The 143,790-nt window shown below is 43.3% G+C and overlaps 9 protein-coding genes, 2 long non-coding RNA genes and 1 other non-coding gene across 12 annotated transcripts; 8 read left to right on the top strand and 4 right to left on the bottom strand.

Moving 5' to 3' along the window:
- The first annotated feature begins 2,103 nt into the window (after nt 1-2,103).
- Nucleotides 2,104-3,357, top strand: LOC120056692. The gene is made up of 2 exons (XM_039004899.1): nt 2,104-2,448; nt 2,984-3,357. The coding sequence occupies exons 1-2, from the start codon at nt 2,123-2,125 to the stop codon at nt 3,294-3,296; spliced, it is 639 nt and encodes a 212-aa protein (XP_038860827.1). The 5' UTR covers nt 2,104-2,122; the 3' UTR covers nt 3,297-3,357.
- Nucleotides 3,358-5,172: 1,815 nt separating this feature from the next.
- LOC120056558 lies at nt 5,173-7,181 on the top strand. Its single transcript, XR_005477811.1, has 4 exons — nt 5,173-5,746; nt 5,897-6,023; nt 6,273-6,348; nt 6,464-7,181. It is a non-coding gene; the product is annotated as an uncharacterized LOC120056558 (long non-coding RNA).
- trnat-agu lies at nt 7,003-7,076 on the bottom strand. Its single transcript has one exon. It is a non-coding gene; the product is annotated as a tRNA-Thr (tRNA).
- Nucleotides 7,182-9,769: 2,588 nt separating the features above from the next.
- LOC120057502 (meiosis initiator protein-like) lies at nt 9,770-15,607 on the bottom strand. Its single transcript, XM_039006102.1, has 10 exons — nt 15,485-15,607; nt 15,209-15,320; nt 15,002-15,115; nt 14,581-14,700; nt 14,342-14,474; nt 12,396-12,625; nt 11,981-12,063; nt 10,202-10,458; nt 10,010-10,099; nt 9,770-9,923 (listed from the first exon to the last, which is right to left on the bottom strand). Exons 1-10 carry the CDS (start codon nt 15,605-15,607, stop codon nt 9,770-9,772), a joined length of 1,416 nt encoding a protein of 471 aa, XP_038862030.1.
- Nucleotides 15,608-17,185: 1,578 nt separating this feature from the next.
- Nucleotides 17,186-22,503, top strand: LOC120057501 (glutaminyl-peptide cyclotransferase-like). The gene is made up of 7 exons (XM_039006101.1): nt 17,186-17,419; nt 17,723-17,869; nt 18,043-18,345; nt 18,838-18,999; nt 19,102-19,201; nt 19,601-19,717; nt 22,358-22,503. The coding sequence occupies exons 1-7, from the start codon at nt 17,186-17,188 to the stop codon at nt 22,501-22,503; spliced, it is 1,209 nt and encodes a 402-aa protein (XP_038862029.1).
- A 4,445-nt stretch (nt 22,504-26,948) lies between these two features.
- sdhaf1 (succinate dehydrogenase complex assembly factor 1) lies at nt 26,949-28,343 on the top strand. Its single transcript, XM_039004741.1, has 2 exons — nt 26,949-27,196; nt 27,591-28,343. The coding sequence occupies exon 2, from the start codon at nt 27,732-27,734 to the stop codon at nt 27,978-27,980; it is 249 nt and encodes an 82-aa protein (XP_038860669.1). The 5' UTR covers nt 26,949-27,196; nt 27,591-27,731; the 3' UTR covers nt 27,981-28,343.
- A 4,889-nt stretch (nt 28,344-33,232) lies between these two features.
- Nucleotides 33,233-35,233, top strand: LOC120057500 (potassium channel subfamily K member 13-like). The gene is made up of 3 exons (XM_039006100.1): nt 33,233-33,569; nt 34,218-34,819; nt 34,889-35,233. Exons 1-3 carry the CDS (start codon nt 33,233-33,235, stop codon nt 35,231-35,233), a joined length of 1,284 nt encoding a protein of 427 aa, XP_038862028.1.
- Nucleotides 35,234-38,751: 3,518 nt separating this feature from the next.
- On the bottom strand, nt 38,752-50,485 carry ppm1nb (protein phosphatase, Mg2+/Mn2+ dependent, 1Nb (putative)). The gene is made up of 3 exons (XM_039004740.1): nt 49,707-50,485; nt 48,227-48,798; nt 38,752-38,895 (listed from the first exon to the last, which is right to left on the bottom strand). Exons 1-3 carry the CDS (start codon nt 50,101-50,103, stop codon nt 38,752-38,754), a joined length of 1,113 nt encoding a protein of 370 aa, XP_038860668.1. The 5' UTR covers nt 50,104-50,485.
- A 7,159-nt stretch (nt 50,486-57,644) lies between these two features.
- On the top strand, nt 57,645-59,655 carry LOC120056555 (reticulon-2-like). Its single transcript, XM_039004739.1, has 6 exons — nt 57,645-57,910; nt 58,289-58,427; nt 58,725-58,794; nt 59,025-59,071; nt 59,189-59,247; nt 59,478-59,655. Exons 1-6 carry the CDS (start codon nt 57,819-57,821, stop codon nt 59,590-59,592), a joined length of 522 nt encoding a protein of 173 aa, XP_038860667.1. The 5' UTR covers nt 57,645-57,818; the 3' UTR covers nt 59,593-59,655.
- Nucleotides 59,656-60,476: 821 nt separating this feature from the next.
- Nucleotides 60,477-71,125, top strand: LOC120057160 (ras-related protein Rab-4B-like). Its single transcript, XM_039005628.1, has 8 exons — nt 60,477-60,624; nt 60,965-61,045; nt 62,300-62,414; nt 66,692-66,754; nt 66,860-67,014; nt 67,111-67,206; nt 67,330-67,496; nt 70,450-71,125. The coding sequence occupies exons 1-7, from the start codon at nt 60,609-60,611 to the stop codon at nt 67,446-67,448; spliced, it is 645 nt and encodes a 214-aa protein (XP_038861556.1). The 5' UTR covers nt 60,477-60,608; the 3' UTR covers nt 67,449-67,496; nt 70,450-71,125.
- Nucleotides 71,126-73,394: 2,269 nt separating this feature from the next.
- LOC120056554 lies at nt 73,395-75,315 on the top strand. Its single transcript, XR_005477810.1, has 3 exons — nt 73,395-73,417; nt 73,701-73,789; nt 74,642-75,315. It is a non-coding gene; the product is annotated as an uncharacterized LOC120056554 (long non-coding RNA).
- Nucleotides 75,316-85,739: 10,424 nt separating this feature from the next.
- Nucleotides 85,740-122,520, bottom strand: LOC120057499 (nectin-3-like protein). The gene is made up of 12 exons (XM_039006099.1): nt 122,112-122,520; nt 106,160-106,507; nt 104,295-104,594; nt 102,742-102,859; nt 102,449-102,600; nt 98,911-99,589; nt 98,622-98,659; nt 96,324-96,386; nt 93,039-93,181; nt 92,475-92,486; nt 92,074-92,178; nt 85,740-85,907 (listed from the first exon to the last, which is right to left on the bottom strand). Exons 1-12 carry the CDS (start codon nt 122,518-122,520, stop codon nt 85,740-85,742), a joined length of 2,535 nt encoding a protein of 844 aa, XP_038862027.1.
- Between the last annotated feature and the right edge of the window lie 21,270 nt (nt 122,521-143,790).

Here is a 143,790-nt window from a genome sequence, read left to right as displayed (position 1 = left end):
GTCATACAGAATCATAGAATCATTGCGACAAAGAATGTGTAATTGGAATGGTATTGTTGTGGGTTTGATAGCATAGACAATGGATTGGTTTTGTGGATTAGTGAAGTAAACTGGATGGGAAGAGAGGAAGAAAATTAATGGACATTGCAAATTTAGGAAATTAAAACAACTGACAGATCTGTTTAATAGCTCTGCGCCAACAATCTTCTTTTTAATTAAATGGACTTCATAGAATTTGATGCTACTATATGAATTTAAAATATTTATTTTACAATGACAGCCTACCCCGGCCAAACCCTCCCCTAACCCAGACGACACTGGGCCAATTGTGTGCCGTCCTGTGGGACTCCCGATTACGGCTTGTGATATAGCCCGGGATTGAACCAGGGTCTGTAGTGATGCCTCTAGCACTGAGATGCAGTGCCTTAGACCGCTGCACCACTCGGGAGCCCACTCAGGAATTAATACATGGTTTACTCAGCAAATATTTAGAGCCAAAATAGCATGTCATGAAATTTCAAAAAATGAAACTCTATAGGAGCTTGTGTGACACACACACACACACACACACACACACACACACACACACACACACACACACACACACACACACACACACACACACACACACACACACACACACACACACACACACACAAAGAGCACTGTGAGCCCATTGAGGATATGTGAACTGGCTCATTGACACTTGGGAGAGTAAGTATTCCGTTTTTCCTCTACAAGTTATACCCGGATTTCTTTGGAATGTGTTTTAGCATGTGCAGGTGAGGGCTGACAAATTGTCTGTTGTATTTTGTTGCCTTGCATTCAACCGCAGATCATCAGTGGTGACTGATTACTGATTAGTCTATGTACTTGACAAGATAGACTGATTACATAGTCTATGTACTTGACAAAATGGACTGATTACATAGTCTATGTACTTGACAAAATGGACTGATTACATAGTATATGTACTTGACAAAATGGACTGATTACATAGTCTATGTACTTTACAAAAGGGGCTGATTACATAGTCTAAGTACTTGACAACAGGGACTGATTACATAGTCTAAGTACTTGACAACAGGGACTGATTACATAGTCTAAGTACTTGACAACAGGGACTGATTACATAGTCTAAGTACTTGACAAAAGGGACTGATTACATAGTCTAAGTACTTGACAAAAGGGACTGATTACATAGTCTATGTAGTTGACAAAAGGGACTGATTACATAGTCTATGTACTTGACAAAAGGGACTGATTACATAGTCTATGTACTTGACAAAAGCTATCCTACTGTTTTGTGAGTGGTCATGATTGAGGGATGCTTTGGGGAATTTTGCTGGTAGTCTTGACCACCTGCTATTTGTTATGTGCTGCTATGAGGCCTGTGGGCACTAACCTGTGGGGGTTAGTCAATACACTTTGCAACAATAAAGTTTTAAAACCTGTTCTCTAAAAATGACCAGAAGAATGGTCATTGATTTGGTTGATACATGCTTTGTGGTTGGGATGTTAAAATGGACTCAAGAATAATGGATTGATATTAATCCAAAATACAAAGTTTTGCATTAAAAAGCAATTGGTGACCATGTATGAAGAAATTCCTTAAACATTGATTTGTTCAATCTGTGCTATTCAGTGCAATCCAGAGCTGTGAATCCCAGTGCAGTACAATGCAGCTTGGTGTGAACAAAGGGAGCACTGACTACACTCACATGAACAATCAGCCCTTTATTCCTCAGGCCCAGAGCATATAGCCGTGCCTTTTCTAGGGTGGCTCTGGACAGCCCCTCCTCTCATATAGCAAATGAGATGGCTATATGAGACTCCTAAAGACTGTACAAGGTTAGGACTGAACAAGGCTGCTTCGTACTGCCACACACACACACACTGTTAGCGGTTATATTGTACATGCATGTTTTACATTTTACCGTTGACTTTTGCTTATGTATTTCTCTTTCCCTCACTCTGTTTTAAACTTTCAAACCAGTCTGGTCGTACATTCCCCCATAGGTGCTGTGGAACATACCAACCATTACCTCTGTCAAACACTCACTCTTTCTCAGTTGGAGGTGCTGTACTACCCCCACCCCCACCCAGCAGTGACTCTCTCTCCATGATGGCCTCCTATAGCCCTACCCACAAGGGCTGGTTTGGTGAGAGGGGTGTTCACCAGGGGATTGGGCTGGACATCCTATTCAGGGGCAGAGACTTTGACACATCTAATCTGTACTCCCAAAATGGCACTCAACAACTTCAGGAGGCCAAGTCCCATTATGCCTGTCCCAGGGCCCCCCAGAGGTCCCTGCATGGCTGGGGCACATACAGCCCCCCTCCACAGAGACCCAGCACTGGGAGCAGAGGGGGGACCAACCAGTGCCAGGGCTACTACGCCCACACCCTGCCCTTGCCCCACAGAGCACTGCCTGTCTTCAGACCCTGGTGAGTAACAGACAGGGGGAGTGAGGGTGGGACACCCTGGTGGGTGAGACATGGGGAGTGAGAGACGGGAAGGGAGGGAGGGAGGAAAGGGACACACCGGTGGGAGACAGGCGTAGTGAGACAGAGACCCTAGTGGGAGGGACCTTGGTGGGGTATAGATTTATATGTGTGCGGATTCCGGGTCAGCTGAGAGCCGCAGGGTCCCAGGGAGGGGAGGATCAGGGGAAATGTGGGACACACCCTCCCCTCCACCATCACCATGTGACACATAACTTATAAAAACACACTGGGTGGGGCATCGTGGTAGCAATACATTATTGGATTAATGCTTGGGTAAGTCTCAATGGTGTTGAAATTTGATTAGAAAATGTCGATGCATGCCATGTGTGAGTTTGCACGTCACCACTGGGTGTGCATTTATTTGGTGTGTGTCTGTCTGCTGTGTGTTTGTTTGTGGTGTGTTTTTGTATGTGCTGCTGTGTGTGTCTGTGCTGTACCTGTGGATATGGTATGTGTGTGTTTGTTTTGCCTTCAGTGTCTGCAGCAGCCCTCAGGGATATAACACTACCACAGTGGACAAACCTCGCATGCTTAGAGCCACTATTACATCCAGCCCCTCGGATTCCAACCACCCTGTCCAGCACCAGAGCCAGCAACCCAGACCAAACCAGCAGCAGGTCATCAAGCAGCAGCATCAGCCAAGTCTCAGTCAAAAGCCTGTCTACCAGCCAAGCCTCAGTCCCACTCCAATCTATAGGAGACTCACAACCTGGCAGCTCAAGGACAACACCAATACAGACAACACCATCAAGACTAACAGCCCTCACAGTAACAGAATCAAGAGGTGAGTGTTTCTGTAAGTTTGAGCATGAGGAGAGAGTTATTCTATATTAATGCAGTTTTTGTATAGTGCCTGTACCAAGTACTTCATTAATGTGTAATTCATTGATTTAGAATAATTATAGTTCTGTAATATTTAGAGAAAAGGGTCTTTGAGATCTGAGTTGACAGGAGTATTTCTATTGAGTTGATCCAGACAGGATTTGCAGTGTGTTGAGATTGATTACTGAGTAACTGTACAGTACCACTGTAATCAGACAGGTGGACATGACGTCCCAGAACGTGTTTGGTCAGCCGCGTGTCCTGGCCTCTCTGCGCTGCCCGCCCTCTCCACGACAGACCCACAAGACAACTAACCTAGAGGAGGAACTGAGGCTCATCATACTGGGCACAGAGGACTCAGGGAGGGATGCAGTGAGTTAGGCACACATCAGCTGCGTTTACACAGGCTGCCCAATTCTGATATTTCTTCCACTAATTGGTCTTTTGACCAATCACGTCTGATCTTTTCACAGCAGATATTTTTCAGAGCTGACATGATTGGTCAAAAGACCAATTATTGAAAAAGATCAGAATTGGACTGCCTGTGTAAAGACTGCTATCTAGAAACATCATAGATGCACAAGTGAGGCGATCGAAAAATAAATGTAGCCAATTCTACACCACAGGTTTAGTTAAACAAGAACATTGGGAGCTCTGCCTCCGATAAAGATGTCAACAGGTTTTATTTTCTCCTCCACCATTAGTCAAAACCACAGACTTCTCTTTCAAACCTAGTTAAGGGACAAGAAGCACACAATGAAATATACAAACAGAAACAGGTTCTGGACTAGTGCAGGGTCGAGGGAAGAACTACCTAAACATTCATTCATATTCAAATCAAGAATAATCAAATATATTCTCTCAACGTAGTCAGACAGTAAAAACTAACAACATGACAAGTCACCCTCTTACCTGCACCTTCCCAGGCGGATGCACCTCAAACAAAAAAGAAACAGTATTTAAAGAAATAGAATATAATTACTTTATTTTTCCAGAAGGAACTTCAGTTGTGGCAAGTTGGATAAGATAAAGATATACTGTATAGTAAACATATTAACAGCAACATTCACATACAAATGCTTACAAAGTATATACACACACACGCCTTCGGAAAGTTATCAGACCCCTAGACTTTTTCCACATTTTGTTATGTTACAGCCTTATTCTAAAATTGATTTCAATAGTTTTTCCCCCCTCATCAATCTGCACACAATACCCCCTAATGACAAAGCAAAAACAGGTTTAGAAATGTTTGCCAATTCATTAAAAATAAAATACTTAAATATCACATTTACGTAAGTATTCAGACACTTTGCTCAGTACTTTGTTGAAGCACCTTTGGCAGTGATTACTGCCTCAAGTCTTCTTTGGTATGACGCTACAAGCTTGGCACAATCCTGTCTCTGAGCTCTACGGACAATGCCTTCGACCTCATGGCTTGGTTTTTGCTCTGACATGCACTGTCAACTGTGGGACCTTATATAGACAGGTGTGTGCCTTTCCAAATCATGTGAAATCAATTGAATTTAGCACAGGTGGACTCCAATCAAGTTGTAGAAACATCTCAAGGATGATCAATAGAAACAGGCTGCACCTGAGCTCAATTTCGAGTCACATAGCAAAGGGTCTGAATACTTATGTAAATAAGGTATTTCTTCTTTTTATTTAAATAAATTTGCAAAAATGTATAAAAACCTGTTTTCACTTTGTCATTATATGGGTATTGTGTGTAGATTGATGAGGAAAATTTTAATTTAATCCATTTTAGAATAAGGCTGTAACATAACAAAATGTGGAAAAAGTCAAGGTGTCTGAATACTTTCCGAACGCACCGTGTATGTGTATAATTATATATATACAAGATAAATGTAAGTCACAATTTTTTTTGAGTTTTCATTTATGAGCTGTGCTGATGATGGTACTCAACTTTTAGTGGCTCTTGCTTTTTGGAGGTGAAGACCTGAGTCTGTGCCCTCAGTCAGCCTATGAAATTACAGGATCAATCATTCAATTAGCATTTTTTTTCTAAAAGCAAGTTAGGGTGTGCAAGAAAATAGAGGCTCATTGTCAGACCTGTGACACACAGATGTTGAATATTCTAACATACTCATATTCAATGAGTACTAACCTTAAAGTTACAGAGTATGTCCATGTACTCATTTAACTGACCACAGCTCTGTCCCCTAGTCCTGCCGTCATAGCCTCTCTACAGAGATCAGCCTCGGCAGTGGTCCCCTGGATTCCAGTCTGGCATGTTCCCCAGTCTCTGACTGCCCAGAGCTGGAGGGGCTAGAAGACCTGTCTGCCTCTGAGCTGTCCCTGACAGAGGGCTGGGACCCTGGGCACATCCCCCTACTGGACCCTGCCTGGGGCCTGGAGTGGAGCAACCTTGTCAATGCTGCCAAGGCCTATGAAGGTAGGAGACTGTGTGTGCAAGAAGCATGTCTATGTGCCTGAGTTTGCTTATGAATGTTTGTGAGGAGCATGGCATTTTAGACCAAATTATAATATGCAATGATTTTTTTGTGATATCAGTGTATGTTGCGTTCATTTTTTATGCTTGTAGCAAAGAGGACAGTGGAGCCCATTCCTCCCAGCAAGTCCAAGAAGCATGGATCAGAGGGTGGACCTGCTGCTTGCCCACCTAATCATTACCCTCCTCAGGGCTACAATGCCCAGCCCACATTAAGAAGGTATAGTACACACACTCTCTCTCTCTATGGGCCCATTCCCTTTACTGGACACACACTCATAATGGCTGTACTCCGACTTAATGACTCAAGTCCTCTAAGATATTCATTCTCAAGCAGACATGGATAAGTTTGGAGTGTGCCATTTATAGAGTTATGCATTTTAATTTAGCTTCAGCAAATTTGTTTTTTCCCTCATGAAGTTTGTGTTGAAGTTATTCTTTATTAACAATATGTTTTGCTTCTCTACAGTGAAGTGCCCAGTGATCTGTCAAGACTTCACCACCTGGAGGCGCTGCTGAGACTCTTGGAGAGCAACCTGGAGAAGGTGCGACACTTCCGCCTCAGATACACAACCCCCATATCTCATCATTAAATCAATTTTGACCACTTCACCATCTCTTTTTAAATAACCCCATTTCCTCTCTCTCTGTGACGGTCAGGAAAGGGAGGATAAAGTAGCCCTGATGGAGGAAGTGACGATTCTGAGAGAGACCAACCAGCGCCTGTGGGAGGAGTCTCTTTCATCCAACGAACAACTCTGTAAACTCAGCCTGTTGTGGCCCCAGGAATGATGCCTAGAGAGAGAGAAGGACCAGCGACCCTAAGAGGAGAGAGAGATGATTTGAAAAGAGGAGTAGAGGAAAAAATGGTTTCAACAAAGATAGTACCTTGAAACAGAGTTTTCAAATGTAAATTGTCTTCAAAATGTGATCAGAGAAAGAGGACAGATCACGGCGAGTTACCAGAGTTTGTTGTAGAGGTTACTTATGCTGGGACAGTGACATGTACAAGCTGGCTAAATGCTTGAGTTGTTAGCCAGTTCAGTTGTACACAGTTGGTACGTTTTAACTGAATATTTCAGTTGTGTAATCCTCACGTTCTCTCGCCTCTCCTGCTTGTCAAAACCCATTGGATGAGAAAACCAGAGGTCCATCCCCTCTGACCTTCTCCACCAATGGGTACAATAAAATATTTAAGAAGGCACTGCTGAGATTTGAACTCAGGATCTCTTGTTTACTAGACAGGTACTTTAACCAACTAAGCCACAGCACCCATAGCTGTAATTTCTGTTGGGTATGAAAACCCACAACTATTTTGAATCAACCCAGTCATGTTCATTTAACCCATAACTCTGTCTATCAAAATTACATGTAAAAAAAAAACAGATGTAATTTCCTAATATTGGAATCGATACGGACACCTTAAATTGACTAGCAAAAGGGTTTCTTAAACTATGGTTTGGGAACAAAAGTGGGCCCTGAGCATGTGAGAGGTGGGTCGCGAGTTATGAGTAAACATTTAGAAACATACACTATTTCTTCTTCATTTGGGTTGTTCGAGGACAGTACATTTCCCATTTGGGTCTTGATTTAAAAAAATCATAAGAACCTTTGAAATAGCAGATGGATCAGTTTGTGTAAGTCATTAAGCTACCATGAGCTGGGGGACTTTTTCAAATGGCAGAGTTTCCACAGTAAGTTTAAACTCATTCAAAGTTAGGGCCTTTCGCCATGACATTCTGCATAGCAATGCCGTGACCGGGATTCGAACCAGGATTTCCGAGGCCACAACGCAGAGTACTGACCACTATAAGATCACAGCGAGCTACAAGAGTTTGCTTGTAGGGGATATTTATGCTGGGACAGTGACGTGTACAAGCTGGCTAAATGCTTGAGTTGTTTGCAGGTTCAACTTTACACAGTTGGTACGTTTTAACTCTTTCAAAAGGTGCCCTTTTTCGATGACATTGGAATATCCCAATCGCATATTCCTCACGTCCTCTCCCCTCGCCTACTTCTCAAAACCCATTGGATGAGAAAACCAGAGATCCCTCCCCTCTGACCTTCTCCACCAATGGGTAAAAAGAAATGCACGAAAACGCACTGCTGCGATTTGAACTCAGGATCTCCTGTTTACTAGACCAGCTAAATCACAGCCCCCACGCGGCGGAGATAGACGTAATTTCTATCGCGGGTATGAAAATCTGTCTAATTTGAATCAAATCAGTCTCATTCATTTAACCCATATCTCTGTCTAGCGAAATAACATGTCACAAAACAGATGTAATTTCCTAGTATTGGAATCGATACACCTTGAATTGACTAGCAACAGGGTTTCTTAAACTATGGTTTGGTACCCAAAGTGGGCCCCGAGCATAAGAGTTGGGTCGCAAGTTATGAATAAACATTTATCACACACTATTTCTTCTCAATTTGGGTCATTCGAGGACAGTACATTTGTCATTTGGGTCTCGAGCTTAGAAATCTTAAGAACCCCTGGGCTAGAGACCTGCAGCTCTGTACCTTGATAGATTGCCTGTTAACATTATTTATCGTTGAATAAATTCTGGTATGAAAAAGGCTAAGTAATAACTACCTGATTATATTACCAGCGCTTTGAATATACTGCAACCTGAGATTCCCAGTCAAGCGATAACTTCTAAACGACTACCATGTAGTTTGAGGAAACAGTGGTCTTGACTTTAGATGAAAAACTGAGCCGTGCAATGTGACTTGTTTTGTTTAAAGAATGATTGTTATAATTGTAATAATCTAAAATACCATATTGTATGGTATCTAAAATAAATGTTCACTTGTTTCATTTATCTCAAATAACTCATCAAAGTAACAATTGAATAACTTTAATTTACAGAACATCTTAACATATTTTGACACCACACATAGAAACACTTCAGCAAACTTCCAATTGACAATTTGAATAACTCAATACAATGGTAAGACTTCAGTTCCTACCTGCCTTGTAAAAAATGAATTTACACAATGTGTAATAGAGAAACACATAGACATTTCACACATATTAATAAATGCAGTGTGTATAAATAGGTAATAAATAAAATGGTCAGTCCATGGGGCAAGTGATTTATGTGCTGCACTGTGTAGCCTGGAATTTCTTTGGCCCTTATGATAATAAATATAGACTGATTGATGAAATAAACTCCAGGATGACATGACTAGTAAAACACAGCCTTGGCATTATAACCCACAGGAAGACATCACTTAATGTAAATACAAAACTTCCTACTAAAATGGTTCTCAATGATATCTGTAAAACCACGTTTGAACATGTTGTATAAATAACTTTAACATGAGGCAGAAAACAAAAAGTAACAGTTAAATGTGGTGTGCTATAGACCAGGGGTTCCCAAACCTTTTCACTCGGGCCCCCCTTCCAGCATTGGGGAACAACTTATTTTTTGCAATTCTATACATTTTGTCATGGGGTGCAAAGAAAATGTTGCAGTTTTAAAGCAAATTATCTTGCACTTCTATACATTTTGCCAGGTATTGGAGTGACACAAAAATTACAACAATATCTATGGGCTAAAAAACCTAAATAAAAAAATGTTAGCTGACATGGGCTAGTTGTTCTGGACATTTGACAAGTTATACATAGCTCTCTAAGGTATGCAATGACAAACATGACAAGAGGGACTGATGATTCAGTACCTAATTTCAGTACCTAATTCTACTATTACAACTTCAAGAGTCAGTTTAAAGTTGGACTGACTTCCTTTAAAAAACGTATATAATTTGAGAACCACTGTGCTAGACAGAGATTAAGTGTCTGTGTTTGAGAATATAATTTAAACTCCAAAGAACTTCATAATTAACTCATACAGTGTTTCTTAAATAAACAATATTGTTGATTTGAATATGGACAGATACAGTATAAATATGGACATCCAATGCTAGATGCATATGGTCAGTGAAGGGTCAGTAGCTACTCTAGGGGCCTCCTCTGGCTGCAGCACACAGGTCTCTCTGGGCCAGCAGCATGTGGAGGGGGCTGGGTACACAGTCCTCTTCCTCTCCGCCTCCCTCCACCAATTCACTCCTCACGTTACGGTTCTGCTGGCGGCTGAAGTGACGAGCCTTCAGACTGAGAGAGATTACACAAGCTCCTCTGTAAAACTGAGAAATTCCAATTGTAAGTAAAGAGACAGACACAATAAGAAAGTTACTGACCAGTAGACATGCCTCTCCTGCTTGGGCATGACGTGCCACAGGCTGGCCAGCTCCTTGGTGACCACAGTAGATGGGGTGCCAGGGTGGGTACTGTTCAAAGACATGGCAGCCATCTTAGTTACAGACACACAGAGGTACAGTACATCAAGCTGAAACACAGGGTTATGGGGATAAAGGTCAGGAGTCACTCACCGGAGGTAGGTCTTCCTGTTGATGCGGCAGAACATTATGAAGCCGTTGACACACTTCTTCTTCAGGTTAAGAGGGGTGCGAGGGGGACCCTTGGTGGAGGCATTGGCTCTGCGGTGCCGTCCTGTGCTACTGGTCTTTGACTTCAGAGGGAGTTGCTGTTGCTTGGGGGTCCAGGTGATGTCCCCTTCCTCCCCCTCGCTCAGGGAGGACAGCCACCCTCCTCGGCCATGCCTGACTTCAGCTTCACCCTCCGACATCTAGGGGGAATAGTGGCTTTATCATTAAGCTGAACATACCCATTTCCTTAATTGTTTTGCACGATATACAGACTCTTCTGGGTAGTAGAACATGAAAAACAGTTCAGTAGTAGACTTTTTGTTACTTTCGGTACTGCTGTCAAATGTGTCTCACGGATTAAGCCTGCCTCCACCTAGAGTCTGGGCTGCATCATGTTAGCTCCACCAACTCACTGCTAGGCTGCACTGAGAGTCTGGGCTGCATCATATTAGCTCCACCTACTCACTGCTAGCCTGTACTGGGAGTCTGGGCTGCATCATATTAGCTCCACCTACTCACTGCTAGCCTGTACTGGGACTCTGGGCTGCATCATGTTAGCTCCACCTACTCACTGCTAGCCTGTACTGGGAGTCTGGGCTGCATCATGTTAGCTCCACCTACTCACTGCTAGCCTGAACTGAGAGTCTGGGCTGCATCATGTTAGCTCCACCTACTCACTGCTAGCCTGAACTGAGAGTCTGGGCTGCATCATGTTAGCTCCACCTACTCACTGCTAGCCTGCACTGAGAGTCTGGGCTGCATCATGTTAGCTCCACCTACTCACTGCTAGCCTGCACTGAGAGTCTGGGCTGCATCATGTTAGCTCCACCTACTCACTGCTAGCCTGCACTGAGAGTCTGGGCTGCATCATGTTAGCTCCACCTACTCACTGCTAGCCTGCACTGAGAGTCTGGGCTGCATCATGTTAGCTCCGTTCGCAAAACAATGTCCATACAGGCAAGAACACTTTACAATGCAAGATACCTGTAGCTTCCAGCTTTGTAGGCTAACTTTCCTTGCTAGCTGACAGATAAAGGTAACATCAATTCATTACCCTTGTACTTTGTTTGTGACAATATAGAAACAATAACGCAAAAGCTGATTGCCACCAAAAACCTTATTCATTCACTTATTCGGTCTCTCTCACGTCTCTCCCAAAGATGATCTATTGCTTCAGCAAACTGACTGTGCTCCAAACCTCTTGCCTTGTGAATGAGCCATTACTGGTTAAAGAGACGGCGCACATTTTTTATAAAAGAAGCTACTTCTATGCCAATGTTGTTGATCAGTATAATAAAATAAGTCCCAAATGGAAGGGAACCAAATAGTTTTTCATCTGTAGCCCTATGAAATCAGCCAAAACAAGCTCAATAACTCAATACATGCACACACTCCTATTGAATATGAATTCACCTGTATGGTGGATAGGCCTAGGCTACACCCTGATTTACCCAGTTTATCAATAGAGATTTATAATTTATTGTGATATTGAACTCAAAAGATGCCCAGCGATTGAACAGAGCAGTAGCTGAGTTTATCTGTCCGAATCAGGTGCCATTCTGTGACTTTGGCTAATATTAACATTTTTTTTTTACTGTTCTATCGTTTTGGTATCGCGTATTGTGATACTAAACCTGGTATCGATATCGAACACAACACTAGTACCTAACATACTATACACTCAACATTTGTGTTGTGGAAACATGATTCTATGAGGCTTACTGAGTCATTGGGGTCATGGCAGGGCAGGCAGGAGACTTTGGTGTGGGTCGTTTTAGGGGTGACCCAAACATCCTCGAATAGCACTGCAAAAAGATGAGTGTGTGTTGGCTGATGGCTATGTTTCACTCTCTCTCTCGCACCAGGAACTGAAGACGTAAGTAGGAATGTATATGATTAATAGCTGGAGGAATCCTTCCAATCGAGTTACAATTAGGTTTTACAGACTGCACTACTTGGTAGACTACACACTACACCAAGCTTCCCGTAATCTATTTGAAGTCAGAAACTTCAAATATACTTCAATGGCAGGCAGGGTCTCTTTTGTACCCAACAACATAAAGCAGCAATACCCTGGTCAATAAGATGATATTAAATCAGCTTAATATTGAGCGTGTGTTATTAAAAGGAGTGTTACCATGGAGCTCCTCCTGGCCCTCAGGCAACAGGCAGTGGCTGAGGCCCCGGGCAGGGGATGTGAGGAGGGAGGGGCTGAGGTTCAGACTCTCCCCAGTCCCAAACAGCGGCAGCAGGGGGAGCAGGGTAGGGCGTTGGGGTGTGGCAGCAGGGCTGTGGAAGGGCTCCCTTCGCCCTCGCATGGGTGGGATTACCCCAAGCATTTGGTCCTTCAGGAAAAGTGATCCTGGCCTGGAAACACATACAGTAGAAGTCGGATCTTTACATACACTTAGGTTGGAATCATTAATACTCGTTTTCCAAACACTCCACAAATTTCTTGTAAACAAAGTATAGTTTTGGCAAGTCGGTTAGGACTACTTTGTGCATGACACAAGTAATTTTTCCAACAATTGTTTACAGACAGATTATTTCACTTATAATTCACTGTATCACAATTCCAGTGGGTCAGAAGTTTACATACACTAAGTTGACTGTGCCTTTAAACAGCTTGGAAAATTCCAGAAAATTATGTCAATGCTTTAGAAGCTTCTGATAGGCTAATTGACATAATTTGAGTCAATTGGAGGTGTACCTGTGGATGTATTTCAAGGCCTACCTTCAAACTCAGTGCCTCTTTGCTTGACATCATGGGAGAATCAAAAGAAATCAGCCAAGACCCCAGAAAAAAAATTGTAGACCTCCACAAGTCTGGTTCATCCTTGGGAGCAATTTCCAAATGCCTGAAGGTACTACGTTCATCTGTACAAACAATAGTACGCAAGTATAAACACCATGAGACCACACAGCTGTCATATCACTCAGGAAGGAGACGCGTTCTGTCTCCTAGAGATGAACGTACTTTGGTGCAAAAGTGAAAATCAATCCCAGAACAACAGCAAAGGACCTTGTGAAGATGCTGGAGGAAACAGTTACAAAAGTATCTCTATCCACAGTAAAACGAGTCCTATATCGACATAACCTGAAAGGTCGCTCAGCAAGGAAGAAGCCACTGCTCCAAAACCGCAGTTTGCAACTGCACATGGGGACAAAGATCGTATTTTTTTGGATAAATGTCCTCTGGTCTGATGAAACAAAAATAGAACTGTTTGACCATAATGACCATCGTTATGTTTGGAGGAAAAAGGGGGAGGCTTGCAAGCCTAAGAACACCATCCCAACAGTGAAGCACGGGGGTGGCAGCATCATGTTGTGGGGGTGCTTTGCTGCAGGAGGAACTGGTGCACTTCACAAAATAGATGGCATCATGAGGCAGGAAAATTATGTGGATATATTGAAGCAACATCTCAAGACATCAGTCAGGAAGTTAAAGCTTGGTCACAAATGGGTCTTCCAAATGGACAATGACCACAAGCATACTTCCAAAGTTGTGGCAAAATGGCTTAAGGACAACAAAGTCAAGGTATTGAAGGGGCCATCACAAAGCCCTGACCTCAATCCTATAGAAAATGTGTAGGCACTAAAAAAGTATGTGCGAGCAAGGAGTCCTACAAACCTGACTCAGTTACACCAGCTCTGTCAGGAGGAATGGGCCAAAATTCACCCAATTTATTGTGGGAAGCTTGTGGAAGGCTACCCGAAACATTTGACCCAAGTTAAACAATTTAATGGCAATGCTACCAAATGCTAATTAAGTGTATGTAAACTTCTGACCCACGGGGAATGTGATGAAATAAATAAAAGCTGAAATAAATCATTCTCTCTACTATTATTCTGACATTTCACATTCTTAAAATAAAGTGGTGATCCTAACTGACCTAAGACAGGGAATTTTTACTTGGATTAAATGTCAGGAATTGTGAAAAACTGAGTTTAAATGTATTTGGCTAAGGTGTATGCAAACTTCCGACTTCATCTGTATATATGGGTTGAAAACACATTCACATGAATACTATACTAAGTTACACTAAAAAGGGCAGGCATGCGGCTACAGGGATGTAAACCCACCCAGTAATTGGCGTAGTTGGAGTGTCTAGGACCCCGCTCCCTGATGGGATGCTCTCGCTGCCTGTGCGGTCCTCACAAACAAAGCAGTGGCCTCTCTGTGTTGGGGATGGAGTCCACAGAGTCCCACTGCTCCCTGTGAGAGACCAAAATACAGAGGCATCAACTCAGTAACATTTGTCCCAAACACACCTGTCATGTATAGCCCTGGAAACACTGAGGGACCCTCCAGCCTAACTCACCCTCCAGAGGCGTTCTCAGGGGGAGCAGCTGATTTAGGCTGAAGCCTGAATCCAGGGAGCTCGGCTGGGAGTCGCTGTCATACACAGGCCACGCCCCATGGCTATCACTAGACTGGAGCTCTGACCAATCAGAATGCACACCCCACATGGGGACAGACACACCCTCCTCTGGGTAAACTATTTTTCCATTGGCTACAGATTTGTACAACCTCCTTCTGTTCACCTGATGCTCTGCCTTCACCTCTGAGTTAAGCAAACAGAAAAGCACCATTCTGGTTAGTGTGATGTTATTACACACAAAACTACAGTTTGTAATCATACTTGATGTAACTAACAGAACTACTCTCGTCACCTTACAACAGTCTTTGACAGTGTTGAACATAATGTCTTGGGTAGTTGGGGGGAGGTGTGGGTCTGGTACCTGAGGTGGGGGCAGGTCTCTTGCGGGAACGGCTGCAAACATATTTGCGCTTGGCCTTTAGAGTGTGAGGGGGGGTGCAGTGATCAGAGAGGGTGTTCTCTTCACTCTCAGACCCTGTGCACGCACACACACATACAGTGTAAATGCATTGATATGAAAGTCAGGTACGTAGTCTATACTTGTCTTGATGCTTGGCTGAGGTTGTACCTGTGTCGGGTTCCTGCTTGGGGATGCAGTGTGGGGGCAAGCGGCTCTGCAGGGTCTGGATCCTACTCTGAAGAAAGTCAAAATAGCGCAGCATGTGGACCAGAGTCTCCTTCTGAAGATAGATTAGAGGTGAGACAACACACACAGAAACACCCACCCACATAATGTAACCGTACTGTATTCAGACATACTGTAGCCATGCACCCACATACGGACACAAATACTCATACAGGGAATCTATTAATACAATTAAATCAAGATCGTCCGTGCACAAACCTTGGTGAGTCCTCGGCCATTCCTAGGCTTAGATATGGGCAGGAGGCCTGCAATCTCTTTCAGACTGTTGCTCCAGCATGTGCTCCAGTCCAGCTGATCCTTACTGTAAGATAATGTACCCATTACTTAGCTACAGTAGATCATTTTCATGATGTCTTCAAGTCTCTTTTATCATTCTTTTTGACAGTGACGTGGAACAGGCCATTTAAGTAGCTAAAAGTACCTTTTCCTGCGAGTCGCGTCTCTGCCTGCGGATCCTTGTGCCATGCTCAAATCTGCCACAGGGGGCGTCAAAGATGCTAAATTAACGTTCACAGTCCCTTGCGCGGTAACGTTAGTTTGCTAGCCAGTTAACTTAGCTAGCTGAAGTTTGCCATCCATCAGTCTAGCAAATTATTTTCACGCCTTTAACCAACGAGTGTCTATCTACATGCGTCGCCTCTTGCTCTCTGCTTTAACTAAAATATATTAACATAGTTACGTTGAGCTAATTGCACAGAAAAAATTATATAACGTTAGCTAGCTAGTTAGCAATCCAGCTATCCAGCTAACTTTATGGGTAACTTACCCGTTTTTTGTTAGCGAGGGCGAGCCAATGACTGTATATGAAGGGTGAGCAGAGATAAGCAAGATAAATATACATTTGAATTATTAGCCACTATAAAAATATTAATATCTGTGGAAATAATTGTTAGTGACAATTTATGGCCAGTCACTTACCTAGAAGAAGTTTAGCAGCAAAGAGAATGTTGGCTATCTATTTTTTAAATGATTGTTCTCTAGCCAGCTAGTTATGTCACCTCATTGGTTAAGAAAAGACCAATCCCTTCGCACGAGGCAGGTCATTGGCTAGACACAGACCTATCCTAGCGGGTACATTGAACGTTCTAAGACTTTTAAGAAATGTGATTCTAATGCTACCATGCAGAAATATTTTGCCTACATGACAAACCAATCAGTGGTTTGGTTCACTAGAAATCAATCAATAAATCAATAATTGATTAATTCGTTCAGCAATGTACAATTATACAGATATAGATAGAACAATACACATATAAATTCATATTTTTGGGCTAATGTGTGACTTTTTTTCAATTCTAGTCTATTGTCATTTTTAGAATTTCTTTCAAATAAACAAGGCACATTTTTCAGTCTCATTTTTCCATCAATTGATAGCATTCTCCTGAATCATTTTCGCGTACAATTTTCACAGCAGGCGGTCGGAGCTCATGCACCAACTGCAGACACAGAACACCGCGTGTGCACTAAAAATGGGGCCATAACAAAACGACGACGATATGGCGGGGGTCAATATGCGATTAGTGCGGACGTTGATAGTTTATTATACCTCAGTGGTTGATAGATTTGATTGGATAGATCCGTCGCTGCATGTATGTCCCAACATGACTGCGTGAGTGCTCCATTCAGGTAAAATAGCCTGTATCTTGTTGTTAAATTGTAGCCTATCCTGATGAGATTGTGTTAAATGAAAATAATAGATGTCATAAATGGTTTCATGTTTATTTGCCCACCCTCGGCTCGAGTCTAAGCAGCCAATGGCCTCATTAATTCAATCGGTCATGGACGTTATTCTCCATTGCCATACGCTAGCATGGAATCATAAGCACTATAACGCACATAGTTAAGAAAGGCTCTGTACCGGACTGAACTGTTGTATGAATCTAACGGTTCTTCCAAGTTATGAGAACCACCCGGAAGCACCGATCTTCTCCGGGCACCAAGCTGCTACTGGGACGCTGCTACCGGCTCCGGATGTCCCGAGTTCGGGTGCTTCTCGTATGCCTATGTGGGATGCTGGCTATAGCTCTGACACTTGGATTTTCTTTCTCGAGTAATGATACAAGCGATGATGATGACAGTATTCATATGGACGATAACACACAATTTCGTGTGCCAGACTTAATAAGGGACAAGGTAGGTGATGGATCCTGCACTGTAGCCTCCGGTTTTACAATATTGCACTAAGCCTAAGGAGTAGCCTACTTTTTAGGTGCTGCTGTCTTGCTACAGCCTACATACCCCAGCCAGCTGGAACACTTAACCCAGTCTGTTCAACTATATACACTTCACTGATGGCAGACAATTTACCTCAAGTCAGATCTTTGATTGTTCAATAATAACAGTATTTTCTGCCTGGTGACTGACGGTTTTCAAAATGCATATGTGAAAAAACTACTGCAACTGTCTCCTCTCTCCTGCTGTCCTCCCTTTCTGCAGTTGACCCATAACCCCCGTCGGGCCACTGTGGCCCAGATCAAGCGTCTGGTGGGCCAGGTGAATTCAGGTAGACTGTGGTACTCTCTCCTGAGGCCCATCCTGGTAGAGAGACTGCCAGGTACCAGGGGCAGCCGTAGGGTGCGTGAGGTTAGGAACTCTACTGACTCCAGCAAGTGACATCAGGGTAGAACGTCTGTAATTAAAGTGGAACTGGTGTCTCTTTATCCCAGTCTTACATGTTATTGTATCAATTAACATTTTGTTTTCTGAAATAATGTCCTTAGATTAAAATCACACTGTTTTTTCTGTGACTGCCACAGCATATCTACAGCCATCTAGAGTTCCTGTCAGCGGGTTGGTCGTTGGAGGTCGACTCCTTCAACTCTGCTACCCCAAAGGGAATTATCACCTTCTCCAACCTGCTGGCAGTCCTGGACCCCTCGGCCCCACGCCGTCTGCTGCTGGCCTGCCACTACGACTCCAAGGCTATGCTCCCAGCTTCCAAAACCCCCGACGGGCCTCTCAGGAGGTTCCTAGGGGCCAGCGACGCGGCCGTCCCCTGTGCCATGATACTGGAGCTGGTAACTGCTCTGGACTTCCACCTGAAAGTGCTAAAACAACAGGTAAATACTGTCTGCTCTGCTACTGTAGGACAAGGGTACGCTTCAGAGGGCAAGGATGAAAGTGATGACTTGACAGATCCTTTTACGTTCCTGGTTGCCCTGGGAATATAAGTTGTTGGATTTGCGGAAAACTGATGACAGGATGAGGCTTCAGTGTGTTGTTGGGCTACCCTCTGACGTGTTTGCCTCTCTCCCGGGATGTCAGACTATTTATAGATCTGGAGTCTGACCCATGCACACACATCAATTATTCAAACATTTATATCCAAATGAAACTGTGCAGACATTTATAGGTTGAGGCACAGACATCATTAACACTCACCGGACATCTCCCGTGTTGGCATCAGAAGCAATGTATTTTAAAGGATATTGAATGATAGTCACATATTACTCGACCAATATATATTTTTCGAAGCATATATGTTATATTACAAGAAAATGTATCACTCCAACCCCTGTATCATTCTTTCTGTCTGTTTTTCTCTCTGGTAGAAGTCACAGGTGACTTTGCAGTTGGTCTTCTTTGATGGTAATGAGGCGTTTGATCAGCCGAGCCCCTCCGACTCTCTGTACGGCTCACGTTACCTTGCTGACCAAATGTCCCGTACACCTCACCCTCCAGGAGCCGAACATACCACCCTGTTACATGCTTTGGTGAGGCTTTGTTAGTGTTTGTTACAATGTTCCATTGCCAAGCCTTATGTAGTATGCAGTTAATGTTTTGCTTAGCTGAGTGTTCTGTATGTTGAATGGCAGGACCTGTTTGTTCTTTTGGATCTGATTGGTGCCCCTGACCCTATGTTTGTCAACCACTTTGACGACACTGTACGCTGGTTTGATGAGCTGATATATGCAGGTACGGCCCCCACCTCTCTTCTCAAAATGTATACTCCATATACTGTATCACAAAAATGTCCTATATTGCCAGGTAAATTAATTAATTTTTATCACGCTCATTGCTCACTGTAATCGTAATGGGGCAAAAACGTATTGTAATGGAGATAGTGAGGTAGAGGGACACTAGAATGACAGAAAGAGCCAGGGAGCAAGGCAGAGAGAGTTTTGTAGGTGGATGACTGACTCATGCTAATACAGGACCAGGCTCTGCAGTGCTGATCTGGCTATAATTCCACTCAGGCACAAGTAATAAGACACCTGAAATGAGCTGTTCTTCCTCCATCATTTTTTCTCTCCTCTCTGCTTACCCTTTCTCCACCCCCCATGGCCCGCGGTGGCTGTCATGTCTGTCTGCTAGAGAGGAGGCTCCATAAGCTGGGTCTGCTGTCCTCCCACCCCAGAGAGGTGAGCTACTTCAGGAAGGACATAAACCTGGGCCCTGTGGAGGACGACCATGTGCCATTCCTCCAGCAGGGTGAGAGAGCACACCCACATAGATAGGCAGATGGTCAGAGGGCACATTTACTGACTAACAAGGATGGACGTTTAACAGTACACCATGAAAATATACAAGTGGAGGCTCCTCAGAGGAGGAAGGGGAGGACCATCCTACTCAGTGAATTTCATATTTTGTTTTATAGTGAAACATTAAAGATGCACAATGCGGAAATCACTTGTCTATTTCCTGGTTGCAAAAATTTGAATAGTTCGCCTAATTTCAGTTTATGTGAAGTATAGTGTAGAGCCCTCAAACTCAACTCTGGACCTCAAAGCAATTTCCACTGCAATGTGCACTTAATTATCAGGTAGAACAGAAAACCAGCAGGCTCTGGACCTCGTAGGGTAAGAGTTGAATACCCCTGGTGTAGAGAATCATTGTACCATCTAAACTGTGGTGAAATATATTTTACATAACCAAAAACATTGTATTTTCAGCTGTTTAAAGATGGTGTACAAAACCGAAAGTAAAAGACGCAAAAAAAAACATAGAAATTGCGCATATAGAACAGATCTACCGCTTCTTAGAGTATGACAAATCTATAACTCACATTTCTATGAAATGTTTGTCAAGTCACCCAAAAAGATACATATTGCAAGTTCTCCTTTTTAGGTAAAACTATACTAAATATATTCACGTCACCAAATAACTGATTAAAACACAGTTTTGCAATGAAGGTCTACAGTAGCCTGTAGGGTAGCACCATGGTGTAGCAGAACAGCTAGCTTCCGTCCTCCTCTGGGTACATTGACTTCAATACAAAACCTAGGAGGCTCATGGTTCTCACCCCCTTCCATACACTTACACAGTAATTATGACGACTTCCGGGGGACGTCCTCCAACCTATCAGAGCTCTTGCAGCATGAACTGACATGTCCATCCAATCAAAGGATCAGAGAATGAATCTAGTAGTGAAAGCATAAGCTACAGCTAGCTAGCACTGCAGTGCATAAAATGTGGTAGTTGACTCAAAGAGAGAGAAAGACAATAGTTGAACAGTTTTGAACAAAGGAATTTTGTACAAAATTAAGGAGAAGCAGCAGAGCGAAATATATATTTTTCTTTCAGTTTCACTTTGACTTACACTAGCTAATGCAGCTAATTTAGCGTCTTCAACAACCTGATTCAAACAGCGAGGTATGATATTTATGTTAGTTAGCTGGCTAAGGCTATCCGACACGTCCAATTCAAGGTGAGCTTTCGGTTTTATAAGTGTATTGCCACTGGGGCCCGCCGGTGTAACTGCTAAACTGCTTGTTGTACACTACTGCGTGATTGTACACATGGATTGGATTGTGGGTTTACTAACGTGTTAGTTATAGTAGCTATGTTGACTATGAAGTTAGATAATATGGTGACAACAATGTAGGCTGTGTGTAGCAGTTATGGTATGAAGGTTTGGCTTGGAGAGGTTTATTTCACATGGGCACAGACAGCTGTTGTGTTGTGCACTGAACTCCACAAGCGAAGGGAAAATATGAGAAGAGAGCGTGTAAATGTGATGATGATGTTTGTGTGGCTGCTATGAAAGTGAACTGTGTGTGCTTATAAGGGCACAAGGTGAGACCCAGATGCAGACACGGGAGGCAGATGGTTTGAGTCCTTGATATTTATTATATCCAAAAGGGGTAGGCAAGAGAATGGTCGTGGACAGGCAAAAATTCAAAACCAGTTCAGAGTCCAGGAGGTACAGTGTGGCAGGCAGGCTCGAGGTCAGGGCAGGCAGAATGGTCAGGCAGACGGGTACAGAGTCCAGAAAACAGGCAAAGGTCAAAACCGGGAGGACTAGTAAAAGAGAATAGAAAAGGCAGGAGCACGGGAAAAACACGCTGGTTGACTTGGAACATACAAGACAAACTGGCACAGAGAGACAGGAAACACAGGGATATATACACCGGGGATAACAAGCGACACCTGAAGGAGGTGGAGACAATAACAAGGACAGGTGAAACTGATCACGGTGTGACAGTGCGGGTGAACAGGGGTGTATTTATTCCGCCAGTTCTGTTGCAAAACGTTTCCTAAATGGAAGAAAACAGAATGAAACAGGGATGGACCTACCTGAATTTGTCCACTAGAAACTTTTGTTTAAGTTTTGCAACTGTTTGGACTAATGATTACACCCTAGATCAGCTAGATGCAGGCATTACTCCAATTTGTCTTTCGACCTTTGCACCTACGTTATAAACTTAATTTGTAGGCTAGGTTGTAACAACCTCATGATGGGTATAGGGCAAATACGAGTATCATGTAGTAGCCTAAACATATCGACGTTACATTGAGCTGGGTGAATGTAATATGAAAGACAGACAGTCATCCAATATGCTGTAATAGAAATAAGGCCATGCTCATAAAAGAGCGTCCTCCTTAATCTTAAACCGCCACTGATATCTACACAGCTGATTAGACTATGACCTTATGACTGTACTGTATCTGCAGAGAGTGGTGTCCTCCCTCTGCTTTAGTTTTATCCCTGTAGAACTTAATCTACCATCTGCCTTTTTTTTCTCTCCCTCTATTAACCTCTGTCATCCCCTACACTCTACCCTATCTCATTTGTCTTCTCCCCTCCCCTGTCTCTCTGCCATTCCCACCCACTCCCCTCTATGCCTGCAGGGGTTCCAGTCCTACACATGATCACAACGCCCTTCCCTTCCTTTATGCACACTCTGGAGGACACAGCGGAACACATCCATTCTCAGACTATAGAGAACCTCACCAAGGTGCTAGTAGTGTTCCTTGCTGAATACATAGGACTCTGACTGACGTTTCCTCCCTTTACTGTTGCTCATAGACATGTATCCTTTAGACTTTATGCCACAATCACCCAGATGCATTTTATAATACCAGCCACTCTCCCACATAATCAATTTACAATCATCAAAGTCCTATCATACCATGCCTTTTTTCTACATCACCTATATCCCTCGTTCTAGAATCTATACCCTAGTAGTCTTGTTGTTGTTGTTTTCTATCCATTCTGGAGCCATACTAGAAAACGGTTGAAATTAGGATTGTGATTATAGAGGCCTTTTATATACCCTGTCCCTCACATTCCCATAATCCTTGTGGAACTCAGACTTATGCAAAAACAGAATGATAAACTTGATTAGGTGACTTTTCTCAATACGTTCAGTAAATGAGGTTGTGAACACTAGAGTATATAGTGTTTCCCAATGAGGGAAGTTCAAGCTAGATCATGTGGATAAAAAAAGATTAAAATACTAAATAAAGAGGTGATATACAGACATTACTGTACATATTTGTTCCCCAAAAATCACTTATATGTTTAGGACAGACAGTCCAGTAATAATATAGCAATAAATATGTGCTTTGGGAAGTGCTAGATTATATGGGATATAATTGTGTATTAACAGTGCCTTCAGAAAGTATTCACACCCCTAGACTTTTTTCATATTTTGTTGTGTTACAGCCTGAATTTAAAATTGATTACATTTAGATTTTTTTTGCCACTAGCCTACCTACAATACTCCATAATGTCAAAGTGGAATTATATTTTTGAAAATGTTGCAAATTAATTACAAATGAAAAGCTGAAATATCTTGAGTCAATAAGTATTCAACCCTTTTGTTATGGCAAGCATAAATAAGTCTCATGGACACACTGTGTGCAATAATAGTGTTTTACATGATTTTTGAATGACTACCTCATCTCTGTGTCCCACACATACAATTATCTGTAAGGTCCCTCAGTCAAGCAGTGAATTTCAAACACAGATTCAACCACAAAGACAGGAGTTTTTCCAATGCCTCACAAAGAAGGGCACCTATTGATAGAAGGGGAAAATAAAATTAAAAAAATACATTGAATATCCCTTTGAGCATGGTAAAGTTATTAATTACACTTTGGGTGGTGTATCAATACACCCAGTCACTATAAAGATACGAGCTTCCTTCTTAACTCAGTTGCCAGAGAGGAAGGAAGCCGCTCAGGGATTTCAACATAAGACCAATGGTGACTTTAAAACAGTTACAGAGTTTTTTTGGGCTGTGATAGGATAAAACTGAGGATGGATGGATCAACAACGCTGTAGTTACTCCACAATACTAACCTAATTGACAGAGTGAAAGGAAGCCTGTACAGAATAAAAAATATTCCAAAACATGCATTCTGTTTGCAACGAGGCACTAAAGTAATAATGCAATGAAATGTGGCAAAGCAATTAACTCTTTGTACTGAATACAAAGTGTTATGTTTGAGGCAAATCCAATACAACACATTACTGAGTACCACTCTCCATATTTTCAAGCATAGTGGTGGCTGCATCATGTTATGGGTATGCATGTAATTGTTAAGGACAGGGGAGTTTTTCAGGATAAAAAGAAACAGAATGTAGCTAAGCACAGGCAAAATCCTAGATGAAAACCTGGTTCAGTCTGCTTTCCACCAGACACTGGGAGATTAATTCACCTTTCAGCAGGACAATAACCTAAAACACAAGGCCAAATCTACACAGGAGTTGCTTACCAAGATGACAGTGAATGTTCCTGAGTGGCCGAGTTACAGTTTTGACTTAAATTTACTTGGAAATCTATGGCAAGACTTGAAAATGGCTGTCTAGAGCTTGAATAAGTTTTTAAAGAATAATGTGAAAATATTGTACAATCCATGAGTGCAAAGCTCTTCGAGACTTACCCAGAAAGACTCCCAGCTGTAATCGCTGCTAAAGGTGCAAAGTATTGACTCGGGTGTGAATTCTTGTGTAAATTAGATCTTTCTGTATTTCATTTTCAATACATTTGCTAAAATTTGTCATTATGGGGTATTGTGTGTAGATGGGTGAGAAAATCCCTCGATTTAATCCATATTGAATTCAGGCTGTAACACGACAAAATATGAAATAAGTCAAGGGGTATGAATACTTTCTGAAGTATTTTATAGTAGCTTATGCAAGTAATGCGAAGTTATGCTTCCTACATAGACCCAACAGTTCCAACTCTGTTTGTAGAAATACATGTACTATGTATTAGGATGAAGATAAAGATGAATCAAATGTATTGGTATGGCTTTGTATATTGAGCATTACGATATGTAGAGATATTTATCTAGAAGTAATACTAGGTTCAGTGCCAATGTGTCACATAGTATTTGTATACTGAAAGAGTCGCATCCACCAGTTAACTGGTCAAAAAGCGATAATAACTCAATTGAAAAGTATGATTATTGTGTACTGTATGCATCCACTATTGTAGCACAACAATGGCTTTCACATGATAAGTTGTCAGCCAGCAGAATCTAATAATGCATAATAAGAAACTATTTTATGCGCAATACTTGCTACAGTAAACTCAGTGACAACATTATTATACTGAATGAACCAGACTGTGTGAATCGATGCTGTAACTGTCACAGTGTTGTTACATAGCCTGGCTGACAGTCTATTTCTACTAGCCAACATGTCTTATAATTGTTTTGCCGAAAGAAACAAAACACTCAGAATGGTTCATGCACAACAGGCATGCACCCGGGCTTCCATTGGAGTCATGCCATCTCCTATGTGAAAGATTGATTGAGGCTATTTTGTACTTCAACCCTCAACCCAATATTGTATTGCACTACTATCTGCCATCGCCTCATACTTTAATTATGTTTGTATTATTATTGAACTGTATGAAAAATGTATATGAAATTAAGGATTGCTTGCATAGAATTCCACACAGAATGTTTTCCTAAATAAAGATTATAAACTTGTTTGATTTGTTTAATTTCATGTGTGAGAAATTTGTTGAAACATGTTAAGTTCACCCCAACATTTGAGCCTGTACTAAGCTGACAACAGAATTGTGAGGTGAGACATCCAAGCCAATAGAGGGCAGTGTAACTAACACCCAACGCAACAGTTCCGTCGCCTTTGGCTTTCGTAACATAAACATTTAAACACAGAGTTTCTAAACTCAGAGGTGCAACATCGCGAGACTTCCGGGAACGCTTGCGAAACAGACCAGGCCTGGGTTTCGCAAAGGTATCGTAGCACTAACAATCTTAATTCCATTGAAACTCAATAAACGAAAGATAATTTTAGTGCTACGATGCTTTTGGGAAAATCAGCACAGGCCGGGGTTTGAGAAGTGAAAAATGGTTCGTTAGTTGTTAATTTTCTCGAAATCTAAAGGCACAACGTAGATTTGAGCCAATGACTCAACGAGTTTAACATGTTATTACGCCAACCTCGTGAAAGTGACAAACTGACACGTTTTCATTTTCATAAAAAACAACTTTATATCGACGGAGTGCCTTTGATTTGACGTCCTGGGTCATTCCTACTTTTCGGTACCTTTTCTGTCCCCAGGAAATATCAGTTCTTATTTAGTGTAATATGTAGATTACAGAAGGCTTTAAATATAAGGCCAGGTGTCCTTAACCTTAAAAAAACATACAAATATGGATCCTGAAAGGGAGTTTTATGCAAAAAAAAAATTGTCAGTGAATGTTGGCGTTTTTGTTTTTTGTCCCCAGTTATCTTCTTCCACAATAAATATGCCATAAAATAATAATAAAAATTCTAATCTTTCTTCATTATTTTATAGTCCTAGTTAAAGTCTCTTTCATCAATAAAGTATTTTTCAGAATTATTGTATTTATTATTTTATTTATGATTTTCCCTGATCACTTTCCCTGTTAGTTTGTTGTAATTCTCCATTTAAGAAAACAACCCCTTCCTACAATGACATCACATTTAGGAAGTGTCGTAATTTCTTTGGTGGGAAAACTATTGTGCAAAACTAAATAAATATAAACACTCAGTTGTTAGTCTGTATGTCCCACTCATAAATGTCCACTATGTTAGGCTAAATTATGGAGAAAATTTAAATATGTTTGATAGAGAAGTTAAAATCCTATTAAAGTGTTCACCATTTTGCTAGCCAGCTCAATCTTGCTCACTCACAGAGCTATGGCTAATTTAGGCTCAACATTCCCACCCTGTTAGGTTCCACCCTGTTAGGATTATGCACCTAACAAATTGGAAAATGCACCCAATATTTTTGTAAGTGCCTGAGCTTGACCAATTTGTTTTTCTGAAAGTCAAACATGCCCATTTTCTCTTAGAATACTATTTAAAATACATATAATTTATTTTCTCCAAAAGTTTTGAGGGCCACATGGCACCGCAAGAGAGGAATGACCCGCCTGCACATGACGTATTTATACGCATGAGTTTAGCTAGCAAACGTCGCTGTGACATCGCCTAGAAGTCTGATATGGGGAAGCAGTTTTGGCCTATCTTCATACTGTACTGTCTTTGATACATAGCTAACATGAGTTATCATAAAGGTCGTGCTGTGTTAGCGAGCTAGTGTTTTAGCAATATGTTCATCAAACGGTTTAAGTGGTAAACAGGTTTTTAACGGGAGGTTCACACTTGATATTAAACGCATTTCACTATCAAATGCAGGCAAAGTTACTGTATTTTCGAAGTTGATACTGACTGTCAAGGTATGTTAGTTTGCAGGTTAGCTAGCTAGCACTTCTAGCCCAGTAAATTCGACTAGCTAGCTAGTATCTAGCTACTTGACTTTAAACCATATTGTGGTGTTTTAGTATCAGCCTGTATGTGGAATGTCTTGTAAAGTGTTCAACTTTGTGGTGGGTGTAGGTTAGCCACTAGCTAGAAGTTTTATTGATGTGACTGACTGTCCATACTGAGTTTATTTATCATCAGGGATATTGGTTTCATGGGCTATCATCATGAGGCTAATAAATTATTTAGGACCGTATAGTGTTTCTTCAGAAACACACCTATAACCATAAGATAATATTTATAAATACAACTAACATGGCCAGATAATATCATTGTTTCACCAGTCACTATGATGTCTTTCTCCCATAGGTGTAGGAGACACTTCATCTACACCCCGATGCATGTGTTGTGACGGTGAGGCTGCTTCATTCTCTATCCTCTGGTCAGTCGTCTTCCCTGGTGCCCTGTGTTCCTGGTGCCCTGTGTTGCTGGTGCCCTGTGTTCCACACCATGGTACGCCACAGTAAGCTGCAGAAACAGGTGTTGTCTCTGTACCGCCAGTTCCTGCGTGCTGGCCAGGACAAGCCAGGCTTTCTACCCAGGATCCGGGATGAGTTCCGAGAGAACTCCCACATCAAGAAGACTGATGTCATGCACATAGAATATCTTTACCGGCGTGGACAGAGACAGCTAGACCAGTTGAAAGATGTGAACACAAAGCAACTAGGAACTTTCTCCAAACCTAAAGCAGAGAGATGACCAAAACCATTTCCTTCTCTACAGCCTCTGTTGTCGCTACCTCTAGCTGGATACATCGGCATCCACTATGTAATTACATTAATAAATCACTAGTCAGATTACTACTCCTTTCAATCTGCAGCTGAGTAAGTGCAGTCATTGTCCTAAGCAATGGCCATGGATCTGAACTGTATGACGGCACTATTGTCCTCTGTCAGAGAGGTGGACACCACTGATGATGAGGATAAACATTTTTAAAACAGTCTCTGGCCAGTGAGTTTGTTGGGTTGAGCAGACCATTTGCTCTGGTCATTGTTGTAAAATACTTTCATCTAGCTACATTAACCTGTTGAGTGTTTTGGATTAAAGACGATATGATCAGTATGAGAAGTGAATTTGACTATTATTTTAAAGGTCTAGCTAATACTATTATATGCTTACGTGTCACAAGAGGTCAAGTAATGGCATTATATAATGCTTATGAAATGTACGGTAAATAAACATGTATTGTCACATATACCAGATAGGTGAAGTGAAATATGTTGTTTTATAGGGTCAGCCATAGTAGTATGGCACCCCTGGAGCAAATTAGGGTTAAGTGCCTTGCTTAAGGGAACATCGACAGATTTTTCACCCTGTTGGCTTGGGTATTCAAACCAGCGATGTTTCAGTAGCTGGCCCAATGCTCTAACTGCTAGGCTACCTTCCACTCACAGGTGGCATCACACAAATTAGAAATGCCTGAGTAATTTTGATATTGACTGTCAGAACCAGAAAGTAGCTCAAGCTAACAGCCCAATCCCAAATGGAACCCTTGACCCTACTCCCTATGCACTTGTGGAAATCTGAAATTATTTGGTTGGTATAAGCAATATGGTGAAACTTCAACCTAGCATATGAGAGGGCAAGGTGCAGCTATTAGCATATTGGTTGCACCTGTCAAATCCTCTCAGATCTCAAGTGTGTAGGGTCTACTATAGGGGGATATCTCAATTGCATTTCCTTAACTCCTCGTGTCCTCTCGCCTCATTCTCAAAACCCATTGGAGGAGAAGGTCAGATGGGTGTGAGGAGAGAGGACATGAGGAAATGCAATTCAGATTCTCGCTAGGGGTCCATTTGAGATTGGGTCATAATCTTGACAGCTCAATATGTAAGGCTCTTGCTTTAGCCGCTAGGTGGCGGTAATATGGGTAGATCTCAGCACATGAACTAGAAGCAGAAGCAAAGATGGTGGATAAATGAAAGATGCCGTTTACCATTGAAAAAATGGTCCGTTCCGGTCTGCTTAACGGGTTGACTAGGCACCAATGCAATAGCAGCTGGCTCTGGTCTGTTTAGTTCAGGGATGGGCAACTGGTGGCCCCTTTAATGTCCCCCAGACCACCCCCCCCCCCCTAAACTTATCATGGTTGAATTACTTTGTTAGTCATCTCACTCAGATATCATATTAAAAACTGCAAACATTTCTCTCCACCCTATGGCAAAATGTGTAGAATTGCAGGAAATTAGCTGTAAAACTGTGGCCCCTCATGATGAGTTCAGATTTTTTGTGGCCCCCCACCCCCATCAAAGTTGCCCATCCCTGGATTAGTTAATTGACTGTATAATACTGTATAGGAACACCTGCTCTTTTCATGACATAGACTGACCAGGTGAATCCTGGTGAAAGCTATGATCCTTTATTGATGTCACTTGTTAAATCCACTTCAGTCAGTGTAGATGAAGGGGAGGAGACAGGTTAAAGAAGGATTTTTAAGCCTTGAGACGGATTATGTGAATGGGCAAGACAAAATATTTAAGTGCCTTTGAACGGGGTATGATAGTAGGTGCCAGGCGACGTGGTTTGAGTGTGTCAAGAACAGCAACGCTGCTTTGTTTTTCACACTCAAAAGTTTCCTGTGTGTATCAAGAATCCAATCAACTTGACATAACTGTGGGAAGCATTCTGTGGAACACTTTCGACACCTTGTAAAGTCCATGCCCTGAGGAATTTAGGCTGTTGTGACTGCAAAAGAAGGTGCAACTCAATATTAGGAAAGTGTTCCTAATATTTTGTACACTCAGTGTATATAGCCTTATTTAAGGTAGATATAATTGTTGTCAATTGTATGTTGTATGTTGTCTTTGTCTATTTTCTAATATGATACATATTGCCTTATTTTAATTATTGTAATGAATGTATATTAAAAGCATTGGTGGAAAAAGTACCCAATTGTCATACTTGAGTAAAAGTAAAGATACCTTTTAATAGAAAATGACTCAAGGTAAAGTGAAACTCACTCAGTAAAATACTACTTGAGTAAAAGTAAAAAAATATTTGGTTTTAAATATACTTAAGTTTTAAAAGTAAATGTAAATGCTGAAATATACTTAATTATCAAAAGTAAACGTATAATGATTTTAAATTCCTTACAAGGTTTCACAAACTCGGTCCCCAAGGGATGCACGTTTTGTTTTTTTGCGTAGCACTACACAGCTGATTCAAATAATCAACTAATCATCAAGCTTTGATAATTTGAATCAGCTGTGTAGTGTTAGGGGAAAAACCAAAACGTGCACATTAAAAACGCTGTATTAAGCATACCAGACTACATGATTTTCTTGTGTTTTTTAATTTATGGATAGCCAGGGGCACACTGCAACACTCATCATTTACAAATGAAGCATTTGACCAGAGATGTTCTCTTGATAAGTGCATGAATTGGACCATTTTCCTGTCCTGCTAAGTATTCAAAATGTAATGAGTACTGTTGGTTGTCAGGGAAAATGTATAGAGTAGAAAGTACATTATTTTCTTTAGGAATGTAGTGGAATAAAATTAAAAGTTCTTAAGAATATAAATAGTAAAGTAAAGTACAGATACCCTAAAAAACTGCTTAAGTATTTTTAAGTGTTTTACACCACTGATTTAAAGGGAGACTGTTCTGATGCTTTTTAGGCAAATTATTGAACACAAGATAACTCATGTCTTCATTCATATGACCTAGACTTCATACATCAGGTTTTTGCCAAAAGATAAAGAGTGGGTTGTGATTTAGGGACATTGCCATGTTTCATTCTGTCCATAGCACAATGCATGATACGTGTGGTAAGTGCTACATGAAAAATTGAAGACAGAAAAATAATGGATGCAAATAGAGCAGCATGAACACAAGACAGCAGCACTAAACATCATATGCTCTTAAAATAGGCTAATGAACACAAGACTGCAGCACTAAACACCATATTCTCTTAAAATAGACTAATGAATACAAGACTACAGCACTAAACATCATATGCTCTTAAAATAGGCTAATGAATACAAGACTACAGCACTAAACATCATATGCTCTTAAAATAGGCTAATGAACACAAGACAGCAGCACTAAACATCATTTGGTCTTAAAATAGGCTAATGAACACAAGACTACAGCACTAAACATCATATGCTCTTAAAATAGGCTTGACTACACACACTGATATATGATCTGAAATCACTAGAAGAAGAGTTAGCTGAAGGATATTTTGCAGGTGTAAATGCAGGTGTCACTCTTTCATGCACAGCCTCTTTCTTCTGCACCTGGACACTCAGTGCTCCAGTGTCCTAGCATGAAGCCATGCCCCTCTAGTACCCCTCAGCCCTCATCCAAGATTAAAGGCAGACAGACAAACACAAAAGAGAACAAAGCCATCCTTCCCACACAACCTACAACAGAGAGGACTTATAACTGAGGCATTTGGAACAGAAACGAAGGAGAGAGGAGAACATACATTGTATGCTGGTTGTCTGAAAAATATACTTAGTTAATCACTTGGTAAACTCCTGATAAGAGTATCATCAATAAGCTGTGAACCACTTCAAACGCCACATTTGCAATCAGATGTTGCAGGGATAAATACCATGCAAAACTTTCTCTAAAAGGAATTGAGCTGTTGAATAAGAAGTTGTTGTGTTTTAATCAGTTTACAGTCCAGATCCAGTGTTTTAATCAGTTTAGATATTTGCATATCAATAATATATTGAAGACCACCAGTCTCACTGCCCAGTGAGGAGGAAATGCTAGATTGAACGTTGATTACAGGTTGGAGGACCTGAATAGCAAAGCTTCTAAAATCAAGAAACGATTATTACACCAATCAAGATATGCTTGCACACATGGGTTTTATCCCTCTGATCTCTCTCTCTCTCTCTCTCTCTCTCTCTCTCTCTCTCTCTCTCTCTCTCTCTCTCTCTCTCTCTCTCTCTCTCTCTCTCTCTCTCTCTCTCTCTCTTTCTGCCTCTCTCTCTCTCTTTCTGCCTCTCTCTCTCCCTGCCTCTCCCTCTCTCTCTCACTCTCTCACACACACACACTTAAACAACGAATATATTTAAGTCTGTGATGGCAACATTTACGGATCAGATTGCTTCTCCACATCTCCCCCATCTCCATTGTCACTGATCGATCATCAGATCCTCGGAAATGTGTACCCAGCGCAGATAGGCTACCTCGAACCGCAGATCAAGTCTCACCATGACGATGGGCAAAAACTGGATTAATCAAGATATATAAAATCAGGTATGTTTTGTCTCTCTTTATATTTCAGATAATATATGATATTAATTATCAAAGAGCCTTATGAACATTTCATGTAACAAAAACAAAGATCCAAACTATGAGAAGTGTAGGCTTTTGTGATGTTTTTGATTTTCAGGCATAGTAAAGAGCTCTAGTGGTTCATGATGGTTTTACTTTACACGACGGATGTCAGTAAATTTATATACACATTTTGAGAAAAGATGGGGAAATGATTTGTACTTGTTGATTGAAAACAATGCCAATACCAAATGAATTGCCCACTGGTACCGATATCTTGTTCACAGACCAGTGCAGGATTCCAGAGTCTTACACAGTGACCAAACAGTCAGGAGTTCTCTTCTATCAGTGGGCACATCATCACACAGCTGACAATCTGTGAAACTGTTCATCAGATTCGGAACTCATAAGGAACGTGAATGACCACTCAGGACATTACACCACATTGAGAGAGCTCTGGATGGACCAACCATCAACGTCCTCTGGCCTTGGGGGCCAGCTGTGTGTGTAGGTTCTCTGTGTGGGTACCCAGTTTGCTTTAGCACATTAGGGCTTGTTAAGCGTGTTGTGTGTGTGTGTTTGTGTGTGTGTGTGTGGTAGTTTGGTGTATGTAATGTATGTGTAGTGAGTGACCTGAGTGGTGTTAATAAGACAGGCTCAGACAGGCAGTGTATGTTAGTGCGGTGGTTCGTGTATCTGTGCCGGGCCAGCTGCACTCATGGCTCGTAAACGGGATGGTGGCTGCTGCCCCCTGCCCCTCAATGAGGACAATGCCCGCTTCTGCCTGCTGGCAGGGCTCATCTTGCTCTATCTGCTGTGTGGGGCAGCTGTGTTCTCCGCCCTGGAGCGCCCCTCCGAGCTCCGCGCCCGCCTCCTCTGGGACCAGCAGCTGGCCAACTTTACCCTGAGCCACCGGGTGAGCCTGGGAGCCCTGCATGCGCTGCTGCGCCAGTATGAAGAGGCCAACGGGGCCGGGATCAGAGTGGACGCTCTTAGGCCCCGCTGGGACTTCTCTGGAGCCTTCTACTTTGTCGGCACGGTGGTGTCCACCATCGGTGAGTTGGACAGCTGCTTTCGTTGAGGGTCAGAGTCAGGGTATTAAAGATGCAATTCTTTGTTATCATGTAGATGCAAACATCCAAACACAACTGTCTCAACAGATACACAGTATAATGTAGAGGACGTATTGAGTAGATGATGGGGGTGAAGAGAGAGGAGAGGAGGCTACGGGGATTAGATGGATGATCGGTTAGACTCCGAGACACTATTGTCAAATTAGTTTAATTTCAATTAAATGTTGGCATGTGAGGTTGATTTGCTTTACTATGACTTTTTCAATGTGATCACTACTCATGACTGAACAATGCCCCCATTTTTAACAGACAACAGGATTGCCATCTCATCCCTTCTCTCCCTCAGCTCCTGTCTTCATGACTCATTCAGTCTCCCTTATTTTTAGTTTATGTTAACATAATTTGGAAGTACCCAGTACTGTGAAATGGTTAACCCTCACTAATATCAGCTGCATTCATAGCATGAAGCCAAAATGCTGATATCAATATCAATGCTAATATCTCCACGTCTTTTGTCATCTCGACATAGTAGTGCTAATTATGTAGTGCTAATTAAGAACAACTGTAGGGGCACTTAAATGACAAACAATTTTCACATTGACCCTTCTCTTTTGTACTCTTTCCCACCAGGCTTTGGTATGAACACCCCAGCTACCATCCCTGGTAAGATATTCCTGATCTTCTACGGCCTCATTGGCTGTGCCGCCACCATTCTCTTCTTCAACCTCTTCCTGGAGAGGATCATCACCATGCTGGCCTACATCATGCGTTGGTGCCACGAGCGGAGGATGAGGCGCTCGGGGTTGGGGGCTGTGTCAGGGGCCGAGGAGCCCCGCAGTGAGGAGGACAGTCTGGAGGGCTGGAAGCCCTCTGTCTACTACGTGATGCTGATCCTGGGGGTGGCGTCTGTGCTGATCGCTTGCAGCGCCTCCTCTCTGTACTGCTCCATGGAGGACTGGAGCTACATGGACTCCCTGTACTTCTGCTTCGTGGCCTTCAGCACCATCGGCTTCGGGGACCTGGTGAGCAGCCAGAGGGAGCACTATGAGGCCCAGGAAGCCTATCGCCTGGGCAACTGCCTCTTCATCCTCATGGGCGTGTGCTGCATCTACTCGCTCTTCAACGTCATCTCCATCATCATCAAACAGACTCTCAACTGGATCCTGGCCCGGCTGGCTTGTCCAGGCCGACGCTGTCCCTGCTCGTGCCCTAAGAGAGGCCTCCGCAGGCGGGTCTGCTGCCCCTGCCTCCATAAAAAGCACTCTGGCTTGAGGCCTCCACCTGCACGACTCCGCCAGCAGCACTTCAAACGCAACGCCGTGCAGCCCACCCCGTCCCAAGTCCCCACAGGGCGACATCGCTACACGGACGCCTCGGTGGAGACAGTGTGTGACAGCGAGACGGATGCCGGAGCGGGGGTGGACGGGGTCGCTGGGGGCCGGCGTCTCTCTGGGGAGATGATTTCGGTGAATGACTTCACAGCGTCCAATAAGGTGTCTTTGGCACTGCTGCAGAAGCAGCTGTGTGAGACAGCCCAGCAGGGCCCCAGGCAGAGCCACGTTCCTCGCCACAATGGCTTCTCTGGGGGGGTGGGTGCATTCGCCATTATGAACAACCGCCTGCAGGAGACCAGTGTGGACAGGTAGTCCCACCTGACCCCAACCAAACCTATTCACACCAACTCAGAAATAAAGCACTGTTTTGTTTGGGTTATTGAAATATGACTGGAGCTAGACTGGATGCTGGATCTTCTCCTGTTATGTCTAAAAAAACTAGCAACGTTTCATCCTCAGAATGAGCATTGTTTGTAGATCAAACAGTAGTGAAACAGAACAGTTGGATGCTACAGCTGGCCATACATATTTGCCAAATTTGTTTTCAATGTAAATCATATTGAGGTTAGCTAGATTTCTAGTTGTAGACATGATTATAGCCCACAGCATACCTCTGTTCTGTCTGACAGCTTCTCAGAATGCCAGACATTCATGACGATCACTGATCTCCTGAGACAGAATGATCCCGTTTGGTTCTGTGGGGAGATGCGGTGGACAGACACCTTCCATTTCAACAGCATATGTCTGGAGAGGGTTTGAGAGGCTCAAGTGATTGGCTCGAATGCAATGCTGAACGCAATCAGGCTTTGTGTGGAGTATGGAGATGTGGAGGGGGTCTGGAGGAGACCCACTGATTTATGAGAGCCTTTCAGATGTGTCCTGAGCTCCTCCACAACACAATGGATTTGCGTGGGGTGGCATCAGTGAACATAGAAATTTACCCATATTCTGTATTTGTATCCTCAGTCACCTAATGTCTAGGGCTCTGCTAGAGAACCTGTTGAATATGTATCACATTTCAATTGTGTTGCGTTAATTAGATAGAAAGCCCTCAGACACACAGTATGAGAGCTGTAAAAGGAAGATAAAACCTCTTCATCTTCTGATGGCTAAGATGGAGGTCACATTAAAATGCAATGCAATCATCAAGATAACTCTGACAAATAGGATATTGAAAGAAAGCACATTTAATCAAATATAGCATTTGGAAAGGTATTTATGTCAATAAACGGTGTGAGAGTGTGACTATCTCATCCAATTTTTATGGATTGCCAATTTTCTGTGTTCATTTTAACAGTACCTAACTGATCAGGGCCCCTCACACCTATGCAGATATTCCCTCAAGAGTCACCTTGATCATGCATACTTATCTCTTTACAACATGAACATCATGTACCATATTATCCTCACCAAGGTGTTTCATAGCACACTTTTAAACAGGAACGTTCAAAAAGAAGAAGGCTGAACACTTTTGTATTGAGAGACAACTCCTCCTGGTGGACATAAATGAAATGAAGTCTCTTCGTTGTCTGTGATTTACCATCCGGCAGTAATAATTTAAAACACAGTAAAACCTTTAATGATCTGGCATATTAGTTAACCACGTTAACTATCAAAATATTTGTCATTATAAATATGTAGTTGAAAGCCACTTGATGGAGATGTAAGTGGATGCTGTGGTGCTCTCTAGTAAATTCTCTGCAAGTTCTTATTCAGTCAAATCATCTTTATTTAGGCTGAAAACAGTCATGACTTTTAACATGTAGTGTCTATACACACTACACAGTATGTAAGTAAAGTACATACTCATTTAAATCACATATGATAATACATTAACACATTCATCAATCTACTGACCTTTCTTGGGTTTGTCTTGGTCATATCACTGTAACATGTTATTAAATCTACTGTCATCAAGGTCGGTAAGGCAGCACAGTACAGGTCATGCCAACCAGACCAAACACAGGACAGAGAGAGAGAGGTTTGATGACTCAACACTAAACATCAACCTGAAATCCATACCTATAGAAGTTGTGCAAAGAATACTGGTGCTAATTTTACCTCATTGAATTCCATTTTTAAAGAATATAACAATTAGAATTTGACATTGTTATCCATATGGGATAAATATATGTCAGATGGGTTGTCAACTACTGGATCATATTGCTGAGCCAGAATCTCTGAGTTTAAAAGTGTCAGGTCCTATAAAATAAAATGTTCCCTATATTGTAGAAATATAAAATCTATAGTTCACAAATTGCATTTTACTTGTCACGTCAGGATGTTGCTTGGCAGGAGGGATGCGACAATATTCCTTCCTCAGCTTCCCTTTTGTGATTGATTGAATTGCCACATAATGAAAACAGTTTTTATTTTGTCATTGGTTGTGTTCCTGAGACGGTTCCCAGACAACAGAGCCTAGACGAGCTTCTCAGAAACACCAAGCCCCTGGAGAAAAATGTGGACTGCTGTTAAGTGATTGTGCATAAATACTGACCCGCTCAGAGATGACGTAGTATTGGTATAGTAACTAAGATAGTTTGATATAAATACAAACACTTACATTAGGTGTAGTAGGATTGTGTGCCTCTTTCTTTTCGTAATAGGCAGAGATGATACAGTTCCTTCTGCAACACACAGGAAACAGGTTAGAGGACAAGCAGTGTCTCCCTACTCAGAGGATCCTTATTGCACTTTGTTATTCAGTACCTATTGCGCTGTAATTAACTTTTGGCACAATGCACTCAGATTCACTTACTTGCTCTGCAGACCGCCTCCAGGTGGTAAACCTGGGACATCAGTGTTTGCCAGCACAGTGAGGACAGACAGCAGGTCAGGATCCTCCCCCTGGGAACTCAGCTCCTCATAAATCTCTATCAAAAGGGAAGAGGGGAGTAGTTAAAAGAAAAACAATGATTGAAATTATACATGTAGCGTACTTGACAATAGTGCACCTGCCCTCTCTGTGTCAATGAACTGTTTCACTCCACAAAATGAGTGCCTTTTGCATTCCTTTGATATTTGAAGTAGAAATTGTGCACAGATATTGAATGTTAAAAGCCTGTTATATTAAATGAAGTTGCCTTTAATATAGACCACATGGACAATTGAATAAATCCGATTTTTTATATTAATAAAGACTTGCTAAAGTGCCAGAAATTCAGCATTTGTACATGTCCTTTTAAGCATCCTCTGTGACTTATAGGACTATTTTAACCCCAATATTTCTCCAAATTGTCACCATCATTGCAAAGCCCTAGTTATTTTGTTGCATTTTGTCAACACTGTTACTTGAACTGAACTCTTGTTTTAATATCTTTTTCAAAAGAAGTATTGAACATCTAATAGATATATCACAGTGTAAAAGCAGGTGAGCTGGTTCTACTCTTTTCGGCCATTTTCTGATGTTTCGTGGTGGAAAACTGAGCGGGTCGATCACACCACATCAACCCTGTTAGCTATGAACAGACAGGCTAGACATTTTTTCCCAGAACTGTTTTGGGGTGAAGATTGCATTCAATCGCCCCTCCTTGTTGTACACAACAAGCTTCTATTCCTTCTGTCACAAGGGGATTTATGGCTGATTTAAGAAGTTGTCAACACTGTTACTTTATTTGCACTTACTATAGTATTTCTTTTATTTAACCTCTTGAGATGGGAAAACGTGTTTTTTATTAAGTTTAACGTGCTCTTTATGACAGAGTGTTGGTGTTTTTAGGTACTCAAAGGTGCCTAATTTGTGGAATGACCCAACTATAGTAGTGTAAATCTTGTTGTAAACTGATTTGGGGTTAAATTGGATAAACTGAAGTGAGTGAATATAATTATCCTCACAACGACCGCCACAATACTGCACCTGCCACTTTAGACTCCAGCAGGTCTTCAAGTGCTGCCTCCTGGTGTAGTGCCTCTGCTGAGAGCTGGGGGGCGCCAGGGAAGCAGACCAAGATTATGCTGATGTTGTCCAGACTGCCCTGCAGAGCAGAACAAACCAACCAGGGTTAGTACAGTCACAGTACACAGAGATGACCTCATGGTAGGACACAGTACAGACCTGACATAAGTACATCTCACATTTGTAAAGAGGGTTGACTGTTGTTAACAAATTTTAGTGATGTACGCTGCATTCTCTAAACAGTGTGCGAGATAGGATAATCTTTCCCTCCATTATGATAATGGTGAAAATGTATTGAGCTGTAGATATTGTTGTTGGTCAAGTGCCAAATCAGGTGAGTGCCAAACAAGGCTTACTAGAAGGCTACTAGCAGGATTACCACAGCCTGCTAAGTAGTGACCTTTGACCTCCAACTACGACCACTTCTCTTCTGTGTTTGTCTGATCCTTACAAGATTAGGCCCCCTTTGTTCTAGAAATTACCCCACTCTCAAATGATAGAGTACTGCCTGTCTTCCCTGTAGCCTACTTGGTGCATGAACTGCTGACTGCTATTAATTGCAGATGATTGTTGACACCTCAACCAGGATTAAGGGGCAGGGCAATTTGCGACTGTTGTCGTCTTCGTAATCAGTGGCTGTATTGGAGGGGGAGTGGTTTCTCCTCTCATAGGCAATCAGCAATTGGTATCATGGAGGTGTGCTCTTCACCTCTGCAAGGCAATTATTGCTAGCGCTTCAGTCTCCCATGTTTTCTCAGTGGCGGTCTCGTTGCAAATCTAAGACCGTCGCTGAAACAAAGAAGGTGCTGTAGAGTTATTTGAGGAAGGAAAGAGAGGAAGGCTCCACACCACTCTCTTACTTGAGTATCTTACCTCCAACTATGACCACTTCTCTTCTGAAAAACAGCTTCTATCTCAAGGCCATCAGACTGTTAAATAGCCATCACTAGGCACCTTAGAGGCTGCTGCCACATATACATAGACTTGAAATCACTGGCCACTTTAATAATGGAACACTAGTCACTTTAATAATGTTTACATATTTTTGCTATACTGTACAGTACCAGTCAAACGTTTGGACACACCTACTCATTCAAGGGGTTTCTTTATTTTTACTATTTTCTACATTGTAGACTAATAGTGAAGACATCAAAACTATGAAATAACACATGGAATCATGTAGTAACCAAAAAAGTGTTAAACAAATCAAAATATATTTTATATTTGAGATTCTTCAAAGTAGCCACCCTTTGAATTGATGACAGCTTTGCACGATCTTGGCGTTCTCTCAACCAGCTTCTTAAGGTAGTCACCTGGAATGCATTTCAATTTTTATTTTATTTATTTCACCTTTATTTAACCAGGTAGGCCAGTTGAGAACAAGTTCTCATTTACAACTGCGACCTGGCCAAGATAAAGCATAGCAGTGCGACAAAAACAACACAGAGTTACACATGGGATAAACAAACGTACAGTCAATAACACAATAGAAAAAAATCTATATACAGTGTGTGCAAATGTAGTAAGATTAGGGAGATAAGGCAATAAATAGGCCATAGTGTCGAAATAATTTCAATTTAGCATTTTAACACTGATAGATGTGCAGATGATGATGTGCAAGTAGAGATTCTGGGGTGCAAAAGAGCAAGAGGGTAAGAGGGTAAGTAATAATATGGGGATGAGGTAGTTGGGTGTGCTATTTACAGATTGGCTGTGTACAGGTACAGTGATCGGTAAGCTGCTCTGACAACTGATGCTTAAAGTTAGAGAGGGAGATATGACTCCAGCTTCAGAGATTTTTGCAGTTTGTTCCAGTCATTAGCAGCAGAGAACTGGAAGGAAAGGTGGCCAAAGGAAGTGTTGGCTTTGGGGATGACCAGTGAAATATACCTGCTGGAGCGCATGCTACGGGTGGGTGTTGCTATGGTGACCAGTGAGCTGAGATAAGGTGGGGCTTTACCTAGAAAATACTTATAGATGACTTGGAGCCAGTAGGTTTGGCGATGAATATGTAGTGAGGGCCAGCCAACGAGAGGACACAGGTCGCAGTGGTGGGTAGTATATGGGGCTTTGGTGACAAAACGGATGGCACAGTGATAGGCTACATACAGTTTGCTGAGTAGTAGGTGTTGGAGGCTATTTTGTAACATCGCCGAAGTCAAGGTTCGGTAGGATAGTCAGTTTTACGAGGGTTTAACGAGGATGTTTGGCAGCATGAGTGAAGGAGGCTTTGTTGCGATATAGGAAGACGATTCTAGATTTAATTTTGGATTGGAGATCCTTAATGTGAGTCTGGAAGGTGAGTTTACAGTCTAACCAGACACCTAGGTATTTGTAGTTGTCCACATATTCTAAGTCAGAACCATCCAGAGTAGTGATGCTAGTCAGGTGGGAGGGTACGGGCAGCAATCGGTTGAAGAGCATGCACTTAGTTTTACTAGAATTTAAAGCAGTTGGAGGCCACGGAAGGAGTGTTGTATGGCATTGAAGCTTGTTTGGAGGTTTGTTAGTACAGTGTCCAAAGAAGGGCCAGATATATACAGAATGATGTTGTCTGCATAGAGGTGGATCAGAGAATCACCAGCAGCAAGAGCAACATCATTGATATATACAGAGAAAAGAGTCGCCACAGAATTGAACCCTGTGGCACCCCCTAGAGACTGCCAGAGGTCTGGACAACAGGCCCTCCGATTTAACACACTGAACACTATCTGAGAAGTAGTTGGTGAACCAGGCGAGGCAGTCATTTGAGAAGCCAATTAACATGTGTGCCTTGTTAAAAGTTAATTTGTGGAAATTCTTTCCTTCTTAATGCATTTGAGCCAATCAGTTGTATTGTGACAGAAGAGCCCTATTTGGTAAAAGACCAAGTCCATATTATGGCAAGAACAGCTCAAATAAGCAAAGAGAAACGACAGTCAGTCATTACTTTAAATCATGAAGGTCAGTCATTTCGGAAAATTTCAAGAACTTTGAAAGTTTCTTCAAGTGCAGTTGCAAAAACTACCAAGTGCTATGATGAAACTGGCTCTCATGAGGACCGTCACAGGAAAGGAAGCCCCGAATTACCTCTGCTGCAGAGGATACGTTCATTAGAGGTACCAGCCTCAGAAATCGGCAATTAACTGCACCTCAGATTGCACCTCACAGAGTTCAAGTAACAGACACATCTCAACATCAACTGTTCAGAGGAGACTGCGTGAATCAGGCCTTCATGGTCGAATTGCTGCAAAGAAACCACTACTAAAGGACACCGGTAATAAGAAGAGACTTGCTTGGGCCAAAAAACATGAGCAATGGACATTAGACCGATGGAAATCTGTCCTTTGGTCTGATGAGTCCAAATTTGAGATTTTTGGTTCCAATCGCCGTGTCTTTGTGAGACGCAGAGTACATGAACGGATGATCTCCGCATGTGTGGTTCCCACCGTGAAGCATGGAGGAGGAGGTGTGATGGTGTGGGGGTGCCTTGCTGATGACACTGTCTGTGATTTATTTAGAATTCAAGGCACACTTAACCAGCATGGCTACCACAGCATTCCACAGCGATACGCCATCCCATCTAGTTTGCGCTTAGTTGGACTATCATTTGTTTTTCAACAGGACAATGACCCAAAATACACCTCCAGGCTGTGTAAGGGCTATTTGACAAGGAAGGAGAGTGATGGAGTGCTGCATCAGATGACCTGGCCTCCACAATCACCCTGCCTCAACGCAATTGAGATGGTTTGGGATGAGTTGGACCGCAGAGTGAAGGAAAAGCAGCCAACAAGTGCTCAGCATATGTGGGGACTCCTTCAAGACTGGTGAAAAATAATTCCTCGTGAAGCTGGTTGAGAGAATGCCAAGAGTGTGCAAAGCTGTCATCAAGGCAAAGGGTGGCTACTTTGAAGAATCTCTAATATAAAATATATTTTGTGTTATTTTATAGTTTTTGTCTTCACTATTATTCTACAACATAGAAAATAGTAAAAATATAGAAAAACCCTTGATTGAGTAGGTGTGTCCAAATATTTGACTGGTACTGTATATAATGTATTCTATTCTATTGTATTTAGTCTATGACACTCTGACATTGCTCATCCTAATATATATATATTCCTTAATTCCATTCTTTTACTTTTAGGTTGTGTGTATTGTGTGTATTGTTGTGAATTTTAGATACTACTGCACTGTTGGAGCTAGAAGCACAAGCATTTCGCTACACCCGCAATAACATCTGCTAAACGTGTATGTGACAAATAAAATTGGATTTGATTTAGTTATTTTCAGATGATCTCATTTTGATCTTTTGTAGCTTTGCCAACTATGTGTGTGTTTTCTATACCTGTTCCCTCCTCCCCTGTAGGCTTTACAGATGCACCCCACCCCTTGGCTGCAACCCTTCTAATTTAGTGAACCCTGCATGCACAACGATGTGGGATTCCTGGTCTGTCTCTGGCAGTGTTTTGAACTCTTTCTTCCCCTCCTTGCCTCTTTTGACCTCACCTGTTCCCAGTCTCCTCCCACTCACAAGGCAGGCAATACGCTTGACCTCATCTTACTAGAGGCTGTTCACCTACCTTCCATCACTGTAAATTTCAAGCTTCTGGCTCTTTTCGACCTTCACCTCCCCCGTAGCCCTTTCCTGCAGTCAAAAACTACCCTCTTTGGCCTCATGGATGGAATGCTATTCATATTTTTTATAATTTCATTAATAAAGATTATTTCAAAAACCTGCAGAAAGTCAGATGTTTCTATGTCAAACAGGTGTTATATTCTGTGATGTACAGTATATAAAGTGTAATATTGGAATGGATTAAATTTCAACTCTATTTGACACGGTACAGGTGTTTTCTTTTTTTTTTTAAGCCAATAACCATATGTGTAAGGTGTACACTTCTGTTTCAAGGTAAATGTGTTAAAGACGACCAAGATACACTCTTTGTGACCCTGATTGAGCCCATTGCAGTAAAAGATGAATCCTCCCCTCCTCCTCCCGCTCTGCGGATGACTTTGTCAAACACTTTGAAAAGAAGGTTGACCACATTTCCTTCTCATTCCCTCAGCCTTTTGAGTCCACTGGTCCCACTCACACAGAACTACCCTACACCTTGACCTCTTTCTACCTCTCTCTTCAGATCAAATCCTGCGATTAGTGTGGTCCGGCCGCCTGACAACCTGCTCTCTTTACTCCATCCCCTTCTCCAGACCATCTCTGGAGACCTCCCATTCCTCATAAACTCATCCCTGACCACTGGCTGTGGCCCGCTGACTTTAAAATGGCCAGAGTCCTTCCCCTCAAGAAACCAACACTTGACCCCTCTGACGCCAAAAATTACAGACCGGTATAACTGTCTTTTGTTTCCAAAACTCTTGAGTGTGCTGTCTCTGACCAACTCTCTCTCTATCTCTCTCAGAACAATCTTCTTGACCCTAACCAGTCAGGCTTCAAGACAAGTCACTCAACCGAGACTGCTCTTCTCTGTGTCACGAAAGCTCTCCACACTGCCGAAGCTGACACTCTCTCGTTTGTTCTCATCCTCCTAGATCTAGCCACAACCTTCAACAATGTGAACCATCAGATTCTCCTCTCTACCCTCTCAGGGCTGGGTGTCTCAGGCTCTGCACACTCTTGGATTGCATCCTACCTGGCTGGCCACTCCTACCAGGTGACGTGGAGCGGATCTGTCTGCACCACATACTTTCAACACAGGTGTCCCTCAGGGCTCAGTTCTAGGCCCTCTCTTCTTCTCTCTATACACCAAGTCACTTGGTTCTGTCATATCCTCGCATGGTCTCTCCTATTACTGCTATGTGGATGACACCCAGGTGGCAACACGCATCTCTGCGTGCCTGGCAAATACACTACATGACCAAAAGTATGTGGACACCTGCTCGTCGAACATCTCATTCCAAAATCATGTGCATTAATATTTAATAAAGAGTTGCTGCCTCCACTCTTCTGGTAAGGCTTTCCACTAGATGTTGGAACATTGCTGTGGGGACCTGCTTCCATTCAGCCACAAGAGCATTAGTGAGGTCGGCAATGATGTTGGGCGATTAGGCCTGGTTTGCAGTCGGCGTTCCAATTCATCCCAAAGGTGTTCGATGGGGTTGAGGTCAAGGCTCTTTGCAGGACAGTCAACTTCTTCCTTCCACCTCAATCTCGACAAACCATTTCTGTATGGACCTCGCTTTGTGTACAGGGGCATTGTCATGCTGAAACAGGAAAAGGCCTTCCTTAAACTGTTGCCACAAAGTTGGAAAAACAGAATAGTCTAGAATGTGATTGTATGCTGTAGCGTTAAAATTTCCCTTCACTTGAACTGAGGTGCCTAGTCCGAACCATGAAAAACAGCCCCAGACCATTATTCCTCCTACACCAACTTTACAATTGGCACTATGCATTAGGGAAGGTAGCGTCTATTGGCATCCGCCAAATCCAGATTAGTTCGTCGGACTGCTAGATGGTGAATCGTGATTTATCACTCCAGAGAACGATTTTCCACTGCTCCAGAGTCCAAAGGCAGCGAGCTTTACACCACTCCAGCTGATGCTTGACATTGCGCATGGTGATCTTAGTCTTGTGTGGGGCTGCTCGGCCATGGAAACCCATTTCATGAAGCTCCTGACGAACAGTTATTGTGCTGACGTTGCTTCCAGAGGCAGTTTGGAACTCGGTAGTGAGTGTTGCAACCGAGAACAGACGATCTTTACACGCTTCAGCACTCGGCGGTCCCTTTCTTTGAGCCACCACTTTGCGGCTGAGCCGTTTTTGCTCCTAGACGTTTCCACTTCACAATAACAGCACTTACAGTTGACCGGGACAGCTCTAGCAGGGCAGAAATTTGACAAACTGACTTGTTGGAAAGGTGGCATCCTATGACGGCATCCTATGATACTGCCAATGTTTGTCTGTGGGGGTTGCATGGCTGTGTGCTCGATTTTATATACCTGTCAGCAACGGTTGTGGCTGAAATAGCCGAATCTACTAATTTGAAGGGGTGTCCACATAATTTTGTATATATAGTGTGCCTCAGCTTGGATGTCAGCCCACCACCTCAAGCTCAACCTGGACAAGATGGAGCTGCTCTTCCTCCCGGGGAAAGCCTGCCCACTCCAAGACCTCTCCATCAAGGTTGACAACTCAAATGTCCCCCTCCCAGAGTGCAAAGAACCTTGGCGTGGACAACACCCTGTCGTTCTCTGTAAACATCAAAGCAGTGACTCGCTCTTGCAGGTTCCTGCTCTACAACATCCATAGAGTACGACCCTACCTCACCCAGGAAGCGACGCAGGTCCTAATACAGGCAGTTGTCATCTCCCGTCTGTATTACTGCAACTTGCTGTTGGCTGGGCTCCCCGCTTGTGCCATCAAACCCCTGCAACTTATCCAGAATGCTGTAGCCCGCCTGGTGTTCAACCTTCCCAAATTCCCCCATGTCACCCCGCTCCTCCACACACTCCACTGGCTTCCAGTCGAAACTCGCATCCACTACAAGACCATAGATCTTACCTACTGAGCAGCAAGAGGAACTGCCCCTCCCTACCTTCAGGCTATGCTCAAACCCTACACCCCAACCTGAGTACTCCGCTCTGCCACCTGTGGTCTCTTGGCCCAGAACCAGCTTCCCCCTGAAGCTAGGACAGCAGAATCCCTGCTCATCTTCCGAAAACATTTGAAATCCTACCTCTTCAAAGAGTATTTTAAATAATCCCCTCGCACCCCCTCCTCGTGTCCGATCCTGATGTGACCTGGGTGGGCTAATAAAAGCAGAGTCTGATGCACAAATGCTGTACGCAACCTTATCCTTTGTATATGACTGACCCTCCACACAGCAAAGCTAAAGCACTTTGTCTCCCTTCAGGAACATGAATAGCCTACTTGCTCCTTCATGCACAACTGAACTGACTCGCCCTTCGACTATGATGGTGAAGTGTGTGAGAGCATTAGAAACTGTGACATTTTCAGGTCGTTGAGCAGAATCTCTAAACTGGAACACTGTTATATAACCGCCAAGCCATACTAAGGTGAGGATATGATAGTCAAAGCCAGCCCAGCTCAGCTCACAGAGTATTTACATTTTACATTTACATTTAAGTCATTTAGCAGACGCTCTTATCCAGAGCGACTTACAAAATGGTGCATTCACCTTATGATATCCAGTGGAACAGCCACTTTACAATAGTGCATCTAAATCTTTTAAGGGGGGGGGGGGGGGGGGGGTTAGAAGGATTACTTTATCCTATCCTAGGTATTCCTTAAAGAGGTGGGGTTTCAGGTGTCTCCGGAAGGTGGTGATTGACTCCGCTGACCTGGCGTCGTGAGGGAGTTTGTTCCACCATTGGGGTGCCAGAGCAGCGAACAGTTTTGACTGGGCTGAGCGGGAACTGTACTTCCTCAGAGGTAGGGAGGCGAGCAGGCCAGAGGTGGATGAACGCAGTGCCCTTGTTTGGGTGTAGGGCCTGATCAGAGCCTGAAGGTACGGAGGTGCCGTTCCCCTCACAGCTCCGTAGGCAAGCACCATGGTCTTGTAGCGGATGCGAGCTTCAACTGGAAGCCAGTGGAGAGAGCGGAGGAGCGGGGTGACGTGAGAGAACTTGGGAAGGTTGAACACCAGACGGGCTGCGGCGTTCTGGATGAGTTGTAGGGGTTTAATGGCACAGGCAGGGAGCCCAGCCAACAGCGAGTTGCAGTAATCCAGACGGGAGATGACAAGTGCCTGGATTAGGACCTGCGCCGCTTCCTGTGTGAGGCAGGGTCGTACTCTGCGAATGTTGTAGAGCATGAACCTACAGGAACGGGCCACCGCCTTGATGTTAGTTGAGAACGACAGGGTGTTGTCCAGGATCACGCCAAGGTTCTTAGCGCTCTGGGAGGAGGACACAATGGAGTTGTCAACCGTGATGGCGAGATCATGGAACGGGCAGTCCTTCCCCGGGAGGAAGAGCAGCTCCGTCTTGCCGAGGTTCAGCTTGAGGTGGTGATCCGTCATCCACACTGATATGTCTGCCATGTATGTGTTCAATAGGTGTGTGCTAGTGGGTATGTGTTTGTAAAGGTATTGTGACGTCATACATTCTCATGTCCCAGTGGTCTGTCTCAGCCTTGCGAAGGTCAGAAGGTACTCTTTGAGTTTTGGTATATCCTCGATAATCTTATTTCATGGGATTATTATTATGTAATGGAAAACAAAGCCATAGCCTCTGCCAAAATAATATCACGTTTTATTAACTAATGTTCAGTCTGTGTGGCTCATGTTTAACCAGATCAGAACATTTTGCCCTGTCTACACTGAGGATAGTGCATCCACATGTTGACAGCGAACTGATACACTTATGCACCAACATGTACATGAAGGAACTATTTTAACAGATCACTGATGTGGTCCATATGTACTGATCTACAGGTGACCTTGGGTACTGACCTTATAGAGGCAGAGGTCAATGACCTGGGAGCAGACGTCCCTGAGGTCAGTGCAGACGCGCAGACGGCTGCGGATGAAAGCACACAGCTCATCGTTGGAGACCGTGTCCCACACCCCGTCACAGGCCAGCACCAGGAACTCATCCCCGGGCGACCGCTCCACCACACACACCTCTGGCTCCGGAGACACCATCTGCTGGGTGGGCGGCCGGTTCTCTGCCCCCTTGTAGCTGAAGTCCCCCAGGGCGCGGGACACAGCCAGGGAGCCGTTAATGCGCTGCAGGGACACGGAGCCACCGGCGCTCTCGATGCGCTCCCTCTCCAGAGGGCTGTAGGGCTTGTGGTCCTCAGTGGAGAAGCACACTTGCTCTGCCCGGCACAGCATGGCACGCGAGTCTCCACAGTTGGCGAAGTAGAAGTATCGTGGTGAGATGAGAGTGGAGGTCACGGTGGTGCCACCCCGCTCCCAGCCCTCACGGCGGGCTGCAGTCAGCAGGTGTTTGTCTGTGTGTAGGAAGCCATCTGTGAAGCTCCCTCTCACCCGATCAGGGTGGTCCTCTGGCCCGATCCCTCCTACAGGACACACCCATACAGTTAGTACACACAGGCCATACAGTTAGTACACACATGCCATACAGTTAGTACACACAGGGCATACAGTTAGTACACACAGGCCGTACAGTTAGTACACACAGGCCATACAGTTAGTACACACATGCCGTACAGTTAGTACACACAGGCCGTGTAGTTAGTACACACAGGCCATACAGTTAGTACACACAGGCCATACAGTTAGTACACACAGGCCGTACAGTTAGTACACACAGGCCGTACAGTTAGTACACACAGGCCATACAGTTAGTACACACATGCCGTACAGTTAGTACACACAGGCCGTGCAGTTAGTACACACAGGCCGTGCAGTTAGTACACACAGGCCATACAGTTAGTACACACAGGCCATACAGTTAGTACACACAGGCCGTACAGTTAGTACACACATGCCGTACAGTTAGTACACACAGGCCATACAGTTAGTACACACAGGCCATACAGTACACAAGCAGTAAGTATACATAGGAAGTCAGTACACACTGCACACAGGCAGTAAAAGCAGTGGCTAAAATGATTTGTGTTATTGGTCAGCTACGTATATATTTTACCACAACACTGCTACTTTATCTTGCTAATCTCCAGTAACCTAAAATGTAGTGATTATTTATAGTTATTACCAGGTATAAACCTCTCTAACATAGGCTATTCAATACATCACTGAGGAGTCACATGCTTTACCCCGATGAGCTTAATGTTACATATAAATATCTGCCCTCGAATGAGTCATCAACTCAATATATGAAGATCTGTTCACGCATCTCTTTTGTATCAAGCATCTATTTAAACTACGAGATGAAACAGGCTGTTAAGTAACATGAGAAGTATGTCAAACACAGATGATAACATTTTGTCTAAGTTTGTTTCACCTGTAGCTAGGACCTGATCCAGCAGGTGTTGTGAGGCATACTGTGCCACTTGGTTGCCCGCATGCCCATCAAACACAGCAAAGAAGCTCCAGTCTGCCAGCCCTGCGCCCAGCTGAGGCACACAGTTGTGGTAGTCCTCCATGTTGGCCCTCCAGCCCTGCATGCTGCCCAGGGCGTAGGTCAGGCCCCAGCAGGAGCAGCCCTCCTCAGTCAGCTTGTCCAGGACGGGACGGTCCAGGTAGGGGCTGGGGATCACCTCCTCCCCCTCCCCCTGCATGTGCTCTGCCCCTCCACGCCCCCCTCCCTTGAAGAAGGAGCTGACCCTCTTCTCTGTCTCCTTCACCAGCTGCCGGACAAATGCAGGCATCTCCACACTCCCCTTCCGTGTTGTCCTCATGGTTACAGCAGCTGACAGTGTGGTTCTGGGTGTCTTCTTTCCCTCTCCCCCCCGCTGTGGGCCTGTCGGCCTGTGGGCCAGGGCTGTTGGCTAGGCCTGTACCGTGCCGTGTGCTGCCTGCGTAGCCCCGCTTCTCGAAGCCTTTCAGAGCATGGCTTCACCAGGCTGATGCTATTGGTCTGGCTGATTGATTTTCTCTGTGCTGCTGCTTGCTGTTTACCCCCCTCTCTCTGCCCATCTCCTTCCTTTCAGTCCTCTCTTCTCTCTTCCTGTTCTCTCTGGAGATCTCACTGATCTGCACTCTCTCCTGTATTCATCCCTGCTCTGTGTTTGTTAGCTTTGCCTCTCCTCTGTAGTCCTGTGATTTCACCTTCTCCCTCTCTTTTTCATAGCACTTCCCTCTTTCTCCAACTCTCCCCTAGTCTTGTTGTTTGCCTCATCTGTGATTGGTTGGCTATTTATGTAGACCAATCCCTGAGCAGCATAGCTCATCCCTGTCATGCATGCGCTGTCACTTCTCCCTCCCTCCCTGTCTTCCTATCTGTGCCTCTGTTTTCCATCCCTCCCCATCCAGCTCTCTGCTAATCTCGACCTTTGATGAGTCTGGATTATCAGGCTTCTACGCCTGCAGATTAGAGGAGCCAGAAGCATCAGTCTTTTATAACAGCAGCACAGACTACTGCATGTGAAAGGAACGGACTGGGAGAGAGGGAAGGAGGGACTGAGAGGGAGGGAGGGGCTGGGAGTAATGGAGTAAAGGAGGGAGGGAGGGAGGAGGGAGGGAGAGAGAAAGAGAGACAGGAAGAGAGAGAGAAGGCTCATCTATATTATGCACACTGATGCTCCCTTTTAAATCCACTATGAGTCATGTGGTGGTGCATTTGTAGTGTTTTACTTTGCCTTGAGCTGAATTTGTGCATGACGCACTTAGCTCTGGCCATGGCCAGTTTATTTAGAACATCCTGCCTGACACTATTCATACTTATAATTCATATGCAAATAAAAACGGAACAGATTTGAATGACTAGTTACAGTGATTTTAAGTGATTAGACTGTACTAAGCAGTAATTAGAGAGAGGAGTTTTAAACTGACCTAAATCTACAGCACAAAAAAAAATTGATTTGTGAGATTTATGTGAAAACGCATGATGATATAGTATTTATGATTTCATTTGTAATTTTGTAATAGAACACAGTAATGATGGGGAACCTTATTTTGCGCCTTCATGCGAGTGCTTTTCCATATGAATGTAACATGAGGGATTTGTATTATTTTGGGTTTGTATTCTTCAAATCCTAATCAATCAACCTGTAAATCCTATAAGGATTAAATGCCTATACATAAATACTAACCTCTGGTGTGATCTAATAGAGTGGTAGGCCTACTTTGAAAACCTGTTCCTTTGATTGACTGAGGGGTTTTGTTTTGCATAACAGACAGGCCAATGAACCAAGGATCTCTCTGGAGACCAAGGAACTGTCTGCACTAAAACACATACTGATGTCTCAGGTTCCCCAAGTTACGTGAATGTGGGTTTGTGTGTTAGTGTGTGTGGGTGTTTGTGTGTGTCTGTTGGTGTCTGTGCGTGTGCGCGTGCGTGTGTGCCCTCAAAGAGGGGGTATCCAATTGGCAGGATAAAAGTAGGCCAGCCGGGCCCTGTACTGCTGACAGGGATGGTAAGGACAAAAAAAGATCCTAGCGAGGGCCATAGGAGTGCAGGGGGTCTAGGAGATTAGTGAGCAGCAGAGTAAGCTAGTAGGGTGGTTTGCAGAGTGATCCGCTGCCGAAATGGCCACCAAAGGTAAGACGGTGTAAATGTGTGACTTTGCCTTAGGTAGACCTGGCCTCTGTGTATGGGCTGATGTGACCAGGAGGCTGTGGGACCAGTGAGAGGGGAGAATGACTCCTCTGTGATCCCATGCCCACCTCAGGGGCTCTACTAATGGGTAGGTGGGCAGGAAGATTAGTTCTAATCAGGTCACTGATATAGGCAAAGAGACCTACAGTTAGTGGAGAGAGGGATAGACAACAAAAACAAAACAAGTTACTGATAGAATGGTGCTTAGCAAGCCTCTTTCTCCTGATCTGTCTTTGAGGAGTGATTACTTGTCAAATATTTTATCTGTCTTGGCCATGTTGGTGAATCATTATGGGCACAGCTGCTGGGTATTTAGGGTTAAGGGTTGGGCTCTAGGAGGGAACTCGGCTCTATCTGTGAAAGATTCCTGGATGTTAGTTTGAATCAGATAATTTCCCCTCTAGATTTACACTTGGACTCTTCAGCTTTACTGCAGATCTGCTGTGCGTTTGCACAATCTACTTAATGCATTGTGTATGCGTGTGTGTGTGTGTCTCTTAACTACCCGAAGAGGTCATGTGTTGTGAACAGAACCATAAATACAGTACATGTCTCTGTAAGCTATGTGTTGTGTACGTGTGGCATATGGAGTGGAGACCATATATCTTCAACTCGCCTGTTGACGTTTGTTAATTCAAGAAGCATATAGGGTACTGGTACTGTAGGCATTAGACACACAATAAACAAGCCATAAGTTCAAGTTTGTTTATTCGTCATATACTGGAGTACACAGCGCAATGATTTACACCACGAGTAACGATAACTTTGCTATATACACAGGGTACCTGTACCGAGTCGACTTGCAGGGGTACAAGGTAATTGAAGTAGATTTGTACATACAGTGCCTTCAGAAAGTATTCAGACCCCTTGACATTTTTTGTTAGGTTACAGCCTTATTCTAAAATTGATTAAATAGTTTTTTTCCCCTCAACAATCTACACACAATACCCCATAATGGCAAAACAAAAACTGTTTTTTAGAAATCTTTGCTAATTTATAAAAACCAAAAAACATAAATATCCCATTTACATAAGTATTCAGACCTTTTACTCAGTACTTTGCTGAAGCACCTTTGGCAGCGATTACAGCCTTGAGTCTTCTTGTGTATGACGCTACAAGCTTGGCAAACCTGTATTTGTGGAGTTTCTCCCATTCTTCTCTGCAAATCCTCTCAAGCTCTGTCAGGTTGGATGAGGAGCGTCGCTGCACAGCTATTTTCAGGTCTCTCCAGAGATGTTCGATCGGGTTCAAGTCCGGGCTCTGGCTGGGCCACTCAAGGACATTCAGAAACTTGTCCCGAAGCCGCTCGTGCATTGTCTTGGCTGTGTGCTTAGGGTTGTTGTCCTATTGGAAGATGAACTTTCGCCCCAGTCTGAGGTCCTGAGTGCTCTGGAGCAGGTTTTCATCAAGGATCTCTCTGTACTTTGCTCCGTTCATCTTTCCCTCAATCCTGACTTGTATCCCAGTCCCTGCCGCTGAAAAACATCCCCCATCATGATGCTGCCACCACCATGCTTCACCGTAGGGATGAGGTCAGGTTTACTGCCTCCCGGGTGGCGCAGTGGTCTAGGGCACTGCATCGCAGTGCTAGCTGCGCCACCAGAGTCTCTGGGTTCGCGCCCAGGCTGGGCTGGGTTCGCGCCCAGGCTCTGTCGCAGCCGGCCGCAACCCGGGAGGTCCGTGGGGCAACGCACAATTGGCATAGCGTCGTCCGGGTTAGGGAGGGTTTGGCCGGTAGGGATATCCTTGTCTCAGTATGTAAAATGTAATATGTAATATGCAATATGTAAAATGTAAAAAATGTAATAAAATGTATGCACTCTACTGTAAGTCGCTCTGGATAAGAGCGTCTGCTAAATGACTAAAATGTAAATGTAAATGTACTTCCAGACGTGACGCTTGGCATTCAGGCCAAAGAGTTCAATCTTGGTTTCATCAGACCAGAGAATCTTGTTTCTCAGGGTCTGAGAGTCTTTAGGTGCCCTTTGGCAAACTCCAAGTGGGCTGTCATGTGCCTTTTACTGAGGAGTGGCTTCCGTCTGGCCACTCTACCGTAAAGGCCTGATTGGTGGAGTGCTGCAGAGATGGTTGTCCTTCTGGAAGTTTCTCCCATCTCCACAGAGGAACTCTAGAGCTCTGTCAGAGTGACCATCGGGTTCTTGGTCACCTCCCTGACTAAGGCCCTTCTCACCCGATTGCTCAGTTTAGTAGGCCAGACAGCTCTAGGAAGAGTCTTGGGGTTTCCAAACTTCTTCCGTTTAACAATGATGGAGGCCACTGTGTTCTTGGGGACCTTCAATGCTGCAGAAATGTTTTGGTATCCTTCCCCAGATCTGTGCCACGACACAATCCTGCCACAAGTCTTCTTTGGTATGACTCTACAAGCTTGGCACAATCCTGTCTCTGAGCTCTATGGACAATTCCATCGACCTCATGGCTTGGTTTTTGCTCTGACATGCACCGTCAACTGTTGGACCTTATATAGACAGACTCCAATGAAGTTGTAGAAACATCTCAAGGATGATCAATGGAAACAGGATGCACCTGAGCTCAATTTCGAGTTTCATAACAAAGGGTTTGAATATTTATATAGATCAATTAGTAGATTACTGAGGATTTTTTTTTCTCATCCATTTTAGAATAAGGCTGTAACGTAAGAAAATGTGGAAAAAGTCAAGGGATCTTTGTCTTGCTGACGTTGAGGGAGGGGCTGTCTGATCGTCGTCGGTGATCAGGCCTACCACCGTTGTGTCCTTAGCAAACATAATGATGGTGTTGGAGTCGTGCGCAGCCACACAGTTGTGGGTGAACAGGGAGTACAGTATGGGACTAATAACGCACCCCTGAGGGGCCCCCCATGTCAGCGTGGCAGATGTGTTGTTGCCTACCCTCTCCACCTGGGGGAGGGCCATCAGGAACTCCAAGATCCATTTGCAGAGGGAGGTGTTTAGTAATTTCATGGCTACAGATGTGAGTGCTACGCTAGGCGTTCTTGGGCACAGAGACTATGGTGGTCTGCTTGAAACATGTAGGTATTACAGACTGGTTCAGGGAGAGGTTGAAAATGTTAGTGAAGACACTTGCCAGCTGGGTACGCATGCTCTGAGTATGCGTCCTGGTAACCTATCTGGCCCTGCGGTCTTGTGAATGTTAACCTATTTACAGGACTTACTCACATCGGCTACAGAGATCACACAGTCATCTGGAACAGCTGGTGATCTCAATCATGGTTCAGTGTTGCTTGCCTCGAAGCAAGCATAGAAGGCATTTAGCTTGTCTGGTAGGCTAGCATCACTGGGAAGCTAGCGGCTGTGTTTCCATTTGTAATTCGTGATAGTTTGCAAGCCCTGCCACATCCGACAAGCGTCAGCTGGTGTAGTAAGATTTGATCTTAGTCCTGTATTGACGCTTTGCCTGTTTGATGGTTCGTCGGAGGGTGAAGCGGGATTTCTTATAAGCGTCCAGATCAGTGTCCCAGTCCTTGAAAGCGGCAACTTTAGCCTTTAGCTCAGTACAGATGTTGCCTGGAATCCATGGGTTCTGATTGGATATGGTACGCACGTTCACTGTGGGGACGACTTCGTTGATGCATTTATTAATGAAGCCGGTGGCTGATGTGGTAAACTCCTGAATGCCTTCGGATGAATCACGGAACATATTCCGGTCTACGCCAGCGAAACAGTCCTGCAGCTTATTGTGTGCATCACTGGTACGTCCTGTTTGAGTTTCTTCTTGTAAGCAGGAATCAGGAGGATAGAGAAAAATATGATAAAATAAAAACTCAGTGACATCAAATAGAACAGAATATAATTAAGCAATAAGGCCCGAGGGGGTATAGAGTATGGCCAGTATACTACGGCTAAGGGCTGTTCTTATGCACGACGCAATGCGGAATGCTTGGATACAACCCTTAGTCGTGCTTTATTGGCCATACTGTATACCACAAAGCCCTGAGGTGCCGTATTGCTTAATTATATTTTTGCTAAATTACTACTCTATTTGATCTCATTGAGTTTTATTTGATCAAATAAACAGGTTACCAATGTAATTAGAACAGTAAACAAGCGTTTTGCGTCATACCAATGGTATATTTAAGCAATAAGGCCCGAGTAGGTCTGGTACATGGCCAATATAGCACGGTCTTCAACTAATCAGCATTCAGGGCTCGAACCACCCAGTTTATAATGTCTGTTATAAACTGGGTGGTTCGAGTCCTGAAGGCTGATTGGCTGAAAGCTGTGGTATATCAGACCGTATACCACGGGTGACAAAACATTTATTTTTACTGCTCTAATTACATTGGTAACCAGTTTATAATAGCAATAGGGCACCTCGGGATTTGTAGTATATGGCTAATATACCACGGCTAAGGGCTGTATACAGGCACTCCGCGCTGTGTCGTGCATAAGAACAGTCCTTAGCCGATGCGTATTGGCCATTTACCACACCCCCTTGGGGCTTATTGCTTAAATATACCATAGCTTTCAGACAATCAGCATCCAGGAGCCAAACTAGATAATATAATATAATACAAGAAGGCACTCAATGAATTAAGACGGCTATTAACAAAATGTGCTGGGGATATCTCCTTTGTAACTCCCTTGTTGTCCTCCTTTAATCCACACTGTCAGTGTTCAGCTAATGTAATTGACATATTTCATACTTGTATTGCCAACAGTCAGGGCTGAGGCAATGGTATCACTGCCCAATGATGTAACTTCTTACTTAATTATCAAAGACATGTTGCATTTATCCCTTGTTTGACCACAGCATTTACCACAGTTCCAATATTACAAATGTAGGATCTTAATTTGAACCAGTTTGCTACAGCCGGAAAATAATCCTGCAGTATTAGGAAACGTGAATTATTATGTGGATTATAATTAATGGACATTTTTGAAGGTGTTGATACATTTTCTGTGAGGGAAAATCAAGTCTGAAATTTCAAAGTGGAAATTACAAACTTCAGAAGCCTTTTTAAACCTCAAATACACTACAAGTTTTAAATTTCCTGCGGAAAAGTTCATCTGCAACAGGGTGGTCAAATTAAGATCCTACATTTGTAGATCACCACCAATCTGGAATAGATATCTAACAAATTAAGACAGCCCAGCTGAAAACAAACACATTAAATATCTAAGATAGACCACTTCTCTTTCCATCTATCTCTATACATAATTCTATATTAAGAGTGGTTTGAACTTCTCTGTCTCTTTTCCTTCCAGACATCAGATGAGCTCAATTGCTCTCCATAAAATTGTATGATCTTAATTTGAGCACTCTTTAGTTGCTGAGAATTTATCTGCACAGCAGGAAATACAAACGTGTAGTGTATTCAAAGTTTAAAAAGGCTTCTAAAGTTTATAATTTCCACTTTAAAATATCAGACTTGATTTGCCCTAACGAAAAATGTCTCAACCCCTACAAAAAATGTTCATTAAGTTTAATCCACATAATAATTAACATTTCCTGTTGCTGCAAGATTATTTTCCTGCTGTTGCAAACTAGCTCAAATTAAGCTCCTACATCTGTAAATCGCTCATCCAGATCAGTCTGAGTACCAGCCCCGGCATCCACACTTATTCATCTGTACGACTCATCTATCTCTCCCTTCCATTCACTTGTTGTCCTCCACCACTTACTGATTAATTAATTAATTAATGGATGAATGGATGAATGAATGAATGAATGTATGAATGATCTATACACACTCCATCCTCTCTCTGTCTCTCTGCAGTAGTGGATCTGATCTACTGGCGAGACGTGGGGAAGACAGGGCTGGTGTTCACAGGGCTGGTGATAGGCCTGGCCAGCCTGTTCCAGCTCAGTGCCATCACCGTGCTGTCCTACCTGTGTATGGCCATCATGTGTCTCACCTTCCCCCTACGCCTCTACTACAAACTCCTAGAGCTGATACGGAAGAACCCTGAAGGAGTGCACCCCTTCCAGTGAGTACAGTTTACAGCAGTTACCATACTCTAGTTTATATATAGAGAGACATATCATTTCACCCTAACAGCCATCTGTGTACACGCACGCACGCACGCACGCACGCACGCACGCACGCACGCACGCACGCACGCACGCACAAACACACACACACACACACACACACACACACACACACACACACACACACACACACACACACACACACACACACACACACACACACACAAACAGCCATCTGTGTATGGCTCTATGCATCTGTTGGTAGAAAATGCTTCTTGTAAACTAGGGATGTGTGTGTGTGTGTGTGTGTGTGTGTGTGTGTGTGTGTGTGTGTGTGCGTGTGCGTGTGCGTGTGTGCGTGTGTGTGGTACCAGGTCTTATATAGGAGACGACAGCTCTCTGACAGATGAGGAGACGGTGTTGGTGGTGGAGGAAGTGGTGCTGATGATTGCCTTCGCCGTCACAGAGATCAAACGCCTGCTCTTCATCGGCAGCATCATGGACTCCATCAAGGTCAGGGGCCACTGTCAATGTCCCTCTGAAAACGCAAAAAAACTCTGTGTATTACTGTAATTATGTACTGTAAAATATGTGTAGGGATTGGGGAAGAAGCTAAAGGTTGAAGTCACACAATCACCAGCACTTGAGTCAGACAACATAACTGGTCCTCCTGAGGGCTTAAATCAGCAATTGGACAGATGCAATATATACAATACATCAACAAAACATATACATTGCTTCGTAAACTCACATGCTATCTATACCTATTCCAAACAATGACAATCTAAACAAATGTTTTTCTGTTGTCAGTTTGTGTTGCTGCTGTGCGTGTTGGTCTATGTGGGCATCACGACCAACGGACTGACCCTGGTGATAGTTGGTGAGACCATTCTGATCCACCTCTCTATCTTAGTGTCTTACACCACACCATCCTACAGCACTACCCTCATACATGATTATGCTCTAATACCATAACATGCTACATTGCTCTCTCTGTTTCATTCATACTTCACTTTACCCCATCACCTCTGATCTGTCATAAAGCTATATGTAAATAATGTCTGTGAACATAGTTTGTTGATCTGATTTCCTTCACTGTCTCTTTCGCAGGTGTCATCTGTGTTTTCTCTCTTCCTCTATTCTACAAACAAATGCAGGTGAGGCAAAGAGCTCCTGCTGTTCACAGACTCTGCTTGTACATAATTATAATGTAATCCACATTACAGCAGCAACCAAAGGACTGTGTTTAATATGCACTTGTGTTTCGGTGACAGGGTCGGATGAAGAGGATTGGCAAAGCGGTCAACGGCCTCCTGAGGAAAATCAAAAGCTTGTAAGTGCTGAACAAGCCTGTTGAAATGACTAATATGACTGTTTTAATTTTTCATATGGCTAATTTCCTCACTAAACCCTACAGGGACATTTAATATTATGTTCTTTAAAACATTCAGGTCACAATAACCCAGCAACTATGCTCAACACATTATAAATATCTCGTCATTTTTGACGCAGTATAAAATAACTGATTTCCCTCTTTTGACACTTTCATTTTTGTATTTGCAGGTTTAAGAGGTTGTGCAGTATGCTGAGACCCTCTACTGTGGCTAAACCTGCTCCAACCGCCACCCTGGCCCCGGTGCCAGCCCTGGCCCCAAAACACAAACAAAAGTCAAAGTGATAAGAAAGAAAAAGGGGGATCTATGGGAAAAGAGGGGGGTCATTCATACGTCTTATCAGACCACCTGGGATTAGGGGCTGGGAAACTCTGACAAGGGGGGAGGGGTACCTCATGGGGGTGTGACGGGAGGGGGTACAAGGACCTCATGGGGGTGTGAGTGTTCTTTGGAAGGCTACTGGTGTTTTATATTTCCATTTTCCCATTGTGGTGTCTGTGAATGGGAATAAGATTTCAAATCCAGTGTTTGGTGTTGGTACACTAAAGATGTTTACAGACAAATGTAATGTTTATATGGGAGGGAATTTTCAGTCAAATCTAAAAGACAACTAGTTCACCTTGGGGGGGTGGGGTTATACCACAGAACACTTGCCATCTTAAGACCACACAGGGTGAATACTGGCCATCTGACCACATGCCTTATAATTTACTTTGGAAGTGCACTCAAAGCGTATGAATGGGTGAATGGGTGCATATTCAATGATTGGTGCTTACTCAAAAGTGTCATTAAACTGCATTGTTCCCTTTTTCTTGATTTTTGCTTAAATTGTTGAATAAATGTTTAGTACATGTTTGAACCTTCTGAAACTGCTCCCATCAATTAATATTTTTTGACATCTCAGTATGTCACTTTCAAAGGAAGCACAAACACACATTACATACTCAGGCCTATTACACTGATTATTCATCAAATTAAATAATTCTACAATTATATATGCCTAAATAATTATCAGAAACATAACTGAATTCATGTTATCATCTCACTGAGAGTAAAATATTGATCCAAAATGCTACAAGCGACAAAGCCTACAGTCCATGATGTGTGCCCTTCTTCAACAAATAATTTTACGTAGCTAGAGCGTCGCAATTGTCGTCATCACGTGCGTCTGTCTTGGATGGCAAAACAATTTATGTGGATGAATCCTTCTGATTAAACGGGATTTGTGGCAATTTTGGATAAGCCAATAAGTTATTTATTGACATTTCATCACTCGAAGAGCTTCAATCCATCAAAGGAAATGACAGAAAGATATGGTAAGCAAAGCAATATTTGGCGTCACTATATCCTATGCGGGTTGTTCTTTCGTCTGGGATAAGAAACAAGATGAAGCTTGTAGGCTAGACAGCCGCCTATGGCTAGCAACTTAGTAAACATTACTTGTCAGTCTATAAGATAGTTAGCTAGTTCTCTAGATATGTAACACTCGTCGTCAGGAACCTTAACCACTGCTTCTGTTTGATTTGTGAGAAAAAGACATAGCGACTTTCAACGTCTCTGCTCTTGGCTGCTTCCATGTGGTCAGTCTGTTGTAACGTTAGTCGTGTGATGTAGTAAATGTGTAATCATCATTTCTTCTCCTTCGTTCTTTTCCAGATTTCCTTTTTAAATTCTTGGTGATTGGAAGTGCGGGATCAGGGAAATCCTGTCTTCTCCATCAATTTATAGAAAACAAGTGTAAGTGAAATTGTTATTAAATTGATAACTTCCAGAAACATTATATGCACGTCTTAAAGATCACTGCCCTCATGGAGATGGCACTGTAATGTTATATTATGGCGCTGTAATGTTATATTATGGCACTGTAATGTTATATTATGGCACTGTAATGTTATATTATGGCACTGTAATGTTATAGTAGGGTACTGTAATGTTCTATTAGGGTACAGTAATGTTATAGTAGGGAACTGTAATGTTATAGTAGGGTACTGTAATGTTCTATTATGGTACTGTAATGTTATAGTAGGGTACTGTAATGTTCTATTAGGGTACTGTAATGTTATATTATGGTACTGTAATGTTATAGTAGGGTACTGTAATGTTATAGTAGGGTACTGTAATGTTATAGTACTGTAATGTTCTATTAGGGTACTGTAATGTTATAGTACGGTACTGTAATGTTATAGTACTGTAATGTTATAGTATGGTACTGTAATATTATGGTAATGTTATAGTAGGGTACTGTAATGGTATGGTAATGTTATAGTAGGGTACTGTAATGGTATGGTAATGTTATAGTAGGGTACTGTAATGGTATGGTAATGTTATAGTAGGGTACTATAATGTTATAGTAGGTTACTGTAATGTTATAGTACTGTAATGTTATAGTAGGGTACTATAATGTTATAGTAGGGTACTGTAATGTTATAGTACTGTAATGTTATAGTAGGGTACTGTAATGGTATAGTAGGGTACTGTAATGTTATAGTAGGTTACTGTAATGTTATAGTACTGTAATGTTATAGTAGGGTACTGTAATGTTATAGTACTGTAATGGTATGGTAGGGTACTGTAATGTTATAGTAGGGTAATGTTATAGTACTGTAATGTTATAGTAGGGTACTGTAATGTTATAGTATGGTACTGTAATGTTATGGTACTGTAATGTTCTATTAGGGTACTGTAATGTTATAGTAGGGTACTGTAATGTTCTATTATGGTACTGTAATGTTCTATTAGGGTACTGTAATGTTATATTATGGCACTGTAATGTTATATTATGGTACTGTAATGTTATATTATGGTACTGTAATGTTATAGTAGGGTACTGATTGGTATATTCACTAGTATCACTACCACGTTTTTGGATATGTTTACTCTACATTTACATTAGGCTGTATGAGACAACATTAAATATGCCAGCAAAGCTTCTCTACCACCACGTGCAACAGAGTCTGTTTTGTTTTGTGTTGTCTGTTCTGTCCCATGTAGTCAAGCAGGACTCCAGCCACACCATCGGAGTGGAGTTTGGCTCCCGGGTGGTAATGGTCGCTGGCAAGACGGTCAAGCTGCAGATCTGGGACACAGCTGGACAGGAGCGATTCCGGTAGGTAGCTCTAATTAACAGGATGCTTGTCATCTGATATCTCAGCAGGATGTTCATTTGATCAAATCAAATGTTATTAGTCACATGCGCCGAATACAACCTTACAGTGAAATGCTTACTTACGAGCCCCTAACCAACAAAGAAAATACAGCCTGGTATAGAGGTCCTGGATGGCAGGAAGCTTTGCCCCAGTGATGTACTGGGCCGTATGCACTACCCTCTGTAGTGGCTTGCGGTCGGAGGCCACGGAGGCCGAGCACTTGCCATACCAGGCGGTGACGCAATCAGTCAGGATGCTCTCGATGGTGCAGCTGTAGAACCTTTTGAGAATCTGAGGACCCATGCCAAATCTTTTCAGTCTCCTGAGGGGAATAGGTTTTGTCGTGCCCTCTTCACTACTGTCTTGGTGTGCTTGGACCATGTTAGTTTGTCGGGGCCCCTGTGTTGAGGATCAGTGCGGCGGATGTGTTGTTACCTACCCTTACCACCTGGGGGTGGCCTGTCAGAAAGTCCAGGATCCAGTTGCAGAGGAAGGTGTTTAGTCCCAGGGTCCTTAGCTTATTGAGGGCACTATGGTGTTGAACGCTGAGCTGTAGTCAATGAATAGCATTCTCACATAGGTGTACTTTTTGTCCAGGTGGGAAAGGGCAGTGTGGAGTGCAATAGAAATTGCATCATCTGTGGATCTGTTAGGACAGTATGCAAGTTGGAGTGAGTCTAGGGTTTCTGGGATAATGGTGTTCATGTGAGCCATGACCAGCCTTTCAAAGCACTTTATGGCTACAGAAGTGAGTGCTATGGGTCGGTAGTCATTTAGGCAGGTTACCTTAGTGTTCTTGTGCACAGGGACTATGGTGGTCTGCTTAAACATGTTGATATTACAGACTCGGACAAGGAGAGGTTGAAAATGTCATTGAAGACACCTGCCAGTTGGTCAGCGAATGCTCGCAGTACACGTCCTGGTAATCTGTCTTTCCCTGCGGCCTTGTGAATGTTGACCTGTTTTAAGGTCTTACTCACATTGGCTGCAGAGAGCATGATCACACAGTCTTCCGGAACAGCTGGTGCTCTCATGCATGTTTCAGTGTTATTTGCCTCGAAGCGAGCGTAGAAGTAGTTTAGCTCGTCTGGTAGACTCGTGTCACTGGGCAGTTCTCGGCTGTGCTTCCCTTTGTAGTCTGTAATGGTTTGCAAGCCCTGCCACATCCGACGAGCGTTGGAGCCGGTGTAGTACGTTTCGATCTTAGTCCTGTATTGACGATTTGCCTGTTTGATGGTTCGTCGGACGGCATAGCGGGATTTCTTATAAGCTTCCGGGTTAGAGTCCCGCTCCTTGAAAGCGGCAATACTGAATGAACACTTATTTTAACTTAATATAATACATCAATAATATCAATTTAGCCTCAAATAAATAATGAAACATGTTCAAATTGGTTTAAATAATGCAAAAACAAAGTGTTCGAGAAGAAAGTAAAAGTGCAATATGTGCCATGTAAAAAAGCTAACGTTTAAGTTCCTTGCTCAGAACATGAGAACATATGAAAGCTGGTGGTTCCTTTTAACATGAGTCTTCAATATTCCCAGGTAAGAAGTTTTAGGTTGTAGTTATTATAGGAATTATAGGACTATTTCTCTCTATACGATTTGTATTTCATATACCTTTGACTATTGGATGTTATTATAGGCACTTTAGTATTGCCAGTGTAACAGTATAGCTTCCGTCCCTCTCCTCGCTCCTACCTGGGCTCGAACCAGGAACACATCGGCAACAGTCACCCTCGAAGCAGCGTTACCCATGCAGAGCAAGGGGAACAACCACTCCAAGTCTCAGAGCGAGTGACGTTTGAAACACTATTAGCACCCCGCTAACTAGCTAGCCATTTCACATCGGTTACACCAGCCTAATCTCGGGAGTCATAAACAGCGCAATGCTTGAAGAATTGCGAAAAGCTGCTGGAAAACGCACGAAAGTGCTGTTTGAATGAATGCTTACGAGGCTGCTGCTGCCTACCATCGCTCAGTCAGACTGCTCTATCAAATATCAAATCATAGACTTAATTATAACATAGTAACACACAGAAATACGAGCCTATGGTCATTAATATGGTCGAATCCGGAAACTATAATTTCGAAAACAAAACGTTTATTCTTTCAGTGAAATACGGAACCATTCCGTATTTTATCTAACGGGTGGCATCCCTAAGTCTAAATATTGCTGTTACATTGCACAACCTTCAATGTTATGTCATAATTATGTACAATTCTGGCAAATTAATTACGGCCTTTGTTAGGAATAAATGGACTTCACACAGTTCGCAATGAGCCAGGTGCCCCAAACTGCTGCATATACCCTGACAGCTTGCACGGAACGCAAGAGAGGTGACACAATTTCCCTAGTTATAAGAAATTCATGTTAGCAGGCAATATTAACTAAATATGCAGGTTTAAAAATATATACTTGTGTATTGATTTTAAAGAAAGGCATTGATGTTTATGGTTAGGTACATTGGTGCAACGACAGTGCTTTTTTCGCAAATGCGCTTGTTAAATCGTTACCCGTTTGTCGAAGTAGGCTGTGATTTGATGAGAAATTAACAGGCACCGCATCGATTATATGCAACGCAGGACACGCTAGATAAACTAGTAATATCATCAACCATGTGCAGTTAACTAGTGATTATGTTAAGATTGATTGTTTTTATAAGATAAGTTTAATGCTAGCTAGCAACTTACCTTGGCTTCTTGCTGCCCTCGCGTAACAGGTAGTCAGCCTGCCACGCAGGCTCCTTGTGGAGTGCAATGTAAGGCAGGTGGTTAGAGCGTTGGACTAGTAACCGGAAGGTTGCAAAAACGAATCCCCGAGCTGACAAGGTAAAAATCTGTCGTTCTGCCCCTGAACAAGGCAGTTAACCCGCCGTCATTGAAAATAAGAATGTGTTCTTAACTGACTTGCCTAGTTAAATAAAGGTGTAAAAAAAAAAAAAAGGCAACTCGGTGTCCAAAAATACCGATTACCGATTGTTATGACAACTTGAAATCGGCCCTAATTAATCGGCCATTCCGATTAATCGGTCGACCTCTAATTTAATGTATATATTAGGACAAGCAATGTCGAAGTCCAGAGTATAATGAATATATATACACAGTGCCTTTGGAAAGTATTCCGATCCCTTGACTTTTTCCACATTTTGTTACGTTACAGCGTTATTCTAAAATGAATTAAAATGTTTTTTTTACCCTCATCAATCTGCACACAATACCCCAGAAATGTTTGCTAATTTGTTAAAAATAAAAAATGGAAATATCACATTTACTTAAGTATTCAGACCCTTTACTCAGTACTTTTGTTGAACCACCTTTGGCAGCGATTACAGCCTCGAGTCTTCTTGGGTATGACGCTACAAGCTTGGTTCACCTGTATTTGGGGAGTTTCTCCCATTCTTCTCTGCAGATCCTCTCAAGCTCTGTCAGGTTGGATGGGGAGCGTTGCTGCACAGCTATTTTAAGGTCATTCAGAGATATTCGATCTGGTTCCAATCCGGGCTCTGGCTGGGCCACTCAAGGGCATCCCAAAGTCACTCCTACGTTGTCTTGGCTGTGTGCTTAGGGTCGTTGGCCTGTTGGAATGTGAACCTTCACCCCAGTCTGAGGTCCTGAGCGCTCTGGAGCAGTTTTTCATCAGGATCTCTCTTTGCTCCATTCATCTTTGCCTCAATCCTGACTAGGATCCCAGTCCCTGCCGCTGAAAAACAACCCCACAGCATGATGCTGCCACCACCATGCTTCAAGTCAGGGATGGTGCCAGGTTTTCTCCAGATGTGACGCTTTGCATTCAGGCCAAAGAGCTGTCATGTGCCTTTTACTGAGGAGTGACTTCCGTCTGGCCACTCTACCATAAAGGCCTGATTGGTGGAGGGCTGCAGAGATGGTTGTCCTTCTGGAAGGTTCTTTTTTCCTGGCACCACTCCACCAGGGCCCTCACCTCCTCCCTTTCTTGTCATTGGTAATCAGGCCTACTACTGTTGTGTCAACTGCAAACTGGATGATTGAGTTGGAAGCCTGCGTGGCGACGCAGTCATGGGAGAACAAGGAGTTCAGGAGGGGGCTAAGCATGCACCCTTGTGGGGCCCCTGTGTTGAGGATCAGCGTAATGGAGTTGTTGTTTCCGACCTTTCCCTTTGACGTAAGTATTAGTGGATGCTACATTATGTTCTACATCATGATGTTGGAAAGAGATGGCTCCTCTGTCTGACACTCTTGTTTCCCCCTGACCTCAGATCAGTGACTCGCAGTTATTACAGAGGGGCAGCAGGGGCTCTCCTGGTTTATGACATAACCAGGTAAGACCCTGATTTACACTAATCCCAAATTAGCCCCATATTAGATGACAGTGGATCCATATAATATTTTACTTGAATATACTTCTGTGTCTCTGTGTATCCAAGTCGGGAAACGTACAATTCTCTGACCAACTGGTTGACAGACGCTCGGACACTGGCCAGTCCAAACATCATCATTATCCTCTGTGGGAACAAGAAGGACCTGGAAGCTGACAGAGAGGTCACTTTCCTTGAGGTATCCCGTTTTGCCCAGGAGAACGGTAATGTGGCTTAATGACCCTGCATACTGAGTGATGGTTGTGACTATAGATAAAGGAGATTGATTACTTAATTAGTCCATGTTGTTATAAAAACAGAAGTGATGTTCCTGGAGACGAGCGCCCTCACCGGAGAGAACGTGGAGGAGGCCTTCCTCAAATGTGGTCGCACCATCCTCAACAAGATAGAGTCAGGTAATAACGCAGAGCAATGTAGTGCACTAGTGATATATAGGCATCCACATTAGCTGAAGTGCTAACTGTGTATCTTTGGATGAGTTTTCTCATGTTTAATACGTCGATGTGTCTCCTCTGTAGGTGACTTAGACCCAGAGCGGATGGGCTCAGGGATCCAGTATGGTGACACGACGGTGAGGCAGCTTCGCCAGTCGCCACAGGCTGGCTCAGAACAGGGCAGAGATCAGTGCAACTGTTAAAGGCTAATGCTAACTCAGCTCTAAGACACACAGATCCCATGTCTTCAGGTAAGTAGTTTGTAATTAACCTACACTGATAAGTATGGCTCCTTACAAGTGTTTTGTATTTCTTCAATTGATAATCTATTAGTGTGATAATTTTAGGGATGTCCCCAATTATTCGACTGGTCGATAGGCTGTTGGTCGACCGACATTTTCTTTAGTCGAGCAGTAGCATATGTACACTATCGTTCAAAAGTTTGGGGTCACTTAGAAATGTCCTTGTTTTCCATGAAAACATACATGAAATGAGTTGCAAAGTGAATAGGAAATATAGTGAAAACATTGACAAGGTTATAAATAATGATTTTTAATTGAAATAATTGTGTCCTTCAAACTTTGCTTTCGTCAAAGAATCCTCCATTTTCAGCAATTGCAGCCTTTACAGACCTTTGACATTCTAGTTGTCAATTTGTTGAGGTAATCTGAAGAGATTTCACCCCATGCTTCCTGAAGCACCTCCCACAAATTGGATTGGCTTGATGGGCACTTCTTACATTTACACTTTATATGGTCAAGCTGCTCACACAACAGCTCAATTTGGTTCAGATCTGGTGACTGTGCCACTCCATTATAGATAGAATACCAGCTGACTGCTTCTTCCCTAAATAGTTATTGCATAGTTGGAGCTGTGCTTTGGGTCATTGTCCTGTTGTAGGAGGAAATTGGCTACAATTTAAGCGCCGTCCACAGGGTATGGCATGGCGTGGCGTTGCAAAATAGAGTGATAGCCTTCCTTCTTCAAGATCCTTTTTACCCTGTACAAATCTCCCACTTTACCACCAAAGCACCCCCAGACCATCATATTGCCTCCACCATGCTTGACAGATGGCGTCAAACACTCCTCCAGCATATTTTCATTTTTTCTGCTACTTTTTTCCAATCTTCCTCTGTCCGGTGTCTGTGTTATTTTGCCCATCTTAATATTTTCTTTTTATTGGCCAGTCTGAGATATGGCTTTTTCTTTGCAACTCTGCCTAGAAGGCCAGCATCTCGGAGTCGCCTCTTCACTGTTGACGTTGAGACTGGTGTTTTGCGGGTAATATTTAATGAAACTGCCAGTTGAGGACTTGTTAGGTGTCTGTTTCTCAAACTAGACACTCTAATGTACTTGTCCTCTTGCTCAGTTGTGCACCGGGGCCTCCCACTCCTCTTTCTATTCTGGTTAGGGCCAGTTTGTGCTGTCCTGTGAAGTGAGTAGTACACAGCGTTGTATGAGATCTTCAGTTTCTTGGCAATTTCTCGCATGGAATAGCCTTCATTTCACAGATAAAGAATAGACTGACAAGTTTCAGAAGAAAGTTATTTGTTTCTGGCCATTTTGAGCCTGTAATCGAACCTACAAATGCTGATGCTCCAGATACTTAACTAGTCTAAAGAAGGCCAGTTTTATTGCTTCTTTAATTAGAACAACAGTTTTCAGCTGTGCTAACATAATTGCAAAAGGGTTTTCTAATGATCAATTAGCCTTTTAAAATGATAAACTAGGATTAGCTAACACAACATGCCATTGGAACACAGGAGTGATGGTTGCTGATAATGGACCTCTGTATGCTTATGTAGATATTCCATAAAAAATCAGCAGTTTCCAGCTACAATAGTCACTGACAACATTAACAATGTCTACACTGTATTTCTGATCAATTTGATGTCATTTGAATGGACAAAAAATCAGCTTTTCTTTCAAAAACAAGGACATTTCTAAGTGACCCCAAACTTTTGAACGTTAGTGTGTGTGTGTGTGTTATATATATATATTTTTGATGGCAAGCGAGACACCTGTCTTATTCGCGGCCATCTCAGTGAACTAATCCATTGCGCCGACCGCGGGGATGGCACAGTCAAAGAAGGGGAGTGTGGCTGCACAATGCACTTCTTTCTCCAGAAATCCAATTTGTGCATATTCATTGTTTCTTAACTTCATTGTGATTTTTTTGCTGTTTTTGCATTTGATTGTTAGTGTCTATCAATTCTCCATTACATACAGTACCAGTCAAAAGTTGGGACACACCTACTCATTCCAGGGTTTTTCTTTATTTTTTACTATTTTCTACATTGTAGAATAATAGTGAAGACCTCAAAACTATGAAAAAACACATATGGAATCATGTAGTAATCAACAAAGTGTTAAACAATTCAAAATATATTTTATATTTCAGATTTCTAAGTAGCCACCCTTTGCCTTGATGACAGCTTTGCACACTCTTGACAATCTCCCAACGAAGTCCGTTTTTCTATCCATTGAGAATGACAATAGTTCCTCAATGTATTTGAAAATATTTCCAGTGCTCTCCCTTTCGATAACCACTCAGCGTGAAAGGGGAAAATGTCATTCTCTGATCATAAAATAGTTCTACCTGATTACTTCTTATTCCAGAGCTCACTGGCTCTGGAAACTCTGAGGGCCCAGAATATTTTATACAATGTTGCAAGGACAGTTCGTTGCAGACAGGCAATGCGTGGCCATGCGTAGCCAATGTGATTTATAGGATATTTATTTTTATCAGGATATTTTCTACCTGCAGGCAGCAATATTTTTTATTTGTTAGCTTTATAGGCTATTTTTACATATTTGGCAATGGCAGTAGAAGTAACTTTTTAGGTTTGTATCATTTTCATTTTGATTATAAATTAAATGAATATGTTCTACCAAAATGTGCATATGAACTGCCGGTAGAATTGGTAAAATAAATTGGCATTCCACATGAGAAAGTTTGCTGACTCCTCGTGTAGCCTATTACTGACAACTTCAGAAGAGTAATGGCAGAATTTGTGAAAGCCAGTAGGAGAGGGAGGATGGTCAAGTTTTTTTCCCTTCTGGTTATCTTGATCTCTGGCTCCCTCTTTAGTTGGGACAGCCCTAGATCAGTTAGATTATTGGTATTTAGTGAACTGGGCTGAACTTGTTAAATCTCTCTCTGCCCGGTGTACATCTTTCCTTTAACCGTCTCTGCACACTCAGGCTTTTAGAGGACTGCCCTGTGACTTTTGACCCCTGCCCCTGGAAAATTGCTGGAGAGACCCTGTGTGGAACTTAAGGCTGGGTTAGCGTCTTGATCAGGAACAGTGATGTGAGTATCTGGGTCCAGTCATTGAGCTACTCTTCTCCAGGCCTGTCTCTCTCTGACTACTGCTCCGCTGTGCATCGCCAGGGACTACAAGTGACATCAGCAGAGAGACCTGACCAATCACAGAGCCAGGCCCATGGACACACACATCAGGATGTTTGTTTTCAATGTCTTTATTCAGAAGCAACAGCCACAGCAGCTCATACACCTCTCACTGTTCACTCAAATGATGTCTCTTGATATAAAGATAGTGAAAGTCCAGTCAAAGCTTGTAGACAGTGATGGGACTGACATGGTGTAAGGAGAACACAACACCAGACTTTTATTTGTGTTCGATCTCTATAAAAGTTTAGCCTATTTATTGGTTGTGTTGAAAACTGTTGTGAATATATCAAAAGGAAATAACATTTGTGACATTGGTGTACAATGTTTTATGAGACTGTAAAAAGTAGGGAACTTGTTTGACAACGTTAATACACTTATATATACATACACACACACACAAAGTATGTGGACCCCCTCAAATTAGTGGATTCAGCTATTTCAGACACAGGTGTATGAAGTCGAGCACACCGCCATGCAATCTCCATAGACAAACATTAGCAAGAGAATGGCCTTACTGAAGAGCTCAGTGACTTTCAACGTGACACCATTCATCAAATTTCTGCCCTGCTACAGCTGCCCCGGTCATTTGTAAGTACTGTTATTGTGAAGTGGCAACAACTGCTCAGGTGTGAAGTGTTAGGCCACACAAGCTCACAGAATGGGACCACCGAGTGTTGAAGTGCGTAAAAATAATCTGTCCTCGGGTTGCAACCCTCACTATCGAGTTCCAAACTGCCTCTGGAAGCAACGTCAGCACAAAAACTGTTTGTCGGGAGCTTCATGAAGTGGATTTCCATAGCCGAGCAGCCACACAATTCTAAGATCACAATGCCAAGCGTCGGCTAGAGTGGTGTAAAGCTCGCCGCTGTTGGACTCTGGAGCAGTGGAAACGCGTTCTCTGGCGTGATGAACCACGCTTCACCATCTGGCAGTCCGGCAAACGAATCTGGGTTTGGCGGATGCCAGGAGAATGCTAACTGCCCCAATGCATAGTGCCAACTGTAAAGTTGTTTCAGCATGACAATGCCCCCAAGCACAAGCAAGGTCCATACAGAAATGTTTTGTTGAGATCGGAGTGGAAGAACTTGACAGACTCGCACAGAGCCCTGACCTCAACCCCATCGAATACCTTTGGGATGTTTTGGAACGCCACCTGTGAGCCAGGCCTAATCGCCCAACGTCAGTGCCCGACCTCACTAATGCTCTTGTGGCTGAATGGAAGCAAGTCCCCGCATGTCCCAACATCAATGGAAAGCATTCCCAGAAGAGTGGATGCTGTTATAGCAGCAAAGGGGGGACCAACTCCATATTAATGCCCATGATTTTGGAAGGAGATGTTCGACGAGCAGGTCTCCACATACTTTTGTTCATGTAGTTTAGGAGTTGGAGGCAAGCCCTACAGTCGTTTGTATGTATGAATGAAGACAGTGTGCATTGGATCTGGATGACTCAAACTTCAGGTTAGGGGGAAACAAATATGATGTATTTTACATGTGTGAGGTATTGTGCAATGATTATGAAAGGGTTGAGGCCATATCTAAATCCACTCAAACCAGATTGTCATTGATGGACCGAAGTAAAGCACAAACGTGAGTATCTCAATTTTTAGTTGTTTGTGTGATTGTTTTTAGTAGATGCATATATCTGGACTATGATCTTACATGTGATGTTTGTGTGCTAGATATAATTATTAAACTGAAGAACTGCCCCTCCTTTGCAAAGCCTGTATGAGCTTGAATTAATAAATAATTAAGCCAAATTCATTACACTTTCTCTTTCTATAACTTTGCATTGGTATGAGTGTGGCTGACACAAATTTTACACACCCCTGTTCCGGAGTCAGATCCTACACGTCAACATAGAATGAATCATCTTCAGTGGTTAAATTGAGCCAGGGCTACCTGGCTCCTGCACCTTGGGTTAAAGGAGAGCCAAGCTCCAGCACCTTGGGTTAAAGGGAGAGGCAAGCTCCAGCACCTTGGGTTAAAGGGAGAGCCAAGCTCCAGCACCTTTCATGTTCAAAGAGAAAAGTTGGATAAATAGTAAGATAAACCAACATTAGGGTTGTGGTTGAAGAGGTTTTTTTCAAATGCTATATATACACACATTTTTCACATTTGTTTTTCATGAGAAATTAATGCTTATAGGTACCTTTTTGTGTGTGTAAAATATTACTGTTCTCAGATTTTAATAGAATCATAGGTGTGTATTAAAATGGGTTTTGTTGCAAAATGCTATAAGTATCGTATCCTGTATATTTAACAAATTCAACCCATCATAAATCCAGCCTCATGCTATAGTGTTTGGTTAGAGTTAGGCCTTGTCTCGAATGGCACTACTTTTGACCAGAGAACAGATGTCATATTACTCTTTTGATAATTGTTTTAATATATATTTTTTTAAATGTCAGAAATGTATAATTTGTACAGTTCTTTATTAAGTGTTATTTGTCATGTTTGAGTGTAAAACCTTGCAGTGTAACATAGATACAGACGAGGCGTATATATCTCGTTTTGCAACAAAATGTGATTATTTGTCTCTCTGAAATACATCCATCGTATGATAGGTTTCAAACAAATGTAACAGGGTTGGTTATGTTTCCACTTGCCTCTAAAGAAAGGGGTATTTAATGTTCAAGCATTCTTATTGGTTGGTTCAACTTTGATGACAATAAGGCGTGTTGTGATTGGCCCCGCTTGCAGATAGTGGGAGATCGCGAAAGTCAGGTCTTCCCAGTATGAAAATGTGATGCAAGGGGTAGGTCACGTTCTGAATACTGTTTTCTATTTTACAATGTGTACAAGTTTGCTGTACATTACTGATTTATACATGTGTGGGTATATGGTACCTGTTAGGGATTGAGGGGCTTTCTGGGATGAGCTTTGGCATATGATTGCTGTAAATAAGTGTGTTAGCTAGCATACACCGACGTAATGGTCACTCAAGCCCACTGCTAACGCAGTTGTCTCATGCTACAGATTTTGCTATCAATACCGTTAAGCCCTGCACAACTAACGTGCTGTTTCCTATTTAACAACAGCAACAGAAATAAGAAATTTACATCTGTTACACTGGTGCCGTGACCCGGATCACTGGTTGCTGCGGAAAAAGGAGGAGGTCAAAAGGGGAGTGAGTAACCGATGTGAAATGGCTAGCTAATTAGTGGTGATGCGCGCTAATAGCGTTTCAATCGGTGACGTCACTTGCTCTGCAAGGGCCGCCGCTTTTGTGGCGCGATGGGTAACAATGCTTCGTGGGTGGCTGTTGTTGATGTGTGCAGAGGGTCCCTGGTTCGAGCCCAGGTAGGGGCGAGGAGAGGGACGGAAGCTATACTGTTACACAAATACATGTCTGTAATTGAACAAACCCATACACCAATCTCATAACGAGATGAGGATATGATACTACAGTTAGGGTTGGGGTTAGGGTTGAACCAGGATGTGGATATGAAGTTAGGGTTAGTACTACCCTAACCCTAGACTGGTAACACATTGTAATTACAGCAGTAGCCCGAACCCGAGTTTAATGTCCACATCCCGGGTTCAACCCTAACCTTAGGTTAGGTTTATGGTTGAGGCTAAGTTTGTTCAACCCTATACCCTACCCCTCACCCTAAATAGGGCTCCCCCACCTCTAATTCCCAAATTAAACACTTGTCATGTTGTTACACTTCTTTGACCACAAGGTGGTGCTGTGGAACAACGAATGTTAATCTCATGTCAGTCAGCAAGCAACAGGTAAACAAAACTGTATTCAGATGACATTGGTGTTACATTTTGATGTAAAGTCATTTTTTGTATCAAGTGCAATGTGTATAATAAGTAGATTATACAGTCAGTAGTAATACCTACTAATACTTTTGGCCCCATGCAGGGTCAAGCCAAACAATGAACAAAAGGCTGCTATGTGTATGTCTGTCCCCTTGAAGGGTACGGCCCAAAGGGAGAGCCCAGGGCTGATATTATGACCTCTGACCTCTAGTGTTACAGATGAATGGGCCCGGCGTGTGACCAGACGACAGCTGGGCCACTGTTCTGCTGAGTCAGCCTCTGCTTCAGACATACGCGCGAGCACACAGATGGAACGGGGCCCATTTACTAAGACACGTGTCCCCTTTAAGGCCTTATATTATCATCATATTAAATGACATGGATGGCCTTGTCTTTATGACTTGCTCACTCCTGGTTGAAATGAAAATGTATACACCAGCTGTGTTTGTATAGTATACATGTCTCCTTATGTGACCAATGACAGCTGCTCAGAATAAGGCTGAGTGTTTATTGGGAAAACATTTGATAGAAGCAGAAAAAAATATATTACAAAACCAAGACCAGATAATTTTACTAGTAGGTTCATCCACCCTCTCTTTCAGACCTTGACATCTCCTCTCCGTGAGCCTGGTTTTCCTCTGCTGTCCCCAGCCAGTCAGACACAGCTGGAAGCCACGAGAAGACTCATTAGTACTAAGGTTGGATGGATACCTACTAAACAAACAGAGGATGAGACACTAGACCTGTTAGTTCGTTTCTGGGTGTACAGTAGGTCTGGCAACATGTATACAGACAACCAGGCTTGGTTTTATTTCATAGTTCAAAGCGGAAATGTTCATGTGCAGTTTTCATTAGAAATGTTTCAATGAAATTGAGAAGATTTACGTGTTGGATTTGTTGATTCATTTTCATGGTTGTGTCTCGGTTGATGTAGCCAGCATTCATCACGCAGGCCCTGGGCCTCCTCTGTCGGAGGAGTGTTGACTTGTCCCAGACATGTCCCATAGAGAAACACTAATGATCAAAGAAGCTGTTCTGTGTTTATTTTCAGTGTACCTGTTACTTTGTGAATGAGTTGGATTGCATTATGAATCACAGAACAGAATAAATACTGTCTGAAGTGCGTCAGTCTTGGCCACAAACATGCATATCCCAGATGAAGTGATACACAAAAAAACACCCTGCTTCACTCTACATTTACATCCACACACTAAAAAAACATGCAAATCAATAGACAGTCATCCACACCCCTCTTGAAACATGCACGCAGGCACACACACACACAAGACACTCCAGTGTCATTGCTCAGATGGAGGTCTGGCAGAGAGACAGAAGGCAGGAAGCCCCACTCCTTCGTTGTGATGTATGGCGATGTCTGAACAGAGCCCCACCAATCGTGCTTTAATTGCCATGCCACCACAGCCACGACAAAGAGGAAAAATGACAGCAGGCTGGCCGGCGCAGTGCAGGCCTTGAAGTGTGGCTAGCCGCTCTGGCCCAGACGAATAGATCTGCTCAACAGTCATAAATACATATAAGCCCTCAAGAAAGAACAAATGGGTTGAGAAGGCAAGGATCCACATTCAGTATCTCCTCTATATTCTCTGGATGAGTTACTGAGTCTGAGTACATTGAGTATAGGAACAGTGCAGCACAAAGCAAATAAAGAAGCACAGCCAACAACAGAAATGCCCAAAATACATTGGCTACAATAACTGACGATAGTGGATGCAAATGGGGCCTTGTTTAAAGTGGATTTTCAATGTTTGTGAGAATACTTGGAATATCAATGGTGGGTGGGTTAGACCTGTGGAAGGGTAACTGGGGAATAGGGCAGTATGAGAAAGACAGAAGGGGAGAAAAGAGGGAACTGGGAGAGAAAAGGGTTCAAGGGAAACAGATAGTGATCAGATGAAGGTGATCAATGGAAGGGGTCAGTCCTTCATAGAGGCATGCATAGATACGATCACAGGGCCTTTAAAGGGTGCGCTTAGAGCTGGCAAATGTCTAGACATACATTAACAAAGAATAATGGCTGCCATTTTTGTACGCTTGCAAAAAGGCACTTTTTCTGTACAGAATGAGACGGCTGAAACTCAGAAATAATTATTAGGGAGAAAAGCAGGGGAAAACGTTTCATTCCAATATAGGGAGGGTCTGAAACATGTCTCTGTGCATTTTCACTCCTACTGGAAGCATCCTAGAGAAGGAGAAAGGCTGTATGTCCTTAAACAACCAGCACGACCTTTCATAAGGTTACAGGTAGAGTATCATACACAAAACATACAATTTTATCCCCATCAAAAGCACTACAGTATATTATCCAACAATGAGGTACACATTTATCCTCCTCTCATAGTGTCAGATACATAAACACATATTTGGGTTTGTCGAAAAATACCATTGACTTCATGAGCGAGAGTTGCTCTGGTTTTGTTGTGCCTCTCTGTTAGTCTGGGTTTTAAAGATAAGCTTTCAGAAACAATAGGCTACTCCCGTTGAGATGTCATGAGCTGGACATATCTAATAGTGTGTGTCTCCCTGCTGGAGACTGCTCTGTAAACAATCTGCTGGCTGTTGTTCAGTGATAAACCACTGTTCTATAAGTGGACACAGATCAATACTGAGATGCATTCATAATTGATATCACTTTTGTGTTCTTCTCAGTTTGATTTATAGGCGTTTCACATTGCTATAGAGAGCAGAGCTGGCTCTGAGTTCAACTGATTGAGCCATCCACGCAGAGACACACCAATGCAACCGATTTCAACAGATGGCACATCACAAAGTACAGTGCCTGTGATCACCCTTGAATGGTTGTAAAGCCTTGCCACACTCATCTCCCCTCCCTCCCTTCTTTCTCCACTGCTTCACCACACAGCCATCCATTATTCCATGCCCATCTCCATGGCACTGTATTTCTTCATCCACGTTTTACAGACGTAAAATAAATGTGACTAAAGGCTCAGAGGAAGAAGAAAAGGCCCCTCTTAACGGCAGTAAATTGTCAGTCTGGCCCCCTGTCCACCATCCCCCTCACCCTCTATCCTCCGCCCACTACCCTGCACCCCCTCCCCTACAGTGGCCTCCCCTCCCCCTAACCCTCCACCCACTACCCTGCACACAGACTAATAGTCTGACGGGAGAGAAGGATGGCAGGTGGCCAGGCTAGCCTCTGAGGACAATGTCTCAGCCAAGAAGCATAGAGAGAGAGAGAGACAGACGGAGACAGAAAGAGATTTTACCGGATTGTAAAAACTGCTGTATGACCGAATCGTGATGACCTGAAGCCATCACTGTGGCTGTCCTAAATTCCGCCATCATCACCTGCAGTCCAGCCATTGGCACACAAACATGTTGATAGTGTTAGTTTTACAACACCTCAATGGTTTTCCCCCACTGCTATGGGTAGGGTTGGGTATGTTACTTTCTAAATGTAATCCGTTAGTTACTAGTTACCTGTCCCAAATTATAATCAGTAACGTAACTTTGGGATTACCCAAAATTAGTAATGTAATCTGATTACATTCAGTTACTTTTAGATTAGTTTCCCCTGAAGAGGCATTATTAGAAAACAAAAATGTATGTTACCAATTGAACGACATCTACTGCAGGATAAATCACTGTTAAAGTTTACATAGCTGGCCATATATGGATGTTCAATTTTACTCTATGGCTTGGTTATGTAGACTTCTTCTAAACCATCTCTTTCTACTACATGTAATAATACGATTAAATTATATCTTTATATTAAAAACCAAAGTCTATCAGAATTCCAGTCATTCCAATAAATGTTATACCGCTTGATTTTCAAGAATAGGACTTGGATATATAGATTAGCCAAATTGTTTTACCTGAGCATGACCCCAAAACCAAGGACTTATTAGCCAGCCCTACTCTTGTTTATGATTTTGTTGTCATGTAGGACTGATTGGACTCATTGATTCGAGTTGAAAAATAAATGCTGCGCTCATGTAATGGCATGCTTTGAGCACTACTGTAAAGTGCTATTTACACCTGAAAAATGAATGCAGTATACTGCATTTGCAATAGGCCTATTGTTTACCTTTTTGTTGGTGACACTTTTGATATCTTGATATGCTGCAGCTGTTTAAAGGGCAAATCTACAGATGAAACAATAACAAAACGGCCGCCCCTCTGTTTTGGTAAAAAGCTGAGGGATGGGCCTGGAGAAATGCAACCACTCTCAGATTAATAGACAGAGTTATGGATGCAAGGACTGCCCCTCCATGATATCCAAATTATTGTTTTAACCATGTTATGACGCTTGCAAACTATTACAGACTACAAAGGGAAGTATTGCCGCGAGCTGCCCCGTAACACAAGCCTACCAGATGAGAAATTTTACTTCTATGCTCGCTTCGAGGCAAGCAACACTGAAGCATGAATGAGAACATCTGAATGAGAACATCAGCTGTTCCGGAAAACTTTGTGATCACGCTCTCTGCAGCCGATGTAAGACCTTTAAACAGGTCAACATTCACAATGCCGCAGGGCCAGACGGATTACCAGGGCGTGTACTCCGAGCATGCGCTGACCAACTGGCAAGTGTCTTCACTGACATTTTCAACCTGTCCCTGACTGAGTCGGTAATACCAACATGCCTCAAGCATACCACCATAGTCCCTGTGCCCAAGAACACTTAGGTAACCTGCCTAAATGACTACCGACCCATAGCACTCACGTCTGTAGCCATGAAGTGCTTTGAAAGGCTGGAACTCTAGACCCACTCCAATTTGCATACTGCCCCAACAGATCCACAGATGATGCAATCTCTATTGCACTCCACACTGCCCTTTCCCACCTGGACAAAAGGAACACCTTTCTTAAGTCTTCGAAACCCAAGTTAGCAGACAGATCACCGACCATTTCGAATCCCACCGTACCTTCTCCGCTATGCAATCTGGTTTCCGAGCCGGTCATGGGTGCATCTCAGCCACGCTCAAGGTCCTAAACAATATCATAACCGCCATCGATAAAAGACAGTACTGTGCAGCCGTCTTCATCGACCTGGCCAAGGCTTTCGGCTCTGTCAATCACCGCATTCTTATCAGCAGACTCAACAGACTTGGTTTCTCAAATGACTGCCTCGCCTGGTTCACCAACTACTTCTCAGATAGATTTCAGTGTGTCAAATCGGAGGGCCTGATGTCCGGACCTCTGGCAGTCTCTATGGGGGTGCCACAGGGTTCAATTCTCGGGCTGACTCTTTTCTCTGTATATATCAATGATGTTGCTCTTGCTGCTGGTGATTCTCTGATCCACCTCTACGCAGACGACACCATTCTGTATACTTCTGGCCCTTCTTTGGACACTGTGTTAACAAACCTCCAGACAAGCTTCAGTGACATACAACACTCCTTCCGTGGCCTCCAACTGCTCTTAATTGCCAGTAAAACTAAATGCATGCTCTTCAACCGATTGCTGCCCGCACTCGCCCGCCCGACTAGCATCACTACTTTGGACGGTTCTGACTTAGAATATGTGGACAACTACAAATACCTAGGTGTCTGGTTAGACTGTAAATTCTCCTTCCAGACTCACTATCTCCCTCTCTAACTTTAAGCATCAGCTGTCAGAGCAGCTTACCGATCATTGCACCTGTACACAGCCCATCTGTAAATAGCCCACCCAGCTACCGCATCCCCATATCGTTATTTATTTTTGCTCTTTTGCCCAGTATCTCAACTTGCACATCATCATCATCTGCACATCTATCACTCCAGTGTTAATGCTAAATTGTAATTATTTCACCACTATGGCCTATTTATTGCCTTACCTCCCTAATCTTACTACATTTGCACACACTGTATATAGATTTTTTCTATTGTCTAATTGAGTGTACGTTTGTTTATCCCATGTGTAACTGTGTTGTTTTTGTCGCACTGCTATGCTTTATCTTGGCCAGGTCGCAGTTGTAAATGAGAACTTGTTCTCAACTGGCCTACCTGGTTAAATAAAGGTGAAAAAATAAACAGCTATGTGAGAATGCTATTCATTGACTACAGCTCAGCATTCAACACCATAGTGTCCTCAAAACTCATCACTAAGCTAAGGACCCTGGGACTAAACACCTCCCTCTGCAACTGGATCCAGGACTTCCTGGTGGGCCGCCCCCAGGTGGTAAGGGTAGGTAACAGCACGTCTGCCACGCTGATCCTCAACACAGGGACCCCTCAGGGGTGCGTGCTCAGTCCCCTCATGTACTCCCTGTTCATCCATGACTGCATGGCCAGGCACGACTCCAACACCATCATTAAGTTTGCCGGCGACAACAGTGGTAGGCCTGATCACCGACAGCGATGAGACAACCTATAGGGGGGAGGTCAGTGACCTGGCCGTGTGGTGAAAGGACAACAACCTCTCCCTTACCGTGATCAAGACAAAGGAGATGATTGTGGACTACAGGAAAAGGAGGACCAAAGACGCCCCCATTCTCGTCGACGGGGCTGTAGTGGAGCAGGTTGAGAGCTTCAAGTTCCTTGGTGTCCACATCACCAACAAACTATCATGTTCCAAACACACCAAGACAGTCGTGAAGAGGGCACGACAAAACCAATTCCCCCTCAGGAGACTGATCAGATTTGGCATGGGTCCTCAGATCCTCAAAAAGTTCTACACCTGCACCAGACAGCATCCTGACTGGTTGCATCACTGCCTGGTATGGCAACTGCTCGGCCTCCGACCGCAAGGCACTTCAGAGGGTAGTGCGTATGGCCCAGTACATCACTGGGGCCAAGCTTCCTGCCATCCAGGGCCTCTATACTAGGTGGTGTCAGAGGAAGGCCCTAAAAATTGTCAAAGACTCCAGCAACCCTAGTCATAGATCCTTCTCTGCTACCGCACGGCAAGCGGTACCAGAGCGCCAAGTCTAGGTCCAAAAGGCTTCTTAACAGCTTCTACCCCCAAGCCATAAGACTCCTGAACAGCTAATGAAATGGCTACTCGGACTATTTGCGTTGTAAGTAAACATTTCACTGTAAGGTCTTCTACACCTGTTGTATTCGGCGCGTGACACATTTTTTTATATTTGATTTGATATACAGTGGTTGTTTATATTTACAATGTTTACAAACATTGGAGAAAAACAAGCTTATATTTGGGTTCTCATGGAGTGTGACAGTTGAACTAAGCTCATGAGACATAAGTTATATTCTTCAAGAATCAATGGATAGATATATATATATATATATATTACACACACAGTGACTTCGTAATGTATTCAGAACCCTTGACTTTTTCCACTTTGTTACGGCTTTATTCTAAAATTGATTAAATAAATTAAAATCCTCAGCAATCTACACACAATACCCCATAATGACAAAGCAAAAACAGGTTTTTACACATTTTAACACATTTACAAAAAATATAAAGAACAGAAATAGCTTATTTACATAAGTACTCAGACCCTTTGCTATGAGACTCGAAATTGAGCTCAGGTGCATCCTGTTTCTATTGATCATGCTGGAGATGTTTCTACAACTTGGTTGGAGTCCACCCCCAGTAAATTCAGTTGATTGGACATGATTTGGAAAGGCACACACCGGTCTATATAAGGTCCCACAGTTGACAGTGCATGTCAGTGCAAAAAGAAAGCCATGAGGTCAAAATAATTGTCCATAGAGCTCAGAGACAGGATTGTGTTTAGGCATAGATCTGGGGAAGGTACCAAAATATTTCTGCAGCATTGAAGGTCCCCAGGAACACAGTGGCCTCCATCATTCTTAAATGGAAGACGTTTGGAACCACCAAGATTCTTCCGAGAGCTGGCTACAAGCTTGAGCGTCATAATTATATAATTTATAAGTCCAAAAATGGATGTATTAACTACAGATTGACCCTTTAAGTCTATCAAAAGTGTGCGAGTTTGAGCATGTGTCCATTAGGCCTATGGATTTATTTATTTTTTATCAGCATGAATTAAATTGAGCAATAAAACCCCACCATAGGCTTGGATCCGCACTATGCAGCTCTTGCAAGAGGATCATTTTTCACTGGCTGTCCACTGGTTTAAAAAAACAATGATTGATAGGCAGTTTAAACTTCTTGAATTCAATCATTATTGGATTTAAATACGCATTTAGATTTGTGAACAGCCATCCACAACAACCACTATCCTTATGGCAGAAATAGCTAAATGAGAGACCAGCAGTGTGATTCACATCAATGCGCTATGTAGATATCAATAATAAGTGCTATCCGTATCGCCGTAGACTACACCACTGCTGTCATCCTTACCGCCAAACCTTTATTCAAGTTGGATAATCTTTGGATGCCGACAGCAGTCGCACCATTGGAAGACATAGCTTGGACTGTAGCCTACAAAAGCTATTTTCCCGCGACCCATCAAACACGTTTGGTGTGTCATTGTAGTGGTCTCTGACTTGGTCAGACTCGCTCAGGTGGAACAAATTTAAACTTGCGCTTTTTTCAATGCTGATTTGAATGTCATTGAGAAAACAGAAGTGTCAAAGATTTTTTTTTGAAAACATCCTTTCTGAATTAAAATTGAATCCTCAAAGTAATCATCTAGCTTTTCAAAAGTATCTGTAATCTGATTACAATATTTTTGCTGGTAAAGTAACGGACTACGTGTAATCTGTTACTACCCAAACCTGGCTATGGGTCACATGTCACTCTCACTGTCACCGTTTTACTGCTGTGTCTCTAACAGATGAGTTGGAGTCCCTCCATGGCCAGAAAATGTCCTGGATGGAAATGATGATGATGGGCCTTCACTGACCTGAACCAGAGCTGTTCTCTTTCCATTGGACAGGGAGCTGGCTGCATTCTCCACACAGGGCTCCCTCAGGTGTCTCTGCAGACATAGGCTTTTAGAGACATATTTCCTGGCTGTAACTGCATGCGAGAAGTGCTCTATCCAGCCTGTACATCAAAACATAAACACAGGAGCCTTCCTCATAAAACACAGTGAGGATGACCTAAACACCACATTTTACAGGATGTCTGGAAGAGGCCATGACGGAGGACGGTTACTGGTCAGAAATAAAGATCCCTCTGTGAACAAGTACACATTTATCCTCAAACTCTCAGTCATTCACATCCACAAACTCACAGTGCAAAAGGCATGTTTAAAAACTAAGGCTTTCTTCTTTAGCCTCCATTCATAAACTCATATTTAATTTCTAAAATGTCTTGCCCTTTAAGACGTGAACCATTATATTTAAGTATGAATGAGCTGAGGATGAGGTAGGCTATTTAAAAATGTGCTGAGATCAGATCCCAAAACACCAATGCTACTCTACACAGCTACAAAAGTAGCTACAAAAGTGTACTCCTCTCATCCCTCAACTTTTTTTTGCAGCCCAATCCCAAACCACCCTCCCTAACAAACCAATAGGCTACATGACATCACAGTCCAAAACAGTCCATAATATTCAGCCCCTCAGGATGGTCTGGTAAAACTTGCCCCGTACATACTCTACTTCCAGCAGGGCAGTTTGTCAGCTGATGGAAACTAAGGGAGGTTGCCCCGTACATACTCTACTTCCAGCAGGGCAGTTTGTCAGCTGATGGAAACTAAGGGAGGTTGCCCCGTACATACTCTACTTCCAGCAGGGCAGTTTGTCAGCTGATGGAAACTAAGGGAGGTTGCCCCGTACATACTCTACTTCCAGCAGGGCAGTTTGTCAGCTGATGGAAACTAAGGGAGGTTGCCCGGGAATTGACACATTTTTATATTTCAATAGTTAATGCATTCCTGAGAGCTTATTCACTAGTGGCAGGGAAACAAACAATGGCCTTATTGTGGGTTGGCTCAGCTAGAGCCCTGGTCCCTACCAGGACAGGAGAGGCACGGAGGCCTAACTCATTAACACACTGCTATGTGGAGCTAACGTCCTTAGCAGATGCCTCTAAGGCTGCGACTGCCCTTCCAAACGTTTGACCATATAACAACGTTGTCATATATACAGACTACCTATACTGTATAAATATGATGGTTTCAAAAAATCTAACCCTGACCAATGTGTAATAAACATGTTTAATATAAAAAACAAACACTGCATATATTATCTACTCACAATGGAAGAATGAGAATACAAAATCATCAACAGTTGAGAAGATCCCCTTCAAATATATAAATGGCGCTAGAAAGACCTCTACGAAATTGCAGCGAAATAACACAAATCGGATTTTTCCACTGATGTATGAATGATTTATGTTTCAATTCCAAGTGCGAAAGTTTCCTTTTTCTATGATTCAGTTAACTTCTCGAAGCATTAAACCACATTCGTCTTTTCTCAACATTTAAATTACATGATAGAGTACAGCAAATTTCATTATATGTAACTATCTGGTATACTGTTGCTATCTGGTATGCTTGATCCTGATGTCCTGGTGCATTGTCCTTCAGACAATGTTACCATCTCTGTTCAGATCCTGATGTCCTGGTGCATGATCCTTCAGACAATGTTACCATCTCTGTTCAGATCCTGATGTCCTGGTTGCATGATCCTTCAGACAATGTTACCATCTCTGTTCAGATCCTGATGTCCTGGTGCATGATCCTTCAGACAATGTTACCATCTCTGTTCAGATCCTGATGTCCTGGTGCATGATCCTTCAGACAATGTTACCATCTCTGTTCAGATCCTGATGTCCTGGTGCACGGTCCTTCAGACAATGTTACTATTTCTGTTCTTATACCATGAAGTTAAAATCCTACTAAATTGGCTGTGTGTTTACCAGAACCATACAGAGATATGCCTGGTGTTTACCACAATCCTAAAAATAAGTATTAGTTCTAACTAATTCTAAGAGCATAACTGTACACAGGATTATCACATAGCAACACATTCAACTCCTATACATAATAGAGCTTAGTATGGTGTTTTCATATTATTCCACTCCTATACAGTACACAGCAGAGCTTAGTGTTCCATTTTAAATAGTTACTTTGTGGTACTGTACCAAATCTGTCTTCCTGCTGTTATCCTCTGTTCATTGATGTGGTTGGGAACAGAACAGGTGTGTGTGCGGTGGTTCGGAGAAGGGGAGTGGGGGTGGTGTTTGGGTTGTTGTTCCTCAGAGAAACTCAGCAGTTTATGCTTCGGCCTCATTAGTCTTGCTTCTTACAGGTGATAACTGCTGCTCTCAAATGATGTTAAATGTGGAGTAGACTCATCTATGAAGGCTTGGTCAAGTCAAACTATTTTGTTGCCTGGGTTCTTCACATTGAAAAGGCTGGCCTCTGAGCCTACATGGCGATGGGTGGGGCAGGGTGAGTGATTGATTGACAGGTCCATAGAAGGTTAAGGACGTGTCCGTCACACATAGTGTTCCCGGTGGTTGATGTAGATGCGATCCGCCCCGTTCTGGTGACACACCCACTCCTGATAGGACAGAGGCTGGTGGGAGGGGCTTCGGGGTTCCCGGGGTGTGAGCCTGACAGGTGTTCTCTCTGCGATCTCAAACTGCCGCACAGCCCTGTGAGCCTGCAAAAATAGAGGATGGGATGACTCACTGTGTCGCTGTTGATACAAAATAAATATATATTCCGGAAATGAGTCATATCAACTTTCTAAAAAACTTGAAACTTTTCATTTCAACACTAAATATATGCAGCTGAAAAACACATCAAAGATGAGGGAGTGAGTTGAAGAGAATTGGCACTGAATCAGTAGAGGGTCTCAGAGGAGAGACGCTAGATGGATAGAAATTACTGTTCTCCCAGTAGTCCAGACAGACGACAGTCTTTGTTGGGAATACTAGACTCTGTAGCTCTACATACACAGAGAAACTACATTTTACTGGTGCTGTTTGAATAGTGTGAGGTAGGGTTCAGGCCAAAGCCATTACGTTCCTTTTATGGACCTGAATACTAATAACACTCTTAAATGAACCGGTAAATGAGGTAAAGATAGAAACAGAAGGGAGAAGGGTAGGATGAGAGAGCGAGGGAGCAAGAGAGATGCATGGTTGGAAACAGAGGACACTGAATCATTCAATGATTTTAAAAGAAAGACATGCTTTTGCATCTCACTGAGCTGAATGAATCTAACTATATTTTAACCCCAATCTGGCTCTTCTTCTTCCCCAGAGCTCAGTTTATTTAAGGTTTACTTGAATGAGAAGTTGACCTGTTAGGAGCAGTGTGGTGTAGTGCAACAACCCTAGCCCTAACCCTAGCCCTAACCCTAGCTTCATGTCCACATCCCAGTTTAACCCCAAATCTGGCCATAACCATAACCTGAACTCCAGATATAACCCCAACCTTAGCTCCACCTGCAACCCTACACACAATAATAGGAGTGTTTACCTGTGAAAGGGAGGCCACCTGTGGTGCGTGGACAACCAGAGGGATGGCTGACGGTCTCTCTGTGTAGGGAGGAGGAGGCTTGTGCGTCGGAGGTAGATCAATCCTGCAGCGAGAGAGGAGAAAATAAAAAACATTGTCTGTCTCTAAAATAAAATGTAAACTGACAGTGACTATAACGCACACCTTAAGACATGTTATTGTGCGATGGCAAACCAGGTAATTGCAAAGTTGTAGAACCAGAGGAATTAAATTGTGTTAGGAACGGTTTCCACTGTGAATTAAATCAATTACAGGCTAGAAACGACAGGCGCTAAGCCGAGTTAAATAGAGTGATTAGGTTAACAGCAGTCCCCTCATCAAGGTCCAGCTCACGCCAATCATCCTAATCTCCTCCCACATCCTTCAAGGGTTGCCTACCCCTGCCCTACACTCTACTCCTGTTTTGGAGAGCTCTAGTATCATCTCTCTTGCTCTTTCTCTAACTCCAAATCTTTGTCCGTCACCCTCTCTCTAACCATATTTCCATGCTAGGGCATACACACAGGAACATGTAATATTAGGCTGTGGATGTACTTCCTATTATTATAGTGATCACCCTCACACATCAGAGTGAGAGAGGAGCTTGAGGTCATAGTTCATTATTGCAACTTTCCCCCAGTGGTCAAAAACATATACATATACCTGTGTTAATTTATTATCTCATGTCATAATCATTGATTTCTAAAAACATTGATCACTCTAAAGCAGTGTTTCCCAACCCTGGTCCTCCAGTACCCCCAACAGTACACATTTTTATTGTAACCCTGGACAAGCAGGCCTGATTCAACTTGTCAACTAATCATCAAGCCCTCAATGAGTTGAATGAGGTGTGTGTCAAGGGCTACAACAAAACTGTGTAGTGTTGGGGGTACTCCAGGAACAGGGTTAGGAAACACTGCTCTAAAGTGCAGCCCTTGCTCCTCAGCATAGCCAGGCATAAGAACTCATAGGTCTCCTTTTCCTTCTATCTGACTTGGATGAGACATGGAGAGAACACATAGCTGATGTATAGTTAATGACCTTGCATGTGTTTCCCACAGAAGGCTGTGGGACTGTGGAGTGCACCTGATCCATTAGAAGAAGAGCTGGGCTTTAATGTGTGTGTGATGACAGAGAGGGATGAGGCCTGTATCCATTCAGCCGGGCCCACAGGGTCCACAGGGATGCCCTCAGAGACACACAGCCAGGGTCACACTCAGGCCGACTGCCTTTCATTTGGCATCAGACTCAAAACAGGAAGGCCCAGAGTAGAGAAGACACACCCATCTGGACCGGAGTAGTGGAGCTATGCACGCAGGCACAGAAAGTCTCTTTTCCACACAGCTGTTCACTACTGGGTTTCAGATCAGGGTTGTGTTTCTTTTGTCCAGACAGGCTGTATTAGAGTCCTCTCCAACAGTCAGTCTGAGAATCTGCTTTCACACTCGTCGGCTCCAAGGCAGCGGGGACAAACAGCTGTAGGATCCAAATGTGAATCTCCAGTGAAAGAGCCAGAGAGTCAAGGACATGGTCGAGGATTTAGCAAAGTGACCAGACTTCTATCAAAACGGTTAAATAAGACCGTGGCTCAATGGCAAAACTAATCAAACAATCTAGGCTTATTATCACCATTATTGACAGGATTAAACCTAATGCTCTTTATCAGAAATGGGTAGAATGTAGGGATAGGGTTAGTCAGAATCACACGCATACATATACTCACACATGCACGCGCACACACACACGCACAGACACACACACACACTTAAATACTTTCCACCTGATACATCCAATCAACCCTACCTCCCACTAGCTGAGAGAGTCTCCATAGGCCTTATCCTAAACTGCTCCCATGACAGATAAACAAGATCATTTAAGCAGAACTACAGTACCTGCACCCCAACAACTCCCATTATCTTCATCTGTAAAGTACACACATGCTCACATTTGTTGGTACCCTTACATCTCATTGAAATAATACTTAATTCCTCCTGAAAAGTCATGAAACTAAAAGCTATTTTATCATGTATACTTGCATGCCTTTGGTATGTCATAGAATAAAGCAAAGAAGCTGTGAAAAGAGTTATTGCTTATTTTACAAAGATATTCTAAAATGGCTGGACACGTTGGTACCTCTTAGAAAAGATAATCAATAATTGGATTATAGTGATATTTCAAACTAATTTGTTTCTTTAATTGGTATCACAAATGTCTCCAATCTTGTAATCAGTCATCCAGCCTATTTAAATGGAGAAAAGTAGTCACTGAGCTGTTTGGTATCGCTGTGTGCACCACACTGAACATGGACCAGAGAAAGCAAAGGAGAGATTTGTCTGAGGAGAAAATAACAGACACGCATGGTAAAGGTAAAGGCTACAAGACCATCTCCAAGCAGCTTGATGTTCCTGTGACAAAAGTTGCAAATATTATTAAGAAGTTTAAGGTCCATGGAACTGTAGCCAACCTCCCTGGGCGCAGCCGCAAGAGGAAAATCAACCCCAGATTGAACAGAAGGATAGTGTGAATGGTAGAAAAAGAACCAAGGATAACTGCCAGAAATACAAGCTGAACTCCAAGGTAAACGTACGTCAGTTTCTGATCGCACCATCCGTCGCTTTTTGAGCGAATGTGGGCTCCATGGAAGAAGACCCAGGAGGACTCCACTTTTAAAAGAAAAACATAAAAAAGACAGACTGGAATTTGGAAAGCATATTGACAAGCCACAATCCTTCTGGGAGAACGTCCTTTGGACAGCGGAGTCAAAACTGGAGCTTTTTGGCAAGTCACATCAACTCTATGTTCAGAGGAAGAAATGAAGCTTTCAAAGAAAAGAACACCATACCTACAGTGAAACATGGAGGAGGCTCGGTTCTGTTTTGGGGCTGCTTTGCTGTGCCTGGCACAGGGTGCCTTGAATCTGTGCAGGGCACAATGAAATCTCAAGACTATCAAGGCATTCTGGAGCAAAACGTACTGCCCGGTGTCAGAAAGCTCGGTCTCAGTCGCAGGTCATGGGTCCTCCAACAGGATAATGACTCAATATACACACAGCTAAAAGCACTCAAGAATGGATAAGAACAAAACATTGGACTATTCTGAAGTGTCTTCTATGAGTCCTGATCTGAATCCTATTGAACATCTATGGAAAGAGCTGAAACCTGCAGTCTAGAGAAGCCACCCATTAAACCTGAGACAGCTGGAGCAGTTTGCTCAGGAAGAGTGGGCCACATTACATGTTAACAGATGCAGAAGTCTCATTGAGAGCTATAGAAAACGTTTCATTGCAGTGATTGCCTCTAAAGGTTGTGCAACAAAATATTAGGTTAAGGGTCCCATTTTTGTCCATGCCATTTTCATTTGTTTTATTATTTACAATATTATGTTGAATAAAAAAATCAAAAGCAAAGTCTTATTTCTATTAAATATGGAATAAAAAAATGGTGGATTCCAATTACTTTTGTCAGTTTCAAGTTATTTCAAAGACAATTGTGCAATCTTCGTTTTTTAGGAGGGGTACAAACAAATTTGAGCACGTCTGTAATGGAACCCTACCCTGTTTAACAGTGTGTAATGTAATGGAACCCTACCCTGTTTAACAGTGTGTAATGTAATGGAACCCTACCCTGTTTAACAGTGTGTAATGTAATGGAACACTACCCTGTTTAACAGTGTGTAATGTAATGGAACACTACCCTGTTTAACAGTGTGTAATGTAATGGAACACTACCCTGTTTAACAGTGTGTAATGTAATGGAACACTACCCTGTTTAACAGTGTGTAATGTAATGGAACACTACCCTGTTTAACAGTGTGTAATGTAATGGAACACTACCCTGTTTAACAGTATGTAATGTAATGGAACACTACCCTGTTTAACAGTGTGTAATGTAATGGAACACTACCCTGTTTAACAGTGTGTAATGTAATGGAACACTACCCTGTTTAACAGTGTGTAATGTAATGGAACACTACCCTGTTTAACAGTGTGTAATGTAATGGAACACTACCCTGTTTAACAGTGTGTAATGTAATGGAACACTACCCTGTTTAACAGTGTGTAATGTAATGGAACACTACCCTGTTTAACAGTGTGTAATGTAATGGAACACTACCCTGTTTAACAGTGTGTAATGTAATGGAACACTACCCTGTTTAACAGTGTGTAATGTAATGGAACACTACCCTGTTTAACAGTGTGTAATGTAATGGAACACTACCCTGTTTAACAGTGTGTAATGTAATGGAACACTACCCTGTTTAACAGTGTGTAATGTAATGGAACACTACCCTGTTTAACAGTGTGTAATGTAATGGAACACTACCCTGTTTAACAGTGTGTAATGTAATGGAACACTACCCTGTTTAACAGTGTGTAATGTAATGGAACACTACCCTGTTTAACAGTGTGTAATGTAATGGAACCCTACCCTGTTTAACAGTGTGTAATGTAATGGAACACTACCCTGTTTAACAGTGTGTAATGTAATGGAACACTACCCTGTTTAACAGTGTGTAATGTAATGGAACACTACCCTGTTTAACAGTGTGTAATGTAATGGAACACTACCCTGTTTAACAGTGTGTAATGTAATGGAACACTACCCTGTTTAACAGTGTGTAATGTAATGGAACACTACCCTGTTTAACAGTGTGTAATGTAATGGAACACTACCCTGTTTAACAGTGTGTAATGTAATGGAACACTACCCTGTTTAACAGTGTGTAATGTAATGGAACACTACCCTGTTTAACAGTGTGTAATGTAATGGAACACTACCCTGTTTAACAGTGTGTAATGTAATGGAACACTACCCTGTTTAACAGTGTGTAATGTAATGGAACACTACCCTGTTTAACAGTGTGTAATGTAATGGAACACTACCCTGTTTAACAGTGTGTAATGTAATGGAACACTACCCTGTTTAACAGTGTGTAATGTAATGGAACCCTACCCTGTTTAACAGTGTGTAATGTAATGGAACACTACCCTGTTTAACAGTGTGTATTGTAATGGAACACTACCCTGTTTAACAGTGTGTAATGTAATGGAACACTACCCTGTTTAACAGTGTGTAATGTAATGGAACACTACCCTGTTTAACAGTGTGTATTGTAATGGAACACTACCCTGTTTAACAGTGTGTAATGAAATGGAACACTACCCTGTTTAACAGTGTGTAATGTAATGGAACACTACCCTGTTTAACAGTGTGTAATGTAATGGAACACTACCCTGTTTAACAGTGTGTATTGTAGCAGGGTAATAAAGTCTGTAGCACCACAGACTGACTGTTCCCACATCAGACACATCCTCCTCAGCTCACTGTGTCGCTCTCTGTCTCCCTCATGACGAACATCATCTGGGAGTGATGGTCCGCTAGGGGCCTCCCACCGCTATGGAACGGGAGCGGCTGATTGGCCAGCTTGTCCTGGTTGTCAGAAGCTGAATGTGTTAATGTACGGTGAGGAAATGCAGACAGACAGGGGAGGAGTGGGATTGAGGAGGCCTTTCAAGAACAAAAGGAAAACAGAGATGATGTAATCCCTGTGGGGATATAGATGCCGGATGGAGCTCCATATCTATGGTGTAATAGGAGGATAGACCAATGAGAAACATATGCGATTGTTTTGCTTCACATCCTGTGTTGGAAAATGTTGTTTCAACTGGAGGGTAGACTGGTTAAAGCTCTCCGTTTTTATTGGGTCATATGTGTGTGTGTCTGACATGAAACTGACCCTAAAGGGAGGACAGGAGGATACACATATAAGAGTCGAGAAATATGATGTTGATGCCACTTGCTTTGGGGCATCCCAATCACTTGAACCCACCCACCCACCCACCCACCCACCCACCCACCCACCCACACACACACAGGGCCAGATGTCAGTCACAGACCTCTTGGGCAGGGAGTGACCCAACTCTTATGTAAATAATTTACTCTAAAAGTTCCTTCCTTCTCTTTGCCCCAACGTTAACATGAGTGCAGGTCTAGCAATAGAAACTTACTCAGCAAAACAAGACAAGGGCCTCGTGCCAAGACTGCAATTACCTGTCACCCCTCAACCTTGTACCACCACCTCTCTACCTCCCTGCACCAGACTCCATTTTATGTTACACCGCAGTGGAATGACTCAAAACGCAGTATGTATAGGAAAGCACTTTGGATTTGAGTTAGACTGTAACTCCATGATGATATGATAGTCACAACATATCAGTTGACAATATTAACTAATGGATGAATTGATCCAATACAGCTGCAGTATTCTGTGACAGCACTTCAACTCACACTTTGTCTGTGTACGTTGGGGCCGAGGTCTTCCGTGCAGTGAGGAGGACGATGGTGAAGACGGCTATGAGGAAGAGGGCGAGGACAGCCCCCATCACTGCCCCTGCCACAGCAACAGAGTTCGCCATCTTTTCCTGGGACTGGTCTGGAACAGAACACAGACGGATGATATGAAACAGCACAGACACAACCCCACATATCAGAGCAGTGTAGAAATCATGCGGCAAAACATTTGACTACAAATCCAGGAGCATTCTAAAAGTATATAGCCGCATTCACACAGGCAACCCAATTCTGATATTTGTTTCACTAATTGGTCTTTTGACCAATCAGATCCACTCTGAAAATGATATGATGTGAAAAGATCTGATGTGAAAAGATCTCCGTTTCGACTGGTCAAAAGACCAATTCGTGGGAAAAAGATCTGAATTGGGCTGCTGGTGTAAACACAGCCTAAGTGTAAGTTTAAGAGGCTGTGTGTGTGTGTGTGTGTGTGTGTGTGTGTGTGTGTGTGTGAGATAGAGAGATCTGCAGGCAGGTTGCTGACTGTCTCCCAGCAGTATGAACTACAGTAACTCAAGTGTGATTAGGGGCTCCATGCTGCTCCTCTTAAAAGCCCTGCTTCTGTAGTCTCTCCCCTGCAGCTCCCCCATACTTCAATGGGCCTCATTCACTTTTCACCTCAGCATCCCTCCATCTATCTCTCTCTCCATCTTTCTTCCTGCTCCTGTGTATGTTGTGTGTAATGTGGTCTCTGGCAACCTCTCTCTGTTGACTCTATTCGTTAGATCACACACTCGTTATCCTCCATGTCAGGGGTCTGGAGAGGAGATTTGCAATGATCACGATTAATTAAGATGAATTCAAATCACAGAACGTTATACAACCTAGTGGCATACAGTACACATAACCCTTATGGGTCCCGGTCAGACATAACGTTGTGTTTGTTAATTAGTTAGTTGCATGGAAAGAAGCATCCTTAAGACACTGAGCGGAGAGGAAGGGGCGAAGCGAGAGAGTGACAGCCAAGTCCAGTTGCTTAGCTCTTGAACGGTAGAAAAATCTATAATCTGCAGAGATGAGAATCCAAAATAACATCTCAATTACGATGCAGAACAAACAGCGTGGGACCTTGGGCTGACCCCCCCCCCCCCTTTCCTTCTCTCTCCCTCAATACACACCTCACATGACCGACAATAAGGGGTATTGGATTTAGCAGTAGCGCAGGGAGAGATTACGCTTGACTACAGAGCAGTGAAGAACACAGCCTCTTGAGTGAGACGCGGAAGGGAAAATTAGAGGAGGGATTAGCCAGACGTTCCATGAAGGGCTATAGTAACTCCTTTTGATAACCATGACAGCAGATGACGAGTCAAGTACAATGACCTTAAGACTCTCTGTTCTCTCTGCCCACTTTAGCTAACGTACATCTGACCAGACAAGGCAAGAGTGAATATACTGCTCCTATGAGTGGGGTGGTGGTAATGGCAGACAGACGTGTAGGTGAGAGGAGTGGTGTGTGTGTGTGGATAAGAGTGGTGGTGTGTGTGTGGATAAGAGGAGTGGTGTGTGTGTGGATAAGAGGGACCATCTGCACCGGATGGTCCCTAAAACACAACAAGCTGAATAAACAGCAGACTAACGCTAGATCCACATTCAGTGTGATGAGCACAAGCCTTAAGGGTCCTGATTCTCTAGCTCTAAGGCTGCCATGGCCAACACCTTAGAGGATCTGATAGACACTACATCCCGTCGACACATTCCCAAACTGCAACCTGACCCAGGTAGAGGCTTAATCCTGTCTCAGGGTCTCAGTCTACTTATCCACTCCTCTCAGAACAGTGCTGAAAGACAAAACCCAACTCAAACCCCTCTAAAAGGACAGCGGGAATCAGAGGTGTATGACCACAACCGTTCCTAACCCAGGTCAGGGCAAACCTAAACCCCAGAGGTGACTGAACACACCTCACTGACCTACAGAGGTCAAACAGAGGGTGGACGGGCCAGCAAATGCCCCCGAGACAGTTGCCCACCCTAAAATCTCAACAGCAAGGTCAAGGGTCATGTGGTTACTGGGACATCAGCGAGCTCTGAGGAAGCAGATGCTTATGTAGTGGACGGATCAGATGGGACGAGGCGGCGGGACAGGAAGAGTGTGGGTGGTCGTGGTCTGTCAACCTCTCAGGCATCTGTCCCAATTAGACACCAGCTAGCTGCACAGTGGGACACAGTACTAGGGGTCCTCACTACCCTCTATTTGTTGCAGTCGAACTCCATCTTCATTTAAAACTGATTCCTAAATTAAACATTTTCACATTCATTTAGATTGTACTGCTGTACCCTGCTGTCTGCATTGTGGGTCGACTCTGGTTCCTAAAGTATCCCTAGAATCTCTTCATATCTGCTGAAGGTGATAGATAAGACAAATCAATTAATAGATTTTTTTTTTAAATGGGGGTTTCAACATAATTCAAGCATAACAGACTGAAAATCATTACTGCTGGAGAGCTGGTGTTAAATCAACAGTCCACTCTGTACAATAGAATCAGGCATGTTCCAGTCCAAGGTGAATGAGACCTTGAAAAACTTTCATGGACAGAATCTACTGAAATAAGATCTGAGCAGAAAGAAGATTTGTGGTGATGACATACACTAACACAATGCCAAGGTCAAATGATTTCTTAACCCTGCAGAGCCCACACTATGCAACTGGCAGCTTGTCATAAAGGGCCATTTCATGTCTGATGGCCAAACCTCTCATTTTCCCATCCTTCAACAGCCCCTTTAACCTTGCTCCCCCCTCTCTCTCGGTCTGCAGGTACATGCGGTGGGGCCCTGACGGAGCCCGCCTGTCACCAGCTCCAGATGAGACTGTTGCCATGGGGACAGAGTCAATGGCCCAGAGCGGGGGAGCTCAGGGGCAGATATAAACACTAACCATTTGATTTCACCAGCTGTGAGATACTGGGAGAAAGGCACAGGGGAAATTCACAAAGGAGACAAGCTGTAGAGGGGAGCAGGGGGCAATTTCTGTTCTGTCACAAAGCCAGACGGAGAGATGACAAGAGAACCAGAGAGGGGAAAGAGACTAAAGACGAGAGGGTTTTTTGATCTCTGCTGACTTCTACAGAAAGCATTTGGAGAGAGGCAGAGTAAGAGAGAGGGGAGGAGAAGGGAAAGATGGGCAGCAGTCAAATAGAGCAAAAACCAAATGAAATCTCATATTGCAACGCTGGCTTGTGATAGTGGCAGTAACATGCTATGGATTTGTGTCTGCGAGTGTGTACTCTCCATGTGATGCACCGGAGCACAGGCTGTATGATGAGTGAGGGAGCTAAAGATGACGTCACCTTGAAGAGCACAGGGAGGAGAATCATCACTTTGAGAGTACAGTAGCTACCCGAGGAAGCTTGTTTAGGAGCTCAGATCAGTCAGGAAATGCAAATCACAGAAAAAAAGGTGCTTTATTGAAAACAAAAGTATTTCAAAAACAATATGTACAAAATAATGCTTGTTGTCATTGATGATACAACATGTGATTATTTTAAATGTTTTCTTGCATTATATATTTTTTTACTTACAGTAGCTCTTCTCTTATATACAAAACAAGCATGAACACAATGGGAAGGTGCTTGCAAGGAGAATGTGAAATACGTTTGGAGGTTGACCCTGGTGAGGTGGTGGGGTGCTCCACTCTCCATTTTCGCAGACTTTGTACAAGAACTAAACAAAACCATCTGGTCCAAAAGTCCCCACTTAATTTTCTTATATACCATGCACACTTAAAGGGATAGTTCACCCAAATGACACATTGGTTTCCTTACCCTGTAAGCAGTCTATGGACAAGGTATGACAAAAATCTATGCTTTCCCAGGCACTGTTTCCACAAGCTAATGTTTTAGCATTTTGTGGGACAACTCCCATTCAAGTCATGGGAACGATATTAGCATTTTTCACGCATCATGTCCAAATCATCCAAAAGTATCTCAAATTGATTGTGAAGCTCAACAAAGTCACTTCTAGATGATCTGAATCTAAACCAAAGCATGGATTTCTGTCATACCATGTCCATAGACTGCTTACAGGGTAAGGAAACCAATCGATCCCTTTAACTCCGCTGCTCTGACAGAAAACTGCCATATAGGAACTGTACAATACGATCATTATCATTGTTTTAGCTTAGTTCAGCTTTGTCCAGGTGTTTTGCAACTCAAACTTTGCAAAATGTCATTCATTGTACGAGCAAAAATAATGCTATCGTCAGAGAATAGAGAAAAGAGGATATGCCACAAAAACAGAACGACTCAATCAAAATATTGTAAAGAAAATAGTAAAAATGAAAGAGAAAAAAAGGGGGAAAAAAAGGCAACAAACATCTCACTCAACAGAGGATCAAACGGGCCTTGCACTTCTGTCTGTACATTTTACTTGATTACTTTACTGCTCTTCTGGGATAAGGCACCGGTCACATAACTGAACCCAGAGCAGTGAGTAACAGAGGAAATCTCACTAGACAGAACAACGATTCTCTACTTATTTCACAGTAGCACAGCTGAAATAACAACAGAAGTAGAAGTATTATGCCCATTCACTGTTTTCTAAACAGCCTTTAACATAGACAGTCTATACATCGTACTCTATTTTTTATGGGCATTTCAGATTATATGTAGAAAAGCAGATACAAATGGAGAGGAAGAGGGTGCTGACACAAAGCATGTAGCTCCTGAACATACAGACCCCCCCCCCCCCCCCCCCCCCATCTGTGAAAAGGGACCTCTAGTTGAATATGTTTTTATTCTATTAAGGGCTGAACATCTCTGTGTGAAGAGGTGACATACAACAAGTCAACTAATACTCAGTTGTAACTCGTTAGTTATCATTACTGTCCTGCTATCTGAGACGGACCACCACACTGATACAGACATTGCAGAAGTAGTTCTAACCTATGACATCCTGCTGCAATGACAGCATCTAATGCTATGTGACAATATTGACCAGGTTGGCACTGGTACTAATAATACACTCACACATACGTGTGGAACAGCACATAATGACAATAATGTTTTGTGATTAGTATCCGTGATATCCACTTAGCAACTGCAACACATGTATGTGCCAGAAAGCTGTACATTCTTTTCCCTTTCTGTGGGTACCAAACCACAGACCAAGAAGAAATGAAATCTGGAATAACAAGTAAATACTGTCCACTTTTCCCTCTTTCCTTCCTCCAATCCCCCCCCCCCCACAGAAAGCTGATACCAGACATTGCCATTTGTACTAACTTTGGGTTGAAGGCAAACTCATGTCAACAAGAATAGTCAAATCAGATTCCCTAAAAATGATTTCATTTCATTTAAAGAATCATGAACTGAAAAGGAGCAAGAGTTCTGCCTTTGTTTACAAAGTAATTTACATAAAAAGGAAAACTGCTGCAGGCTTGCCATCAAAACAATACCACAAGGCCTACCCAGTAGTGCATGTGCAGTGAACTGTGAGCCCTAACCCCACATGAACTAGTTAACAGATTTGTCCTCTAGTTCAGAATGAAGGCATGGCCACATAGAGTGGCTAGGCAATCCACACACCTTCCATGATGAGGATCAAAATCAGAGGAAAATACCTCCTGTATGAGAAATGAAAAAGCACGTTGAAAGAGAAAACTACAGTATGTAGAGAGAGAGAGAGAGAGAGAGAGAGAGAGAGAGAGAGAGAGAGATGTAGAGATATGTAGAGAGGCAGAACATGTGAGTATTCTCTTTTCTTAAATAATGTATGAAATCCTCCTCTGATTTCTACGCTGTGGTCTCTCTTCTCTCTGGTGGGCAGAGTCTGTTGGCAGGGTAGCATGCCTGGTTGTGGTGGGATCAGACGTACCACTCCCTGCGTGAGATCACTGAGCCATCCATATGGGAGACATAGTCCCCCTCAGCCCCGCTGTCATAGCAGTCATCCGATAGGTAGGGGGAGCCAGTGCTCAGTGGGTGTGACGGGGCAGCGTATCTAGCATGGCCTGTTTGGTGGGGGCTGGGGTAGCTACGCAGGTGGTCGTGGTGGTCTCCGTTCCTCATCGCCCTCGTGAGGCCGTTGGGCTGGTACTCCGGTTCTCTGTGGTTGTTTATGATGGTTGTTGATGTTGGATGCATGTGGAGGCGTTCACGGTCCCGCACGTGGTTGCGTTCGCGGTCGCCCCACTCTTCGCGGTCCTTGTCTAGGTAGACGTTATTGGCAGGCTTAGTGGGGTGGAGCTTGTGCTGTGGAGGAGCCTTCTGCATGTCTGAAGGCCCTAGGTACTGCTTAGTGTAGTAGTCCCCGCGGAAGGTCTGCCGTTGTCGTAGGTAACATACCCCGCCCACTACCAGCAGCAGCAGGAGGAACAAGGCTCCGCCCACAGCCCCGCCCACGATGGTGCCCAGGTGGTTGTCGGGGGGCAGGGCTGCCAGGGTGGGGGAGGTGAAGAGGACCCGTCGCTTATCTCCCACAGAGGTGGATGAGGAGGCAGAGCCGGTTAGGACAGGCGCAGGGGTGGTGGAGGGCATGGAGGTGGTGGGAGGATCTAATGGAGGGAGGCAGGGAGGGAGGAGTAAAGGGGGAAAGGAGGGTCAGGGAGGGAGGTAGGAGTAGAGGGGGAAAGGAGGGTCAGGGAGGGAGGTAGGAGTAGAGGAGGAAAGGAGGGTCAGGGAGGGAGGTAGGAGTAAAGGGGGAAAGGAGGGTCAGGGAGGGAGGTAGGAGTAGAGGGGGAACGGAGGGTCAGGGAGGGAGGTAGGGGTAGAGGGGGAAAGGAGGGTCAGGGAGGGAGGTAGGGGTAGAGGGGGAAAGGAGGGTCAGGGAGGGAGGTAGGAGTAGAGGGGGAAAGGAGGGTCAGGGAGGGAGGTAGGAGTAGAGGGGGAAAGGAGGGTCAGGGAGGGAGGGATGGAAATACAGACAGAAAAGTAGAGAATGTCAATGCCAACTACATCAGCATATTACTGAAAGGGGATAGGTTGACATGAAAACACTACCAACATTTCTACATCTAAAATGACATGTTCATAACAGCCTCTGGTTTGCATTGGCATGTTGTCTGTACAAACTATGTTGTTACGTCTTGACATACCACTTGAGGATAGAAGTTCCCTTTCAAAACATATAGATGTGGTAAATTAAGTCGATGTCTTGGGACTGAGCTAATGTACCCAAAATGACATGCAGTCTATAGCAGCCAAGTGTGCTGTAGGCAGAGCTGTAGCAATCCAGAGACTGAGACTGTTTTGTGATTAGTGTAATAATGGTCAATGGAAAAGTAAGGTAAGGCAGAGGGATGTTGATGTTACTAGTCTAGGAACCAGAGATGAGTGATCAGGAAACTAAATCATCTACAAATCAAAAACACATTTTTAAACAAATCATCAATTGAAGTGAATGTTGCCTGGTTTTTGTTAGTGTCTGTAACACCTTATTTGAAGTAGGACTGTATAAGTGATTAATAATGCTGACAACTAGAGGCAGCATGACATACACACGGTCAGTTACTATTTTCCTTGCCTGTAAATCTATGCAAGAGAAGATTTGTTCCGGATTGCACAGATCTACTGTTAGGTTTGAGGGACACTCACATGACGTACTGTAGCAACCTCCATTAAAATCAGGTCAAATTAACTAACCGATTAACACTTTAATGCTGTGCCTGTTATGTGGGCTTATGGAGGGCTTTATAAAGAGCGTATGTTGAGCATTTCAAATAAAGACAAACATGTCATTGCCAGTGATTATGTTGTGAGGCAATGATAGGTAGGAGGGAGGGGATGTCTAGAATAGAGTCAGCACTAATGTTAGGGGCTTGGAGATATGGGAAGGACTACTAAAATGGTAGGGATTGGTTCAGGGATGGATACTTGGGTAAAGAGATGGGCAAAAAGGGTGAATCACTCCTTCACAATTCAGCCAATTTGAACAACTGTTTTGGGCATATGCGTTAATGACTTGATCCAGATCTTCAAATACTCCCTAGAATGTTCTTTGGGCCAGATGAACCATGATCAAGCACCCTTCGTCAACAGCTTAGTATCACAGATGGGACATGCTGTCACATCTCTGGTCAATCTGCTCTCCTTATTCCATCTGCTAGTATTTCTGTCTGGACTTGCTGAGTCTGTATTGAACCATTGTGGTTATGGTTGGATTAGGACTGAGTGACCTCTGCATCATGTGTGAACGGTTCCCTCTAAAAGTGTTGTTGTGAAGTTGTTCAAACAGGGACATAAGATGACACTGCAGTCTTAGTTCCAGGTCAGATGTCTGTAGAGATATCGATCTCTGACTTCATGGCCCTGTGAATTCCATTTGAATCATATGAATTATGCGACACCACGCGGAGACACTGGACGAATGTGTGGGCGCGCGCACACACACACACACACACACACACACACACACACACACACACACACACACACACACACACACACACACACACACACACACACACACACACACACACACACACACACACACACACACCACCACCCTCCCAGAGGCGTGCACACAGCGAAAACACACTACACACAAAACCACAGAGCTCCTCTCAAAGGGAAAAGCGACAAAAAAGGTTTAATAAATAATGAATAGGAGTTGAAAAGAGCTGGTGAATGTTATGAATCTGGGACATCATCTCTCAGTCAAGGCTGCACGTTTCTGCCTTTCACTCCATGACAAAGAGAGAGAGGAAAGAGAGAGACAGAAAGAGGTAGAGATAGAGGAGAGGGAAAGAGCAGAGAGAGAGAGATGTACAGTAGTCAACGTGATACTGAAATGAAAGCTCCATTAAGGAGGGGAAGAGAGGTTTACGGCCAAAAGGGCTGATATTGCACAGCAGAGACAGAGACACATGCCAGGCCAGGGAGACGACAGAGGAGACATAGCAGAGGAGAGTGGAGGAGTGAGTTAGTGGTCTGGGGGATGAGCAGACATGGGTTTGGCCAGAGAACCAGGGAGATCTCCTCTCCTGTTGAACATCTGGAGACCTAATCAAGACTAATCAGGGCCTCGTTGAGACTCGTACATCTGAGGACCGGAAATAAATTGGCACTAACACAGCATGGCACTTCGCTTCATTTCAAACACGGACACACCCTCAAGCTTAGACAGACTGGGGTCTAGAATGACGAAATGCTGGACGGATCATGTTTTTTTATTTCATTTTTATGTAAATGCTGTTGTTACAAAAGCATAACATTTAAAAAGTGTTTAGTAGCAGGAGCCACAAAGACAGCATTATCCATACAGATACATCATGACTCATCTCTATGCTATTATGTTGACACCGAAAGCTTCAAGGCCAGAATATGTTTAAAGTTCTCCCTAAGAGAGACAGGAAGAATACGTGTGGAATAACAAGCTGTGTGCACATTCAGCAGCGTTTCTTTCCTCCGCTCACCTTGTACGCGTATCCGCAGGTCCCTGCTGCGTAGGTTGATGTCATTGGCAACCTCACACCTGTAGACTCCAGAGTCATTCCGTTGGAGGGGCCTCAGAAACAGCAACGTGTTGTTCACTATCTCCACCCCCTCTGGCATTTTCCCGTCCAGTCTTGGATATCCACACACAAGTACATGAAATGAAAGGCAGACGGACACAATTATACACAAACACTGGTTCAACGTTCAATCTGCAGTGGGAACAAATTTGTGCACATAAAAACATGAGCAGCGAGCGCACACGCTCACACACCTGATCCATGTGAAGTGGTGTGCTGGTGGGTTTGCGTTGGCTTTGCAGGTCAGTTGGATGTTCTCACGGCCCACATACCAGTCACCGTCATAACCTACCACCACGATGTCTGGGGCGTCTGCAGAGACACAACACAGAGAAGGGGCAACAGACAGAACCTGAAAAAGTGGAAAACTCAACCACCCCAAACATTTTTTGTGTGGAATTACATGAATCAATCAAATCAAGTCTGATGAAATTCCAGCATCATAGACATGACTTACAGTACCAGTCAAAAGTTGACACACCTACTCATGCAAGGGTTTTTCTTTATTTTTACTATTTTCTACATTGTAGAATAATAATGAAGACATCGAAACTATGAAATAACACATATGGAATCATCTATTAACCAAAAAAGTGTTCAACAAATCAAAATATATTTTATATTTGAGATTCTTCAAAGTAGCCACCCTTTGCCTTGATGACTGCTTTGCAGACTCTTGGCATTCTCTCAACCAGCTTCATGAGGTTGTCACCTCGAATGCATTTCAATTAACAGGTGTGCCTTGTTAAAAGTTCATTTGTGGAATTTCTTTCCTTAATGCGTTTGAGCCAATCAGTTGTGTTGTGACGAGGTAGGGGTGTTATACAGAAGATGATGTTTATCAAATAGGACCAAGTCCATGTTATGGGAAGAACAGCTCAAATAAGCAAAGAGAAATGACAGTCCATCACTACTTTAAAACGTGAAGGTCAATCAATATGGAAAATGTCAAGAACTTTGAATGTTTCTTCAAGTGCAGTCGCAAAAACCATCAAGCACTATGATGAAACTGGCTCTCATGAGGACCGCCACAGGAAAGGAAGACCCAGAGTTACCTCTGCTGCAGAGTCAACTGCACCTCAGATTGCAGCCATAATAAATGCTTCACAGAGTTCAAGCAACAGACACATCTCAACATCAACTGTTCAGAGGAGACTGCATGAATCAGGCCTTCATGGTCGAATCGCTACAAAGAAACCAATACTAAAGGACACCAATAATAAGAAGAGACTTGCTTGGGCCAAGAAACATGAGCAATGGACAGACATTAGGTGGAGTCCAAATTTGCGATTTTTGGTTCCAACCCTTGTGTCTTTGTGAGACGCACAGTAGGTGAACGGATGATCTCTGCATGTGTGGTTCCCACCGTGAAGCATGGAGGAGGAGGTGTGATGGTGTGGGGCTGCTTTGCTGGTGACACTGTCAGTGATATATTTAGAATTCAAGGCACACTTAACCAGCATGGCTACCACAGCATTCTGCAGCGATACGCCTGACCTGGCCTCTACAAACACAACGTGTTATTTCCTAGTTGAGGTCTTCACTAAAAATAGTAAATATTAAGAAAAACCCTTGAATGAGTAGGTGTGTCCAAACTTTTGACTAGTACTGTATGTGTGAATGATTCTGAACAGAAAAGGCAGTCTCGTGGGTACTCGTGTTGAATCGCACACACACACACACACACACACACACACACACACACACACACACACACACACACACACACACAGAAAGAGAGACTCACACTGCACGTTGAGCTGGTAGGGGATCCTGAAGTCTGTGTGCAGGGCAGGATGGCGCACCACACAGGTGAGGGCGTGACCCTGGACGTGGCGGGTGGGCTGCCACAGGTAGCGCACCTGGGTGCTGGTCGTGCCGTTTGCCTCGTCCTGCAGCGACACCTCTGATTGGCCAAACAGGTCCGTTTCCCAGGAGACTTCGGCGGGGGGCCGGGCCCGCTCAGCGATGCAGGTGGCCACCACTGTTTCATTGCCCTCGTCGATCAGAGCCACCGAGCCAGCCGACACATACACCCTGGGCTCCACTGAGAGAGAGAGAGAGAGAGAGAGAGAGAGAGAGAGAGAGAGAGAGAGAGAGAGAGAGAGAGAGAGAGAGAGAGAGAGAGAGAGAGAGAGAGAGAGAGAGAAGGGGTGAGGAAATATGGATCGAAAGGGTTGTAGTGTTCAGTCAGTGTTCCAGTATCTTCTAGGGCAGGGGTCCCCAATTACATTCAGCCATGGGCCGATTTTTCCTTGAGCGGTTGGTCGGGGGGCTGGAAAATAGTTAGAAATCATTTTTACATTTTTACAAATTGACCACAAAATCCCAAACAGATACGGTGTAGTATTTGACAAAAACAGAATCATTTCAAACCTTGATTACATTGGGATATGATCACGTTTTAATTTATGCGTGAGAATATTTACAAACTGATTTCCTAAATTAACATCACTTTGAGATGATTTTCTGGTGATTTTACAGTCTTACATCCAAAAATGAAAATTCTAAATATACAAATATATATATTCCGATTTTGTTGTTTTTGCTCAGGGGCCAAATAAAATCACCAGCGGGCCGAATATGGCCCGTGGGCCACCTGCTCTAGGGAAGCAGAGTTCCTGAGTAGGGTCTGGAAGTGGTTCAGTTATTCAAGCTCTTGTTTCCATCACTCTTTCTTTCAACCGCCGCCCCCCTTTCCATCTCCCTCCTTTCCCCTGTCCTACTACGCAGTAGCAGCTCAGGGACTTCCTGTAACCATTCAAAAACAGTGTGTGTAAGTCATGGCCTTGCCTGGAATAATACATCTATCTAACCCCGACTCTTACTCCCCGGGATCCTTTAAAAGAGGGGCGTCTCAATTGTGCAACAGACAAACAAAACGTATTGCCCACCACATTCCTCTAGCTCCAATTATAGCACCCTGTTCCTGTACACCCCTCCCTCGCTCCCTCGTTCCCATTCCTTCACCCCTCCTCTCACGCAACTGTAGCCAACTGTCATACCGTTCTCATTGCAATGCCCCTTCAACCAACCCTTATTCCAACCACTCCTCCTCACTACCTTCCATCCTTTCTCTCCACACTTTGTCTTACCACTCTCCCTCTGGCCCAGTGACATGAGTAGGATCCTCTCCCCCACAATGGCCATGTGTAGTTCATAAATTTTTACAAGAGGCTCTTTACTAAGATACAGGATTACGTTTCAAAATATTACAAGCACACCATCAGCCATACAAACACACACTTACAAGAGGTGTGTTGCACAGACACAGACACTAGAGGTGGGTCATATGGCCAAAAATTCATATTGTGATAAATTGCCTGAATTAATGAGATAATTATTATTTAAAATGATCTTTTAAACTACTAGTTGTAGCCATCAATTGTCCCATTAACAATCACCCATATTAGCAAACTTATTTAATTTCAAACTTCACATTTCTCTAGTATAGGTTACTTATAATGAACAATATTAGCAAAATGCCTGCGATAAGTGATCGGTATAGTCAGTGTCAATAATTTCCGGTTTATCGTCCCAGCTCTAATTGGAACCCACACACACACACACACACACACACACACACCCCAACACAAGCACACACACTCCTACCGAGCACGCTGACAGTGGTGGAGGCCTGTGTGTTGCCCAGGGGGAAGGTGGCCACCTTGCAGGTGTACACTCCAATGTCCTCAAAGCCCACATCCTCCAGTACGATGGTGGCGTCATGGGAGGAGGGCGAGCGGAAGGACAGGCGGCGCACATAGTTTGGGGGGATCGAGATGCCAAACACGGGATTGTACACCGCCACAGTCACCGAGCCTGTGGGGAGCCGGCGCTCCCAGGAACTCTGGGTAAGACTGAGGTTGGCCCCCACCTCCACGCTACAGCCCAACGTCACATTCTTCCCCAATACAGCACTCACCTTCTGGGGAACCAACACCTGACTGCCCCCCACACCTGGAGCACAGAGAGGGAGAGAATGAAAGAAAACGATTAGTTTCACCATCAACAATCAGTTTATTCCAATTTTTTCTGAAGAACTACTGTAAGAATCAAAAGAAAAGAATAACCACATTCCCCTGTGGTTAGTCAAAGTGTAATCAAAAGAGTTGTACTTATCTTGGGCAGTGAAACATAAGCCTGTGTGCAATGTGTATGACTGTAAATGTAATATACCCAATGATGACGGCAATAAAGGACTGTGGCAATAGCATACGGACTTCCCCTCGACACACTACACCCTCCATCTGTCTCTCAGTTGGACATCATTTACTCTAATAACATCACATTGTATTGGTCACATACACGTGGTTAGCAGACGTTATTGGTCACATACACGTGGTTAGCAGATGTTATTGGTGACATACACGTGGTTAGCAGATGTTATTCAAATCAAAGTTTGTCACGTGCGCTGAATACAACAGGTGTAGACCTTACAGTGAAATGCTTACTTACAGGCTCTAACCAATAGTGCAAAAAAGGTATTAGGTGAACAATAGGTAGGTAAAGAGATAAAACAACAGTAAAAAGACAGGCTATATACAGTAGTAGCGAGGCTATAAAAAGTAGCGAGGCTACATACAGACACCGGTTAAATCAGGCTGATTGAGGTAGTATGTACATGTAGATATGGTTAAAGTGGCTATGCATATATGATGAACAGAGAGTAGCAGTAGCGTAAAAGAGGGGTTGAGCGGGTGGTGGGTGGGACACAATGCAGATAGTCCGGGTAGCCATTTGATTACCTGTTCAGTAGTCTTATGGCTTGGGGGTAAAAACTGTTGAGAAGCATTTTTGTCCTAGACTTGGCACTCCGGTACCGCTTGCCATGCGGTAGTAGAGAGAACAGTCTATGACTGGGGTGGCTGGGGTCTTTGACAATTTTTAGGGCCTTCCTCTGACACCGCCTGGTGTAGAGGTCCTGGATGGCAGGCAGCTTAGCCCCAGTGATGTACTGGGCCATACGCATTACCCTCTGTAGTGCCTTGCGGTCAGAGGCCGAGCAGTTGCCGTACCAGGATTGATGCAACCAGTCAGGATGCTCTCGATGTTGCAGCTGTAGAACCTATGCCAGATCTTTTCACGACTGTCTTGGTGTGTTTGGACCATTCTAGTTTGTTGTTGATGTGGACACCAAGGAACTTGAAGCGCTCAACCTGCTCCACTACAGCCCCGTCGATGAGAATGGGGGAGTGCTCAGTCCTCCTTTTCCTGTAGTCCACAATGATCTCCTTAGTCTTGGTTACGTTGAGGGATAGGTGATATTCTGGAACCACCCGGCCAGGTCTCCGACCTCCTCCCTATAGGCTGTCTCGTCGTTGTCGGTGATCAGGCCTACCACTGTTGTGTCGTCTGCAAACTTAATGATGGTGTTGGAGTCGTGCCTGGCCATGCAGTTGTGGGTGAACAGGGAGTACAGGAGGGGACTGAGCACGCACCCCTGGGGAGCTCCAGTGTTGAGATGCAGCGTGGCAGATGTGTTGCTGCCTACGCTCACCACCTGGGGGCGGCCCGTCAGGAAGTCCAGGATCCAGTTGCAGAGGGAGGTGTTTAGTCCCAGGATCCTTAGCTTAGTGATGAGCTTTGAGGGTACTATGGTGTTGAACATTGAGCTGTAGTCAATGAATAGCATTCTCACATAGGTGTTCCTTTTGTCCAGGTGGGAAAGGGCAGTGTGGAGTGCAATAGAGATTGCATCATCTGTGGATCTGTTTGGGCGGTATGCAAATTGGAGTAGGTCTAGGGTTTCTGGGATAATGGTGTTGATGTGAGCCATTACCAACCTTTCAAAGCACTTCATGGCTACAGACGTGAGTGCTACGGGTCTGTAGTCATTTAGGCAGGTTGCCTTTGCGTTCTTGGGCACAGGGACTATGGTGGTCTGCTTGAAACATGTTGGTATTACAGACTCAATCAGGGACATGTTGAAAATGTCAGTGAAGACACCTGCCAGTTGGTCAGCACATGCCCGGAGCACAAGTCCTGGTAATCCGTCTGGCTCCGCAGCCTTGTGTATGTTGACCTGTTTAAAGGTCTTACTCACGTCGGCTACGGAGAGCGTGATCACACAGTCGTCCTGAACAGCTGATGCTCTCATGCATGCCTCAGTGTTGCTTGCCTCAAAGCGAGCATAGAAGTGATTTAGCTCGTCTGGTAGGCTTGTGTCACTGGGCAGCCCGCAGCTGTGCTTCCCTTTGTAGTCTGTAATAGTTTGCAAGCCCTGCCACATAAGACGAGCGTCGGAGCCGGTGTAGTATGATTCAATCTTAGCCCTGTATTGACGCTTTGCCTGTTTGATGTTTCGTCGCAGGGCATAGCAGGATTTCTTGTAAGCTTCTGGGTTAGAGTCCGCACCTTGAAAGCGGCAGCTCTACCCTTTAGCTCAGTGCGAATGTTGCCTGTAATCCATGACTTCTGGTTGGGGTATATACGTACAGTAACTGTGGGGACGACGTCCTCAATGCACTTATTGATAAAGCCAGTGACTGATGTGGTGTACTCCTCAATGCCATTGGAAGAATCCCGGAACATGTTCTAGTCTGTGATAGCAAAACAGTCCTGTAGTTTAGCATCTGCTTCATCTGACCACTTTTTTATTGGTCACATAAACGACGTGTTTAGCAGATGTTATTGCGGGTGTAGCGAAATGCTTGTGTTTCTGGCTCTGACAGAACAGCAATATCTAACAATTTCACAACATATCCCCAATACACACAAATCTAAGTTAAGGAATGGAATTAAGAATATATAAATATATGGACGAGCAATGTCAGAGCGGCATAGACTAAGATACAGTTGGATAGAATACAGTATATACATATGAGATGAGTAATGCAAAATATTTAAACATTATTAGTGACTAGTGTTCCATTTATTAAAGTGGCCAGTGATTCAAGTCTATGTACATTTGAAGTCAGAAGTTTACATACACTTAGGTTGGAGTCATTAAAACTCGTTTTTCAACCACTCCACAAATTTCTTGTTAACAGTTTTGGCAAATCTGTTAGGACATCTACTTTGTGCATGACACAAGTCATTTTTCCAACAATTGTTTACAGACAGATTATTTAACTTATAATTCACTGTATCACAATTCCAGTGGGTCAGAAGTTTACAAACACTAAGTTGACTGTGACTTTAAACAGCTTGGAAAATTCCAGAAAATGATGTCATGGCTTTAGAAGCTTCTGATAAATTATGTCAAGTAGCCTGAGTCAATTGGAGGTGTACCTGTGGATGTATTTCAAGGCCTACCTTCAAACTCAGTGCCTCTTTGCTTGACATCATGGGAAAATCAAAAGAAATCAGCCAAGACCTCAGAAACAAAATTGTAGACCTCCACAAGTCTGGTTCATCCTTGGGGGCAATTTCCAAAAGCCTGAAGGTACCATGTTCATCTGTACAAACAATAGTACGCAAGTATAAACACCACGGGACCACGCAGCCGTCATACCACTCAGGAAGGAGACGCGTTCTGTCTCCTAGAGATGAACGTATTTTGGTGCGAAAAGCACAAATCAATCCAAGAACATCAGCAAAGGACCTTGTGAAGATGCTGGAGGAAACAAGTACAAAAGTATCTATATCCACAGTAAAACGAGTCCTATATCGACATAACCTGAAAGGCCGCTCAGCAAGGAAGAAGCCACTGCTCCAAAACCGCCATAAAAAATCCAGACTACGGTTTGCAACTGCACATGGGGACAAAGATAGTACTTTTTGGAGAAATGTCCTCTGGTCTGATGAAACAAAAATAGAACTATTTGGTCATAATGACCATCGTTATGTTTGGAGGAAAAAGGGGGAGGCTTGTAAGCCGAAGAACCATCCCAACCGTGAAGCACGGGGGTGGCAGCATCATGTTGTGGGGGTGCTTTGCTGCAGGAGGGACTGGTACACTTCACAAAATAGATGGCATCATGAGGAGGAAAATTATGTGGATATATTGAAGCAACATCTCAAGACATCAGTCAGGAAGTTAAAGCTTGGTCGCAAATGGGTCTTCCAAATGGACAATGACCCCCTGCATACTTCCAAAGTTGTGGCAAAATGGCTTAAGGACAACAAATTCAAGGTATTGGAGTGGCCATCACAAAGCCCTGACCTCAATCCTATAGAACATTTGTGGGCAGAACTGAAAAAGTGTGTGCAAGGAGGCCTACAAACCTGACTCAGTTACACCAGCTCTGTCAGGAGGAATGGACAAAAATTCACCCAACTTATTGTGGGAAGTTTGTGGAAGGCTACCCAAAACGTTTGACCCAAGTTAAACAATTTAAAGGCAATGCTAACAAAATACTATTTGAGTGTTTGTAAACTTCTGACCCACTGGGAATGTGATGAAAGAAATAAAAAAGCTAAAATAAATCATTCTCTCTATTATTCTGACATTTCACATTCTTAAAATAAAGCGGTGATCGTAACTGACATAAGACAGGGAATTTTTACTTGGATTAAATATCAGGAATTGTGAAAAACTGAGTTGAAATGTATTTGGCTAAGACGTATGTAAACTTCCGACTTCAACTGTATATAGGGCAGCAGCCTCTAATGTGCTAGTTATGGCTATTTACAGTCTGATGGCTTGGAGATAGAAGCTGTTTTTCAGTCTCTCGGTCCCAGCTTTGAAGCACCTGTCTGACCTCGCCTTCTGGATGATAGCGGTGTGAACAGGCAGTGGCTCAGGTGGTTGTTGTCTTTGATTATATTTTTGGCATTCCTGTGACATCGGGTAATGTAAGTGTCCTGGAGTGCAGGTTTAGTTTATCCCCAATGATGCGTTGGGCAGACCGCACCACCCTCTGGAGAGCCCTACAGCCCGAGAGGACGCTCTCAATTGTGCATTTGTTAACGTTTGTGAGGGTTTTATGTGCCTACCCAAATTTCTTCAGCCTCCTGAGGTTGAATAAGTGCTGTTGCACCTCTTCACCACACCGTCTGTGTGGGTGGACCATTTCAGTTTGTCAATGATGTGTACACCGAGGAACTTGAAGCTTTCCACCTTCTCCACTGCGGTCTCGTCGATGTGGATGGGGGGTGCTCCCTCTGCTGTTTCCTGAAGTCCACGATCATCTCCTTTGATTTGTTGACGTTGAGTGAGAGGTTATTTTCCTGGTTACTCCCAGAGCCCTCACTTCCTCCCCATAGGCTGTCTCGTCATTGTTGGTAATCAAGCATGCTACTGTTGGGTTGTCTGAAATCTTGATGATTGAGTTGGAGGCGTGCGTGGCCACGCAGCCATGGGTTAACAGGGAGTACAGGAGGGGGCTAAGCACGCACCCTTGTGGGGCCCTAGTGTTAAGGATCAGCGGAGTGGAGGTGATGTTTCCTACCTTCACCACCTGGGGGCGGCCCATCAGGAAGTCCAGGACCCAGTTGCACAGGGCAGACCCAGGGCGTCGAGCATAAAGATGAGCTTGGACGGTACTATGGTGTTGAATGCTGAGCTAGTGTCAATGAACAGCATTTTTACATAGGTATTCCTCTTGTCCAGATGGGATAGGGCTGTGTGTAGTGTGATTGCATCGTCTGTGGATCTATTGGGGCGGTAAGCAAATTGATGGGTCTAGGGTAACAGGTAAGGTAGATCCTTGACTAGTCTCTCAAAGCACTTCATGATGACAGAAGTGAGTGCTACGGGGCGATAATTTAGTTCAGTTACCTTTGCCTTCTTGGGTACAGGAAAAATGGTGGCCATCTTGAAGCATGTGGTGACAAGAGACTGGGATAGGGAGATATTGAATATGTCTGTAAACACACCAGCCAGCTGGTCTGTGCATGCTGAGGATGCGGCTAGGGATGCCGTCTGGGTCGGCAGCCATGCGAGGGTTAACACTTAAATGTCTTAGGCACGTCGGCCACGGAGAAGTGAAGCCCACAGTCCTTGATAGCGGGCTGCATCGGTGGCACTGTGTTATCCTCAAAGCGGCCGAAGAAGGTGTTGAGCTTGTCCGGAAGCAAGACGTCGGTGTCTGCGACGTGGCTTGTTTTCCTTTTGTAGTCCGTGATTGTCTGTAGACCCTGCCACATACGTCTCATATCTGAGCCGTTGAATTGCGACTCCACTTTGTCTCTATATTGACGTTTTGCCTGTTTGATTGCCTTGGTGAGGGAATAACTACACTTTGTATTCTGCCATATTCCCAGTCACCTTGACATGGTTAAATGTGGTGGTTCACGCTTTCAGCGTGAATGCTGCCATCTATCCACGGTTTCTGGTTAGAATAGATTTTAATAGTCATAGTGGGTACACCGTATCAGTATATTTCGTCAATGTTATTGTCAGAGGCTACCTGGAACATATGTCTGTGTGATCAAAACAATCTTGAATGTGGATTCCGATTGGTCAGACCAGTATTGCATAGTCCTTAGCACAGGTATTTCCTGTTTGAGTTTCTGCCTATAGGAAGGGAGGAGCAAAATGGAGTCGTGGTCAGATTTTCCAAAAGGAGGGTGGGGGAGGGCCTTGTATGCATCCCAGAAGTTGGAGCAGTGGTCGAGTGTTTTAGCAGCGCGAGTACTACAGTCAATGTGTTGATAGAACTTCAGCAGCCTTTTTATCAAATTTGCTTTGTTAAAATCCCCAGCTACAATAAATACGGCCTCGGGATATGTGGTTTCCAGTTTGCATAAAGTCCAGTGAAATTATTTGAGGGCCGTGGTGGTATCGTCTTGAGGGGGGATATACACGGCTGTGACTATAACCGAAGATAATTCTCTTGCGCGATAATACGGTCGGCATTTGATTATGAGGTATTCTAGGTTGGGTGAACAAAAGGACTTGAGTTCCTGTACGTTATCACAATCACACCATGAGTCGTTAATCATGAAACATACACCCCGCCCTTCTTCCCAGAGAGATATTATTCCTGTCTGCGCGATGAACTGAGAACCCAACTGGCTGGACAGACTCAGAAAGTAGATCCCGAGAGAGCCATGTTTCCGTGAAACAGAGTATGTTACAATCCCTGATGTCTCTCTGGAAAGAAATCCTCGCCCTAAGCTCGTCAACTTTATTATCCAGAGACTGAACATTAGAGAGTAATATACTCGGAAGTGGTGGGTGGTATGCACACCTAAGTCGGACAGGAAGACCACTGAGTACCTCTCCTCCGCCGGCGTGGTTTAGGGTCAGCCTCTGGAATCAGTTAAATTGCCCTGGGGGGTGTGAACAAAGGATCCTATTCTGGAAAGTCGTGTTCCTGGTTGTAATACTGGTAGTGCTTGTGAGTTACCGCTGCTCTGATACCCAATAGTTCTTCCCGGCTGTATGTAATAACAAAAACATTTCTGGGCTAATAATGTAAGAAATTATACATTTAAAAAAATACTGCAGAGTTTCCTAAGAGCTAGAAGCACGGCAGCCATCTCTGTTGGTGCCATTTTCACACATAAAAACACATGCAGAGCCTATGTACGTGTAGAAGTATGCTAATAGGTAAAGAGGACATGTGAGGACAACCTGCTAGTATTACAACAGCTGCGGTGTCTCTGACAAACACGAGTGCACAACACACACAGCCATGCACACACCTAGCTAGTAAAGATGTGTTGATTTACCGAAACGCATCGGTCCCCGATTGAAATGTTTAAGACATGATTCAAATATTTAAGATATGACTGCGTCGGTCCGCAGACCCTAAACCGATCCAAATCTAACATGCAGGGTCCAAAAATGTATTAAAATGTTACAAATCGCCAATTGATCCGTCCTCTCCACGCAATATCAGTAGCCTAGTCAAACTGTACTTTGTGCCCAGCTTCGCACACGCTAACTAACGCGAGGTAGGCAGCATGTTCCTGATCTTGTACATCTGCGCGGCACATTCAGCATTCAAATGCTAAAATGGCTTGCGTGATATTAAGCTTTATTAGTTGAGTGACCATCTATGTACTTTGCTAGGTAAATTATTGTTTTCTATGCAAAGTAGAAAATTGTGTTTTGCCAGAATAAAAGTAAGCTCCTGGAGACACACCTAATCTAGCTATAGGCTATCTGCTGAACGGGGCTTAGATTGTCCAGGTTCACCATCAGCAATAGTTTTTGTAGTTTTGCTTTAAACAATCAGTGTATATGGTCAATTTTAGATATTAAATTATTAATTTAATTAATTAATTTTACCCTGTATAATGCTGAATCACGTTTCCGAGGAAATCCAAATATTCATTGGCTGTCACAGCTAATTTGTAAACGATAAATATTGATGCATTTCTAGCTCAAACACTTAATCTGCCAGCTCAGACAGAGCCTGCTCAGACAGAGCCTGCTCAGACAGAGCCTGCTCAGACAGAGCCTGCTCAGACAGACCCTGCTCAGACAGACCCTGCTCAGACAGACCCTGCTCAGACAGACCCTGCTCAGACAGACCCTGCTCAGACAGACCCTGCTCAGGGAGGCCCTGCTCATGAGCTCCATCAGCAGATGATTTTAATTTAGAATGGAAAATGAATTTGTTCATGCAACCGAAACGTTTCCCACTAAATCGTTCCGGTATCGTATCCAGCCCATGTATATAGATACATATCGAATCGTCTTGAAAGGGAAAGATGCACATACCTACTTGCTAGTCATATAGCCTAACCATGGATGCTATTTTGTATTTTATTAGGATCCCCATGAGCTTTTGCGAAAGCAGCAGCTACTCTTTCTGGGGTCCACACAAAACACGACATAATACAGAACATTAATAGACAAGAACAGAAATACATAAAAACATATATATATATATACACTGCTCAAAAAAATAAAGGGAACACTTAAACAACACAATGTAACTCCAAGTCAATCACACTTCTGTGAAATCAAACTGTCCACTTAGGAAGCAACACTGATTGACAATAAATTTCACATGCTGTTGTGCAAATGGAATAGACAACAGGTGGAAATTATAGGCAATTAGCAAGACACCCCCAATAAAGGAGTGATTCTGCAGGTGGTGACCACAGACCACTTCTCTGTTCCTATACTTCCTGGCTGATGTTTTGGTCACTTTTGAATGCTGGCGGTGCTCTCACTCTAGTGGTAGCATGAGACGGAGTCTACAACCCACACAAGTGGCTCAGGTAGTGCAGCTCATCCAGGATGGCACATCAATGCGAGCTGTGGCAAGAAGGTTTGCTGTGTCTGTCAGCGTAGTGTCCAGAGCATGGAGGCGCTACCAGGAGACATGCCAGTACATCAGGAGACGTGGAGGAGGCAGTAGGAGGGCAACAACCCAGCAGCAGGACCGCTACCTCCGCCTTTGTGCAAGGAGGAGCACTGCCAGAGCCCTGCAAAATGACCTCCAGCAGGCCACAAATGTGCATGTGTCAGCATATGGTCTCACAAGGGGTCTGAGGATCTCATCTCGGTACCTAATGGCAGTCAGGCTACCTCTGGCGAGCCCACGGAGGGCTGTGCGGCCCCACAAAGAAATGCCACCCCACACCATGACTGACCCACCGCCAAACCGGTCATGCTGGAGGATGTTGCAGGCAGCAGAACGTTCTCCACGGCGTCTCCAGACTCTGTCACGTCTGTCACATGTGCTCAGGTGCTCAGTGTGAACCTGCTTTCATTTGTGAAGAGCACAGGGCGCCAGTGGCGAATTTGCCAATCTTGGTGTTCTCTGGCAAATGCCAAACGTCCTGCATGGTGTTGGGCTGTAAGCACAACCCCCACCTGTGGACGTCGGGCCCTCATACCACCCTCATGGAGTCTGTTTCTGACCATTTGAGCAGACACATGCACATTTGTGGCCTGCTGGAGGTCATTTTGCAGGGCTCTGGCAGTGCTCCTCCTTGCACAAAGGCGGAGGTAGCGGTCCTGCTGCTGGGTTGTTGCCCTCCTATGGCCTCCTCCACGTCTCCTGATGTACTGGCATGTCTCCTGGTAGCGCCTCCATGCTCTGGACACTACGCTGACAGACACAGCAAACCTTCTTGCCACAGCTCGCATTGATGTGCCATCCTGGATGAGCTGCACTACCTGAGCCACTTGTGTGGGTTGTAGACTCCGTCTCATGCTACCACTAGAGTGAGAGCACCGCCAGCATTCAAAAGTGACCAAAACATCAGCCAGGAAGCATAGGAACTGAGAAGTGGTCTGTGGTCACCACCTGCAGAAACACTCCTTTATTGGGGGTGTCTTGCTAATTGCCTATAATTTCCACCTTTTGTCTATTCCATTTGCACAACAGCATGTGAAATTTACTGTCAATCAGTGTTGCTTCCTAAGTGGACAGTTTGATTTCACAGAAGTGTGATTGACTTGGAGTTACATTGTGTTGTTTAAGTGTTCCCTTTATTTTTTTGAGCAGTGTATATATATATACACATACACATACACCAGTGACATAGTACGTGTTCATGGATGACCTCAACTATACTTAACAAAAATAAACGCAACATAAAAACAAACAAAAAATTTGTCCCATGTTTCAAGAGCTGAAATAAATGATCCCAGAAATGTTCCATACGCACAAAAAGCTATTTTCTCAAATTTGGCACACAAATTTGTCTACATCCCTGTTAGTGAGCATTTCTACTTTGCCAAGATAATCCATCCACCTGACAGGTGTGGCATGTCAAGAAGCTGATTAAACCGCATGATCATTACACAGGTACCCCTTGTGCTGGGGACTCTAAAATGTGCAGTTTTGTCAAACAACACAATGCCACAGATATCTCAAATTGAGGGAGCGTGCAATTGGCAGGATGACTGCAGGAATGTCCACCAGAGCTGTTGCCAGAGATCTGAATGTTCATTTCTCTACCATAAGCCATTTAGAAAATTTGACAGTATGTCCAACTGGCCTCAACTGCAAACCATGTGTAACCACGCCAGCCCAGGACCTCCACATCCAGACTCTTAACCTGCAGGATAGTCTGAGACCAGCCACCAGGACAGCTGATGAAACTGACGAGTATTTTAGTCTGTAATAAAGCCCTTTTGTGGGGAAAAACTCCTCCTGATTGGCTGGGCCTGGCTCCCCAGTGGGTGGGCCTACACCCTCCCAGGCATACCCATGGCTGCACCCTGCCCAGTCATGTGAAATCCATAGATTAGGACCTAATGAATTTATTTAAATTGACTGATTTCCTTATATGAACTGTAACTCTTTGTATTAAATTGTTGCATGTTGCGTTTATATTTTTGTTCAGTATAGATATCTTCATTTCATGTGTGTGTCATCTGAAGATGATCATAGTCTTTCAATAAACATTAATCGTGTGTGTGTGTGTGTGTGTGTGTGTGTGTGTGTGTGTGTGTGTGTGTGGTCGGGAGAGACCGAGACAGTAAAAAGAAAAAGAAAAATGTATTTAGTTGAAAGAGCATTGACGTCAGCTCCCGCTAAGACATTCCAAACAAAACACAAGCTTAGTCAGTGCCATCAAACTAAGCATTCACAGACATCTGTGTTGACCTGATCATGAATCCACAGCAACCGGCATTTGGTTTTCCATCATAATAATACACAGGCCAGTGTTTGCATGTGTTCCCGAAGATCAGTGCATTCTGGTGCAATAGCTGCCTGCCCTACTTCTGACCTGAATCCAGGAATTAAAAGCAGCCCTTTGTACACCGGGACAGAGCGAGCAGTTTCACAATCAGAACTACCCCCCTAAAGCCATGTCATCCCCTCCAGTCATTTACATGTCCTGTCCACACACACAGCATTAAGATCAGCAGCGGTCCACAGACACAGACAAAGAGAGGGGAGAGGCGGGAGAGGGATAAAGAGATGGAGACCGAGACAGAAACCGGGAGGAAGAGAAAGCAGAGATATGGCAATATGATGTAAGTGCCAGAGGGAGAGGCAACAGGAGAATACAGAGGGAGAGGCAACAGGAGAATACAGAGGGAGAGGCAACAGGAGAATACAGAGGGAGAGGCAACAGGAGAATACAGAGGGAGAGGAAACAAATGTATCACTAAGAGATTCTGGCGAAGAGGAAAAAAAGTGGAAGGAATGAGTCCCAGATAGAATACATGCGAAACATCATAATACCATCATGCTGCAAGCCGCCAGCCCCCTCAACGACATCACTAATTGTAACAAGCTGCCGGTGGGAAGACGTCATTGTATAGCATTGCTTGGCAACTGACTCCAAACATTCTGCCTGTTTTTGTTGTGCCAACAACAATCCCAGCCCAATCTCCCAGCCCCCCCCCCGCCAACGGAAAACAGACGGTTTCCGTTAGTGTCCCCCTAACAACACCCTAACCTCTGAACCTGGGAAGACCTGAGCACAGAGATAAGAGAGGGGGAGGGGAGGAAAATCAACAGGAGGATGGCCATTCATTAAAGGACAGGATTTAATCAAAGAACGCAACAATTCTCTGAACATCCAGGGCCATGTCGTGCCCTGGAGATTAACGGTTGAGTTGTGGCATTTTATAGGGGTGGGATAAGACAGAGAGGATGGGAAACAGTCAGAAACTCTTTGTAATCCTTCCCCGAATTCTCAGATTTTTTACTAGCTTGCAGCGCAACGACTAGAGGTCTGTAAATTTTCCAAATTACTGTCCTGCCACGCATTGACCACAGTTGACTTTGCAAGGCTCTTAGGTCTACAAGGAGGAAACAGTATTGTGTTTACTGTTGGACATCTGTTGACTCTTGCTAGACATGTCAAAGATCACTGGCAGCTGTGTCACTTCCTGGTGGCTCATTTAGTTAGATAGTTACACACAGTGACCGTATTCTCAGCCAGGAATTCCACAATAGAACAATTTACATTGCAACCCAGCAGAGGTCGAGCTTCATCCACAGAGGAGGACCTACAGGACATGGGTTCTGATGAGGGGAACTGTAGAACTGAACCATCCTATTGTCCAGGAGAGGAGTGGCTGTATCGGTGCTCACTACTGAAACTGGAACTTTAAGATGGAGATTTATATAATGGGAGTCAGGTGGCTATATTGCAATAGATTGTTATATATCCTATTAATAACCAGACCACTAGAGATCAGAGCTTTCATCTTCTCTGTTGTTATTTTTAGGCTTCCCTCAAAAGCAGAGACGGAAAGAGAGCCTCTTTCACCATGATCTTCAATGTAATCACCTAACCGTCAGGAGAAAGAGGAAAGGCCAACCAATGCTTTCCTCCTCAACGCTCCTGTGATGACATGATCTGCCTTAATAAACGGGTGTGAAAACTGCACTTTCAGAGAAACAAATGAAATGTCATTTTCTACTGTATCAAAATGAATCAGCCATGAAGAGAAGCACACACATACTCATCACAGAGAAGAAGCACTACTGTAGCCTCTGTCACACGCACACACAGTCCTGGCAGCAAGGACAGATCGTTCCCAGAGGAGACTCAAGTGTTCATTCTCCCTCCATCAGCACTACCTTCACATGCACCACTCACGTGGCAGCAGGTGTGTGTGTGTGTGTTACTATACCTCTGTGTGCTAGTGATAGGAAGGAACTATTGTTTGTGTTAGTGGCTTTGATAGTGTATTTGGGTATACATGTATCATGAACACATTATATTAATGACATCAACTCATTGGGAGGTGTCCCTCAGGTTGTGATGTGTTAGAACTAGATAGTTACTACAACAATGCCTGCGTGAAATCCGACTCCGTCATCACTGGAGGAGGTCTCAGAGAACACAAGCCAGGCGTCTAATCAGGATTGTACAATATTTGCACATTTGTATTTAAAAAAAGATTATTCAAGCTCTGTCAAGTCGGTTGTTGATTATTGCTTGACAGCCATTTTCAAGTTTTGCCATTGATTTTCAAGTCGATTTAAGTCAAAACTGTAAGTAGGCCACTCGGGAACATTCAATGTCGTCTTGGTAAGCAACTCCAGTGTATATTTGGCCTTGTGTTTTAGGTTATTGTCCTGCTGAAAGGTGAATTTGTCTCACAGTGTCTGTTAGAAAGCAGACCAGGTTTTCCTCTAGGATTTTGCCTGTACTTAGGTATATTCTGTTAATTTTATCCTAAAAAACTCCTTAGTCCTTGCCAATGACAAGCATACCCATAACATGATGCAACCACCACCATGCTAGAAAATACAAAGAGTGGTACTCTGTGATGTGTTGGATTTGCCTCCAAACATAACACTTTGTATATATGACAGTTAATTTCCTTGACAAATTTTTTGCAGTTTTACTTTAGTGCCTTATTGCTAAAATGAATATTTTCTTTCTGTACAGACTTCCTTATTTTCCCTCTGTGATTTAGGATAGTATTGTGAAGTAAGTACAATGTTGATACATCCTCCCATCAAAGCCATTAAACTCTGTTTTAAAGTCACCATTGGCCTCATGGTGAAATCCCTGAGGGGTTTCCTTCCTCTCTGGCAACGGAGTTAGGAAGGACACCTGCATCTTTGTAGTGACTGGATGTATTGATACACCATCCCAAAGTGTAATTAATAACTTCACCATGCTCAAAGCGATATGCAATGTCTGTTTTTTTATTTATCTCCCAATAGGTGCCCTTCTTTGTGAGTCAATGAAAAACCTCCCTGGTCTTTGTGGTTGAATCTGTGTTTGTAATTCACTGATTGACTGAGGGACCTTACAGATCATTTTATGTGTGGGGTACAGAGAAGACGTAGTCATTCATAAATCATGTTATACACTATCATTGCACACACAAGTGAGTCCATGCAACTTACTATGTAACTTGTTAGACAGTTTTTTAAATAATAATACATTTCCGCAGGGCCACGGAAATTGACTCGAGGGTTAAGCACATTTTTACTCCTGAACTTATTTAGGCTTTCCATAACACAGGGGTTGAATACTTATTGACTTAAGACATTTCAGCTTTTCATTTTCAATTAATTCCACTGACATTATGGGTTATTGTGTGTAGGCCAATGACACAACATCCATTTTAAATTCAGGCTGTAACACAAAATGTGGGGAAAGTCAAGGGGTGTGAATACTTTCTGAAGGCACTGTGAGAATACTATAATATCCAAGTGTATTGATGGACATACTAAGGACAGATCCATGAGTACCAATATAAAATGGCTGTTATTAAGTTTGATCATTTAACTCAACTCCCTCCCTATGGTGGGGAAATTGGGCGAGTGAGCAGAGTGACTCTCTGTGTGGTGGGTGATGCACGTGGTGACATGGTTGGAGAACCACTTCAGCGAGCACAGACAGCAGGTGTTCTAGTCAGAGAGAACAGACTAGGGCTTTAACACGGACTTCATCTGTCAAACACTGAACACACACAGTTACATGAGCGCTGAACACAGGGACAGAAGGTTTAGTCATTACATGTGTGTGTTTGCTTTTACACACAAGGTCACAGGTTAGATCATTACTGTGTGCACAGTAGCAGCTCTAGAGGCATCAGGTCCCCCCCCCCCCCCCCCCCATTCTCTCTGACACACACACACACACACACACACACACACACACACACACACACACACACACACACACACACACACACACACACACACACACACACACACACACACACACACACACACACACCTGAATTCTGAGCATTGGAATGCACAGGAGACTTGACATAAGTCCTCGCCAACTCTGTCTGGAGGAGGAGGAGGACTCATCCCCTACAGGCCTCCTGTACCAGACAGGGGAGTATGTCTCTGCTGGGTGATGGAGGAACCAGGCCTCCTGTACCAGACAGGGGAGTATGTCTCTGCTGGGTGATGGAGGAACCAGGCCTCCTGTACCAGACAGGGGAGTATGTCTCTGCTGGGTGATGGAGGAACCAGGCCTCCTGTACCAGACAGGGGAGTATGTCTCTGCTGGGTGATGGAGGAACCAGGCCTCCTGTACCAGACAGGGGAGTATGTCTCTGCTGGGTGATGGAGGAACCAGGCCTCCTGTACCAGACAGGGGAGTATGTCTCTGCTGGGTGATGGAGGAACCAGGCCTCCTGTACCAGACAGGGGAGTATGTCTCTGCTGGGTGATGGAGGAACCAGGCCTGCTAATGCCGAGGTTATGCCATGGCCATGATAACGCAGGGCTCATACTGTGGAAGCTAGTGCTTTGCTAATGGTGTCATAATGCCTTACTAATGCTGTAATAATGTTGTGGTAACACTGGCAAAACCATTCCAGAATATTTATATAAAGGTTGGTCAATACGGGGGGAGAGCGGCTTGGGGGAGTGACTCATGGAGTTCGATCATCTTAATAAACTACAGACAGAAGAGCGGCCTAATCCTTTACAAAGAGTAGGTCTCTCTCTCTCTTTCAACTCCATCCATCCATCCTTCACATAAGCATACAGCCATGGCATTCACAGACCCTTATTCTGAGATGAATGAAAGAAATGTGAAACCTAAATGGACCATCACATTGAAGAGCATCACTCTCCCATATCATTCAGCATCGTGAGAGCGAAAACAAGGGTCCTAAACCAAGGAGGAAGGGTCCATGTGGATAGAGCATCAGAAGGATAGCTACAGACAGGCACCATCAGTGGCTTGGAGCCTATGACTGTGGGTTGAAGCACTAGAACAGGCAGGAGAGCAGTCATGGATAGTGTACAGGCCCATGCTAATGAGGTAGGGAACACATCCTGTGTGTGTGTGAAACGGTGAAAAATTCACACAGTCATCTCACTGAGGGAATGCCAGGAACGCACCAAGCTAACATGGCCTGCATGCCTAAAAACATATTCGACAATGGACTCCAAGGACACAAAACTGTCTAGCATATCTGGCCAGCCAGACTGTGGAGGGAAAATCCCCTTCAAAAGACCATTCCCAATTCCCATAAACTCTCTCTGACAGACACAAACACTGAACTTATGTGAACAAATCTGGTGCAAATGAGTCAGATAAGAGACATATGATTGCTTAGTAATATGAGTTTAAAGAGTGAGAAAGCAGAGGGAAGCTGAGGCACTGCCTATCCGTAGAGGAAGAAAACAGAGCACCTCCTAGATTGATGATGACTCAATCTCAGGCAAAGGGCTCCACTAATGTAGGCTTTTTCACATATTTCTGCATCTCATTCTTGCATCAAACAGCAGCAGAGGGTGTATAATGCCCAGGTGTTTTGTGTGTGTGTAGGCACTCAAACTCACACAAACAGACCACACATTACTCAATGACTCACCTATTTCAGACAAACTTTGTTTGCATGCCAGCCAAAGCTGCTCTACATGTTCATTTAATCGACTAGTAGTAGAAGAACTACAGAGATGTGGCTGCTAGCTGCTGTACACAGATTCCCCTTCTGAGAAATCTCTAGGGAGAGAGAGAGAGAGTTGGGAAAAGAACGTAAGGGAATAAAAACAAGGACAGCAACAGCTAGGCAAGAGGGAATGATGTCTGCTAAAGTTTTGTAAGTGTTAAGGTAATTTGGCTGCATTTACACAGGCAGCCCAATTCTGATATTTTTTCCACTAATTGGTCTTTTGACCAATCATATTAGATCTTTCACATCACATCTTTTTCATAGCAATTACAGAGATCAAAAATAAAAAAAATCTGAATTTGTCTGTAAATGCAGCCTATGAGCCTCAGGCCTTGAGACTGGTTGATTGGTGGATTTGGGGATGAATGAGCTGGTCTGATTGGCTATGGTTTGAGCTAGTTTAAATAGAGGTTGCCTGTCGCCAGGAGTGCCACAGTAATTACGTGTGTGTGTGTGTGTGTGTGTGTGTGTGTGTGTGAAAGAAAGAGAGACCCGAAGAGGGAGAGAGAGTGAATCCTATTCCAAAGCTAAATGTAGTTATGAGGGATGTGGCACAACACCAGGCAGCATTCTGTGGATCACTGAGAGGTTTCTCCTTCCACAACCCTCCCTCTCTCTGACTCCTTTACTTTACAGCAAACCCCAACTAAAACAAGCTTTGTTGGCAATGCCACAAAGTACCAAGACAAGAGTGATTAGGAAAATAACTTGAAATAGTAATAACAGCCTTAACGGTAGCTTCTGCGCATTTCGGTTCTGTGAAAACTAGGCTAGTTTTGAACTGTGGTTACTCCTGAGACATACTACCCACTAAAAATGTTTTCCTCCTAAGTTTCAGTTAAGTCTCTAAACAAAGTGATTGTTTGCAGAGTTGTTATAAAGTACTGTTTCCTATGGTTGTTGTGAGTCGTATTTACAGCCTTCCTCCTCTGGTAACCAATAGGCCTTGTGTTTAACTGTGTAACTCATAGAACCTACCCCATGATCTGCAATAACCCCTCAATGTAGGCTAAGGTGCTCACACTCAATCACAAGGCCTGGAATGCCCTTACTCAGCCACCTCAAAGTAGAGGTTTCAAATCCTCAAGTAAATTACAGTAGGGTCGGGAAAATAGCATACAGCAGGTTTTTAAAAAGGACCAAATAGTTTGGTTTGCTTAGTGTTTTCATTTTTGTCATAGGAAATATGTCACAATACTGGTATCGTCCCAGCCCTAAAAGACAAGACTAACTCTACGGAACAATTTCAATGATTTTACAGAGTTACTGTTCATATAAAGGAAATCAGTCAATTGACATAAATTCATTAGGCCCTAATCTATGGATTTCACATGACTGGGCAGGGACGCAGCCATGGGTGGGCCTGGGCGGGCATAGATCCACCCACTTCGGAACCAGGCCCACCCACTTGGGGGCCAGGCCCAGTCAATCAGAATTAGTTTTTCCCCACAAAAGGCCTTTATTACAGACAGCAACACTACTCAGTTTCATCAGCTGTCCAGGTGGCAGGTCTCAGACGATCCTCCAGGTGAAGAAGCCAGATGTGGAGGTCCTGGGCTGGCGTGGTTACACATGGTCTGCAGTTGTGAGGCCAGTTGGACGTACTGCCAAATTCTCTAAAACGACGTTGGAGGCAGTTTATGGTCGAGAAATGAACATTCAAATCTCAGGCAACAGCTCTGGTGGACATTCCTGCAGTCAGCATGCCAATTGCACACTCCCTCAACTTGAGACATCTGTGGCATTGTGTAGTGTGACAAAACTGCACATTTTAGAGTGGCCTTTTATTGTCCCCAGCACAAGGTGCACCTGTGTAATGATCATGTGGTTTAATCAGCTTGTTGATATGCCACACCTGTCAGGTGGATTTCTTGGCGAAGGAGAAATGCTCACTAACAGGGATGTAAACAACTTTGAGAGAAATAAGCTTTTTGTGCGTATGGAACATTTTGGGGATCTTATATTTCAATTCATGAAACCAACACTTTACATGTTGCGTTTTTATTTTTGTTCAGTATAACTTGAGACAGACTACCTTTTTATATCTCAGGTCAGGCATACGTGGTAAAACACACAAACATGCTGTGCACACAGATAAACATTATGCTGGTCCTCCGGTGCCAACAAGAGCTCATTAAAGCCTTCCAGGACCATGGGCTGACACAAAGACAGGGTGAGGGCTGACAGTGAACCCCACAGACCCACCACACAGTGGCCTGGTGGTCGGTCCCCGTCAGAACCGCAGTGGGATGGAACAACCTCCACTAGCACTGGACAGGATGACATCACAGAGGAGCCTCATGCAATACCCATCTGAGTCCCCCAACAGGAAACAACATCCGAGCAGTGAGAGATTACACTGGGCCATAATGGCATTAAAACAATCTGTGAAAGGGTAACAAATGTTACCAAGTGCAGTGTATTCATAATTGATGGGCTGCTGTTATGGAACAGTGTGTTCACAACTCTGCACATGCTCGGCTACACACAGCAGCATCCTGTCCTTAGCCTGTCAGCATTACTCTACTCATCTGACATGTCTTCTAGTGCACTGACAAATAGGTTGGATTATATGAATAAAAAGTGCTCATACTGCAGGTATTCTCTGAGTGAAGAGGAAACACATTGTGTGCTTTTGGAGCTGTGTATGAAGCAGCGTCAACCCATACAGTAGACTGGGGGGGGGGGGGGGGGGGGTCCTGAAGAAGCAGCGTCAACCCATACAGTAGACTGGGGGGGATCTGAAGAAGCAGCGTCAACCCATACAGTAGACTGGGGGGGGGGGGTCTGAAGAAGCAGCGTCAACCCATACAGTAGACTGGGGGGGGGGGGGGGGGGGGGGTCTGAAGAAGCAGCGTCAACCCATACAGTAGACTGGGGGGGGGGGTCTGAAGAAGCAGCGTCAACCCATACAGTAGACTGGGGGGGGGGGCTGAAGAAGCAGCGTCAACCCATACAGTAGACTGGGGGGGGTCTGAAGAAGCAGCGTCAACCCATACAGTAGACTGGGGGGGATCTGAAGAAGCAGCATCAACCCATACAGTAGACTGGGGGGGGGGGGGTCTGAAGAAGCAGCGTCAACCCATACAGTAGACTGGGGGGGGGGGGGTCTGAAGAAGCAGCGTCAACCCATACAGTAGACTGGGGGGGATCTGAAGAAGCAGCGTCAACCCATACAGTAGACTGGGGGGGATCTGAAGAAGCAGCGTCAACCCATACAGTAGACTGGGAGGGGGGGGGGTCTGGAGAAGCAGCGTCAACCCATACAGTAGACTGGGGGGGGGGGGGGGTCTGAAGAAGCAGCGTCAACCCATACAGTAGACTGGGGGGGGGGGGGGGATCTGAAGAAGCAGCGTCAACCCATACAGTAGACTGGGGGGGGGGGGGTTCTGAAGAAGCAGCATCAACCCATACAGTAGACTGGGGGGGGGGGGGGGGGGGGGTCTGAAGAAGCAGCGTCAACCCATACAGTAGACTGGGGAGGGATCTGAAGAAGCAGCGTCAACCCATACAGTAGACTGGGGGGGGTCTGAAGAAGCAGCGTCAACCCATACAGTAGACTGGGGAGGGATCTGAAGAAGTAACCTATGTTCTACCTATAGCAAGAATGACAGACCAGTTGGAGACTCATGTGGAGAAGTCTATCACAAGTCTGTCCACAAATCCACGTACAGTACAGTAGTGGCTCAGTAATGACTCCAGCTCTACCTGAAAACCCTGGAGGTATTTTAACCCCTACATCTGCTTTTCCGGTAATATAAATAATTTACCGCACAATTATAATTTAATGTGGGTCTACAGTGAGATTATCAAGATAAGTTCTGAGGGTATGTGGGTGGAATAAAATGAGAAGGAGATGAAGTTGGATGTCAGGTTTTCCCACCCCTCCTCCTCCTCGGCCTTCTATGCTGACTAGGAGTTTGTTGGCATAAAGAGGGGAAGCCTGCTGGAGCAGTCAGTGTCAACTCCCCTCCGTAGCATGACTCTGGGTGGAGAAGTCACTGCCTCCAGCTGGGCCTCATCAGACCTAACCAACCACCAATGATGAATAATAGATCACAAGTGCTGCTATCTGCATTGCAGGTCATGTACAAGGAAAGGAAGGAGGAAGAGAAAAGGAGGGGAACGGGTTAGAGATGGACAGAAGAAGAGTCAGTAGAGGAGCTAAAGATGACGGGGTAGGAGACTAGGAGTGACCTCTTTCACCCAGGACTGGTTTTCTAGTATAATTACATTTGCATTAAAACATCTCCCAGTCCTAGATTTCCTCAACTGGCTGCACATTTTCTGCTGAGGTTAAAGACGTCATTTTCCAAGGCTGCTTTTCCTGTTAAAATGCCTTTGTGTGATCAAGAATGAGAATAGTCTATGCCCACTTAAATACTGCCTTCTCTTTCTCGCTTATTAAAGCACAACGGCAAATCTCAGTTTTCATAACCACAAAATACAGCAGAAAGAGGGGAAAAGAGAGCATATATAATGCATTTTAGACATGTTTAACCACCCATGCTCTCAACTTTAACAGCAGCAAAGAGACTGTGCTGAGTATAACAGAAAAGGGAAGGGAATATATTACAAGGGTATCATTGATAGGAACTCAAAGACAAAGTCTGCAACAAATTGATTCAATCAAGGCCAAATACAGAGTGGGAGGGAGAGGTAATTTTTTCTCAGTTTCAGTCTCTTGAGTTAAAGAGCCACTGAACATGCCGATGGGCACGTGTGTTTGTCTGTTGCTCATTAGAAAAAGGAAATTTCAGTCTTGGAGGTGCATTTCCTGATCGATTCCGTGTTTGGTTAATTATGTTTGTCTCCCATGAGACAATGAAAACGAGAAGCCTATTTCACTTCCTCAAAATCCCCAGAATCAATCTAAGATAACTTCCAAATGAATTACAGATTTCTAGAGTTTTTGTTGAGGATGTTTTAGTTGCTCAATTTTACATCTAAAAAGGTGTTTGGTGCAGCATTTCTCTAGTAACAAAATGCGCAACTTGTTGTCTTACGTAAACAAAGTCGGGCTGTTGGGCAGGTCTGCCTCACTGTCTATGCTATTGGATAGAGACCAATCACCACAGCTGTTCACCTAATGTTAGTGGGCAAACATACATCGTCAAATCAAAACCCAACCTTCATTTATCCCTTGTGACGCACAGCAGTTCCAAACAAGACTTACTTCATGACCAGAATGATCCTATTTACAAACTGTTTCTGACTCATATCGATGCCACATAGGCCGTTTTCAAAAGGGATTAGTTGCATTTTAAAGGCAGTTGCTCTTTAAAAATAACACAGTTAAAAACAACTGCATCTGGTAGTAGTACATCTCTTATACTAAACTCCTGTCAAGAGAGGGGGACGCATTAGAAAGAGATAGGCTAAGTCCGTCTGGGAGATCAGCGTCTCATCACATAAATTGATATCAAATCCACACAAACAAAAACAGACATCAACATGGCCCCTGTCCAAGGCCGTAACCAGGATTTGAGTTTTAGTGGGTGTGGAAGGAGTTTCCCCCCAGGATTTATTTATTAGGTTGAAACTCATTTACTGCATTTCTATACAATGAAACTTTTAAAATGCTATTTGGAGCACTTCAAATAACAACAAATGACCCCAGCCATTATCACCGTCGCTGCTGTAAGTTAATTCACATCAGTCGCTCTACAAACACATAGCCTATTAGCTATACAATTGTAATGTTATATCCCTGAAATGGGGGGGGGATGGAGAAATGATTCACACGGAGTCAGTTGCATAAAATCATCAACTCTTTACATAGATCCACTACATGACCAAAAGTATGAAGCCACCTGCTCACAACCAAAATCATGGGCATTAATATGGTGTTGGTCCCCCTTTGCTGCTATAACAGCCTCCAATCTTCTGGGAAGGCTTTCCACGAGATGTTGGAACATCGCTGTAGGGACTTGCTTCCATTCAGCCAGCTTTGTGCATGGGGGCAATGTCATGCTGAAAACAGGAAAGGGCCTTCCCCAAACTTTTGCCACAAAGTTGGAAGCACAGAATAATCTATAATGTCATTGTATGCTGTAGAGTTAAGAGTCCGAACCCTCCTCCACCAAACTTTACAGTTAGCACTATGCATTCGGGCAGGTAGCGTTCTCCTGGCATCCGCCAAGCCCAGATTTATCCGTCGGACTGCCAGATTGTGAAGCGTGAATTGTCACTCCAGAGAACGCGTTTCCACTTCTCCAGAGCCAATGGCGGTGAGCTTTACTCCACACCAGCCGACGCTTGGCATTGCGCATGGTGAATTTAGACTTGTGTGCGGCTGCTCAGCCATGGAAACCCATTCCATGAGGCTCCTGATGAACAGTTATTGTGCTGACATTGCTTCCAGAGGCAGTTTGGAACTCGGTAGTGAGTATTGCAACCGAGGACAGGCGATTTGTACGCGCTTCAGCACTCGGCAGTCCCGTTCTGTGAGCTCGTGTGGCCTACCACTTTGTGGCTGAGCCGTTGTTGCCACTTAACAATAACAGCCCTTACAAATGACCGGGGCAGCTGTAGCAGGGCAGAAATTTGACAAACTGACTTGTTGGTAAGGTGGCATCCTATAACGGTGCCACGTTGAAAGTCACTGAGCTCTTCAGTAAGGCCATTCTACTGCCAATTTTTGTCTATGGAAATTGCATGGCTGTGTGCTCGATTTTATAAACCTGTCAGTAACCGGTGACGAATCCACTAATTTGAAGGGGTGTCCACATACTTTTGTACATATTGTGCCTTCGGAAAGTATTCAGACCACTTGACTTTTTCTACATTTTGTTACGTTACAGCCTTATTCTAAAATTGCTGAGAAAAAAAACTATTGAATCAATCTACCCCATAATGACAAAGCAGTACTTCGTTGAAGCACCTTTGTCAGTGATTACTTACTTGTCTTGGCTGTGTGCTTAGTGTCATTGTCCTGTTGGAAGGTGAGGCCCTGAGCGCTCTGGAGCAGGTTTTCATCAAGGATCTTGCTGTACTTTGCGCCATTCATCTTTCCCTCGATTCTGACTAGCCAAAGGAGTTCAATCTTGGTTTCATCAGACCAGAAAATCTTGTTTCTCATGATCAGAGTCTTTAGGAGCCTTTTGACAAACTCAAAGCGGGCAGTCATGTGCCTTTTACTGAAGAGTGGCTTCCCGTCTGGCCACTCTACCATAAAGAGCTGATTGGTGGGAGTGCTGCAAAGATGGTTGCCCTTCTGGAAGGTTCTCCCATCTCCACAGAGGAACTCTAGAGCTCTGTCAGTGACCATTGAGTTCTTGGTCACCTCCCTGACCAAGGCCCTTCTCCCCCGATTGCCCAGAGCTCTAGGGACAACTCCATCGACCTCATGGTTTGGTTTTTGCTCTGACATGCACTGTCAACTGTGGGACCTTACATAGACAGGTGTGTGCCTTTTCAAGTCATGTCCAATCAATTGAATATACCACAATTGGACTCCAATCAAGTTGCAGAAACATCAAGGACGATCAATGTAAACAGAATGCACCGGAGCTCAACTTTGAGTCTCATAGCAAAGGGTCTGAATACTTATGTAAATAAGGTATCCGTTTGATATTTTTGATAAATTAGCAAAAATGTCAAACAACCTGTTTTTGCTTTGTCATTATGGGGTACTGTGTGTAGATTGCTGATCATTTTTATTTTTATTTAATCCATTTTATAATAAGGCTGTAACGTAAGAAGATGTGGGAAAAAGTCAAGGGGTCTGATTACACTAATTTTCTCAAATTAGATAGTGCTCACATTTGTAATCCTAGGCATAATTAAATCAAGCTCTGCACAAACACACATCAATGGAGCACACAGATGATTGTATTATCACATTCACATGAATTATTCAAATAATAATTACGATTCTGTATTAATATCAGCTGTGTAGTGGTAAAAAAAATAAACCACTAATAAACGGAAAACGTGTGACATTTTTAAAACTGTATCGTTTTCATTTTGATGACATGTTAAATGTAGGCCTATAGGGAAGATAGGCCATATGGACATGTTCATATGGCCTATTGAAATATATCTTAGTTTTAATCTTATCTTGTTTGATAAGATTAGTACAGATTTTCTCAGTAGACCCCACTTTACTAATCTTTTTTCTCAGCTTGCTTCCTCTCTTCATCTCCTCTGCTTCCTCCTTCATGCTTTGCAGCCTGCCTCAGCCTCACCACGTCACTGTGTCTCAGTAGCCTACTCTCTGTAAAGCAAAGCTATTATGAGAACTTAGTAGCATATTTTTTTCTCCTGCTGAGGTAAGCATTGTTTAACGTTAGCCAGCTAGAAGGATGAAATAAGAAGCTAAGTTATACTAGCCACAGCCCTTCAACATTATTGCAATAGAATTCACTGCCGGCAGTTGTGCAGTCAGTCATTCTCAAAGAGAGTCAGATTTTGTTTGTTTGGTGGATGTCTGTACACACGGCAGGAGTCGCGGGACGGTTTTAAAATTGCCTTTTGCCCGCCATCTCAACCACGTCTCTAATGGTCTACTTGAGTCGACTCCAAGCTTGGGTAGTTTGTTTTACGTCGCAGGCCCCCGGCCTGTGCGCGAGAGGGCAGAGTTAGCCGTTTGAGAGAGTGGTGAATGTGCTGCTAAAAAGGTAAACCTTTAGGCAAATCCGGGGGACAAAGGCAAACATAATGAACAAACCACTGTAAATGATTCCGCTCGTTTGCAAAAAGCAGGCAGGATAACAACTCCGTCAGATCAAGAATACAGGCGTTCTAAGCTTTAAATCAACGCTGGGGGAAATATATTGATGTTGGCCGGTAATTGATTTTCTTAGTGTACAAAATATATACACTGTGTACAAAACATTAGGAACACCTTCCTAATATTGAGTTGCGCCCCCCTTTAGCCCTCAGAGCAGCCTCAATTCTCTGGGGCATGGACTCTACAAGGTGTCGAAAGCATTCCACAGGGATGCTGGCCCATGTTGACTCCAATGCTTCCCACAAGTTGTGTCAAGTTGGCTGGATATCCTTGGGGTGGAGGTCCATTCTTGATACACGCGGGAAACTGTTGAGTGTCAAAAACCCAGCTAGGCTACACTGATTGAAGTGGATTTAACAGGTGACATCAATAAGGGATCATAGGTTTCACCTGAATTCACCTAGTTAGTCTATTTCATGGGAAATATGTTTTGTACACTCAAATTAAATTAGAAAAAATTACTGAGGTCCAGACCTCTGTGTCCTCATATGTAGTTACGGCCCTGCCCCTGTCATATTATCTTAATTCAGCCACAACAAAACACAGAGACATCAACAGAAAAGCACTTAAACCTAGCCCTTCCGTTATTGCTTGAATCTAATCCTCTAAAGAGCTAACAAAAAGACAGATCCTCCAAAGCTTGTGCTGTGTCACTGCATTAATCTCCCCAGTGCACCCCAATACTCCTTAATATAGTGTTGTATTACCGGTACTATACTTGAGGACATTTTGTGGACCAGCAATTGTATCCCTTTCAAAATCCTATTTCTAACCCCAAACCTTAACTCTAAATATAACCCTAAAATAGCCTTTATCATTTTTAGGACCAGTGAAATGTCCTCACTTGTCAGAATTTTCCTTGGTTTACTATTCTTGTGCAGAAATTTGGACCTCAAGTATAGTAAAACACACACACACACACACACACACACACACACACACACACACACACACAATACCAGAATTTTAACTTCGACACAGATGCCAGTTTTGGGATCACTATACTCAAAATCAAAACGATAAAACAGCAAATAAAGAAAGCGGGGAGGACCAATTTTTTTTTCGCTCTCAAAATCATATATTTTTTTACAAAATTGGATGTTAAGTCCACAACAATACTTAACCCATATCAGGAGAACACTTTTGAGGTCTGGGAAAAAAAATCTAGGAAATGTTGATTTGAGTTCATTTAACCTTGAATTAAAGTGTGCATGCACCTAGCACTGTTTGGTTAGCGGCATTTGCAAAACAAATGCCCACTGGAGTTATACAAATAATCATGATCCTTACAGGTAGGCATAGGCTACTTTGTACTTAACTTTTAATTGAGGTCTTTGGGAAAGCCTTTCCATTGCCTACTTATCACTGATGCATTCCATTCATGTCTTTTGATAAGCTTGGAAAAATAATTTAAAAAATGTTCTAATAAGTCCAAAACATTTAGTTGATTTCCAAACGTGTGACGAATGTTACTTTCGGTTCTTCTAATACCGGACCGTTTTTCATGTTATAGTATCGAAAAAGTACCCAATCGTCATACTTGAGTAAAACTAAAGATACTCTAGTCATTTTCTATTAAAGTAAAAGTCACCCAGTAAAATACCACTTGAGTAAAAGTCTAAAAGTATTTGATTTTACATATATGTAAGTATCAAAAGTAGATGTAATTGCTAAAATATACTTAAGTATCAAAAGTAAAAGTATACAGTGCCTTCAAAGTATTCACACCAACTGACTTGTCCATATTTTGTTGTGTTAAAGCCTGAATTTCAAATGGATTCAATTGAGAGTGTGTGTCACTGGCCCACACACAAGTCAAAGTGGAATTATGTTTTTAGAAATGTTTAGAAAACAATATAAAAATGTAACTGAAATATCTTGAGTCAATAAGTATTCAACCCCTTTGTTATGGCAAGCCAAGTTCTGGAATAAAAATGTGCTTAACAAGTCACATACTAGGTTGCATGGACTCACTGTGTGCAATAACAGTGTTTAAAATGATCTTTTCTACTTCATCTTTGTACACCACACATAGTGCATTTGGAAAGTATTCAGACCCTTTCACTTTTTCCACGTTACAGCCTTATTCTAAAATTGATGAAATACATGTTTTTTCCTCAATCTACACACAATACGCCATAATGACAAAGCGAAAACGGGTTTAAAAAACAGAAATACCTTATTTACATAAGTATTCCGATCCTTTGCTATGAGACTCGAAATTGAGCTCAGGTGCATCTTGTTTCCATTGATCATCCTTGAGCTGTTTCTACAACTTGATTGGAATCCACCTGTGGTAAATGCAATATATATTGGACATGATTTGGAATTGTCAGAGCAAAAACCAAGCCGTTGGGTCAAAGGAATTGTCTGTAGAGCTCCGAGACAGGATTGTGTCGAGGCACAGATCTGGGGAAGGGTACCAAAACATTTCTGCAGCATTGAAGGTCCCCAAGAACACAGTGGCCTCCATCATTCTTAAATGGAAGAAGTTTGGAACCACCAAGACTCTTCTTAGAGCTGGCCGCCCACCTAAACTGAGCAATGGGGGGAGAAGGGCCTTGGTCAGGGAGGTGACCAAGAACCTGATGGTCACTGACAGAGCTCTAGAGTTCCTCTGTAGAGATAGGAGAACCTTCCAGAAGGACAACCATCTTTGCGGCACTCCACAAATCAGGTCTTTATGGTAGAGTGGCCAGACGGAAGCCACTCCTCAGTAAAAGACACATGAATACCCGCTTGGAGTTTGCCAAAGGGCACCTAAAGGACTCTCAGACCATGAGAAACAATATTCTCTGGTCTGATGAAACCAAGATTGAACTCTTTGGCCTGAATGCCAAGCGCCACGTCTGGAGAAAACCTGACACCATCCCTATGGTGAAGCATGGTGGTGACAGCATCAAGCGGTGGGGATGTTTTTCAGTGGCAGGAACTGGGAGACTAGTCAGGATCAAGGGAAATATGAACGAAGCTAAGTATAGAGAGATCCTTGATGAAAACCTGTTCCAGAGCGCTCAGCACCTCAGACAGGGGCGAAGGTTCACCTTCCAACAGGACAACAACCTTAAGTACACAGCCAAGACAATGCACGAGTGGCTTCGGGACAAGTCTCAATGTCCTTGAGTGGCTCAGCCAGAGCCCGGACTTGAACCTGACGAACATCTCTGGAGAGACCTGAAAATAGCTGTGCAGCAACGCTCCCCATCCAACCTGATTGAGCTTGAGAGGATCTGCAGAGAAGAATGGGAGAAATTTCCCAAATACAGGTGTGACAAGCTTGTAGTCATACCCAAGAAGACTCAAGGTTGTAATCGCTGCCAAAGGTGTTTCAACAAAGTACTGAGTAAAGGGTCTGAATACTTTTGTGAATGTATATTTACATTTTAATTTTTTTATACATTTGCAAAAATTTCAATTTTTATCAATATGGGGTATTGTGTGTAAGATGAGGGGGAAACAATTGAATACATTTTAGAACAAGGTTGTAACGTAACGAAATGTGGAAAAAGTCAAGGGGTCTGAATACTTAACGAATCCACTGTAAAATTACCCTCAGTCGAGCAGTGAATTTCAAACACAGATTCAAACACCAAGACCTGGGAGGTTTTCCAATGCCTCGCATTGAATATCCCTTTGAGCATGGTGAAAAACACTTTGAATGGTGTATCAATACACCCAGTCACTACAAAGATACAAGTGTCCTTCCTAACTCAGTTGCCAGAGAGGAAGGAAACCGCTCAGAGATTTCACCATGAGGCCAATGATGACTTTAAAACAGTTACAGAGTTTAATGGCTGTGACAGAAGAAAACTGAGGATGGATCAACAACATTGTAGTTACTCCACTAATTGACAGAGTGAAGGAAGCCTGTAGAGAACAAAAATATTCTAAACCATGCATCCTGTTTGCAATAAGGCCCTAAAGTAAAACTGAAAAAAATGTGGCAAAGAAATGAACTTTGTCTAAAAGTTAAATTTGTGTTGTGTTGGCAAATCCAACAACACATCAATGAGTACCACTCTTCATAATTTCAAGCACGGACTAAGGAGTTCTTTTGGATAAAAAATAAACTTAAGAGCTAAGCACAGGCAAAATCCTAGAGGAAAACCTGGTTCAGTCTGCTTTCCAACAGACAAATTCACCTTTCAGCAGGACAATAACCTAAAATACAAAAAAAAAAGTATGTGAACCCTTTGGAATTACCTGGATTTCTGCATACATTTTACATAACATTTTATCTGATCTTGATCTAAGTCACAACAATAGACAAACACAGTGTGCTATATATATATTGAATACATCATTTAAACATTCACAGTGCTGCACGTCGGAAGTTTGCAAAAGTGTACCTGGATGGCAAAATATTCTGTGGACAGATGAAACTAAAGTTGTGTTGTTTGGAAGGAACACACAACACTATGTGACGAGAAAAAAGGCACAGCACAACAACGTCATCACGCTTTGGGGCTGCTTTGCTGCCTCAGGGCATGGACAGCTTGCTATCATCGACGGAAAAATGAATTCCCAAGTTTATCAAGACATTTTGCAGGAGAATGTAAGGCTATCTGTCCACCAATTGAAGCTCAACAGACGTTAGGTGATGCAACAGGACAACAACTCAAAAGAAAAGTAAATAAACAACAGAATGGCTTGAACAGAAGAAAATATGCCTTCTGGAGTGGCCCAGTCAGTCCTGACCTCAACCCGATTGAGATGCTGTGGAATGACCTCAAGAGAGCAATTCACACCAGATCTCCCAAGAACATTGTGGAACTGAAACAGTTTTGTAAATGGGAATGGTCCAAAATTCCTCCTGACCGTTGTGCAGGTCTGATCCGCAACTACAGAAAACGTTTGGTTGAGGTTATTGCTACCAAAGGAGGGTAAACCTGTTATTAAATCCAAGGGTTCACATATTTTTTCCAATCTGCACTGAGAACGTTTACACGGTATGTTCAATAAAGATGTAAAATTATAATTGTTTGTGTGTTATTAGTTTAAGCAGACTGTATTTGTCTATTGTTGTGACAGATGAAGATCAGATACAAATCTAGGTCATTCTAAAGGGTTCACATACCTTTTCTTCCCACTGTACACTGGAGTTGCTTACCAAGACGACATTTAAATGTTCCTGAGTGGCCTAGTTACAGTTTTGACTTAAATCAGCTTGAAAAGCTATGGCAAGACTTAAAAATGATCAACTTGACAGAGCTTGAAGAATTTTAAAGAGAATAATGTGCAAATATTGTACAATCCAGGTGTGCAAAGCTCTTAGGGACTTACCCAGAAAGACTCAGTTGTAATCGCACCCAAAGGTAATTCTAACATGTGTTGACTCACGGGGTGTGAATACTAATGCATATTAGATACTTCTGTATTTCATTTTCAATAAATTAGCAAAAATGTCTAAAAACATGTTTTCACTTTGTCATTATGGGGTTTTGTGTGTATAATCCATTTTGAATTCAGGATGTATCACAAAATGTGGAATAAGTCGAGTGAATACTTTCTGAAGGTACTAGTACCGAATCGATGTGCAGGGGTACGAGGTAATTGAGGTAGCTATGTACATATCGGTAGGGGTAAAGTGACTAGGCAACAGGATAGATAGACTGAGCTGTAGCAGCAGCGCATGTGGTGAATGTGAAAGCATATGTGTGTGTGGCGTCAGTATGCATGTGTGCGCATTTTGTGTGTGTGCGGGCGCATGAAGTGAGTGTGTGTTGGGGTGTCAGTGTGTGGGTAGAGTCCAGTGTGTGCATAGAGTGAGTGCAAGAGAGTTTATTTTTAACTAAGGTCAACGCAGGTAGCCCGGGTAGCCATTTGATGATCTATTTAGCAGTCTTGGTTAGCAGTCTTATGGCTTGGGGGTAGAAGCTGTTCAGGATCCTGTTGGTGCACTGGTACCGCTTGCCATGCGGTAGCAGAGAACACTCTATGGCTTGGGTGGCTGAGTCAGAATATTTTTTAGGCCTTCCTCTGACACCGCCTGGTATAGAGGTCCTGGATGGCAGGGAGCTTGGCCCCAGTGATATACTGGGTCGGACTCACAACCCTCTGTAGCGCCTTGTGGTTGGGTGACTTGCAGTTGTCGTACCAAGCGGTGATGCAGCCAGTCAAGGTTCCTCAATGGGGGAGGAGCAGACGGCAAGAACAGAGAGGAGAAAAACGCAAGGAAATCAAAAGATAGAAGTGGCAGCTGTACAGATAACTCATCCAAAGGGCTTTGACAACTTGAACATGTCAGAAAGCCAACACAATATGATGCTCCGTCACCTTATTAATTCAGCCACGTACTTAGATAACTAGTAAATTAAACTTAGGGGTCACGGTAACACTGAAATCTTTATCATTTCTAATCCATAAGAAATATCTTGCTGCGTTTTGTAAAAGCAGATCAAAAATGATTTCATTTTGTAATTTCTGCTCGGCATCAGACTCATTTTGTGCTTCAGTTGCACTTCTCCACTCAGATGAGAATTCACAAACGGGCATTCTATCAGCAGAGTGCTCTGACTGATGTGTAGCTACTTTTCTCCTGTACTTTTCTTGGTGTAGCCAGCCTATTTTTCTCCTGTAAAATGCAAAATTACCTTCTTTTTTTTTTAAACATTAGGAAATGTTGCTGGCTATATTTCTATGATAAACAGAAATATGATGGCCATGCATAGTTTTTGCAAAAAGTACCTTGCTTTTACATTGTAAGCTCATTTTGCCATATTGTGTGGCTGCCAGGCAAATAGCGTTCCACTTCTGTTGTCAAATTAAGCTATTTTCTAACTAAATGTGTAGCACAAATGTATTTTCTGTGAAAGAAAACTATAGTTGCAAATCACTGATCACTCTATTGAAGCAAAAATGAACACACTTGACTTTCAATATAAAACGTGACCCGTCAATACACAGCTGGACTCACCTGCTCATGCTTTCTCCAGTTGTGCTATTTACAAACACACACGTGATTGGCTCAACTGTTCTGGGGAACTACGGTAAGTTTCGTAATGTAAAATAATGTGACAGGTGAAATGAAGAACGCAATCTGCTTTATCTTCTAACAAGTTGCACAAGTTGACTGCAGGTATTTACTTAAAAAGTAGCTACAAATACTAAAATGAAAAACTTCAAATAAATAGTTTCAACAGTATTGACGGTATTGAAAAACCATCCCGTGATGATTTCCAAATAGCCTGGTATACAGTTATGACAAACTTAGCGGGAGTGTTTTTTGTGCTCTCCTGCCAACTTCGGCTACATTTATTTTAATCTCTTATTTTAAATCCTCGTAACACAAACAGCAATTTTCTTGGACAATTTCAGGCGTTATAGTGGACGCGCTTTGTGACTTTGGAATTGTTTACCAAACGCGCTAACCAAAGTAGCTAATTGGAATAAATAACGGACATTATCGAACAAATCAAGCATTTATTGTGGACCTGGGATTCCTGGGAGTGCATTCTGATGAAGATCATGAAAGGTAAGGGAATATTTATCATGTAATCTCTGGTTTCTGTTGACTCCAACATGGCGGCTAATTTGACTCTTGTTCTGAGCTCCGTCTCAGATTATTGCATGGTTTGCTTTTTCCGTAACGTTTTTTTGAAATCTGACACAGCGGTTGCATTAAGGAGAGGTATATCTATAATTCCATGTGTATAACTTGTATTATCATCTACATTTATGATGAGTATTTCTGTTGAAACGATGTGGCTATGCACTATCACTGGATATTTTTGGAACTAGTGAATGTAACGCGCCAATGTAAACTCAGATTTTTTTATATGAACTTTATCAAACAAAACATGCATGTATTGTGTAACATGAAGTCCTATGAGTGTCATCTGATGAAGATCATCAAAGGTTAGTGATTAATTTTAGCTATATTTCTGCTTTTTGTGACTGCTATCTTTCGCTGGAAAAATGGCTGGGCTTATTGTGGTTTGGTGTGACCTAACATAATCGTTTGTAGTGCTTTCGCTGAAAAGCATATTTGAAATCGGACACTTTGGTGGGATTAACAACAAGATTACCTTTAAAATGGTATAAGAAACATGTATGTCTGAGGAATTTTAATTGTGAGATTTCTGTTGTTTTGAATTTGGCGCCCTGTACTTTCACTGGCTGTTGTCATATCATCCCGTTACCGGGATTGCAGCCATAAGAAGTTAATGGATCAGTCGTCCACCAGCGTATACTTTACGATTAAGGGGAGGTGGGAGGGGAAGCGTTGGGTGTCTTGGTTAGGGAATTAGGGGAATGTGGTTCAGTGTTTTACTGTTAGGATAGATTTGTTTGTTTCAACAGATCTTTACATATTTTCCTCACTAAAAAAATACTCACGCGATGCTAAACATATTTAGACATGCCCTTATGCTATAGCTTATTCCATGTTTACATATTTGGTTAAATGACATCAAATGCAAAACTTAAATTTACGTAGTGGAATCTCCGTAGAGTTGGTAAACTATCCAAGCTTAAAACAGGTTATTACTAGGCCTAAACAACTCTATTCAACTTCCTACAAGAAACTCACTTGTTGAAAGATGAGCTACTTAAAGTACGCAGGAGATGGCAAGAGCAAGTACCGGCATCCTGTTTCTCCTCTCATTCTCGTGGTGTTATGGTTTTAAATTCACAAATTAGTTCCGTTTCAAGTGGATAATATTATAACTGATACAGCTGGTGGATACATCTTGATACAGGGAAGTCTTTCGAATGAGCGCATTAATCTGGTTAATGTTTATGGTCCTAATGATGATAATCCAAAATTCTTTGAGAATGTATTTCTATTGATAGGACTTTACCAGGAAGGGAGGCTAATGGCAGGGGATTTTAATTGCACTCTTGATCCTCATCTAGATCGCTCCTCTGGTTTAGACACTTCCCAGAAAGTGTATAAATAAATTACAGCATTTCATTAAGGACTTAAATCTATGTGATCATTGGAGGACTCAGAACCCGAGTAAAAGGGAGTATTCACGTTAATCGTCGACATTTAAATCATATTCTCATAGAGTACTTTTTAGTTTTTTGCTTATTGCTTCCCAATGTAGCAGGACGTGGAAATGATAGTATTGTTCTGAGTGACCGTTCCATTATTCTATAGGGATACAAAACTAGTAAAAGGATACTCTAGATGGCTTTTGCATTTATTTTACATTGAACACTGACCAAACGTCAGCGAGTACCAGAAGGGAGCCTTTCAAAGCATATATTTGGGGGCAAATGATACGTTTTACCAGTTTCAAATCAAATCAATTAAATCTGAAAATGAGAGAGATGGACAGCAAAATCAGAGAATTGGAGGGGGAAGCTTTTTTGGAAAACTCAGTAGAAGTAAACCAATAAGTATTAGCTCTTAAAGCTCAGTATGAAGAACTTTCCACCTCAATGGCTGCTGAAACAGTCCTTCTATAACCAAGGGGAAAAACCTGCTAAATTGCCGGCTTGGCGCATTAAGACGTTAAATTCAGACAATTTATGAATTGCATTAATAGCTCTAAGGACAATTATCAATGGATCATGTAGAAATAAACCACACTGTGTACTACAACACACTTTACAACTTTGAATCTCCTGAGAACTTAACTAATCATTTTTGGATGGTCTTGATTCTCCCTCTATTTCAGAAGATGCAGAATTTGAATGCAGAATCCCATTCTGGAAAAGGAATTGGATGGTGTTGCAATTTCTGATGCTATTTTCAATATGAAGGGAGGTGAAGAGGCAGGTCCAGATGGGCTCCCAATAGATGTTTAAGGAAAAACCTCTAGGGCCACTTTTGGATATGTATGCTGAATCCTTTCATCAAGGTTGTTTCCCCTCTGTAAGGAGTGCTTTCATCACTCTTATTCTGAAGCCTGATAAATCCCCAACAAAATGGGAACGTTACAGACCGATATCTCTTTTGAACTCGGACAAAAAACATGTTGGTGAAGCCTTAGCCAGGAGATTGGATTGAGTTCTCCCATATCTAATACACGAAGACCAAAAATGCTTAATGAAAAACAAAGATTCACACAATGTGAGGAGAGTACTAAACATAGTGCACGTGTGAAAGGTCCCCTGATACTGCCATACTCTCACTTGATGCAGAGAAGGCATTCGATACAGTTGAGTGGTCTTTTTTTAAGTGCTTAACCTCTTTCAGCTAGGGGGCAGAATTTTTATGTTTGGAAAAATAACATTCCCAAGGTAAACGGACTATTTCTCAGGTGCAGATGCTAGAATATGCATATAATTGACAGATTAGGATAGAAAACACTCTAAAGTTTCCAAAACTGTCAAAATATTGTCTGTGAGTATAACACAACTGATTTTGCAGGCGAAAACCTGAGGAAATCCAACCCGGAAGTGCCTTTTATTTGGAAAAATCCCTGTTCCGTTGCCTGCCCCCTCCATTTAAAGGGGTATCAACCAGATTCCATTTCCAATGGCTTCCTCAGGCTGTGACCAGGCTTTAGACATAGTTTCAAGCTTTTATTTTGAAAAATGAGCGAGATTTTTCAAAACGCGTCAGGTGTCCTTTGATTAGTTCCTGCACGCGACAGATGTAGCTTGACATTTTCTTTCTCTGTAGTATTGAATAGGTTACCGTCCGGTTGAAATATTATCGATTATGTATGTTAAAAACAACCTGAGGATGGATTATAAAAAACGTTTGACATGTTTCTACGAACATTACGGATACTTTTTGAAATTTTCGTCCTGCCCTTCAGGACAGGAACGAGCCTGTGGTTTTCTGAACATAACGCACAAACCAAATGGCGGTTTTTGGTTATAAAACTAATCTTTATCTAACAAAAATAACATTTATTGTGTAACTGGGAGTCTCGTGAGTACAAACATCCGAAGATTATCAAAGGTAAGCGATTCATTTTATTGCTTTTCTGACCAAGCTCATTTAAAGCTAGCTGTTCTTACTGTTTTTTCTAGTGATTGATAAGCTCACAAACGCTTGGATTGCTTTCGCTGTAAAGCATATTTTCAAAATCTGACACGATAGGTGGATTAACAACAAGCTAAGGTGTGTTTTGGTATATTTCACTTGGGATTTCATGATTATAAATATTTGTAGTATTTTTTTGAATTTGGCGCTCTGCAGTTTAGCGGTTGTTGTTGATAAATGATCCCGGTAACGGGATCCGTGCGTCAAGAAGTTAACTTCTTTGGGAATGGGGGGCAGTATTGAGTAGCTTGGATGAATAAGGTGCCCAGAGTAAACTGCCTGTTACTCAGGCCCAGAAGCTAGAATATGCATATAATTAGTAGATTTGGATAGAAAACACTCTAAGGTTTCAAAAACTGTTAAAATAAATGTCTGTGAGTATAACAGAACTCAAATGGCAGGAGACTTATGGAGAC

This window comes from Salvelinus namaycush, chromosome 12, assembly GCF_016432855.1.
Source record: "Salvelinus namaycush isolate Seneca chromosome 12, SaNama_1.0, whole genome shotgun sequence".
Classification (NCBI taxonomy): Eukaryota; Metazoa; Chordata; class Actinopteri; order Salmoniformes; family Salmonidae; genus Salvelinus; species Salvelinus namaycush.
Note: the sequence above shows the minus strand (reverse complement) of the source record. Positions and strands in the feature narration are given on the sequence as shown.

Bases quoted from the DNA above. Each gene is read 5' to 3' on its own strand.
- LOC120056692 (XM_039004899.1), top strand. From the start codon at position 2,123: ATGATGGCCTCCTATAGCCCTACCCACAAGGGCTGGTTTGGTGAGAGG. The intron at 2,449-2,983 runs GTGAGTAACAGA...TTTTGCCTTCAG, and splicing joins CTGCCTGTCTTCAGACCCTG to TGTCTGCAGCAGCCCTCAGG.
- LOC120057502 (XM_039006102.1), bottom strand. From the start codon at position 15,607: ATGGGTACATTATCTTACAGTAAGGATCAGCTGGACTGGAGCACATGC. The intron at 15,321-15,484 runs GTTTGTGCACGG...ATCTATCTTCAG, and splicing joins ATGGCCGAGGACTCACCAAG to AAGGAGACTCTGGTCCACAT. The intron at 14,475-14,580 runs GTGAGTTAGGCT...GGTCTCTCACAG, and splicing joins CCTGAGAACGCCTCTGGAGG to GGAGCAGTGGGACTCTGTGG.
- LOC120057501 (XM_039006101.1), top strand. From the start codon at position 17,186: ATGAGAACCACCCGGAAGCACCGATCTTCTCCGGGCACCAAGCTGCTA. The intron at 17,420-17,722 runs GTAGGTGATGGA...CCCTTTCTGCAG, and splicing joins CAGACTTAATAAGGGACAAG to TTGACCCATAACCCCCGTCG. The intron at 17,870-18,042 runs GTTAGGAACTCT...TGACTGCCACAG, and splicing joins GCAGCCGTAGGGTGCGTGAG to CATATCTACAGCCATCTAGA.
- sdhaf1 (XM_039004741.1), top strand. From the start codon at position 27,732: ATGGTACGCCACAGTAAGCTGCAGAAACAGGTGTTGTCTCTGTACCGC.
- LOC120057500 (XM_039006100.1), top strand. From the start codon at position 33,233: ATGGCTCGTAAACGGGATGGTGGCTGCTGCCCCCTGCCCCTCAATGAG. The intron at 33,570-34,217 runs GTGAGTTGGACA...CTTTCCCACCAG, and splicing joins CACGGTGGTGTCCACCATCG to GCTTTGGTATGAACACCCCA. The intron at 34,820-34,888 runs GTCTGCTGCCCC...CTCCGCCAGCAG, and splicing joins AGAGAGGCCTCCGCAGGCGG to CACTTCAAACGCAACGCCGT.
- ppm1nb (XM_039004740.1), bottom strand. From the start codon at position 50,103: ATGAGGACAACACGGAAGGGGAGTGTGGAGATGCCTGCATTTGTCCGG. The intron at 48,799-49,706 runs GTGAAACAAACT...TGTGTCCTGTAG, and splicing joins GGATCAGGTCCTAGCTACAG to GAGGGATCGGGCCAGAGGAC. The intron at 38,896-48,226 runs GTCAGTACCCAA...TCTGCTCTGCAG, and splicing joins TTGACCTCTGCCTCTATAAG to GGCAGTCTGGACAACATCAG.
- LOC120056555 (XM_039004739.1), top strand. From the start codon at position 57,819: ATGGCCATCATGTGTCTCACCTTCCCCCTACGCCTCTACTACAAACTC. The intron at 57,911-58,288 runs GTGAGTACAGTT...GTGTGGTACCAG, and splicing joins GAAGGAGTGCACCCCTTCCA to GTCTTATATAGGAGACGACA. The intron at 59,072-59,188 runs GTGAGGCAAAGA...TTTCGGTGACAG, and splicing joins TATTCTACAAACAAATGCAG to GGTCGGATGAAGAGGATTGG.
- LOC120057160 (XM_039005628.1), top strand. The intron at 66,755-66,859 runs GTAAGACCCTGA...TGTGTATCCAAG, and splicing joins CTGGTTTATGACATAACCAG to TCGGGAAACGTACAATTCTC. The intron at 67,207-67,329 runs GTAATAACGCAG...TCTCCTCTGTAG, and splicing joins CCTCAACAAGATAGAGTCAG to GTGACTTAGACCCAGAGCGG.
- LOC120057499 (XM_039006099.1), bottom strand. From the start codon at position 122,520: ATGAGCCCTGCGTTATCATGGCCATGGCATAACCTCGGCATTAGCAGG. The intron at 104,595-106,159 runs GTAGGAGTGTGT...TCTCTCTCTCAG, and splicing joins CACCACTGTCAGCGTGCTCG to TGGAGCCCAGGGTGTATGTG. The intron at 102,860-104,294 runs GTGAGTCTCTCT...GTGTCTCTGCAG, and splicing joins CTACCAGCTCAACGTGCAGT to ACGCCCCAGACATCGTGGTG.